The sequence below is a fragment of the Erythrolamprus reginae genome, chromosome 9 (genome assembly GCF_031021105.1).
Source record: "Erythrolamprus reginae isolate rEryReg1 chromosome 9, rEryReg1.hap1, whole genome shotgun sequence".
Taxonomy (NCBI): domain Eukaryota; kingdom Metazoa; phylum Chordata; class Lepidosauria; order Squamata; family Dipsadidae; genus Erythrolamprus; species Erythrolamprus reginae.
The window spans coordinates 52111495-52226652 of NC_091958.1; the positions used below are offsets into that span (position 1 = coordinate 52111495).

Sequence of the window (115158 nt, forward strand, 5' to 3'; positions counted from 1 at the left end):
AACACTGGAGTCTTTTAAAAGATGAAGAGGTGCGACGTCCGAATGGTTGTGTTACTTTTTTCCTTGGCTAAACGTAGAAGATGGCCAACAAAATTGTATCCCAAACCTAATGGTTATTTGCTCAAGATGCTCAGCTTGTAACTGCCAGACAAATTTATGTTTTTAAATGTTCTTTCTCAAGGAGGCGAAAAAAAACCGCATGCCAATTGCTCTCATTCCTAAGCCCAATTAGCAAAATCACTAACCCCTCTTTTAATAAGTCAGAAGATACAGTTTTTATTATTATTTTTTCCTTATGACCCTTAGGAATCTGGTTTGTTTTTTGTTTTTTGTAATATTGGGACTCTTTTCTGCACCTGGATATGATTAAGATAACATAGTTGATGAAAGTTAGCATGTTCCCAATCAGATGCAATTCCAGCACAAACCTTGAACCCGTTACCACTGCTCAGAGTTTTCCTGGACGAAAATCCTTAGTAGCTCATCCTCAAAGCTACTTCATCAGCTCCGGTGCAACATTTAATTCTTACATTGAAGATTTCTGATTTCAACCAAAGTTTGCTTTTATATTCATCTTTCAGGTTTAGAACATTTTCCCTTAAATATATTTTAGAAAACCAAAAAAAAAAAAAATCCTTTAACATCCAAATGAATATGAGCGGTGATTGTTTAACATAGTAAGGGCTTGGGTCTAATTTAATGGGTTTCTAGTAAGAAAATAGAGATGGAGCGAATTGGTAAGTTGACTCGTTGTTGAAGGCAAAATATCCCCATATTAGCACCGACAGGTAGGTGGATTAAGGACATGGTTACATTTGAGAATGGTTTGGATGGAATTGAATTAGACAGATCCATAATAGTAGTTGGCTACCATGTGACGGGACATAATGAAAAGGAAATGTAGAAATGGAGTCGGGAATAGAAGATTAAAGCAGGAACACTAAAGGTCAAAGAAAGCAGTTTGCCAGTAAAATTCAGGCCCGGAGCTTATTCGCATGTTGGGTTTTGTGCAGTTTACTCTTCTCAGAGTTCTCTCTGTCCTTTGGGATTGCTGCTAATCTCTGAAAAATTCAGGGGAAACCTCGCAAGGCCAAATATATGGAAAAGCACAAAAGCAACTGGTTTCAATCGGTTCTCCAAAAACAACAAAAAAAGGATGTATATTTACTTTTTTTTCTCTTTCAAGCATGCATATGCACATAATAAAAATGGGCTATCAAATTCAGGATGGCACCTGGAACTATTATTAGATTTTGTGGGGAATTTCCCTTAAAGTCGTTGAACAGAATCCCTGGCAATTCAGCTTCCTTTTTAAAATTTAATTTTGAAATGTTGTCAGGATCTGGCTCAGAAAAGCCTTTTTTTTCCCCGCCTATGAAAATGGTACTTTGAGTCCTGGGTTTTTGGAAGGTAAACTTTGATTTCAGAAAAAAAGACATGCTGGTGGTTTTTTTTTTTATTTGTTCATATGTTGCACAAGAGTCCTCAAATATTTATAAAAGCAAGTTTTATTCTTTAACGCCACTTGTCCGGCTGAGTTAAGTTTACAGTAGAACTAGTGGCTATTGAGAAAAGCTTAGTAAAACCTGTTGACAGTTTTAAGAAAATGATTCCAAATTATCCTGTATAAATCTAGATAGGGAAGGGCAGGGTTTGTTTGTTTGTTTTGCATAACACTAACTTATTTTTTTTAAATGAGATAGGACTTTGTGCAATGTATTTTTGTAAATGCTTTTTCAAAAGATTTGTCTTTGGCATCCTTTGCTGCCTCCTAACTGACCAGAAGCTATTGAAAAAAGTTTAAGAATTTTAATTTTTGAAAGTGCATGTAATATTTGGAAATAAGAATAAAGTTTCCTTTTGGATATTTATACTGAATGCTTCTCATAATATAAGTGGTTGGGGGAGGAATCAAACTCCTTAAAAGTATTAGCAAACATAGGGAGCAGGCAAAACCAAAAACAGAACCTTTATTCTATATCTGTCACACATAAATCTACATGAAAGTAATGCATGTAAGGGAAAATATCAAAATATTCAAGTGTAACAGTACGTCCATTATTTCTGATTTCCATGGGGTTAGTACAGTGATACCTCATCTTACAAACGCCTCATCATACAAACTTTTCGAGATACACACCCGGGGTTTAAGATTTTTTTGCCTCTTCTTACAAACTATTTTCACCTTACAAACCCACCGCCGTCGCTGGGATGCCCTGCCTCCGGACTCCCATTGCCAGCGAAGCACCCGTTTTTGTGCTGCTGGGATTACCCTGAGGCTCCCCTCCATGGGAAACCCCACCTCCGGACTTCCGTTGCCAGCGAAGCACCCGTTTTTGCACTGCTGGGATTTCCCTGCAGCATCGCAAAAACACAGAAGTCTGGAGGTGGGGTTTCCTATAGAGGGGAACCTCAGGAGAATCCCAGCAGTGCAAAAACAGGCGCTTCGGCTGGCAAAAGGGGTGAATTTTGGGCTTGCACGCATTGATCGCTTTTCCATTGATTCCTATGGGAAACATTGTTTCATCTTACAAACTTTTCACCTTAAGAATCTCATCCCGGAACCAATTAAGTTTGTAAGACGAGGTATCACTGTATCTTCAAGAAAGACAACAGTGGAGTACATTCAAAGCGGATATTTCAGTATTGCCTTTCCTGGGTTTAGAATGACAAGTCAGAATTATTTCCCAAGGAAAGGTTGTTTTTCTTTAAAAACAAGGTAGAAATGAAAGAGATCATTGACAATATGCATATGGGTGCAAAGCAATCAGAATAGAGCTGGAAGGGACCTTCGAGATCTTCTCATCCAACCCCCTGGTTGTTCTGGTTTCTGGTAGAAATTTAGCAATTACAAATAACTCTTATTAAATGCATTATTTCATGAATAAAGAAAACTCCATTTATTTCTCTGCTCTTCTGGAATTCAAACACATTTCACACAGGCACTTATCAGTTGGTCCGTTATCTCCCTTAACTACATTTCTCACATTCCTTCTCCACTTAACAAGATTTATTTTCCTAACAGCATGATTTCTAAAACAGCAGCCCTGACTTGTTAATCAACACAGAATACATTTGCTTACTTGGGAGCGGCAAGAAAAACCTCCATTTTTCTCTTCGGCAACGTTGAAACTCCACCCTTCTTCCCCACTGACCCCCTGACGTGCCAGATACATCACTACAATATTTAACCCATTCCTCTCTTTAATATCTTCTTCCAGACACCTGTTCTCTACGTTTTGGGGCCCTTCTGAATTTAGGGTTAACCCAGCGAGCGTCTGATTCTCCCTTGCTAGATCCTGAACTCATAGCCCCATCCTGTGGCTGGCCTCCCACCTGTTATACTAGCTGTAACCTTGGGTCCCCCACTAATTCATAAACACTATCTGAATCTGAGTCCTCAATATCTTCATCATCCTCCATCAGAGACTTGGCTGCCTGCCTGCTTCCGTCCTTACGCAAGAGTATAAAACATCCCTTGGGTTTGCTTTCAACAGGGAAGGGAAAGGGGGGACATGATCCAAACATTGAAATACGTTAAAGGGTTAAATAAGGTTCAGGAGGGAAGTGTTTTTAATAGGAAAGTGAACACAAGAACAAGGGGGCACAATATGAGGTTAATTGGGGGAAAGATCAGAAGCAACGTGAGAAGAAAATATTATTTGACTGAAAGAGTAGTAGATGCTTGGAAGAAACTTCCAGCAGACGTGGTTGGTCAATCCACAGGAACTGAATTGAAACATGCCTGGGATAAACATATCTCCATCCTAAAATTATGATGATAATAATAATAATAGTAATAGTAATAGTGATCCGGGGTGGCGCAGCAGGTAGAGTGCTGTACTGCAGGCCACTGAAGCTGACTGTAGATCTGAAGGTCAGCGGTTCAAATCTCATCACCGGCTCAAGGTTGACTCAGCCTTCCATCCTTCCGAGGTGGGTCAAATGAGGACCCGGATTGTGGGGGCAATAGCCTATTTAAAAGAGCTATTGCTAACATGTTGTAAGCCGCCCTGAGTCTAAGGAGAAGGGCGGCATAAAAATCGAATAAATAAATAAGTAAATAAATAAATAGTAATAGTAATAATTTACAATTAATAATAATAATTTATTAGATTTGTATGCCGCCCCTCTCCGAAGACTCAAATACAGGAAATAGTATAAGGGCAGACTAGATGGACCAGGAGGGGTTTTTTCTGCCATCAATCTTCTATGTTTCTAACAATTGCCTTAAGTAGGTCTTGTCTCTGGGATTCGGCATAGTTAATCTCGTTTGACTAGGCAACTCCCACAGGGAAAGCCTCACTTGGAACGCCCAGACCGGTTGAGGATGAAACTCCAAATGGGCGTGTTCCCTTGCAGGGCTCTCTTTCCTAAAAGCCTAGACAAGGGATGGTGAACCGATGGCATGCCTGCCACAGGTGGCACACGGAGTCACATCAGAGGGCACGCGAGGCGTTGTCCTATGTCAGTTCCAGCACATGTGCATGCAATGGCCAGCTGATTTTCGGCCTTGGGGAAGGCCATTTTGCCCTCCCTGGAGCCCCTTTCAGTCAAATCATATTTATTTTATTATTTTATTATTTTATTATTTTATTTTATTTATTTTATTTTATGTACTGTACAGTATTTATTTTATTTTATTTATTTTAATTTATTTATTTATTTATTTATTTATTTATTAATTAAATTTGTATGCCGCCCTTCTCCGCAGACTCGGGGCAGCTCACAACAGTAATAGAAAAACAATGTACAATACAAATCTAATAATTAAAACTAAAAAACCCATAATTTAAGAAAACATACACACAACATGAGAGAAGTATTTTTAATAGGAAAGTGAATACAAGAACAAGGGGACGCAATCTGAAGTTAGTTGGGGGAAAGATCAAAAGCAACGTGAGAAAATATTATTTCACTGAAAGAGTAGTAGATCCTTGGAACAAACTTCCAGCAGACGTGGTTGGTAAATCCACAGGAACTGAATTTAAACATGCCTGGGATAAACATATATCCATTGTAAGATGAAATACAGGAAATAGTATAAGGGCAGACTAGATGGACCATGAGGTCTTTTTCTGCCGTCAGTCTTCTATGTTTCTATGTTTCTAACATACCATACATAAACAGTATAGGCCTGGGGAAGTTATCTCAGTTCCCCCATGCCTAACGACAGAGGTGGGTTTTAAGGAGCTTACGAAAGACCATTTTCTCACGTTGCTTTTGATCTTTCCCCCAACTAACCTCAGATTGTGCCCCCTTGTTCTTGAGTTCACCTTCCTATTAAAAACACTCCCCCCCCCCCCGCAAACCTTATTTAATCCATTAACATATTTAAATGTCTCGATCATGTCCCTCCCTTTCCAGTAATGGGCAGCAAAAAGTTTTACTGCCACACTATGGATATGGCTAATTTTGTGGGTGTGGCTTAATGGTCATGTGTAGATAGAAGTGGCTTGCCGGCCATGTGATCAGGTGCGAGTGGCTTGAATGATCATCATAGTTCAAGTGACGTTTTACGTCCTCGACTTAAACCTTACCCATGTCGCTCGCTGGGGTGACAATTTGCTTTGCGTTTCCTGCGCTCTCCTTCCTGGGTGGCCCCCCCTGCCTCAGGCTGGGTAGCTAGGTGAACGGGTGCTGCCAGAAGCATAAATGCTGCCAGCGCTGCTTCCACCCACGCGTTCTGCTTGCACCTCAGGCGGGAGGTAGCCGCGAGAGGCTGGAGGGGAGCCGGGCAGGAGAGAGGGAAGCTCGTCCGAGGCCAGGAAGGAGGAAAGAGGAAAAAAGCAAGGAGCATAGACACAGCAGCAGCAGGGGGGGGGGAAGGAGAGCCCAGCGGAAACCAGTAATCCAGGAAGTGACAGCTGCCGATCAGCTGGAGCTGCGCACGCATCTTCATTTCCACCAGTGGAACTGTGTTCCACTCCGTCCTGCCTGCTGCCCACCCCTGCCCCCTTTCCCTTCTGTCCTCCAGACTATACAGATTGAGTTCATTAAGAATAGAATATAATAGAATAGAATTTTATTGGCCAACTGTGATTGGACACACAAGGAATTTGTCTTGGTGCAGATGCTCTCAGGGTACATCAAAGCAAAAGATACATTTGTCAAGATACCTTGTTAAGTCTCTTCATTAACTTTAAAGTTAAAAAGTGCCATTGCTAACATGTTGTAAGCCACCCTAAGTCTAAGGAGAAGGGCGGCATAAAAAAAATCAAATACATAAATAAATAATTAATAAATAAATAAACTTGGCCTTAATAAAGGCCAACTTCATTAAGAAGTTGGCCTTCCCCAAAGTATCCCTCAAAACCCAAACAGGTATGAAAGCAGCCCAGCTGCTGAAAAGAAAAACGGGGCCCCCATTCAGCTGGGCCGGCTTTGCAAGAGGTGGCAAGCCTCAGACACCCCAGCCCGAAGGATGCTCTGGTCCAGCAGAAGCTGCATCCTTGTGGCGGCGTCGCCTAGGAGACGCCGGCAGGGACCGCCTCCGCGCCGCCTCGCCGGCAGGTGGCGATCACATGACCCCGACGTCACTCCCCTTTCCCCCCCCCCTCGTCCCCGCTCCCTCCTCCCGCGAGAGGTCCCTCGCCGGCCGCCGTCGCCCCATTGTTGAGTGGGCGGCGCCGGAAGCGTGCGTGACGTCGCGTGAGGTAGCTCCGGCCAGGGTCGCCTCGGCGTTTCTCTCCCCGCCCCGCAGTCATGGCGGCGGAGCAGGAGGCCTTGAAGGGCGGCGGCGGCGGCAACAGCGGCCGCAACCGGGGAGGCGTCCAGCGCGTCGAAGGGAAACTCCGCGCCAGCGTGGAGAAGGGAGACTACTACGAGGCGCACCAGATGTATCGGACTCTCTTCTTCAGGTGCGTGAAGGGGAGGGCGGCCCTCCTCCCGCCTTCCAGACGCTTCCATTGGCGCGCCCGGACACCAGCCGCACGCCATTGGCTGCGCTGCTTGTCCTTCTCCAGGCCCTCGAAAGCCCATTGGTCGAGGAGGAGGCGGGGGGGAGCGGGCACGCCGGGTCTGGCCAAGGCAGGGGTGGGAAGGTGCTGGGAGGGGGGGGGGCAAGAGAAGGACTCCATAGCCCATTCTCCCCTGCCTTGGCCGGGCTAGGGAGGGGTCCTCGCTCATAGGAATGGGGGGGAGAGGTCCTATTGGCGCAGCGCAATGGGTGGACTTCAACTCCCTAGGGCAGGGGTAGGCAAAGTGGGCTCTTGTATGACATTTGGACTTCAACTCCCAGAATTCCTGAGTTAGCATGATTGGCTCAGGAATTCTGGGTGTTGAAGTCCACAAGTGATAAAAGAGCCAACTTTGCCTACCCCTGCCCTAAGGGGGATTCTGGGAGTTGAAGACCACCTTTAACAGAGTTGGAAGGGAGCTTAGAGATCATCTAGTCCAACCCCCTGCCCAAGCAGGACACCCTACATCTGCCTCTACCTAGGATCGAGCTCACAACCGTCCTGATTTTGAGGGGAAGCAGCTCCAGTGCCCAAGGGGGATTCTGGGAGTTGAAGACCACCTTTTACAGAGTTGGAAGGGACCGTGGAGGTCATCTGGTCCAAGCAGGAGACCCTACACCTGCCTCTACTTAGGATCGAACTCACAACCCTCCTGATTGTGAGGGGAAGCAGCTCCAGTGCCCTAAAAGGGACATGTCGCTGGGCCCAAACACGGGAAGCCAAGGCAGGGGTGGGAAGGTGCTGCAGGGAGCGGGGAGGGCAGAGGAAGGACTCCATAGCCCATTCTCCCCTCCATGGCTGGGCTAAATAGGGGTAATAGGGATCCCCACTCATAGGAATGATTTGTGGGGGAGGGAGGAAGCCTTATTAGTGCAGCGCGATGGGTGGACTTCAACTTCCAAGGGGGATTCTGGGAGTTGAAGACCACCCTTAACATTTAACAGAGTTTTAAGGGACCTTGGAGGTCATCTAGTCCAACTCCCTGCCCAAGCAGGAGACCCTACACCTGCCTCTACCTAAGATCAAACTCACAGCCCTGATTGTGAAGGGAAGCAGTTTCAGTGCTTTAAAGGGACCGCTTTGGCCCAAACATGGGAAGGTGCTGCAGGGGAGGCAGAAGAAGGACTCCATAGCCCATATCTGTTCGAGATCTCGTACAGAGAAGCCACGCCAATAATAGCATATATATCTTTTTGCAGGAACAAATGGGTGAGTTTCAGCTTGGATTCACAGATTAGATTATTAGAGTTGGAAGGGACCTTGTAGGTTATCTAGTCCAACCCCCTGCCCAAGCTGGAATCCCTACACCATTTCGGACAAATGGCAGTCCAATCACCCCTTGAAAGTCTCAAGTGTTGGAGCATTCACCATCTCCACAGGCCAGCTGTTCCACTGGCTGATCGCGCTCACCATCAGAAAGTTCCTCCTTATTAGATTAGATTAGATTTATTGGATTTATATGCCGCCCCTCTCCGCAAACTTGGGGCGGCTCACAACAAAGTAAAAACAATACATAACAGCAAATCCGATACCCACCAATCCAATTACAATTTTAAACTAAAAAATTCATTAAAAAACAACCCCAGAATATTTAAAAAAAGAGCACACAATCAATCTAACACCAAAACAACATGGGCAAGGGGGAGATGTTTCAGTTCCCCCATGCCTGACTGCAGATGTGGGTTTTAAGGAGTTTGCTAAAGGCAAGGAGGGAGGGGGCAATCCTAATCTCGGGGGAGCTGGTCCAGAGGGTCGTAGGCGCCACAGAGAAGGCTCTTCTCCTGGGTCCCGCCAGACGACATTGTTTAGTCGATGGGACCCGGAGAAGGCCAACTCTGTGGGACCGAACCGGTCGCTGGGATTTGTGCGGCAGAAGGTGGTCCCGGAGATATTCTGGTCCGGTGCCATGAAGGGCTTTATAGGTCATAACCAACACTTTGAATTGTGACCGGAAATTGATCGGCATCCAATGCAGACTGCGGAGTGTTGGAGTGATATGGGCATACTTAGAGAAGCCCATAATTGCTCTCACAGCTGCATTCTGCACGATCTGAAGTTTATTTCTAGGTTGAATCTGTCTTTGGGGATGGGGGCCAGGTTTTCAACCCAAGGAGGAATGCATCTTGTTCATTCATTATCCTGTTCACCAGATCCATTGATTGATTTCTTCCTACCTCACCCATCTCACTATCCATAGTGACTCTGGGCAAGATAGTCCATTCTCTCGTGCTCTTGCAGTTTCAAAGATTCTTCTGTTGGCCTTTATGGTTGGAGCCTTTGACGCTTGAGGCGTGAACCCAAAACCTTTGAGTAGTCATTCCGTACCCAGATCAAAGGTAATGAGGATTGAAAAAGAGGGTTAATCTAATCTGGAATGTATAGAAATAGGCTGGTCGGGAACTGTTAAGCTGGATGGTTTAAACCAGGGCTGTCAAACTTGCATCCTCACATTGTCATCCACGTGACGTATCGTGACTTTCTTCTCTTTTGCTAAACCGGGCGCGGCCAGCGTGTGATGCATGTGGCTTGCAAACCCCGAGTTTCACACAGCCTGACTTTAGGCAGTCCACAGTATTAAAGAACAATAAGTCTGTAAATAGCCTCCCACCCATCCACCCCCTTGCTTGTAATTAAATGAGCTGCAATAGAAAGATATATCTTCATTTTTGGCGGTAGGCAGGGCCAAAGGGTAACTTAAAAGGCTTCTTTGTGATACTTCTGTGCAGAACGGCACACATTCCATTCAAGACAGGTGGATGTACACACAAGCATACAAGTGGACTGGAATTTGCTTTGCTGAATTACGGCCCTCAATGTATATATACTGTTCAAAAATAAATAAATAAATAAAGGGAACACTCAAAGAACCCATCCTAGATCTGAATGAATGAAATATTCTCATTGAATACTTTGTTCTGTACAAAGTTGAATGTGCACAACAGCAGGTGAAATTGATTGTCAATCAGTGTTGCTTCCTAAGTGGATAGTTTGATTCACAGAAGTTTGATTTACTTGGAGTCATATTGTGTTGTTTAAGTGTTCCCTTTATTTTTTTGAGCAGCGTATTTTTAGAAATGGAGAGATAGCGATGGATGGATGGATGGATGAATAAAAAGTGAGCTGAAGAGGCTTTGAAAAAGAACAGAAAAATGCAATATCTGTGCAAACCTTCAATACATATATAATAAGATCAATAATGCCCCCAACTGCAACTTTTGAGGTGTTCTTTTCTTTGTAAGTGTTTGGCTTGCCTGCTGTTCTAGAAATTTCCATGAACTCACCAAATGGTGGTGGATTGTATTAGATAACGAATCTTATCAAAGTGCATTTATTTATAGGCCTTTTTCAAATGAATTTGGAACAATTTGACTATCAATATAGTGAAATTGTTTCACCCTAGAGATGATGAATATGCCAAAAAAAATAACATGGTACCTGGTGCCACTCTTAAGCGGTTTTGAAAAAGATTGATTGTTTTTCAGAAACGTGGTCGCTTAAGGAATAGATTTTTGGGAAATCGAATGAAAATCCTATTTAGCTGCTGTTCACCTCCGCCAAAAAAAAAAATGGATGTGATCAATCAAGATTTATTTTGTTCATTTTATATCTGATTGCAGCCCAGTGATAGTTAACAGCATAATGCGACCCTCTCCAAACTGATGTTTTTCTGTTGTGTTGAGATTACAAGATTCCAGATTTCCAGCCTATTATTATTATTATTATTATTATTATTATTATTATTATTATTATTATTTATTAGATTTGTATGCCGCCCCTCTCCGCAGACTCGGGGCGGCTCACAGCAGTGACAAAAACAATATACATTGTCAAATCTAATAATTCAAAATCTAAAATAACACTTGTACATTTAAAAATCTAAAAGCAGAGAACCCCAATAAAAAAACATACATACAGTCATATCATGCACTAAAACTACATATGCAGGGGGAGATGTCTCAGTTCCCCTACGCTTGACGACAGAGGTGGGTTTTAAGGAGTTTACGAAAGGCAAGGAGGGTAGGGGCAGTTCTAATCTCTGGAGGGAGCTGATTCCAGAGGGTCGGGGCCGCCACAGAGAAGGCTCTTCCCCTGGGTCCCGCCAGACGACATTGTTTAGTCGACGCGACCCGGAGAATGCCAACTCTGTGGGACCTGACCGGTCACTGGGATTCGTGCGGCAGAAGGCAGTCCCGGAGATATCTTGGTCCGGTGCCATGAAGGGTTTTATAAGTCATAACCAACACTTTGAATTGTGACCGGAAACTGATCAGCAACCAATGCAGACTGCGGAGTGTTGGTGTGACATGGGCATATTTAGGGAAGCCCATGATTGCTCTCGCAGCTGCATTCTGCACGATCTGAAGTTTACGAACATTCTTCAAAGGTAGCCCCATGTAGAGAGTGTTACAGTAGTTGAGCCTCAAGGTGATGAGGGCATGAGTGACTGTGAGCAGTGACTGGTGGTATTGGCTGAATATTTCTACAGTTTTGGAGAGTACTAAATTGAGGGCGGCTGTCTTAATGGTGCCTAAAAAGGAAAAGACACAAGTACTAAGAAAAGGCTAAGAAATCTGTTGTTCTGTAGGCTTTTGTAGGTTGGGTCTCACTTCCTCAGAGGCATCTGACAAAGTGGACTCCAGCTTTTCAAAATTCCTGCCCCAATAAATCTGTTAGTCCTTATTTGGAGGTAATTCCCTTTGAAAGCAGCCTTATTTAATTGTGATTAAGCCGAATTGGGCTCATAGTGTTCCGAACTCTCGGATTTGTGTTATGACAGATTTAGCATCTTTCCAAACTGGTCAGATGAACTGCTCAACTGTCTTCTTTTTGACAGCTGTCACACCTATTATATGCATCACTAGTAAATCACAAAACCAGGCACCTAATGGTAATGCTATTGAAAGTCTTCACAACCACCACCCATTATATAGGTTAGCCTAAGTAGTCCTATAGTAGAGCTAGGCAAAGTTGGCTCTTCTATGACATGTGGACTTCAACTCCCAGAATTCCTGAGTTAGCATGATTGGCTCAGGAATTCTGGGAGTTGAGGTCCACAAGTCCTAGAAGAGCCAACTTTGCCTACCCCTGTCCTATAGAAAGCTTATGGTTGGACTTTCGGTGAATCTGGGAAAGAGTTGAAACTTCTTTCTACATGCTCTTTATTATTTGTCATTCACGTAAGATTAAAACCATGGATAATGTGAAAGATTGTAAACGTTCTGCATTCATTATGGAGTGATAAGGAGTTGTAGAAGAAAGGACATTTTTGAGATTCAAAATTTGATGGGTTGATGGCAAGCTGAAAAATGGATTAAGGATCCAAAAGTCATTGTACCTGTCACACCAAATACAAGAAAATTTGCTAGCAATCAACAGCGGGGATCGTCTTCTGCCGCATGAATTCCAGCAACCAGTTAGGACCCACAGAGTTGGCCTTCTCCGGGTCCTGTGGACTAAACAATGTTGTTTGGCAGGACCCAGGGGAAGAGCCTTCTCTGTGGCGGCCCCGGCCCTCTGGAAACAACTCCCCCCAGATATCAGAGTTGCCCCCACCCTCCTCGCCTTTCGTAAGCTCCTTAAAACCCACCTCTGTCGTCAGGCATGGGGGAATTGAGATATTCCCTTCCCCCTAGGCTTATAAAATTTATGCATGGTATGTCTGTATGTATGATTGGTTTCTTAAATTAGGGTTTTTTATATTACTTTTAATATTAGATTTGTTCATATTGTCTTTTTACTGTTGTTAGCCGCCCCGAGTCTACGGAGAGGGGCGGCATACAAATCTAATAAATAAATAAATAAATAAAATAAAAGTTTGACACTGAATTTAGTGAAAATATATTAGGGAGAGGTCAAAATATTTGCCAGAATATTTCACCTCCGAATTATAACATTTTGGAGATGGGTCAGTAGTTCCTGGAAGTAATTTTTTCCTGAACCAGAAGCTAAAATGTTGATTTTTTTATTTTACCAAGAGTTTAGAAGGATATAGTTATCTACCTGGTTGTCTGACTGAATGGTCTAAGAAAAAAAGAGACAAAAATCACTCTTGAATATTGATGGGTGTGAAAGTTTGCTTCTCTGGGTCCCCTTGTTAAGATACCAGCTTCTCTTGTGCAAAACTTCTGTAATTATTTTGAATCCATTCTTTGCAGTAATTAGTAGGGCCTCATTATGGCCAGTCTGACAAGAAGTATTTGAGTTTGGACTACACTGTTTTTCTTGCGTGGTAGTGTCTGTGATGTGCTAAAACACATTTTCTGAATAGTTTTTTTTCCAGAGCTATAATTGCACTTAACAATGAATTAAAGGATCACCATCAGTGAGTTGTTGGACAGTATTACTTGGTTTGTTGTGTGGATGTTTGGGCGGTTCAGGGGGGAATTTGTGATGGGGGGGTTGGGATCGTTATGTGTGTTGAGCCTGGTCTTTGGGTATTAACGTGTTTCCCCGAAAATAAGACACTGTCTTATATTAATTTTTGCTCCAAAAGTTGTGCTACGTCTTATTTTCAGGGGATGCCTTATATTTCTCAAATAAGACAAATTCACAGGCAGAAAAGCTGACACCCCCAAAGAAAGTGTACCGTACGGCAGGGGTTGACAAAGTTGTTCAGAATCTAGGAGCCAGCCAAAAAATTTAGGAGCCAGAATTTTTTTTAAGCAAACTTGGTTTTTAATTTAACAAAAAAAACATTACAAACGTTATAAACAACATTTTACTTTTAAAGATAATAAATATTATATTTTGATATTTTAGATTTTAGGCAACATTCTAGTGTTTTTCACTTTGCGTTTTGTGGCCATGAACATGCCTTGTGATTTTAGAGCTGAAGTACCAGTGGTCCACAGCCTTGGCAGGATCAAACGCCTTCACAGATGGCCCATTCATGGTGATCATAAACAAGTCACTTAAACTTTCTTCTTGCATCCTTGATCTGAATTTATTTTTGACCATGTTCATCAAACTAAATCCTCTTTCACAACATGAGGTTGAGACAGGGAGCACCGCTACAATCGACAACAGGTTTCCCAGAACTGGAAATCTCTCGGTGTTGGAGAGTGCCAAATCCAGAAGCTCACACAGTTTCTTTCCTTTTCCAAGGACCTTAAACTCATACCACTCATTGAGGAGTGAGTGAATGCATTGGTCATCACTTTCAGGTGGAGATAGCTGTTTACGAAAATGATGAGCCAATGCAGTAATCTCAACCACACCGTAGTCCGGTGTGGTTGAGATTACTGGCCCGAAGGGAAGGAGCGGTTCGGGTTCCCCGCGCGGCGGAAGGAGAGGCGCCAGAAGACTGACGGGTTTCCCGGCAGGCCAGTCCGGCCGGCCACCCATGCGAGCGCTTTTCGGCGACTGTTCCGGCCCGGGAGGTCCCACAGGAAGCACGCCTTCGCCGGGGTTCAGTTGCATCAGGGGGGGAGGCTTGGGCAGCGAGAAGGGCAACGGCTGAGGGGAGGCCGCGGCAGCTGCCGAGTCTCCACCTGACATCGCTTTCACCCCCGGCGCAGGCCTGGCTCCGCCGAGCCGGCTCTGCTGTACTCCCGTCGGGATCCGAGGGGAGACCGTTAGTCAGAAACCGAAACAGAGAAGAAGGAAAGGGAGACCGGGCCGGGGACGCGGGTGAGGGGGGGAGGGGGGAGGAGGGGTTACTGGTCGGAAGTCACCGCGCACGCGGCCGGAGGAGGAATGAACAAAACCTCACGCCGGGAGGGGAGGGGCTTCCGCTTCTCTCCGAAGGCGGGTGAGCGGCCAAGATCGGAGCGTCTGTGTGCGGTGGGGGGGAGTGAAGGGGTTCGAGTAGGAGGCGGAATGGAGGCAAGGGGGGGAGGGAGAGACGCACGCAAGCGCAGGGGACGCTGGGAAAGCAGCTCGCTCCGAGGTTGATGGGCGGAGCTACGGAAGCCAAGATGTACCATTTCTGGGCGTAAACACAAGGCGGGAAAAATATACTGTATACATACAGTACAGCAGGCAACATTTTCTAGGCGCCAGACAACATTTTCTAGGCGCCACTGGCGACCAGGCGCCTGGGTTTGTCGATATTTGCCGTACGGTACACTGATTACGGTACGGTACCTGTCAGTATGGCACCCACACACAGAAACGACGGCACGGTACAACAGTATACTCCCGCTATTGCAGCTTCCAGCCACCAGAGGAGCTACAGTCTACGCACTGTAGTGGAGACTGTAATGGCGGTGAGACAGCAGCAGACTGTGTCTGCTGTACTGGACGGTACAAAGCGATGGAAGGGGCCAGCAGGGGACGCCACATTATTACGGTACCGCTATGAACAGCTTTGAATGGTACCGTATGTTTTTCCACCATACCATATGTAAACTTGACTATGCCTTATTTTTGGGGGGTGCCTTATATTAACAAATTCTGCAAAACCTCTGACCTGCCTTACTTTCGGGGTACGTCTTATTTTCGGGGAAACAGGGTATGTGAATTTCATTGTATTACTGTATATATACATGCAAGGACAATAATAAAGTATCATATTTTTCAGAGTATAAGATGCACTTTTTTCTCCCCTAGAAATGTCGATGCGTCTTATGCACCAAATACAGCCATTTGGGGCCTTCCAAAGTCCCGTCCTTACATCTCATTTTTCAAAAAAATGGGCATGTTTTTCACAAAAAATGGAGTGCGCAGAGGGTTTGGGAGGCCTGCAGAGTGCCCCTGAGGGCCAGGGAAGACAAAAACTATTTTTTTCTTACCTCTTTGAAATCTTGTTGCGTCTTATACATCAGTGCGTCTTAATAGTCTGAAAAATACAGCAATTAAATGTAGTTAGTAATTAAAGGATAACAGCAGAAGTCAATTTTCTTCTCACCAGCTCTAGCATTTATATTTGTTCTTCTAAGCAAGATAAAAAAAAACCCCCTAATGTTCTTGTCGGTTACAGTCATAAATATAAGAACTAAAGGTAGCCCTTAACTTACAACTGTTCCTTCAATGACCATTCATAGTTACGACATTGGGAAAAGTGACTTTTGAACCTTTTTCACACTTACGACGCCTGCAACATCATGTGATCAAAATTCAGATGCTTGGCCGCTGGTTCATATTTACGACGGTTACACCATCCCTTGGGTCACATGGCCTTCGGGTAAGGAAAGTCAATGGGGAAACCAGATTCATTTTACAACCAATTTACTAATGTAGAAAGTGCAGTAATTCACTTAAAATCTGGTCTCAAAACAGGGCAAAATTCACTTAACAGCTGTCTCACTGAGCACAGAAATTCTGGGCTCAGTTGTGGTTGTTAAGTCAAGGACTGCCTGTAAATCTCAGCATTGTTGTTCAGCTTCCTTGCCCTAATCTTGTATTTTCTTGATAGTGTTGGTCTCCTTTCTTCATTTTTGGGAGTTCTGGAAGATATATTCCCAGCCTAGCATGGAGACAGCTATTCTGCAGATTATTATTTTTTCGTTAATACTTTTACTTTCATAAAACTGAGCTCTGAGAAGACACTAGCTCCTGATTTGAGATCTACCTACCTACCTTCCTGTCTGTCTGTCTGTCTGTCTGTCTGTCTGTCTGTCTGTCTATCTATCTATCTATCTATCTATCTATCTATCTATCTATCTATCTATCTATCTATCTATCTATAGTAGTACCTCTACCTAAGAACGCCTCTACTTACGAACCTTTCTAGATAAGAACCGGGTGTTCAAGATTTTTTTTGCCTCTTCTCAAGAACCATTTTCCACTTACAAATCCGAGCCTCCAAAATTGTAATCGGAAAAGGCAGGGAAAAGCCTCCGTGGGGCCTCTCTAGGAATCTCCTGGGAGGAAACAGAGCCGGAAAAGGCAAGGAGAAACCTCTGTGGGGACTCTCTAGGAATCTCCAGAGAGGAAACAGGGCCGGAAAAGGCGGGCAGAAGCCTCCGTGGGGCCTTTCTAGGAATCTCCTGGGAGGAAACAGGGCTGGAAAAGGCAGGGAGAATCCTCCGCGGGGCCTCTCTAGGAATCTCCTGGGAGGAAACAGGACCTCCACCCTCTTTGTGGTTTCCCCAATCACACACATGATTTGCTTTTACATTGATTCCTATGGGAAAAATTGCTTCTTCTTACAAACTTTTCTACTTAAGAACCTGGTCACGGAACGAATTAAGTTCATACGTAGAGGTGCCACTCTATCTGTTTGGTGTCCTCAACTGTCTCAATATCCCCAAGCAGCAGTAAATTATCCACTGTTTAAATACTTAAAGTGTCAGGATTATAATTAACCTATGATCTGAGTTGTAATGGCGTGCGGTGCGCGCATCCTCTGCCAAACTAGGAGAAAAGTGTGACCTTTAAATGGAATATGACAAACGTATTTAGTGTGCTGATTTCGAGCAATTCTCTACCATGTAACTGATTGGAACAGGCAAAATGCCATTTCCTGCTTGGCTTAGATTGGCTTTACGGCGTATTGTTCGAAAAATTTTATTTGAAGCGTAGCCCTAAAATTGAGGCATCGGCGCATGAGAAATATGGGTAAGATTGGAATTAAATAAGTAGCAAAAGTGAATCCTCCCTCTGAAAAATTACATCGGCTCTGTTTTGAAAATAAAAAGCTCGGGATGACTGAAATAGTGACAATAATCTGATAATCTTTCAATAATCTCCCCTGCTTAGTTTTGTTGGCACTATTGCCTGTTAGTACATAAACACTCGCTGATTATTAGTTGGGCTGAGAATGAGCCAAAGGAATTGCTGGGAAGCTCAAATATATGTATATTTCAGAAAGATACATTGTAGGATATAAAAGGAAACAGAAGGAGAAACAAAGAAAGCATAGTTCGGATCAGGGTTATTAGCTGTAACCATTATAGCTGGCTCCAAGTTTTCTTTTTGTTAATGATACAATGAACACAATTAGATTTTTTTTCTGTCTGCCTTTTTAAAAAAGTGTTGCAGTATTCTTCCTCCTAAATTTTCACAGATGGGATTCTAAATCCTCCTTTTCCTTGGAAGTATCATTTTTCTACCTTTCTCCCTCATTTCCAGAAGCCTGGAAATAGACAGTTAAAGGCGTAAGTCCAATGAGAAATATCGGTAGTCCAAAGACGGGCTACAAGAACGGTGGAAGGTCTTAAGCATAAAACGTATCAGGAAAGACTTAATGAACTCAATCTGTATAGTCTGGAGGACAGAAGGAAAAGGGGGGACTTGATCAAAACATTTAAATATGTTAAAGGGTTAAATAAGGTCCAGGAGGGAAGTGTTTTTCATAGGAAAGTGAACACAAGAACCAGGGGACACAATCTGAAGTTAGTTGGGGGCAAGATCAAAAACAACATGAGAAAATATTATTTTACTGAAAGAGTAGTAGATCCTTGGAACAAACTTCCAGCAGACGTGGTTGGTCAATCTACAGGAACTGAATTGAAACATGCCTGGGATAAACATATATCCATCCTAAGATAAAATACAGAAAATAGTATAAGGGCAGACTAGATGGACCATGAGGTCTTTTTCTGCCGTCAGTCTTCTATGTTTCTAACTTCAGATTGTGTCCCCTTGTTCTTGTGTTCACTTTCCTATCATATTTAAATGTTTCGATCATGTCCCCCCTTTTCCTTCTGTCCTCCAGACTATACAGATTGAGTCCATGAAGTCTTGGGGGAAAGTTGGGGGAAAGATCAAAAACAACATGAGAAAATATTATTTCACTGAAAGAGTAGTAGATCCTTGGAACAAACTTCCAGCAGACGTGGTAGATAAATCCACAGTTACTAAATTTAAACATGCCTGGGATAAACATATATCCATCCTAAGATAAAATACAGAAAATAGTATAAGGGCAGACTAGATGGATCATGAGGTCTTTTTCTTCTATGTTTCTCTAGAAGCAGGGTTTCCATCACAGGTCTGTCAACGCCTTTGAGGCATTGCTATTCTAGAATCTCGGGTGCTAAAAATTGCACAGATTGCAATCCCTTGTGCAAAACTTAATTCAGGGATGTTAAGCACATGGGCAGTGCATGGAACCAATGTGACAGATTCTGTGGCGAAACAAGCTCTTTACTTAAATTGTCAGCGGGCTTGTCCAAGCAGCAGCAGCTCTACAGATATATGCAGGCTGCAAATATTTTCAACCAGCCCTCCTATTTTTGACCATTTGTTATCTCACCTCCTGCCCTTCCCTCCATAATATTAGTACAGTTGTGTGGGCATCTTTTCCAAAAAAAACCCGGCTTATTTGGACCCACATGCCAAGAGACAGAGAAATACCATATTTTTCGGATTATAATATGCACCGGTGTATGAGACGCACCCAGGAACACTCTTCAAGCCTCCCAAAACCTCTTTTTTTAAAAAAAAATATATAATTTTTATTGATTTTTTAAAAAGTTTTACAAAAAACAAAACGAAAGCATAAAACATAAAAGTGTACCATCACCAAACAAAAAAAGTAAAGATTCCCAGGGAAGATTCAATTTTTTATCCTTCATTTGCTTCATCTCTGGGTTACATTGTTCATTCATTATAAAGTGATTGAATTTTGTTTCTTACATTTGCATCGCTTGCTATTGTTAATATATAATTTTTAACCTTCTCCCACCGCCTCATTGTTGCTGCTAATTTCTCTTCATTATAATTATGTAATCTGATTTCCATAATTTCATAGTGAATGTGGTCCATTTGAATTTGCTTCCAAAATTTTTGAACTTTGTTACATTCCCAAAACATATGCATAAATACTCCTTTTTCCTTACAACCATGCCAACAATTTCCTTTCCTCGTTGTTTGAAAGCGTGCTAATTGTACTGGTGTATAATACCATTTATGTAATATTTTTCTTCTCATCTCTCTTATTCTTGTGTTTTTAATTCTTTTAATATTTTCAATTATACCTTCCATATCCCATTCATCAATTTCTAATTCATCCTGCCAGTATCTCGTCAATCCTTTTACTACTTGTTCCTCTGCTTGTAATAATTCTCTGTATATGTTACTTGTTTGTGCTTTTATATTCTTACTCTTTTCCCTTAATATCTTCTCTAAATTCGTTTCTTGTCTAATGAATATTTCTTTATTTTACTTAAATATAGAAACATAGAAGTCTGATGGCAGAAAAAGACCTCATGGTCCATCTAGTCTGCCCTTATACTATTTTCTGTATTTTATCTTAGGATGGATCTATGTTTATCCCAGGCATGTTTAAATTCAGTGACTGTGGATTTATCTACCACGTCTGCTGGAAGTTTGTTCCAAGGATCTACTACTCTTTCAGTCAAATAATATTTTCTCATGTTGCTTTTGATCTTTCCCCCAACTAACTTCAGATTGTGTCCCCTTGTTCTTGTGTTCCCTTTCCTATTAAAAACACTTCCCCCCTGGACCTTATTTAACCCTTTAACATATTTAAATGTTTCAATCATGTCCCCCCTTTTCCTTCTGTCCTCCAGACTAGACAGATTGAGTTCATGAAGTCTTTCCTGATACGTTTTATGCTTAAGACCTTCCACCATTCTTGTAGCCCGTCTTTGGACCCATTCAATTTTGTCAATATCTTTTTGTAGGTGAGGTCTCCAGAACTGGACACAGTATTCCAAATGTGGTCTCACCAGCATTCTATATAGCGGGATCATAATCTCCCTCTTCCTGCTTGTTATACCTCTAGCTATGCAGCCAAGCATCCTACTTGCTTTCCCTACCGCCTTAATTTGCATTAATTTGTAACCAATTTTGTTGTCCAAGGCACCTCTCTATTTCATTTCTATTAATTCTTCCATCCTTTTCATATAACTGTTCCATTCTCTGTACTCCCAAAACCTCTTTGAAACCTTTGAAATAACCAGAAGTTATTTTCTGTTGCAAAGTTAAAGATTCCAAGCCACATTTCAGTTCGGTGGCAGGTTTGTAAGTATTGCAGTTCACTTTGTTGTGATGACTGTGGACATTCCAGCGCTGCGTTTCTCAACCTCAGCCACTTTAAGACGTGTGGACATCAACTTGCAGAATTCTGGGTGTGGCCCACAGATCTTTTAAATGGGTCAGGTTGAGAAACTCTCCTCTGGTTACTTGAGAGTTGACTCGTCCTCTTCTGGTCGATGGACAGGAGTCGCATCTTTCCTTTGACTGTATGAATGCAGCTACGAGAGCAATCATGGGCTTCCCCAGGTGTGCCCATGTCACACCAACACTCCGCAGTCTGCATTGGTTGCCGATCAGTTTCCGGTCACAATTCAAAGTGTTGGTTATGACCTTTAAAGCCCTTCATGGCATCGGACCAGGATATCTCCGGGACCGCCTTCTGCCGCACGAATCCCAGCGACCGGTTAGGTCCCACAGAGTGGGTCTCCTCCGGGTCTCGTCAACTAAACAATGTCGTTTGGCAGGAGCCAGGGGAAGAGCCTTCTCTGTGGCGGCCCCGGCCCTCTGGAACCAACTCCCCCCCAGAGATTAGAATAGCCCCCACCCTCCTTGCCTTTCGTAAGCTCCTCAAAACCCACCTCTGCCGTCAGGCATGGGGGAACTGAGATATTCTTTCCCCATAGGCTTCTACAATTTATGCATGGTATGTTTGTATGTATGATTGATTTTATAACAAGGGTTTTTAGCTGTTTTAGTATTGGATTTCTACATGCTGTTTTTATCACTGTTGTTAGCCGCCCCGAGTCCATGGAGAGGGGCGGCATACAAATCCAATAAATAAATAAATAAATGGATGGATGGATGAATGGATGAAAAAGAGCCCCATCAATAGCACCATTGGCGTCTCTTCATCTGCCTTTGTTGTAAGAAAGATCTCTTAGGGTCTTTTTTAAAAACAACAACCGTAGGTTACCTTCCGTTAAGAGGTAAATGAGCAACTTGGTTTGCTGAGAGAGGCAAACCAAGTCAGATCCAACAGATTTACCCAGCACGAATCCCAGCAACCAGTTAGGTCCCACAGAGTGGGTCTTCTCCGCGTCCCGTCAACCAAACAATGTCGCTTGGCGGGACCCAGAGGAAGAGCTTTCTCTGTGGCGGCCCCGACCCTCTGGAACCAACCCAGAGATTAGAATTGCCCCCACCCTCCTTGCCTTTCGTAAGCTGCTTAAAACCCACCTCTGCCGCCTGGCATGGGGGAACTGAGATACTCTTTCCCCCTAGGCCTTCACAATTTTATGCATGGTATGTTTGTATGTATGATTGGGTTTTATATAATGGGTTTTTAACTGATTTTTAGTATTGGATTTTGTTGTACTGTTTTACTGCTGTTGTTAGCCGCCCCGAGTCTGCGGAGAGGGGCGGCATACAAATCCAATTAATAATAATGATAATGATGATGATGATAATAATAATAATAATAATAATAAAGCTCTGACTTCTTTGTTGGGCCTCCTGCAATTCTGAAATGGGCTCTCTACGAAATCCCCAGGCCTCTTGGGAGCCTGTCACTTTGCGGTGTATTACGGCTACTTTTCATTCTTCCTGTGGTTATTAAGTGCCTCACTCTTTTTGTGCACTTCCAACATTTGCCTTAAACTTATTGGTTTTTTTAATAATAATAAGTTTTTTTTTAATCTTTTCATTTGCAGGTACATGTCGCAGAACAAACACGCAGAAGCGAGAGAGCTCATGTATTCAGGGGCTTTGCTCTTCTTCAGTCACAATCAAGTAAGATTGATTTATTATTTATTATTCTTATTTATTAGATTTGTATGCTGGCCCCTCTCCGCAGACTCGGGGCGGCTCACAGCAACAATAAAACAATGTGGATGGGTGGATGGAGATGATGAGATAGAGAGAGAGAGAGAGAGAGAGAGTGAGAGAGAGAGAGAAAGAGGAGAGAAAGGAAGAGAGAGAAAGAGAGAGAGAGAGAAAGAGGAGAGAAAGGAAGAGAGAGAAAGAGGAGAGAAAGGAAGAGAGAGAAAGAGAGAGAAAGAAAGAGAAAGGAAGAGAGAGAGGAGAGAAAGGAAGAGAGAGAAAGAGAGAGAGAGAAAGAGAGATAATGAGGAGAAAGGAAGAGAGAGAAAGAGAGAGAGAGAAAGAGAGATAATGAGGAGAAAGGAAGAGAGAGAAAGAGAGAGAGAGAGTCTTTAAGTGGGTGCCTGCATACGAGGCTGGTTCACACATTCCCTTTCTCCATCTGGCTGCTATTCACCCCTTCCCACAGACCCCAAACACCCTTTTTGTGAACTTGGTTTGTCTGGTGCTTACCCTCCACTTCCTTTTCCCATATTACCCAGTTCGGCCATCTTTAAGTGTCTTGCGGCACCCTCACTCTTAATAGGAGCAATATTTAATTTACAAACACACACACACACAAACAAAAAAAATACACTTCTCAAAAAAATAAAGGGAACACTTAAACAACAGAATATAACTCCAAGTCAATCAAACTTCTGTGAAATCAAACTGTCCACTTAAGAAGCAACACTGATTGACAATCAATTTCACCTGTTGTTGTGGGAATGGAATAGTTGTGCAAATGAAATATTCAATGAGACTATTTCGTTCATTCACATCTAGGGTGTGTTATTCGAGTGTTCCCTTTATTTTTTTTGAGCGGTATATTTTCTCCCAGCCTCACCAGCCTTTTATTTCCCCCCCTGATACCTCGGAATTCATTCAAACGCTTCCATTTAAGTTTGTTTTCTGTTTTGTTTTTAGCAAAACAGCGCTGCTGATCTCTCCATGCTTGTTCTGGAATCCTTAGAAAAATCAGATGCGAAAGTGACGGATGAGCTATTAGGTGAGTGGCTTCCCTGGTTGAGTTTTTTCCCATCCTGGAGACTTGGCCCACAATTTTCCTGCTTTCCAATTTCATTTTATCGTGGCCGGCCTGTGCTCTAAAATTGTCTCCTGAAGACGATTTTAAGCCTAACGGTGGTTGGACAGATTCCTCTAAAACTCCATTCCCCAATCTTGGCAGATTTAAATGATTAAGTTTTATTAAATTATTAAATTAGATTAGACTTCCAGAATTCTTTTAATTTACTAAATTGCTTCTGCTCACCACTTCCGTAGCTATCCTAGCTAGGTAGAGAAAAATATCATTGGCTGCTTTTCATGACATTATTATTATTATTAGTAGTAGTAGTAGTAGTAGTAGTAGTAGTAGTAGTATTATTATTAGTAGTATTATTAGTATTATTATTAGTATTAGTATTATTAGTATTAATTAGATTTGTACGCCGCCCCTCTCCGCAGACTCGGGGCGGCTCACAGCAGTGATAAAAACAATATACAGTAACAAATCTAATATTAAAGTTTAAAATAACAATTTTACATTAAAAAGGAGGCTGGGGCAAGTCCTGATCCCTGGGGGAGCTGGTTCCAGAGGGTCAGGGCTGCCACAGAGAAGGCTCTTCCCCTGGGTCCCGCCAGACGACATTGTTTAGTCGACGGGACCCGGAGAAGGCCAACTCTGTGGGACCTAACCGGCCGCTGGGATTCGTGCGGCAGAAGGCGGTCTCGTAGATATGAGCGGCCTTGCCCAAGAGATATCTCTAGGTGTTGAAGAATTGTTTATAGGTGGACCACAATGTCCAGTTTTGTCTTCACTTCAACCCCAAAGCTTTGAGATCTGAAGAGTACCGTATTTTTCAGATTATAAGACACACCCCAATATAAGACGCACCTAGATTCCAAACAAGAAAAAAAAACAGGTTTTGGCCTCTATAGGCCTTCCAAACCCTCTGCTCCTCTCCTTTTCTCCCAAAATGGGTCCATTTTTGGCCTCCAGACACCCCCCCCACACCCCTGTTTCTCCCCAGGAGCTCTCTGCAGGCCTCTCAAATCCTCTGCCTACAAGTGCATGGGAAGGTTTGCTAAATCTCTCAATTCCTAAGTCTCAACAGTTTTATCCATGGCTTTTTGGACAGTCTGTTTCAGTAAGCCTGAAGCGATCCAGATACTCTGAGGAGCTGCCCATCTGGAACACCTCCTGTCATTTCGGGGGTTTTTTCCTTCCCCTCCATCCTTGATTGCTTATCTCAAGATATTTGTGAACAAAAATGAAGAGCCAGGAGGAAAAGTTTTCCCCATCAGGCGTCTAATCTGGAGTTCTCTGCAGCCTGGGTACCTCCTGGTAACCCCACACTTCCTTCCGTCCTCCCTCCCTCCCTCCCTCATTTATTTATTTATTTACTTACTTACTTACTTTACTTCTTTCTTTCTTTCTTTCTTTCTTTCTTTCTTTCTTTCTTTCCTTCCTTATTTATTTATTTACTTCCTTCTTTCTTTCTTTCTTTCTTTCTTTCCTTCATTCTTTCTTTCTTTTTTTCTTTCCTTCATTATTTATTTACTTCCTTCCTTCTTTCTTTCCTTCCTTCTTTCCTTCTTTCTTTCTTTTTTTCTTTCTTTCCTTCCTTCATTATTTATTTACTTAATTAATTACTTACTTACTTACTTATTTACTTATTTACTTATTTATTGGATTTGTATGCCACCCCTCTCCGTGGACTCGGGGCGGCTGACAACAGTGATAAAAACAGCATGTAACAATCCAATACTAAAACAACTAAAAAGCCCTTATTTATAAAACCAAACATACAAACTTTGCTCCTTGGCAACATCATCTTCTACATTAAGGGAGATGTATCTCTCCAAGAACTCCAGGTTAAGCCTTTGCATCAAGATTCCCCCCCCCTCAAATAACTATTGATAAATGTGAGGGGGGGGGACTATATCTGATGTTACATATCTTAACTGGCAAGGGTAGCCTACGCCCAGAAATGGAAAAACAAAGACGCTGTTTAAAATTTTAACATTCTATGATATGGACAGATTGACGTTAGAATTAAAGGATAAATTGGATACAGATTACTTTGAAACCTGGGATAAATTATATAACTGGATAGAGAGGAGAACCAAGATCAAAGGATAGAAAGTAAGGAAGAGAAATATTTAAACAAATAGAAATTTAAGTAAATACCGGAAAGTTAGAAAAATGGGAAAAGAAAAGAGGGGGAAACCAATGTGAAATGCTGAATAGACCATTTTGTACCTTAATCTCTTTATGTGTGTGTGTGTGTTACTTGTCTGTATTGTGTTACATTGTGATGAAAATCTAATGTTTTTTTTTAATAGAATAGAATTTTATTGGCCAAGTGTGATTGAACACACAAGGAATTTGTCTTGGTGCATATGCTCTCAGCGTACATAAAATAAAATATACATTTGTCAAGAATCATGTGGTACGACACTTAATGATTGTCATAGGGGTCAAATAAGCAATGAAGAAGCAATATTAATAAAAATCTTAGGATAGAAGCAACAAGTTACAGTCATACAGTCAACATGGGAGGAAATGGGTGATAGGAATGATGAGAAAAAACTAGTAGAAATAGAAGTGCAGACTTAGTAAAAAGTTTGACAGTGTTGAGGGAAGTATTTGTTTAGTAGAATGATGATGGCGTTCGGGGGGGAAATGTTATTGTGTCTAGTTGTCTTGGTGTGCAGTGCTCTGTAGCGACGTTTTGAGGGTAGGAGTTGAAACAGTTTGTGTCCAGGATGCGAGGGGTCAGTCAATATTCTCCCCGCCCTCTTTTTGACTTGTGCAGTCTACAGGTCCTCAATGGAAGGCAGGTTGGCAGCAATTGCTTTTTCTGCAGTTCTGATTGTCCTCTGAAGTCTGTGTCGGTCCTGTTGGGTTGCAGCACCAAACCAGACAGTTATAGAGGTGCAGATGACAGATGGTTTATAAATAAAAAATTGTTTAATTAAAAAAAAAAGAATCTTTTCCCTCCATCGCTTGTTAGGAGAGGAAACATCTCCTAGGTTTGCATCAGAGAGGTCCACTCAGTGTCTCTGTCTTCAAGAACCTTCAGTGGGAATTGGGATGGGTGTGATTGCTACATTATTTTTAAAAGTTTCTTTTTTTAAGAAAAAAAAAGCCTAGTCACCCCAATATTGTCCTAATTGCTCTCTTTGACTTGCCTCTAGAGAACCTGGCAAAAATGTTCAGCCTGATGGATCAAAACTCACCCGAAAGAGTAGCTTTTGTCTCCAGAGCCCTGAAGTGGTCGAGCGGTGGATCGGGGAAGCTGGGTCATCCAAAACTACACCAGTTGTTGGCTATCACGTTATGGAAAGGTGGGGACCTCGAGCTGGACTGCTTGCTCTTCCAGTCTGCCTGGTTTATATCCTTCAGAGTTGCACACAACAGTGGAATTTGGGTGAGGGGGCATCTACCATGCTCCCGTGTGGCTGCTTCTGAGAATCAGTTTCGTGGAATTGAGGGCCATACATCTTGCAGATTCCTTCTGAGGTCCTGCTGGCTGGGGAATTTGAGGAATTTATATACGTTAAGGCAGTGTTTTTCAACCAGTGTGCCGTGAGACATGGTCAGGTGTGCCGCGAAGCTCAGAGAGAGAAAGAAAACATGAGAGAGAGAGAGAAAGAAAGCAAGAGAGAGAAAAAGAAAACAAGAGAGAGAGAAAGAAAGAAAGAGAGAAAGAAATCAAGAGAGAGAGAGAAAGCAAGAGAGAGAGAGAAAGAGAACAAGAGAGAGAAAGAAAGAAAGGGAGAGAGCAAGAGAGAGAGAAAGAGAGAGAGAAAGAGAGGGAAGGTGGGAGAGAGAAAGACATAGAGGGAGGGAGGGAGAATGAGAGCTAAAAAGAGAGGAAGGTAGGAAGAGAGAAAGGGATGGAGAAAGAGAAAAAAGAAGGGAGAGAAAGAATGAGGGAGAAATAGAGCGAAAGGGAGGAAGAGAGATAAAAAATTTGTCCAAACTTTTTTTAGCCGCCCACCCCCCCAACTCAATGTGCCCCAGGGTTTTGTAAATGTAAAAAATGTGCCGTGGCTCAAAAAAGGTTGAAAATCACTGCGTTAAGGGGTGAAATAAGTTTCAGGAGGGAAGTGTTTTAATAGGAAAGTGAATGCAAGAACAAGGGGGTGCAATCTGAGGTTAGTTTGGGGAAAGATCAGAAGCAACGTGAAAATAAAATATTATTTCACTGAAAGAGTAGTAGATGCTCGGAACAAACTTCCAGCAGACGGTAAATCCACAGGAGCTGAATTTAAACATGCCTGGGATAAACATACAGTGGCACCTCTACCTAAGAACGCCTCTACTTACGGACTTCTCTAGATAAGAAGCGGGGGTTCAAGATTTTTTTGCCTCTTCTCAAGAACCGTTTTCCACTTCCGAAACTGTATCCGGAAAATGTAGGGTTGGCAAGGCGTGAACCCCCCTGGACGTTGCTTCGATCGTTCCTGCCGAAGGAGCGCCCGTCCCAAGCTGACCTTCTCCTCGTGTCACTTTTCTTCTAGAGCAGAACTATTGTGAATCTCGCTATCACTTCCTGCACTCTACGGACGGGGAGGGCTGCGCAAATATGTTGGTAGAATATTCCTCCGCCAAGGGGTATCGCAGCGAAGTGGACATGTTCGTGGCTCAAGCTGTGTTACAGTAGGTGTTCCCTTCCACATCTTTGGATCTTATAGAAATCCAATAAATAATAATAATAGTAGTAGTAGTAATAATTTTCAGCCCAAACGGAAACAAAGCAGGGTTTGGCCATTTGTCTCTCGTCCTCAACTATTTGGTGAGAGATTTGGTTGATCTTCCAAACAGGGGTAGGCAAAGTTGGCTCTTCTATGACATGTGGACTTCAACTCCCAGAATTCCTGAGCCAATCGTGCTAGCTCAGTAATGGTGGGAGTTGAAGTCCACGTTATAGAAGAGCCAACTTTGCCTACACCTGTTCCAACCCAACATGCTAGGTTCCCTGGAAGCTGTTTTGATCGCCTTTGATGGTTGTCGCAGAGATGCTTTTCCAGGAAGGCATCTGGACTGAGGTTTTTTTCCCTTCCTTGAGGAGAAAGAAGGAGTTTTGAAGGTGCATCCAAAAATTATTGGATGTGAAGTGAAACTACTACTACTCCTGCTCTCCTCCTCCTCCTGTCTTCCTCCTCCTGTCCTCTTCTCTCCTCCTGTCCTCGTCCTCATTCTCTTTCTCCTCCTCCTGACCTCTTCCTCCTTCTCCTGTCCTTCTCTTCTTCTTCCTCTCCTCCTCTTCTCTTGTTCTTCTCCTGTATCTCCTCCTTCTCCTCTTTCTCCTTCTCAACTCTCCCCTTCTTCCTCCTCGTTCTCCTCTCCTCATTGCCTCCTCTTCTTCCTCCTCCTCCGGTCCTCCTCTTCTTCCCCCTTCTTTTCTTCCTCGTTGTTCTCTTCCTCCTTTCTCCTCCTCTCCTCTTCTTTTTCCTCCTTGTTCTCCTCCTCCTCCTCCTGTCCTCTCCTCCACTGCATCTCTCCTCTTCCTGTACTCCTTCCTCTTCGTCCTCTTGTCATCCTCCTCCTTCCTCTTCCTCATTGTTCTCCTCCTCCTCCTGTCCTCTCCTCCACTGCTTCTCTCCTCTTCCTGTACTCCTTCCTCTTCATCCTCTTGTCATCCTCCTCCTTCCTCTTCCTCGTTGTTCTCTTCCTCCTCTTTCTCCTCTTCTTTTTCCTCTCCTCTTCTTTTTCCTCCTTGTTCTCCTCTCCTCCACTGCTTCTCTCCTCTTCCTGTACTCCTTCCTCTTCGTCCTCTTGTCATCCTCCTCCTTCCTCATCCCCATTGTTCTCTTCCTCCTCTTTCTCCTCTTCTTTTTCCTCTCCTCTTCTTTTTCCTCCTTGTTCTCTCCTCCACTGCTTCTCTCCTCTTCCTGTACTCCTTCCTCTTCATTCTCTTGTCATCCTCCTCCTTCCTCTTCCTCGTTGTTCTCTTCCTCCTCTTGTCCTCTTCTTTCTCCTCCTTGTTCTCCTCCTCCTCCTGTCCTCTCCTCCACTGCTTCTCTCCTCTTCCTGTACTCCTTCCTCTTCGTCCTCTTGTCATCCTCCTCCTTCCTCTTCCTCATTGGAAAAAACACCAGTGTCTTTGAGACATCTGTGGCCTGAATGACAGAAGATGCCCATAGACACATTTACTAGTTTGTCGCTCATTTCCCCTTTTTAGATTCCTCTGCTTGAAAAACAAAACTAGCGCCTTGGTGGTTTTCACGACGTACACGGAAAAGCACCCTTCCATAGAGAGCGGGCCTCCCTTCGTACAGCCCTTGCTTAACTTCATCTGGTTTCTGCTGCTGGCGGTCGACGGGTAAGCCTTTCGCGAAGCCGCCAAACACACGCTCCCTTTTTTTTCAAGCCTCTCCCAAGTTTCACACGAAACGTGTGCGTTGGCTTGTCTCTTCTCTTCCAGAGGAAAGCTGACCGTATTTACAGTATTGTGCGAACAATATCAGCCTTCGCTGAAACGGGATCCTATGTATAACGAAGTAAGTTTTGTCCCGAGCGGGGGTTTTAGACTTAGGATTTAATTGGATTTGTAGGCCGCCCCTCTCCGAGGACTCAGGGAAGCTCACATTTCATTTCATTTCATTTCATTGGATTTGTATGCCGCCCCTTTCCGTAGACTCGGGGCGGCTAACAACAGTGGTAAAAACAACATGCGACAATCCAATACTAAAGAAGCTAAAAACCCTTATTTTAAAAACCAATCATACATACGAACGTACCATACATAAATTGTGGAAGCCTAGGGGGAAAGAATATCTCAGTTCCCCCATGCCTGACGGCAGAGGTGGGTTTTAAGAAGCTTGCGAAAGGCAAGAAGGGTGGGGGCTATTCTAATCTCTGGGGGGAGTTGGTTCCAGAGGGCTGGGGCCGCCACAGAGAAGGCTCTTCCCCTGGGTCCCGCCAAACGGCATTGTTTAGTTGACGGGACCCGGAGAAGGCCCACTCTGTGGGACCTAATTGGTCGCTGGGATTCGTGCGGCAGAGCTGGGGAATTCTGGGAGTTGAAGTCCAAATATCTTCAAGTCGCCACGGTTGGGAAACACTGCTGTAGATAGAGCACTGGGGCCTGGCTTAATACGCAGCGCCCAAGATGAGCCACAAGTAACGTTCCTTTTCCCCCTGTGCTTTCTTCTTCAGTACCTAGACAGAATAGGACAGCTCTTCTTTGGCGTCCCCCCAAAACAAACGTCATCCTACGGAGGACTATTAGGTGAGTTGAAGACGCAGGATGGACCACCTTGTTTCCAGGGGGGGTGGGAGAGAGGGAAATACTTGTTTTTAGCTTCTTACTGGCATGGGGAGGTCAGCAATGGGTGGGTCCAAATGCAGACTTTTAAAATAAGTTTAAAATTTTATTTATTGATTGATTGATTGATTGATGGATTGATTTATTGATTTTGGTTTGGTTTGGTTTGGTTTGGTTTGGTTTGGTTTGGTTTGGTTTGGTTTGGTTTGGTTTGGTTTGTATGCATGCCGCCCCTCTCCGTAGACTCAGGACGGCTAACAACAGTAATAAAAACAGCATATAACAATCCAATATTAAAACAGTTAAAACCCATTAATATAAAAACCAAACATACATACAGACATACCATGCATAAAAGTTGTAAAGGCCTAGGGGGAAAGTGTATCTTAGTTCCCCCATGCCTGATGGCAGAGGTGGGTTTTAAGAAGCTTTCGAAAGGCAAGGAGGGTGGGGGCAATTCTAATCTCTGGGGGGAGTTGGTTCCAGAGGGCCGGGGCCGCCACAGAGAAGGCTCTTCTCCTGGGTCCCGCCAAGCGACATTGTTTAGTTGATGGGACCCGGAGAAGACCCACTCTGTGGGACCTAACTGGTCGCTGGGACACCTGCTCCTGGATGGTTGGTCCCCTCCTGGGCTCCTTTTGATTAAACAGTGTTATTGGTCCGGAGCCCTGAAGCCCATCGCCTCCATATCAGTGCCTGTCCTTTGGAAAGAGGGTCTCTTCCCCTTCCCCTCCTGAGATGGGGTGGCGCAGTGGTTAGAGCGCAGCACTGCAGGCTACTTCTTCAGCTAATTGCTAGCTGTAGTTCAACAGTTCAGATCTCACCCCTGGCTCAAGGTTGGCTCAGCCTTCCATCCTTCCAAGGTGGGTCAAATGAGCAGGGGGCAAGAGGCTGATTCTGTAAACCGCTTAGAAAGGGCTGGAAAAGGACTAGTGAAGCGGTGTATGCAAGGGTCGCTCAGAAAGTAATGCACCACATTTTTTTCCTTCAACAATTATTTAGTGAACACAATGAAACTTACACACAAGACCTCAGACATAGAAACATAGAAGTCTGACGGCAGAAAAAGACCTCATGGTCCATCTAGTCTGCCCTTATACTATTTTCTGTATTTTATCTTACAATGGATATATGTTTATCCCAGGCATGTTTAAATTCAGTTACTGTGGATTTATCTACCACGTCTGCTGGAAGTTTGTTCCAAGGATCTACTGCTCTTTCAGTAAAATAATATTTTCTCATGTTGCTTTTGATCTTTCCCCCAACTCACTTTAGATTGTGTCCCCTTGTTCTTGTGTTCGCTTTCCTATTAAAAACACTTCCCTGCTGGACCTTATTTAACCCTTTAATATATTTAAATGTTTCGATCATGTCCCCCCTTTTCCTTCTGTCCTCCAGACTATACAGATTGAGTTCATGAAGTCTTTCCTCATACGTTTTATGCTTAAGACCTTCCACCATTCTTGTAGCCCGTCTTTGGACCCGTTCAATTTTGTCAATATCTTTTTGTAGGTGAGGTCTCCAGAACTGAACACAGCATTCCAAATGGGGTCTCACCAGCATTCTATATAGCGGGATCATAATCTCCCTCTTCCTGCTTGTTATACCTCTGGCTATGCAGCCAAGCATCCTACTTGCTTTTCCTACTGCCCGACCGCACTGCTCACCCATTTTGAGACTGTCAGAAATCACTACCCCTAAATCCTTCTCTTCTGAAGTTTTTGCTAACACAGAACTGCCAATACAGTGCTCAGATTGAGGATTCCTTTTCCCCAAGTGCATTATTTTACATTTGGAAACATTAAACTGCAGTTTCCATTGCTTTGACCATTTATCTAGTAAAGCTAAATCATTTACCATATTACAGACCCCTCCAGGAATATCAACCCCTATTGCACACTTTAGAGTCATCGGCAAATAGGCAAACCTTCCCTACCAAACCTTCCCCTATGTCACTCACAAACATATTAAAAAGAATAGGACCCAGAACAGACCCTTGTGGCACACCGCTTGTAGCCTGACTCTGCTCAGACAAAAGATATGTGTTATTATCTTTTGCTCAGACAAAAGATAATAACACAAAGGACCTTATTTCCACTCTTTTCTTACTATCTCTTCTCTTCTCAAAAACGTAATTAACTAATTAGAAAAGGAATTGTAAAAACGGGGGGGAAACGGGTTATGATCTGCAATGTATAGCAAGATATTTCTTCTTTTTACTGTACTGTATCTGAAAAGATAAATAAATCATTAAAAAAGAAAGAAACTTACACAAAAGAAAGAATGATGTTTCTTCTACACGTCTCTAAGCCTTTTGGGTCTCCCTCCTTGTCTTGTGTTTCCCTCCTCAGGCAACCTTTTAAACAGCCTCATGGTAGCTGGGGAAGAGGAGGAAACGGAAGAAGAGCAACAGGAAAACAGCAGCCCCATCGAGCTGGATTGAGACCCTCCCGAATCCCTTTTGGCATCTGACCACGTGCTTACCCGAGACCCCACCACAACGACAAAAACGATACCCACAAAAAGACAATTGGGAACGAATCCTGCACTCGTTCCACGACAGGTTCAAGGGAGCCCCTTGTTATGTTTAAAAGAAGGAGGTTTGCTGAGATGTTCATAATGTTTTGGTCTATATTATTTATGTAAAAAAAAAAAAAAAAACCAACCCCAAGCGCTGGGGGTAGCCAGGAGGAAAAAAACCCACCATGTTGTTGCGATCATCATCAAACGGACTTTTCTCAATGCCGGCAGCAGACCGAAAAAGGCGCCTTCTGTCGTTTTTTTTTCCGAGCAGTATTTCCCTCCTCTTTCCAGGCCCACGAAATAAAACCAGAACACACATTGATTGCTTTATATAGATATGTATACGGCATATATATATATATATATATATTTCCCCCCCAAAGGCTACCATTTTATTCCAGCCATTTCACCAATTAAGGACTTTTTGATTGTCACAAGTGGGGAGGAAGAAAAATGGGGTGGAGGGAGTTGTTGAAAATTCACGAAGGCGTCCTGTAGACAGGTGCCAAAATAATAGTAGTAGTAGGAATAATAATGAATTTTCAGATGAGCCAAAGAAAAAAAATTGCTACTAATTGGGGAGGTGGGGAAAAAAACAACCCCAAGAAAGGACTTACATCGAATTCATCATATCCATCGTTTGGGTTGGGGTTGCGGGAACGATACGTCTGAGTAATTCTAGCAAGTAGCAGGAATGTAAACTTTCTTTTAAAAAATACATCATTTAACCCCCAAAGAGTGGAAGGCTTAGTTAAAAGAGAATTTTCGGCCCTCTAGGGCAGTGTTTCCCAACCTTGGCAACTTGAAGATATCTGGACTTCAACTCCCAGAATTCCCCAGCCAGCATTCGCTGGCTGGGGAATTCTGGGAGTTGAAGTCCAGATATCTTCAAGTTGCCAAGGTTGGGAAACACTGCTCTAGGGGTATGAACTACAGTAAAACTCCTGTTATTTTCCTAGGAAGATGGTTTATTAGTCCAAACATCCATCAATCTTTCAGCCCCGCTTCCCCTGTCCAAAAATTGCTCCCTTTTGGCCGGCGAAGAAAGCATGCACGTATTAGAAGCAAGAGTGATCCTTAGGTGAAGGGGATCTGCGGACCTTTTAGATTATTTATTTTCACGGGATGATCCATTGATCCATTTTTAACCCTTCGTGCGCAAAGGGAAGAAAAAGGACAAAAAACAACACTTAGCTTAAACCCCAACGGCTCTCAACGGGCTTCACGTCACTTTTAAAATGCTCATCTCCGTTTAACGCACATCGACACCGGACGTTTCAAACCGTACAATTACAAAAAATGGAGGAAGGGACGTTTTATTTTTCACATTAAAATAAAAAGGCTTAGATTAATACGGCGATCATGCATGAAAGGGGAATATTACGTTTTTATTTACTGTAAAAAGCAAAACGAAAAAAAAGATGGATTTGTGTTCATTGTTGAGTATAAAATAAATACTTTATACCGGACGTGTGCTGCTCTTGCCTGGGGAGCATAGCTGAGCATCATTAGTATTTTATAGGTCTCGGATGAGGGCCTTAAACCACGATTCTTTATTTTCTGCGGTAGCTGGCTATGATTTCTCTCAGCTTCCTGGGATCTTTCTACCAGATCTTATTTTTCTCAAGCCATTGTCCTACCAGGTTTTCAGTAGTGTGGTGGCCTAAACATAGAGCTCTTGCCTCACAGTCAGGTGGTTGTGAATTCAGTCTTACGTAGAGGCAGGGATGATTATTATTATTATTATTATTTATTGGATTTGTATGCCGCCCCTCTCCGCAGACTCGGGGCGGCTAACAACAGCAGTAAAATAGTACAACAAAATCCAATACTAAAAAAGCAGTTAAAAACCCATTATATAAAAACCAATCATACATACAAACATACCATACATAAAATTGTGAAGGCCTAGGGGGAAAGTGTATCTCAGTTCCCCCATGCCTGGCGGCAGAGGTGGGTTTTAAGTAGCTTACGAAAGGCAAGGAGGGTGGGGGCAATTCTAATCTCTGGGGGGAGTTGTATCTCTCTGGGCATGATGAGAATACAGTGGTACCTCTACCTAAGACCACCTCTACTTACGAATTTTTCTAGATAAGAACCAAGTGTTCAATATTTTTTTGCCTCTTCTCAAGAACCATTTTCCACTTACAAACCCGAGCCTCCGAAACTGTAAGCAGAAAAGGCAGAGAGAAGCCTCGGTGGGGCCTCTCTAGGAATCTTCTGGGAGAAAAACAGCTGTTAGTTGGGGGAAAGATCAAAAGCAACATGAGAAAATATTATTTTACTGAAAGAGTAGTAGATCCTTGGAACAAACTTCCAGCAGACGTGGTAGATAAATCCACAGTAACTGAATTTAAACATGCCTGGGATAAACATATATCCATCCTAAGATAAAATACAGAAAATAGTATAAGGGCAGACTAGATGGACCATGAGGTCTTTTTCTGCCGTCAGACTTCTATGTTTCTATGAAAAGGCGGGGAGAAGCCTCCGTGGGGCCTCTCTAGGAATCTCCTGGGAGGAAACAGGGCCCCAACCCTCCCTGTGGTTTCTCCAATTGCATGCATTATTTGCTTTTACATTGATTCCTATGGGAAAAATTGCTTCTTACAAACGTTTCTACTTAAGAACCTGGTCACAGAACGAATTAAGTTCGTAAGTAGAGGTATCACTGTATAACTGCTGAATATAACTCCACATTGGCGACAGAGAAGGGCAGTGGGCCAGTAAACGCCCTGCTAGCTTCATTCAATTGCCCAGGGATTATGGGATCATTTCAAGAGAACGATAATTGTCCTTAATCAGCTTTTGTACGTAAGATCCCAGCTGAGCCCAAACTTTTACATTGCTGAACGAGATATTTGTTAAGTGGGTTTTGCCCCATTGTACGGCCTTTCTAGCCCTCTGTCATTAAGCGAATCGTTGAATAGGTTAGTAACCCGGGTCGTTAAGCGGCTTTCACACTGACTCTGCCGGTCAGAAGGTCGGCCAAGGGGATCACGTATCCTTGGGACACAGCAACCGTCAAACAGCTAGCTGTAGTTCAGCAGTTCCAATCTCACCACCAGCTCAAGGTTGACTCAGCCTTCCATCCTTCCGCGGTGGGTCAAATGAGGAGCCAGATTGTTGGGGGTGAGACGCTGACTTTGTAAACTGTTTAGGGCTGTAAAAGCACTATGGAGTGATCAGGGTGTCCAGCAAACCTAAAAACCAGGGAATTATCGGGGAAATCGGCGGTTCGGGAATTATTAGGGAATTTGTGAAAAAAACCAGAATAAATCGGGAGGGGAAACAAACTATTAAAATGTTTAAAAGTCGGGGAAATCATGTAAAAAAACAACAACGGATCGTGCTGCCTGGCAGAGTCAAGCAAAAATGAGCATAAGTAGCTTCTTCAGCTCCTGATATTTCTCCACGGCGTAGCCGTTTGGTATAACATCATCTATGATCGGGTCTTAACTAGATCACAAGTTACAGGGAAATATCAGGGAATTTCAAAATGCTTTCCCCCTGGACACCCTGAGTGATATAAGTCTAAATGCTATTGCTATAAGTACAGTTGCCATGTACCTAAACTTTGATCGTGTGACTTTGGGGAAAGTTATAGGTGTGAGGGGTGGTTGTAAGTCACTTTCTTCACCACTGGTGTAATAATAATAATAATAATTTATTAGATTTGTATGCCGCCCCTCTCCGAAGACTCGGGGCGGCTCACAACAACGATAAAAACAATATAATGGCACAAATCTAATATTAAAAAACTAAAAACCCTATCATAATTAAAAACCAAACAGCACATACATACCAAACATAAATTATAATAAGCCTGGGGGAAAGATGTCTCAAATCCCCCATGCCTGGCGGTATAGGTGGGTCTTAAGTAGTTTACGGAAGACAAGGAGGGTGGGAGCAGTTCTAATCTCCGGGGGGGGAGTTGATTCCAGAGGCCCGGGGCCGCCACAGAGAAGGCTCTTCCCCTGGGGGCCGACAAATGACATTGTTTGGTCGACGGGACCCGGAGAAGGCCAACTCTGTGGGACCTTATCGGCCGCTGGGATTCGTGCGGTAGCAGGCGGTTCCGGAGGTACTCTGGTCCAATGCCATGTAGGGCTTTAAAGGTCATGACCAACACTTTGAATTGTGACCGGAAACTGATCAGCAGCCAATGCAGGCCACGGAGTGTTGTAGATACGTGGGCGAATCTGCGAAGCCCCACGATGGCTCTCGCGGCCGCGTTCTGCACGATCTGGAGTTTCCGAACACTTTTCAAAGGTAGCCCCATGTAGAGAGCGTTGCAGTAATGAACCTCGAGGTGATAAGGGCATGAGTGACTGTGAGCAATGACCCCCTGTCCAAATAGGGCCGCAACTGGTGCACCAGGCGAACCTGGGCAAACGCCCTCCTCGCCACAGCCGAAAGATGATGTTCCAATGTCAGCTGTGGATCGAGGAGGACGCCCAAGTTGCGCACCCTCTCTGAGGGGGTCAATAGTTCCCCCTCCAGGGTAATGGACGGACAGATGGAATTGTCCTTGGGAGGCAAGACCCACAGCCACTCCGTCTTGTCTGGATTGAGTTTGAGTTTGTTGACACCCATCCAGTCCCCAACAGCCTCCAGACACCGGCACATCACTTCCACTGCTTCGTTGACTGGACTGATGTAACCATGAACCCTAACAAGAAGGAATTAGTAGAGGACTCTCTAATGCAGACACAGAAACTGGCAGCTGGCTTTTTTTTTGATTAAATTTTATTTACATATATAAATAGATAAGACAATACAAAGACAAGAATTACATGGAGTTAAAAACATAATGAAAAGCGGGCGATTGCATTTATTAACTGGCTTTTGACAGCAAGTAGCACATAAGTGTGTCGTTTGCAGCCGAGGTGCAGTGCGTATAGCAATCCGCAAACCTGTTTTATAGTAAAATTGCTCATTTCTCTCCCTGTTTCTCAATTGATGTTTAGCAGCTGCAGGTAAAATATACACAGCTCAAAAAATAAAATAAGGGGAGCACTTAAACAACAGAATATAACTCCAAGTAAATCAAACTTCTGTGAAGTCAAACTGTCCACTTAGGAAGCAACACCGATTGACAATCAGTTTCACCCGCTTTTGTGCACATATTCAACTTTGTACAGAACAAAGTATTCGATGAGAATATTTCATTCATTCAGATCTAGGGTGTGTTCTTTGAGTGTTCCCTTTATTTTTTTGAGCAGTACAGGGGGTGGACAGAAAAATGGAAACACTTGACTTTTCGGCATCATAATGTTTGAACATGTTCAAATCAATCAAAACGACATATTTTAATGGTTTTTTAATTCTGTTATTTGATAAGTTTTTTTAAACTACCTTTTTTTTTTACAGAAATTTAAGGAAATGGGTTATAACCTTCTAGAAATGGCAGACCTCTCAGACTTTCAAAGAGGCCAAATTGTTGGTGCTCGAATGGCAGGCGCTCGTGTAACAGAAAGTGCCCGAATGTTTGGCGTTTCAAGAGGTCAAGTCTCAAAAGTAATGACCGTTTTTGAAAGAGAAGGAAAAATGTCCTCAGCCAAGCACAGGTCTGGTCAAAAGTCGAAGTTGTCTGAGAGAGACCGTCGGGCTCTAAAGTAAATTGTTCGAGCGGGCCGCAAGACCACAGCTCCTAAAATCACTGCAGAGCTCAAGAGACACGTACAGAACCCAGTTTCCACAAAAACTGTTCGGAGGTAGCTTCACAAATCTGGATTCCACGGAAGAGCTGCAATGTGTTTCCATTGTTTTGTCCACCCCCTGTATATGTAACATTTCAGGCAACTTCTCTCTCCAATCGGCACCCAGTTTAAATTTTTCTGCTTTAAGTCACTAGGTGGTGCTGAAGCTCAGATACACACACACACACACACACATGTCTTCAGACACAAACCCACCCAAAGTAGAGATGCTGCTGCGATCTAGTTCCTTTTATTTGTTTTTTTTAGCCCTTTCCACCACCATAACCGGAATGTCCTGGAACGTGGTTAGTTCCTTCAATCCGTTGTGTGTCAATTGTGCAAAGGCGTCATCAGTCTGGAGGGGTTTCGCCGAAAAGTGGGAGGGGGGAAACCCATTTGTTTCGTAACAGCTGGCGGGGTCGCAGTTCAGAATTCTTTTGAACAGAGAAAAGTTTCTGGTTTTTTAAGTCTAAAAAAAGGAGCCCATCACAAAGCTGGAAGATACAGCCAGCAAAAGAACACTGTGGTAGGGCAGTAGTGCTGTCTCAATTATTTTATGGTATGCCCACCCACCCCTCCCCAGGCTTGGGGAAAGCTCCTGGAACCTGTGCATGGCGAAAAGTGACCCAACAAGCCAACAGAAGTTCAGAAGCAAACTTCTAGTTGGGCTGTTTTTCAGCATCCACGGGCTCCGGAGAATTTCTGAAGCCTGGGATGGTCAAAAATGGCCTCCCCCCATCCTCCAGTACGCTGAAAATCAGCTGGTCAGCACACATGTGCACCCTGGAGCTGACATAAGGCATCTTTTTAAATTAACTTAAATATTAGATTTGTTTATATTGTTTTATTACTGTTGTTAGCCGCCCCGAGTCTGCGGGGAGGGGCAGCATACAAATTTGATTAATAAATAAAATAAATAATAAAGCATCATGTGCCCTCAAATATTTATTTATTACAGTGGTGCCTCTACTTAAGAACACCTCTACTTAAGAACTTTTTTAGATAGGAACTGGGTGCTCAAGGGTTTTTTTGCCTCTTCTTAAGAACCATTTTCTACTTAAGAACCCGAGCCTGGAAAAATTTCACAGGAAACTTGAGAGCGGCACAAAGGCCTGGTCAGTTTCCTGCCATTCCCCCTTTAATCCCGGCCATCTCCGGCTTTTCTGGGCTGCCAGAGGAGCCTTTCGGTGGCGCTTAAGGAGGCTTTGGCAGTCCAGAGCGAACGGAGCGTTTTCCTTTCTCTGTGCGCTTGGAGAGGGAATAAACCTCTGCCAGCGCCCAGAGAAAAGAAATGCTTCCTTCGCTCTTGGCAGCGACTGTCCTCCTCCCACCCAAATTCTGAGCTTTTATTTCTTCCCTAATGGGTTTGCACGCATTATTTGCTTTTACATTGATGGGAAAAATTGCTTCTACTTACAAACTTTTCTACTTAAGAACCTGGTCACGGAACGAATTAAATTCATAAATAGAGGTACCACTCTATTTATTTATTAGATTTTTATGCCACCCTTCTCCTGAGACTCAGGGTGTGAGAAATCTAATATTAAAACATATTAAAAATGTCAATACTAAAAACATGTAATTTAGGTTCTAAAACCCCAATATATCTAAAAAGCAATCATCCACATTTATCCTATCATTCAGTCAGAGGCCGAGGTAGATGTTAAAAATTTCAATGGCCCCGACCCCCGAGAGATATGTTTTTAATGCCTTACAAACATTGGGAGGATGGGGGCAGTAGGAATCTCCGAGGGAAGCTGATTCCAGAGGGCTGGGGCTGCCACAGAGAAGGCTCTTCCCCTAATCCCTGCCAAACAGCGTTGTGTGGTTGACAGGACCTGGAGAAGGCCATCACCGTTCTGGGTCCTCTCTTTCGCTGAAGTTGCTTGTTTTGTGAGACGGACAGCTGCTTACATTTAATAAACAAGTACATGGGGTTGGGGGAGGAAGAAAGCAGCAAACACCCCTACAGTTCAACCCTGAGCCACAAACACTCTCTTCTGAGGAAGGACTTGGAGAACGCTCTTGCAAACCAATGAAATGGTACTTCCTCTAGATGTTGCAACACGTTTCCTGCGGAGCGACGGACTTGCGAAAGACTTGTGGCGAAAGGCAAAGACCTTCACAACAGAAGAGCCCTTCACTCCTCCACTCGAAACAGAATACCCTACGAAAATAGACTATCTATGCTGGGTCTTGAAAGCTTAGAACTGCGGCGCCTAAAACACGATTTAAATATTGCCCACAAGATCATATGCTGCAACGTCCTTCCGGTCAACGACTACTTCAGCTTCAACCGCAACAACACAAGAGCACACAACAGATTCAAACTTAATATTAACCGCTCCAAACTTGACTGTAAAAAATATGACTTTCACAATCGAGTTGTCGAAGCGTGGAACTCATTACCAGACTCAATAGTGTCAACTCCCAACCCCCAACACTTCTCCCTTAGACTCTCCATGATTGACCTCTCCGGGTTCCTAAGAGGCCAGTAAGGGGCGTATATAAGTGCACTGATGTGCCTATCGTCCCCTGTCCAATTGTCTTTCCTTATCGTATTTATCATATATATTCTCTCCTTATCTATATCTATATATAGAAACATAGGAACATAGAAGACTGACGGCAGAAAAAGACCTCATGGTCCATCTACTCTGCCCTTATACTATTTCCTGTATTTTATCTTACAATGGATATATGTTTATCCCAGGCATGTTTAAATTCGGTTACTGTGGATTTACCAACCACGTCTGCTGGAAGTTTGTTCCAAGGATCTACTACTCTTTCAGTAAAATAATATTTTCTCATGTTGCCTTTGATCTTTCCCCCAACTAACTTCAGATTGTGTCCCCTTGTTCATATATATTCTCTCCTTATCTCTTACATCATATATATTCTCTCCCTCCCATCTACTTCTCTTCTTTTTACTTTCTATCGTTATATATATATTACTTAATATCTATTCTCTTCCATATGTATTGTATATTGGACAAAGAATAAATAAAATAATAAAATTGTCTGTTAAGAACTTGGATCAATCTGCCCAGTTGATCAAAGGAGAATATGGCCTCTATCTATCTAGCTATCATCTATCTAGATTTCTGTCACCCTTCTCCTTAGACTCAAGGCATCTAACAACAAAACAAATACAAAAACATTTTGTTTTAGAGCTGGGAAGTTGCAGGCTGTGGAATTCTGGGAGTTGAAGTTCGGTTTGAGCCAATTTGGAACGATCAACTTAGAAGTGCGCCATAGCCCACCGTGTCACAACTGTTGACGTACACAAAATGCAACCAACTCCCCATTTACTCCCCCTTGCAGTAACTACAACCATGCTTTCTCTGCATACCACGTTAGCGGGTATTTTATTTATTTCCCAAGACTGCTTTTTAAGGAAGGTATCCTTTGCATATGAACTGCCATCATTTAAGAAGCAATTTTTCACTGCCTACTTTCTTGGAAGCCAAGAATTTTCCAATCTAAAAATAAATCTTAAAGATGCTCTTCCTCATTTTAACTTTTTTTTAAGAAAAAAAACCCAACTTCAAATATTGCACAACGATAAAAACCCAGAGAATCTTTTATTTTTTGTTTTAATCAGACACGCCTTAGATCAAGCCAACAGGATAATAATTTATTGGTGTGGATGATAGTTAGTACCGCCACAGTTTTAACCATCCAACTTAACAATGGTACGCAATGGGACAGACAGACAGAGATAGACCTGGTCTTACAGAAACATTGGAATGGAGGAAGAGAAACCGGTTTTTAATCGAGATTCTGTCTTCAGACGCAGGAAAAACTAGTCCTGGATTCTTCAGAAGAATTCTTTTGTACCTGATCTGTAAAAAAGTTGTGAAGGTCAGAGCTGAGCCTGCGGAGGAGCAAGAATTAATATAATCTTACGTCCAGGAGAGAGAAGATGAGAAACAAGGAGATTTCAGCCAAAAAGGCAGATTAACCTGCTGTGTCAGTCAGTATAAATAGACAATCATACAAAGTATGGCTACAATCTGGCTTTACAGAAGAGAGAGAGGCGCAAACCAGTTGTCGGATGGCTAAACATGACGAAAACAGAAGGAAAATTAAAATTCCATATTAGTCAAGGATAGTCCTCCTGCAGTGGATTCTTAAATATCTCTCGCTCGCCAAAAAACATAAACAGAGAATCTCTAGATGGACCAGGAGGTCTTTTTCTGCCGTCAGACTTCTATGTTTCTATGTTTCTCTTGCCTGCTGAAGCTAACAGTGCTTTGAATCAAACCATGGTTTGCTTTCTAACTTGTGGGCTACTTGTGCTGGGTTTAATTTTTAAGCCGTTCTATGAATGAATGTTTTTAACGGATGCTTGGTTTGAGGTTGAGCAGACTTGGGTATCTTATGGCTATCGCTGTCCGGCCCAGGGGAGGTCAATCCAAAATTAAAAACGAAGTGTACAAATAAGTGAACGCCAGGCACGCCAAGTAGCTGCAGTGCTTTAATTCTGAAGACAACCTCTTTAAAAAAAAAAAAAAAAATTATCTACACACTTTCACAATACAATTGGTTTGGCCCTCCACAACAGGTCCTAATTTCTCCGGTGGCCTTTGGGGAAAATTCATTGCCCATCCTTGGGTTAAAGGCTTCTTGTTGATGTTGTTGTTATTATTAGCTTGTTGTCTTCTTGGAAAAGTCGACCTCGAAAGTAACTTTTCACCGGTGAAAATAACCACTCTTCACCATGAATTGGATTGGGTTGTGCTACACTTCGCGTACGATGCGAACTCAAAGGGGGCTAAATCATCAAGCCGAGATGAAGCAAACCATCATTTAGTGCTTTATGTGCATTTAATCACTGCTTTGCATGGATGGACGATTGTCAAGGGACAATTGCAAAACGTTTGTCCTGGTTCGCCATGGGCTTCAGCTTGGTCATGGTTGGGTGACAATATCCCGAATTCTTCTGAATGAAGGTAATGCTTGTGAGGTTCCATCACAGCTACCATCTTGACTTTTTGGGGGACAATACAAAGGAGGCTCCTACCGAGTTCAGAGATGGGGAAATCAAGATTTCCAGTTCCTTTATTGAGTCATGCACACCCGTCTCATTCCAAAATTTGAGGGCTGCTATTTCTCCATTCCCTTCTTAGCTTAGTCCCTCCAAATGTCACGATTAGGGTTCGTTCTTCAAGCATCACAGTGAGCCAAGAAGCCACACAACCTGAAGAAATGGCTTAAACCCAGCTTCTCCACTTCAAACACCTTCAAGAAATGTTGGGAGTTTGTTGAGCAATGAATCAGTGGCTTGCCTCCAGAAATTGAGTGTCCTCCATCGCAGGAGGTTTGGACCAGCATTGGTGTGAAATAGTGTAAGGCAGTGATGGCGAACCTTGTTTCCTTCGGGTGCCAAAACAGTGCCCACAGCTATAATTCAATGCCTGGGGAGGGCGAAAACAGCTTCCCCCACCCCAGAGGAGTCCCTCTGGAGGCTGGAAACAGCCTGTTTCCCAACTTCTGGTGGGCCCAGTAGGCTCTTGTTTCACCCTCCCCAGGCTCCAAAGGCTTCCTGGAGCCGGGGAGGGTTAAAAATGCCCTCCCCCATCCCAATGGAGGCTCTTTGGAAGCCAAAAGTGCCTTCCAAGAGCCTGGGGAGGCGGCAAAAATCAGCTGGCCAGCATACAACTGCACATTGGAGTTGAGCTAGGGCAACGACTGGCGTGCCAGCAGATATAGCTCTGCGTGCCACCTCTAGCACCTGTGCCATAGGTCCACCATCACTGGTATAAGGTCTCCTGTTTCAGCAAGGGTTGGGCCAGCAGACCTCTTCCAACTCTGTTATTCTTTTAAGGCTGGGTGAGTGGAACAGATGCATTAGAAGATTGTCACCACACATCAGTGGCAATCCATCAAGACAACGGAGGCCCTTTGTCCAAATTTCATGATGCACAACCTCTTTCTACCTCCCCTCCTGCCTACTCCCAGACCAGAGTTGGACAAGGTATCACCAACGATACCTTCCATGGACAGCTTCTAGGTTCTGCTACGGTCTCTGTACGTGAATCTTCTTGGGGAAAAAATGTTCCCACGCATGGACATCGCCACCATAGCTCAGCCGAGAACCCAACAGAAGAAAGGAAAAGAAGAACATAGCGTCAGGTTTCTCCCAAAACGTCAGACACGATTCTTTAGTGCGTCCGGGTTATTCGCCCCGTAAGTGTTCAAGAAGACATTCTCAGGAATAGCGTGAAGGCTGCTATTGTCCGTGAGTTTCCTTTGGGAAGGCAGCACCGTGTTCGGCAGCTCACGCGTTTCAATTGCACCTCCCGTCTTGTGGTTCTCAAAAGGTTTCACTTAATGATATCATTGCATTTTCTTTCTTTTTTTGGGTCATTGCAAACAAAAACGAAACGAAACCAATGTCCTTGAGGGTCGCAAGTCGAACTTGCGTCGACATCGTCGCTTAGGGTTTATGCTTGAAATGGGCTTCCACTGGAGAGAAAAAACACACAAAAAAAGAAATAAATTATATCGTCAAGGAAGCTGCTCTATCTATCTTTATCATCTATCTGTCTGTCTGTCTATCTACCTTTATCATCTGTCTGTCTGTCTGTCTGTCTGTCTATCTATCAGATAGAGATAGAGAGATAGAGAGAGAGATGATAGATAGATAATAAAGATAGATATATTATCTATCTATCTATCTATCATCTATCTATCTCTCTATCTCTATGTATCTATCTATCTACCTTTATCATCTGTCTATCTATCTGTCTGTCTATCTATCTATCTATCTATCTATCTATCTATCTATCTATCTATCAGATAGAGATAGAGAGATAGATAGATGATAGATAGATAATAAAGATAGATATATTATCTATCTATCTATCTATCTATCATCTCTCTCTCTCTCTCTCTATTTATCTATCTATCTACCTTTATCATCTATCTATCTATCTATCTATCTATCTATCTATCTATCAGATAGAGATAGAGAGATAGATAGAGAGATGATAGATAGATAATAAAGATAGATATATTATCTATCTATCTATCTATCTATCTACCTATCTACCTATCTACCTATCTACCTACCTACCTACCTTTATCATCTGTATCTATCTTTATCTATCTATCTATCTATCTATCTATCTATCTATCTATCTATCTATCTATCTATCTATCTATCTATGCAGAAGACTACAGGTTCAAATCCCGTAAGGGTATGTCTAGCTGATGAGGCCATAACAAGGCTAAAATAGATCTATCCTAGGCTCCCTTCCTTTTCACTTATCAGCAAAAGTATGTAACCATGTAAAATTATCGTTTGTCAATTATACTGCTCAAAAAAAATAAAGGGAACACTCAAACAACTCCAAGTAAATCAAACTCCTGTGAAGTCAAACTATCCACTTAGGAAGCAACACTGATTGACAATCAATTTCACATGTTGTCAGCACATTCAATTTTGTACAGAGCAGTTCAATTTTTGTTACCGGGACGCCGTATTGGACCGTACCAGCTGCAACCCGATACTGCTTGGAACCCCCAATAGCCTCTTTGCCAAAGGCAGGAGGTCCTCAACTTACAACGGTTTGTTTAATGACCGTTTAAGATTACAACGGCACCAGTTTTGGTGAAGGCTTCCATCCACACGGTGCGAGCGATGGCTCCACCCCGAAGGCCGAATGCTGGAGCCTCACCTGCATATTCCTGCGGCAGCATCGGACGATTGATCAGTGCCTGGAAAGCGGAGATCCACTCCAGCTGGTCGCTTTGGGTCTCGCAGGCAAAGAGGAACTTCCGGTCAGGGGTGATGATGCTGATTCCGTACTGCCAGTGATTCCCCTGGATGGACGGTGGGAGCCCTTCCAGGGCCTTGTAGCTGTTTTCTTTGCTCCCAATAAAAACCTCTCCCCTGGCGAAAGCATCCTGAGTAGAAGACAGAGCAGAAGGACCCCGTGTTTGCAAAGGAGGGGAAGGATTAATCTTGGGGAGGGGGTTGAGGGTTCTGCAAAAATTAACAATGGAGACAAGATCTGAAGGCCAAGCCAGCCATCCTTCCCTTCCTCAACAGGGTCTCCATGGAAAAGTCAAGAATAGGGGGGGGTCTTCCTTCCTTTTCTTTCTTTCCTTCCTTCCCTCTCTTTCTTCCTTCCTCCCTTCTTTCTTCTTTCCTCATATCATCTATTGTCTATCTATCTCTACTTATCTTTATGTGTACATCTACAGTTTTCCTGAAAATATGACCTACCCCAAAAGTAAGCCCCAGCCTATCTATCTGCCTGCCTGCCTGCCTGCCTGCCTGCCTGCCTGCCTGCCTGCCTATCTATCTATCTATCTATCTATCTATCTATCTATCTATCTATCTATCTATCTATCTATTTATCCTAATCTATCCTATCTATCTATTTTATCTATCTATCTATCTATCTATCTATCTATCTATCTATCTATCCAATCCTATATATCTTATCTATCTAATCCTATCTATTTAATTTATCCTGTCTGTCTCTCTATCTATCTATGTCTTCTATCATTTGTCATCTATCTCTATCTCTATCTATACCTATCTTATCTAATCCTTCCTGCCTATCTATCATCCATCTAAATCCGTCTTCTATCATTTATCTGTCATCTGTCTATCTAATCTCTCTATATCTATCCATCTATCTCTATTTCTATCTATCTATCTATCCATCCATCCCTCCATCCATCCATCCAAACCCACCCACCCACCTCTCTATCTCTCTATCCATCTATCCATCTATCCATCCAACCATTCATCCATCCATCTATCTATCTATCTATCTATCTATCTATCTATCTATCTATCTATCTAACATCTACCTACCTACCTACCTACCTACCTACCTACCTATCTATCTATCTATCTACCTATCTACCTATCTATCTATCTATTTAAAGAAAGATCTAAAGAAAAAAAATCTCTCTCTTCAAACCAGAAGAGAGAAAGCAGAAGAGTTATTTTAGATGAAAAAGAGGGAGGGGGGATAAGAAAATCTAGAGAGGGTTGAAGCCAACAGGGTGAAATTGACCAGAAACAAAGAGTCTCTCTTTCTCCCTCCCTCCCTCCCTCTCTCTCTCTCTCTCTTTGTAGACAGAGAAAAAAGAGCCAGTGGCAAGATGGGGCCGATCTGTTTTGGCAAGAGGGCCTGTGAAAAGGATCTGCCTGTTCTGGAACATCGGACGTTGAACAAGAGCCAAGAGTGCGAGGCAGCTGTTAAAAAAAAGGCAAATGCTACCGTGAAAGGAATTAAAGGACGAATTGTCCCCTTTCTTCCCTGCTTTGGTCAGATGCCACTTGGAATACGATATCCAGCAAGGGGTTGAGGGACTGGAGAAGACAACCAAGATGGTCGGGCGAATGGAAACCAAGCCGCATGGACAGTTGAAAGACTCAAAGGCATTGTAGACATATTTGAAGGCTGTTGGTGCATTTGAAAAGTTGAGGAGGAGGAGGAAGAGGAGGAGAATTGGAGGAGGAAGAAGGGGAGGAGGAGAAGGAAGAAGAGAAGAGGAAGAGAAGGAGGAGGAGGAGAAAGAGGAGGAGGAGGAAGAGGAGGAGGAAGAGGAGAGGAGAAAGGAGGAGGAGAGGAGGAGGAGGAAGAGAAGGAAGAGGAGAAGAGGAAGAGAAGGAGGAGGAGGAGAAAGAGGAAGAGGAAGAAGAGGAGGAGGAAGAGGAGAAAGAGGAGGAAGAGAGGAGGAGGAAGAAGGGGAGGAGGAGAAGGAAGAGGAGAAGAGGAGAAGGAGGAGAAAGAGGAGGAGGAAGAAGAGGAGGAAGAGGAGAAGGGAGAGGAGAAGAAGAAGAGAAGGAGGAGGAGGAGAAAGAGGAAGAGGAAGAAGAGGAGGAAGAGGAGGAGGAAGAGGAGAGGAGAAAGGAGGAGGAGAAAGAGGAGGAGGAAGAAGAGGAGGAAGAGGAGGAGGAAGAGGAGAGGAGAAAGGAGGAGGAGAGGAGGAGGAGGAAGAGAAGGAGGAGCAGGAGAAAGAGGAAGAGGAAGAAGAGGAGGAGGAAGAGGAGAAAGAGGAGGAAGAGAGGAGGAGGAAGAAGGGGAGGAGGAGAAGGAAGAGGAGAAGAGGAAGAGAAGGAGGAGGAGGAGAAAGAGGAGGAGGAAGAAGAGGAGGAAGAGGAGGAGGAAGAGGAGAGGAGAAAGGAGGAGGAGAGGAGGAGGAGGAAGAGAAGGAAGAGGAGAAGAGGAGGAGAAGGAGGAGGAGGAGGAAGAGGAGGAGGAAGAGGAAGAAGAGGAGGAAGAGGAGGAGGAAGAGGAGAGGGTAGGAGAAAGAGGAGGAAGAGAGGAGGAGGAGGAAGGGGAGGAGGAGAAGGAAGAGGAGAAGAGGAGGAAGAGAAGGAGGAGGAAGAGGAAGAAGAGGAGAAGGGAGAGGAGGAGGAGGGAGACTTACCAAAGGATCCTTAAAATACATTAATCTTCTATCATCCAGGGTAAACCAGCGTTTTTTGAACCCTTCTGTTTGCTAAAAGCGAAGAAACGAAAAAGAAAAAAAATCATTAATAAACCAATTTATCTAAAATACAAAGTAGATGGTTTTATTTTCCTTTGTTTGTTTTTTTTAAAATATACTTTAACATTAAAGATGGTCTTCTTAATTGCACATGTAGGGATTTAAGGAAAAGACAAATTCGACACTCCTATTGCTTTTATTTGAAACGTCTTCGGTGAAGGGGTTAAACTCACAACTTGTGGAGCCGTAGTTTTCTATGGCTTATTAAAGTTTATTAAAGAAATCACAATTGGCTGGATTCCCAGGTTATAAAAAGCCTACAACGATGGCTTATTTGTGTCTGTGTATTCAGGCAACACACAGAACTACAACCAAACAGAACAGATTACAAGGTTCAAATTCCAGCTATGATAACCAGGCTGTAGTAATTATTTTTCCAGTTTATCTACTTCCAAAAAAAAAAAGACAAGATACAATGCTTGCCACAAATCCTAAAATCAGCCACATATACATCTTTTTATTTTTTTTAAATTAGTTTCTAGTCCCTACAGCAAAGTTCTGGAAGTATGTGGTTCATACTTGTATCAATCCTGACAGCTTGGGAAATTTTTTGCATGCGTTTTCCTACGCAGAAATAAGCAGAAATATTGAATATGGAAATACACTGCTCAAAAACATAAAGGGAACACTTAAAAACAGAATATAACTTCAAGTCAATCAAACATCTGTGAAAGATACTGTCCAAAGATACTTCACCAGAAGAGCCCTTCACTCCTCCACTCGAAACAGAATACCCTACGAAAGCAGACTATCAATCCTAGGTCTAGAAAGCTTAGAACTACGGCGCCTAAAACACGATCTAAGTATTGCCCACAAGATCATATGCTGCAACGTCCTGCCTGTCAATGACTATTTCAGCTTCAATCGCAACAACACAAGAGCACGCAACAGATTCAAACTTAATATTAACCACTCCAAACTTGACTGTAAAAAATTGGACTTCAGCAACCGAGTTGTCGAAGCGTGGAACTCATTACCTGACTCAGTAGTGTCAACCCCTAACCCCCAACATTTTTCCCTTAGACTATATCCATGATTGACCTCTCCAGGTTCCTTAGAGGTCAGTAAGGGGCGTGCATAAGTGCACCAGTGTGCCTTCCGTCCCCTGTCCAATTGTCTCTCCTTATCTCATTTATCTTTTCTTCCTTTCAAATATGTTCACCTATACTTTTATATCTTTTCTTCTATTCTTTTCTTTACTTATATTATTACATATCTTTCTCTTAAATGTGTATTATGTATTGGAATAAATGAATGAATGAATGAATAAATAAATAAATAAATAAATAAATAAATAAAACTGTCCACTTAGGAAGCAAAGCTGATGAACAGTCCATTTCACCTGCTGTTGTGCAAATGGAATAGTTGTGCAAATGAAATATTCAATGAGAATATTTCATCCATTCAGATCTAGGATGTGTTCTTTGAGTGGTCCCTTTATTTTTTTAAAGCAGTATATAAGCCTAAACTTCTGTTTTCCTTTTGAATCTGTGCCATACTCTGATCTTTTAATTTCCCGTGGGACCCCGAGAAAGGGTGGAGTGGGGATGAAACATGTTGTAAACCCCCCCACCCCGCCCCCCAACAATGTATAATTTAGATTGTGCTGAAATTGTTAGCAGTGGCAGGGCCAATCTGTACAAATATCTCTCTTTTTTTCTTTTAAAAGACAGCTCCAGTTAAAATCCGATGCAAACCTTGGGCTTGTTTGAATGTGTATTTAATGAATTGGTTAAGCAGAGAGACGGAGGAGGGCTTGATTAAAACTCTCCTTGGCTCACAGCAACAAGAAAATAATTAATTTTTGATTCACCTTAATTAGGAGATAGAGAGAGAGAAAAACCCTGCAAGTCCTTTTTTTTAAAGAAACCAGATAAAATGCTAATATGAAACTGGAGAAAACTGGGTTAAAAATCTCAATTTTTCTGCTTTAATCAATCCTGCAAGTCTGTTTTAAGGATCAGAAAGAAGGGAGGAATACCATACAAATGAGCCACGGTTTTGGAGAAGAAGATATAGCTTATAATAATAAATCCAGGCACAGTAATCCTCCTCTGGGGACATTATAACTCCATTTGGAATTTGGGAAGCACAATATTTATAGCTGTAATCTTTTTTTTCAAAAATGGCAAGGGTACAATGGCTTTCCTCCCCCATCCAAAGACGTTTTAACCAGCCAAATTCCCAAATCGGTAGTAATTTTTTAAAATTAATTTTTAATGATATATAAACTTTAAAAACAGAATACAAAGTGGAAAAAAAATCACAAAAAGGGGGAAAACACAAAAAAGACACATCTTTTTACATACATAAAATTTTATGCATATATAAAAATGCCATCACTCTGCTAAACAATTCCCTCAACACTGTCAAACTATTTATTAAGTCTGCACTACTATTACTACTGTTTTTTTCTCATCGTTCCTATCACTCATTTCCTCCTACTTATGACCGTAACTTGTTGCTTGTATCCTTAAGATTTTTATTAATATTGATTGTTCATTGTTTATTTGACCCTTATGACAATCATTAGGTGTTGTACCACATGATTCTTGACAAATCTATATTTTCTTTTATACACACTGAGAGCATCTGCACCAAGACAAATTCCTTGTGTGTCCAATCATACTTGGCTAATAAAAAAAATAATTCTATTCTATTCGACACAAAAAAAACCCATTGTAAAAAAAGTATCAAAACTATCTCCACCACAAATATACATTAACATCTATTAATCCTATTAGGGTACACATATTTTTTTACTCTGCTATTATGGGATGATCTATTAGTAGACATTCAGTTGGTCCGTCAAGTTTATAAATAATGTAGTCATTTAAGGAAGCTATCCACCATCAGCTCTCGTTTGAAAACCAAAAAAAAAAGATCCACAAAGATCCTATTTTGGGGGTCCACCATAATATGTGAAATATTAGCTTTCTAGTGCAAGCTAAATTTGCCAATCAAATTCCTTTTGGATATGATAAGATACCTTCTTAAGGCTTTCAATAGACTTTCAGGGTCTCCTAGCCAAAGTACGCAACCACAACGGAAATATTTCAAGCATCTCTTTGTAGTTCACAACGTAGTAGACATCCAGTTCACGCTATGGAGCAGAACTGGAAAAAGCATTCAAAGGAAGGCAATAACCAACCTTGAAATGTGATGTCTAGGGAGATGCTCACATTAGAGAAACATCTTTCAGCTGTGGCGAGGGGGGCGTTTGCCCAGGTTCGCCTGGTGCACCAATTGCGGCCCTATCTGGACCGGGACTCATTGCTCACAGTCACTCATGCCCTCATCACCTCGAGGTTTGACTACTGTAATGCTCTCTACACGGGGCTACCTTTGAAGAGTGTTCGGAAACTTCAGATCGTGCAGAATGCAGCTGCGAGAGCAATCATGGGCTTCCCCAGGTATGCCCATGTTACACCAACACTCCGCAGTCTGCATTGGTTGCCGATCAATTTCCGGTCACAATTCAAAGTGTTGGTTATGACCTGTAAAGCCCTTCATGGCATCGGACCAGAATATCTCCAGGACCGTCTTCTGCTGCACGAATCCCAGTGACCGGTTAGGTCCCACAGAGTTGGCCTTCGAATAAACAATGTCGTTTGGCGGGACCCAGGAGAAGAGCCTTCTCTGTGGTGGCCCTGACCCTCTGGAACCAGCTCCCCCTGGAGATCAGAACTGCCCCCACCCTCCTTGCCTTTCGTAAAGTTCTTAAGACCCATCTTTGCCATCAGGCGTGGGGGAACTGAGACATCTCCCCCGGGCCTATACAGTTTATACATCGTATGTTTGTGTGTGTGTTTGCTTTTAATAATGTGGTTTTTACTGTTTTTTAAATTATTAGATTTGTTCTTACATTGTCTTTGTTATTGTTGTGAGCCGCTCCGAGTCTACAGAGAGGGGCGGCATACAAATCTAATAAATAATAATAATAAAATAATAATGGTTGTCCCAAAGGTGCTTTTTTCCAAGATGCAACTGAACTTTCTGGTTTTTCACTGGAGTTGTTTCGTTCCTCATCCAAGAAGCGTTATTTATTTTTATTTATTTTATTCATTTATTTTGTCCAATACACAATGAAGGTAAAAGAGAATAGACATGTAGTAATATATATCAAAGGAAGGATAGAAGAAAAGATATAAGAATAAAATACATCAATGAAGAATAGAGGAAAAGATATATGAATGGAAGAGAAGATATATGAGATATTTATTTATTTTATTTTTATCTATTTATTTTGTCCAATACACAATGAGGGTTTTAGTGGGTATATATCTATATACACATAGTGAAATACATGATGAAGGTTATAGAGGAGATACTCATAGTAAAATATATCTATGAAAGAATAGAAAAGAGGATATAGTAATAGAACATATCAATGAAAGAATAGAAGAAGAGATATAGGAATAGAAGAAAGGAATAGGAGATATAGGAGAACAATTTGACAGGGGACGGAAGGCACTCTAGTGCACTTGTACTCGCCCCTTAGTGATCTCTTAAGAAGCTGGAGAGGTCAATCGTGGATAGTCTAAGGGGAAAATGTTGGAGGTTGACACTACAGATTCCGGTAATGAGTTCCATGCTTCGACAACTCGATTGCTTCTTTGGCTCTCATTTCCATTCCATTCCCCATCAACCAGTCGTCTTCTTGGATGAGAAGAAAAACTTCTTCAACTAAAAACCAGAAAGCCCACTTGTGTCTTGGGGAAAGCACCTTTGGGACTTGAAATGCGATCCAAATCACCATGATTCATGGCAGCATAGCAGTCAAATTAATTAAATTACACTAAATTAAAGGAGATCAGGAATTATAAAGTCACCTTGTTTTCCCACCCAACACTGTCAAATTGCATTTGACCTTAAAAGATCAAACTCATCTTACCTTTGGCCCAGTCTTCTCCATATAGCCTTCCTTCAGATAATTCCTTGAAAGTTTTGGCACCAGCTAGAACGTTCAAATGAGGGAAAGAGATCAGAAGATGGAAATACAGTGATACCTCGTCTTACAAACGCCTCGCCATACAAACTTTTCGAGATACAAACCTGGGGTTTAAGGTTTTTTTGCCTCTTCTTACAAACTATTTTCACCTTACAAACCCACCGCCGCAGCTGCGATTTCACTGAGGCTCCCCTCGCTGGGAAACCCCACCTCCGGACTTCCATGTTTTTATGATGCTGCAGGGGAATCCCAGCAGAGGAATCCCAGCAGCACAAAAACGGGCACTTCGCTTGCAACGGAAGTCCGGATGTGGGGTTTCCCAGCGAGGGGAGCCTCAGTGAAATCGCAGCATCGCAAAAACACAGAGGTCCAGAGTTGGGATTTCGAGGACTTCGGTGTTTTTGCGATGCTGTGATTTCACTGATGCTCCCTTTGCTGGGAAACCCCACCTCCGGACTTCCATTGCCAGCGAAGTGCTCGTTTTTGCAATGCTGGGATTCCCCTGCAGCATCTCAAAAACACAGAAGTTCGGAGGTGGGGTTTCCCATGGAGGTGAGCCTCAGGGGAATCCCAGCAGTGCAAAAACGGGCGCTTCGGCTGGCAAAAGGGGTGAATTTTGGGCTTGCACGCATTAATCTCTTTTCCATTGATTCCTATGGGAAACATTGTTTCGTCTTACAAACTTTTCACCTTAAGAACCTCGTCCCGGAACCAATTAAGTTTGTAAGACAAGGTATCACTGTACAAGGCAGTGCCAATGGAAAAAGGAAGCAGCAGGAAGAATAAAAAGTCAGTTAAGCCACCCGAAAGGTCCTCAGCCATCAACTGTTGCAGTAAGAGGACATAAAACAGGGAAAGCTGGCTTGTGGAGTTATTTGACACAAAGACACATTAAATCAACGTTTCTCCATCTTGGTGACTTTAACATAGGTAGAGTTTTATTTCCAGAATTCCTCAGCCAGCTTACTGTTCATTCTAGATGTTCCAACTCCCAGAACTCTCAACCAGAGTGACCTGGACTTTCTTGGGAATTCTGGAAGTTGAGGTCCACAAAGCTGGAAGTTGGCAAGTTAGAGAAATAGTGGTATAAATAATTCCCGGAGAAAGATAAGAAGAAGAAATAAGAAATGCTGAGCTCACATCAATATCGCTGGCTCCGGGGAACGCCACTTGCAAGTAATGGAATCGGGCGGCACGGATGGCGTTGAACCAATCCACCATTTCCTGAAGGGCAAGAAAACGGTTGTGTAAATAAACACGCATCAGTACACACTTCTGAGGCATTCTCTACAGTTTTTCCTAGAGCTGGCTGGGACTGGATTTTAAATGCAACAATAGCTAAATCTCATTTCTCCAGGCCAAACTTCTACAATTATTCTATTTAATTCAATGACAGTTTTTGTGCATTCCTTTTGTTAAACAGAGTTTATTCTTTAAAACAACATAGGTAGGTAGGTAGGTAGGTAGATAGATAGATAGATTAGATAGATAGATAGGGTGGATGGGTGGGTGGGTGGGTGGGTGGATGATAGATAGATAGATAGATAGATAGATAGATAGATAGATAGATAGATAGATAGATAGATAGATAGATAGATAGACTGCTCAAAAAAATAAAGGGGACACTTAAACAACAAAATATAACTCCAAGTCAATCAAACTTCTGTGAAATCAAACTGTCCACTTAGGAAGCAACACTGATTGACAATCAATTTCACCTGCTGTTGTGCACATTCAACTTTGTACAGAACAAAAGTATTCAATGAGAATATTTCATTCATTCAGATCTAGGATACGTTATTTGAGTGTTCCCTTTATTTTATTAAGCAGTATGTATAGCCATTCAACTTATCACCAATTTTGGGCAGCTCAGTTTACAAATGGCAGTCACGTATGGCAAAATAATTGTTGCTGGTTTTAGATCTACATGATTTAATCTCTAATTTTCACCTATCTCATATACTATAGTTTAAAAAAGAAGATGTAAAGTCATTTGAGTCAGAAATAATATTGTGTTTCAAATTAATTTCAAGATGTTCAGGAAGGGAGAAGGGTTACCCTTTAGTAAGATGGGGGGTGGAGTGAGAGACAGAGACAGAGATGGGTTGGTGTATGGGTGGATGGAGAGATGACCGAAAGAGAGAGAGAGAGAGTGAAAGATAGAAACACAGAGAGAGAGAGAAATGAGGGAGAGATGAGTTGGTGGATGGGTGGATGGATGGATGGACAGATGATGTTGGCAACTACTTCAGCTTCAACCACAACAACACAAGAGCACACAACAGATTTAAACTTAATATTAACCGCTCCAAACTTGACTGTAAAAAATATGACTTCAGCAACCGAGTCGTCAAAGCATGGAACTCATTACCGGACTCCATAGTGTCATACCCAAACCCCAAACACTTTACCCTTAGATTATCTACGGTTGACCTATCCAGATTCCTAAGAGGTCAGTAAGGGGCAAGTACAAGTGCACTAGAGTGCCTTCCGTCCCCTGTCCTATTGCTCTCCTATACCTTTCTTCTATTCCTATATCTCTTCTATTCTTTCATTGATATGTTCTATTACTATACCTTCTTTTCTATTCTTTCATAGATATATTTTACTATGAGTATCTCCTCTATAACCTTCATCATGTATTTTACTATGCGTATATAGATATATGCCCATTAATACCCCCATTGTGTATTGGACAAAATAAATAAATAAATAATAAGAAATGAGAGAGAAACAGAGAGAAAGAAAAATATGAGAGGGAGATGAGTTGGTGGATGGGTGGACAGGTGATAGAGAGACATAGAAATGAGAAAGAAACAAAGAGAGAGAAAAATGAGAGATGGGTTGGTGGACGGTTGGTTGGTTGGATGGATGGACAGATGATAGAGATCAAAATAAATAGAGAGAGAGAGAAATAGAGAGAAAAATAAGAGAGAGATGATCGATGGATAAGAAGACAAAGAGAGCAATACTGGGTGGACAGTTGCCTTCTTAACAGTCACCCCTGTGGTCATCACAAGTCACAAGGGATGCACAGAAAGACACAAAGTCTCTATTTGCTGCTCCTTCGGACCACATGCAAACCAACTCTGGGAGCTGCTTCCTTCCTTACTTCGGGGTTCCCACCTTGCCATCTTCATGGTAAACAAAGATATTCCTTGTGCTGTTGTCCTTCAAGTAGGTGATCTGCATCCCGTGAGGGTTTCCAATTTTCTCAGGCTGGAAAGTGGCGTTGAGATGCTCAATTTTCATAATTGCTTTGGGTTCTTTGGCCTTGGAGGAAAAAAACAGCACAACAATACATTAACCACAACCACAATGGAAGACTTTGCTGTATCTGCGGCGCATCTGATACACAGGTACCCATCCCAAAGAAAATTGGGAGAAGGGATTTTGCAATCCATCAGGAATACGGTTGGGGTTTAAATCCAAGGGACCAACCTTGGCAGCTTTAAGACCTATGGCAACTCCCAAAATTCCCAGGCACATTCATAGAAACATAGAAGATTGATGGCAGAAAAAGACCTCATGGTCCATCTAGTCTGCCCTTATACTATTTCCTGTATTTTATCTTAGGATGGATCTATGTTTATCCCAGGCATGTTTAAATTCAGTGACTGTGGATTTACCAACCACGTCTGCTGGAAGTTTGTTCCAAGCATCTACGACTCTTTCAGTCAAATAATATTTTCTCACATTGCTTCTAATCTTTCTCCCAACTAACCTCAGATTGTGCCCCCTTGTTCTTGGGTTCACTATCCTATTAAAAACATCCTGAACCTTATTTAACCCTTTCACTTATTTAAATGTTTCGATCATGTCCCCCCTTTCCCTTCTGTCCTCCAGACTATACAGATGGAGTTCATGAAGTCTTTCCTGATAGGTTTTATGCTTATCATTCAGTAAACACAGAAGAAATATGGGAGATTGGTGGACAGATCTCCTAAACAGGTTAAGTTGCTTCTGTTTTAATTGCAATTGACCTCAGCAGTGCAAACTTTCCCCTAAAAAGGATCATTTAAAAAAAAAAAAACCCCATTCAAATAGAGCATTAATGAATGATCAATAAACACCGGTTTATTCTTTATTCTAAGTGTGGGTAATGACCTACAAAGCCCTACATGGCATCGGACCAGATTACTTACGGGACCGCCTTCTGTCGCATAAATCCCAGCGGCCGGTTAGGTCCCACAGAGTTGGCCTTCTCCAGGTCCCGTCAACTAGACAATGTTGTTTGGCGGGGCCTAGGGGAAGAGCCTTCTCTGTGGGGGCCCCGGCCCTCTGGAATCAACTCCCTCCAGAGATTCGTACTGCGCCCACTCTCCTCACCTTCCGTAAGAGTCTTAAGACTCACCTATGTCGCCAGGCTTGGGGCGATTAGACCTTGCCCCTCTGACTAATAAATGTGATGCATGGTGTGATTGTATTGTATGACGGCGTATTACATAGGGCTTTTAGTTGTACTTTTTAATATACAGTGTTCAGTTGACTTTTTGTGGGTCTGACATTTGCGAAGTCTATAGCACAGTTTTTCAAAAAATATTAATTAAAAAATACTTCATGTTTTTTTTCTACACCACGTTTTCCCCCACCCGTGATGTCATACGTCATTGCCAAATTATGGTTAATAAATAATTATGTTAATAAATATCAAGATCATTAAGTATCTTCTTCAATGGTGAGTACTTGTAATAATGGTGGGTAATAATCTAAAGGTTGTTAAAGGGAATGGGAAATTGTAATTTAGGGGTTTAAAGTGTTAAGGGTAAAGTGCCGCACGAATCCCAGCTGCTGGTTAGGTCCCACAGAGTTGGTCTTCTCCGGGTCCCATCAACTAAACAATGTCATCTGGCGGGACCCAGGGGAAGAGCCTTCTCTGTGGTGGCTCTGACCCTCTGGAATCAACTCCCCCCAGAGATTAGGACTGCCACCACCCTCCTTGCCTTTCATAAACTCCTTAAAGCCCACATCTGTTGTCAGGTTTGGGGGAACTGAGACATCTCCCCCTTGCCTAAGTAGTTTTGTGCATGATATGACTGTGTGTATGTATTTTATATATTGGGGGTTTTCTTTTTAGACTTTTAGACTAATGTAAAACTGTTATTTTAGATTTTAAATTATTAGATTTGTTACCATGTATTGTTTTTATCACTGTTGTGAGCCGCCCCGAGTCTGCGGAGAGGGGCGGCATACAAATCTAAATAAATGAATGAATGAATGAATGAATGAATGAATGAATGAATGATGTTCTGCGATACTGTTCATAGCCAAAAATAGTGTAATTACTTCCGCATCTCTACTTCGCGGAAAGTTGACTTTCACGGGAGGTTTTGGAACGCATCCCCTGCGAAAGTCAAGGGAACACTGTATTAGATTTGTTCTATATGCTTGTTTTATATTTATTCTGTGAGCTGCCTCGAGTCTTCGGAGAAGGACGGCATACAAATCGAATAAATTGAATTGAATTGAATTTACTTTTGGCACAATATCTCCAGAAGGTCCAGAAGCCACCATGAAGTCCCAATCCTTATTTCTTTCCCAATTGTGGGAAGGAGTGGAGTCACATCTATGAAGAAATGACCCAGCAATGGTCCCTTTCCAAAATGGTAGGAGCTATCAGTACCTTGGACAGCACTAGCCATGATGCCGGTTGGGGAATTCTGGGAGTTGAAGTCCACATATCTAGTTACCAAGTTTGAGGAATGTTGGGCTAGACCTTGGATTTCAACACTGCCTCCTAGGCCCAAAAGAGGATGCGGGGGAAAGTGCCTTCCTCTCCGCGGTCCATTTTTGCTCCCAGGGGGGTGCAGGAGGCCAAGAACTGCCTGTCACACCCCTGGCCACACCCACCCAGTCACATGACCACCAAGCCACGCCCACAGAAACTTTTTTTTTTTTAATTGAATCCCACCACTATCACCTCCTTACATCATTTCTGTTGTAGTACTTCAGGGCTCCTTCCCTTTCCGAAAGGACAAATTTTCTGCTGAGAAATTGCCCGTTGTCACGACCCCTCTTCCACAGATATCCTTCCCGGTAGCCTGTGTAGAAACAGGAAGAAGAAACGGTGTTTTCTACTGGAAGCCGATGGGTATTTTGTGATAAGAAGATGAAACCTAGATTGTTCCCTTGTGACTGACCGTCTCCTGGTGGAGATAAGAGGTTCGGTTTCTGCTTTATTAAAATCTTTATTAAAAAATCTTTGTTAAAATTTTGCACGTAAAAATACACTGCTCAAAAAAATAAAGGAAACACTTAAACAACACAATATAACTCCAAGTAAATCAAACTTCTGTGAAATCAAACGGTCCACTTAGGAATCAACACTGATGGACAATCAATTTCACATGTTCCAGGTTCCTAAGAGGCCAGTAAGGGGCATACATAAGTGCACTGGTGTGCCTTTCGTCCCCTGTCCAATTGTCTTTCCTTTCTCTCACTTATCATATATATTTTCTTTCTTTCATATACCCTCCCCTCTAAGTTCACTTTACCCTTATATATATTACTACATGTCTATTTTTCTTCCTATGTATTTGTGTATTGGACAAATGAATAAATAAAAAATAAATAAAATGTTGTCAGCACCTTCAACTTTGTCCAGAACAAAGTATTCAATGAGAATATTTCATTCATTCAGATCTAGGATGTGTTCTTTGAGTGTTCCCTTTATTTTTTTGAGCAGTATATTTATTTGTTATATAGAAGATATAATTTGTCCACCATATTGTAGACTATCACTATCGTGACCTGATATTTGGGTATTTGTATCTAGTGTGTTTGTTTTCTTTAGTTCTGTATATTATATTGCATAATATACTGCTCAAAAATAAATAAAGGGAACACTTAAACAACACAATATAACTTCAAGTAAATCAAACTTCTGTGAAATCAAACGGTCCATTTAGGAAGCCACACTGATGGACAATCAATTTCACATGTTGTCAGGACCTTCAACTTTGTCCAGAACAAAGTATTCAATGAGAATATTTCATTCATTCAGATCTAGGATGTGTTCTTTGAGTGTTCCCTTTATTTTTTTTTGAGCCGTCTATTTCAGTTGGGACCTCAGGACCTGTTTACATGATAACTAGTAGCTGGATACAATATTAATAAAAATATTAAGGATACAAGCAACAGTTACAGTCATAAGTGGGAGGAAATGGGTGATAGGAATGATGAGAAAAAACTAGTAGTAATAGTAGTCTAGACTTAGTAAATAGTTGGATAGTGTTGAGGGAATTATTTGTTTAGCAGAGAGATGGTTTTCCAGCAAAAACTGTCCTTGTGTGTAGTTGTCTTTGGTGTGCAATGCACTGTAGCGACGTTTTGAGGGTAGGAGGTGAAACAGCTTATGTCCAGGATGCGAGGGGTCAGTCAATATTTTCACCACCCTCGTTTTGACTCGTGCAGTATACAGGTCCTCAATGGAAGGCAGGTTGGCAGCAATTGTTTTTTCTGCTGTTCTGAAGTCTGTGTCGGGCTTGTTGGGTTGCAGAACCAAACCAGACAGTGATAGAGGTGCAGATGACAGACTCAATGCTTCCTCTGTAGAACTGGATCAGCAGCTGTTTGAATACTTTGAGCTTCCTGAATTGGCGCAGAAAGAACATTCTTCGTTGTGCTTTTTCGATGATGTTTTTGATGTTAGGTGACTATTTTAGTGTCATTTAGAAGGAAGGGCAGATATCGATCTACTCCCAGGCTCCTTGGTGCAACCGAGGAGTAAAACAAGAGATTGTACGTTCCATCTTGAGACAAAGAGGAGTAAGAAATGCCAAAGTTTTCATGAGGACGCCCTTAAACGCTGTTGTGTGTTGCTCCCACCCCCCCCCCCCAAAAAACGCCTTCTACCCTAGACCCCAGCTTTGCAACCACGATGTTCCCAGCTGCACCATTTCCACCCCACGCCCACTGTTTTAGTAACAACAGTGCTATTGTTGAGCTCTGCACAGAATAAAGGATTGAGGGCCAGGCGTGAAAGAGGGTTGTTTTATTCATTTTCCTTGGAAGACAAGAAGAAAGAGCCTTGTGTAAGAACATAAGAACCTAAGAAGAGCCATGCTGAATCAGACCAAAGCCCATCGAGTCCAGCATTCTGTGTCCCACAGTGGCCCATCAATTGTCCATGGGGATCTTGAGCAGAAAGAGAAGGCAAGACCCTCCCTTTCCCTTGACCCCCAACAAATGGTACTCAAGGCAACCCTGCCTGCCTCAACCAACATAGAGTTAGCACATGGACATCCGTTTCAATAACCACCGATACACTTGGCATCCATGAATCTGTCTAATCCTGCCTTGAAGCTATCAATGCTGACAGCTGTCACGACCTCTTCTGGAAGGGAATTCCATGAACCAAGGACCCTCTGGGTGAAGAAATATTTCCTTTGATTTGTCCTCGCTTTCTTACCTAGGAGCTTTAGGGAAGGCCCCCTTGTCCTAGTATTGTGTGATTGAGAAAATAATTTTTCTCTATCCGCCTTTTCAATCCCATGCATGATTTTATACACTTCGAACAAGTCAACCTTTAAATGCCGTCTTTCAAGGTTGAAGAGACCAAGGCGTTACAACCTGGTTTCATAAGGGAGATGCTCCATTTCCTTGATCATTCTTGTTGCCCTTTTTTGCACCTTTTCCAGTTCCATTATATCCTTCTTGAGGTGCAGTGACCAGAACTGTACACAGTACAAAAGTAGCTTTTGTGTTTTGCACAATGAGCACTAAACATCTTATTTTATGCTTCCACACCTCAGCCTGGATCTTTTAAACAATGTGTGATGTCCATGCCAGCCTCTTTTATTTATTTATTTGTTTGTTTGTTTGGTCAAGCAGCATTGGTAATATAGAAAGATACAACAATCTTCAGAGAGGGGCGGCATACAAATCTAATTAATAATAATAATAATAATAATAATAATAATAATAATAATAATAATATACATGATACTAGTAAGATAAACATTAGGACAGGGGATGGAAGGCACGCTAGTGCACTTATGCACGCCCCTTACTGACCTCTTAGGAATCGGGAAAGGTCAACAGTGGAGAGTCTAAAGGTAAAATTTTGGGGGTTAGGTGATGATACTACAGAATCAGATAGTGAGTTCCAGGCATCAACTACTTGGTTACTAAAGTCATATTTCCTGCAGTTGAGTTTAGAGCGGTTTAATTTAAGTTTGTATCTGTTGTGTGTTGTGTTCTCTAGCTAACATTTCCCCCTCCCTCCCTCCCTCCCTCTCTCTCTTTCTCTCTCCCCCTCCTGCAAGAAGCTCTTGCTTGTCCTTGTAAGGAAGGGGGGCCAATGCTTCTCATTTCCTACACAGTTGCCAACACCAAGGAATCAGCAAGCAAGCAGCCTGCCTGTTGGAGCTGCAGAGCCTAGAGACAGACTGACTACGCTAACAGGAAGTCCAACACTGGACGGTTTTAAGAAGAGATTGGACAACCATTGAAAGGGTATGGGGCAGGGATGGCGATTCTATGCCAAACGTGGCACAAGTGAGGGCATGTGAGACATTGCCTTATGTCACGGTACACACAGGCCTCCAAACATTCACAGGTGGAAGGAAAGAAAGAAACAATCAGTTTCCAAATGATTCTGAGTCTTGCTAATTTTAAGAGCGACCTGAGCTCAAACCACCACTTCTGAACAAGTGGTTCACATCCTGCTTGGCCAGATAAAAATAAATCAAATTACTCAGGTCTTTCAGTGAGGTATGCTTTCTCCTTCTTCTTCTTCTTCCTCCTCCTCTTCTTCTTCTTTCTCTTCCTCCTCTTCTTCTTTTTCTTCTTCTTCTTCTCCTTCCCCTCCTCCTCCTTCTTCCTCCTCCTCCTGCTGTTCTTCTTCTTATTCCTCTTCTTCCTCCTCCTCCTCCTCCTCTTCTTCTTTCTCTTCCTCCTCTTCCTCCTCTTCTTTCTCTTCCTCCTCTTCTTCCTCTTCTTCTTTCTCTTCCTCCTCTTCTTCCTCCTCCTCCTCTTTTCTTCTTCTTCTTCTTCTGCTTCTTCTTCTTCTTCTTCTTTTTCCTCTTCTCCTCCTCCTTCTTCCTCCTCCTCCTCCTGCTGCTTTTCTTCTTCTTCCTCTTCTTCTTCTGCCTCCTCCTCCTATTCTTCTTCCTCCTCCTCCTCTTCTTTTCCTTCTCCTTCTCCCTTTTCCTTTCCTCTTCTTCCTCTTCTTCTTCCTCCTCTTCCTCTTCTCCTTCTTCCTCTTCTTCCTCCTCTTCTCTTCCTCCTCTTCATCTCCCTTTTGTAGGAAACACAAGCTTCTTTTGCACACCTCTATGGCAAAAGCATCAAGTATTGACACAGCTGGAGCACAAGCCAGACAACAAAATGATGAAGTTGAGAAACCCTGATTTAACTAACACATACTGTAAAATCAGGATTCTATGTAATACTTGCTCGCGATAATCAGTTACTCCATTTTAGACCAAACACAGAACTAAAGTGGAAGCAAATATGCTGAAAGTTTCCCCCCCCCCCCCCCAAAAAAGGCTTAAGTCAATAAGAACTTTGAACAGTAAACATTTAGATTCATACTAACGAAAGAAAAAAAAATATATTCTCCATTACCTGCAGAATAAGGCTCCTGTTTCTCGGTGAAAATGAATTCTTCCCTTTCGTATTTAGCCCTAATCCATTATTGTTCCCGTAACAGTCTTGACAAAAAGAAGAAAGAAAGAAAACCAGAAAAAGGATGAATATAATAATAATAATAATAATAATAATAATAATAATAATAATAATTTATTAGATTTGTATGCCACCCCTCTCCGAAGACTCGGGGCGGCTCACAACAATGATAAAAACAATATTATACTGGCACAAATCTAATATTAAAAAAACCCTAAAAACCCTATCATAATTAAAAAACCAAACAGCACATACATACCAAACATAAATTATAATAAGCCTGGGGGAAAGGTGTCTCAAATCCCCCATGCCTGGCGGAATAGGTGGGTCTTAAGTAGTTTACGGAAGACAAGGAGGGTGGGAGCAGTTCTAATCTCCGGGGGGAGTTGGTTCCAGAGGGCCTGGGCCACCACAGAGAAGGCTCTTCCCCTGGGGCCCACCAGACGACATTGTTTAGTTGACGGGACCCGGCGAAGGCCAACTCTGTGGGACCTTATCGGCCGCTGGGATTCGTGCGGTAGCAGGCGGTTCCGGAGGTACTCTGGTCCAATGCCATGTAGGGCTTTAAAGGTCATGACCAACACTTTGAATTGTGACCGGAAACTGATCGGCCTCATGCCTCATCTAGCACCATTCCACTTCCCTCTCTCTTTTCCCCTGTCTCTATCTCTCTTCTTCCATCTCCTTCCTTCCCCTCTTCCCCCAACCTTTCTCCCCTCTTCTCCTCTCCTCCACTCCACCCCACTTCCTTCTCTCCTGTCATCCCTCCAGTTCTCTTTTTTTCCATCTGTTTCTTTTCGTTGTTGCATGTAGAGCCCAAAACTTCTGTTGCAGCTAAGTGAATTTTGTCCCATTTTTCCAAACATAGCATTATACTCATTAAACTCAATGTGATTAATTCTATAATTGGTGTTTGGTTCCATTCACACGTAAACATCTATAAACCTCTATTGCAGGGTGGCGCAGTGGTTAGAATGCAGCACTGCAGGCTACTTCAGCTAACTGCTAGCCATAGTTCAGCAGTTCAAATCTCACCACCGGCTCAAGGTGGACTCAGCCTTCCGTCCTTCCAAGGTGGGTAAAATTGAGGACCCAGATTGTTGGGAGCAAGAGGCTGATTCTGTAAACCGCTTAGAGAGGGCTGTAAAAGCACTACAAAGCGGTGTATAAGTCTAAATTCTATTGCTATTCTTTGCTACAAATAAATTTGCCCTGGAAGGGTTTTTTGGGACAACAAATAATACAATTTGGTTACCTAAAACAACAACAACAAAAGCAAAACAGAGCTATTGTTTTCATAGAAACATAGAAACATAGAAGACTGACGGCAGAAAAAGACCTCATGGTCCATCTAGTCTGCCCTTATATTATTTCCTGTATTTTATCTTAGGGTGGATCTATTTTTATCCCAGGCAAGTTTAAATTCAGTGACTGTGGATTTACCAACCACGTCTGCTGGAAGTTTGTTCCAAGGATCTACTACTCTTTCAGTGAAATAATATTTCCTCACGTTGCTTTTGATTTTCCCCCCAACTAACTTCAGATTGTGTCCCCTTGTTCTTGTGTTCACTTTCCTATTAAAAACACTTCCCTCCTGAACCTTATTTATCCCTTTAACATATTTAAATGTTTCAATCATGTGCCCCCTTTCCCTTCTGCCCTCCAGACTATACAGATGGAGTTCATGAAGTCTTTCCTGATACGTTTTATGCTTAAGACCTTCCACCATTCTTGTAGCCCGTCTTTGGACCCCTTCAATTTTGCCAATATCTTTTTGTAAGTGAGGTCTCCAGAACTGGACACAGTATTCCAAATGTGGTCTCACCAGCGCTCTATATAAGGGGATCACAATCTCCCTCTTCCTGCTTGTTATACCTCTAGCTATGCAGCCAAGCATCCTACTTGCTTTTCCTACTGCCCGACCACACTGCTCACCCATTTTGAGACTGTCAGAAATCACGACCCCTAAATCCTTCTCTTCTGAAGTTTTTGCTAACACAGAACTGCCAATGCAATACTCAGATTGAGGATTCCTTTTCCCCAAGTGCATTATTTTACATTTGGAAACATTAAAGTGCAGTTTCCATTGCTTTGACCATTTATCTAGTAAAGCTAAATCATTTACCATATTACAGACCCCTCCAGGAATATCAACCCTATTGCACACTCACTTCATCAGTGAGTAAATAATCCAATTGCCATCTCATGCAAGTCAAGAGTTTTCAATCCATCAAATGTCAAGGAGGTTGGTTGGCTGGTTTTTAATCCGCAGAAACCAGCCTTTGGGATGAAGATTATAGCACTCCGGAGTACCAGGGAAATATTTCTCCCCAAAATGTTTGAGCCAAAAGATGGATACTTACAGGCAGTCTGAAAAATTTGGCTTATAATAAAACGGTGGGATTTTGGATTCGTATTTAGCTTTGGAGATTGTGTTTCCCGTGAAAGCCATGAACTGCAAATAAAGAGGAGATAAATTTAATTTTCAAATTCAGCAAAAACATGTGACACATAGAGAATATAGTTTGTCATCTATGAATAAATTAATTAACTGCCTTGGAAATGGATCTGGGTTGGGCCAAGAGGCAAAAGAAAGCATTAAGCTCCTCCCATATTTGGGTATACCAGGGTGATTCAACATAAAAAACATGTATGTATGTATGTATGTATGTATGTATGTATAACATATTTTTGCTGATAATGAAAAGGATCTATTTATATACATATACAGTGGTACATCTACTTATGAACTTAATTTGTTCCGTGACCAGATTCCTGAGTAGAAAAGTTTGTAAGAAGAAGCCGTTTTTCCCATAGGAATCAATGTAAAAACAAATAACGTGTGTGATTGGGGAAAGCACAGGGTGGTTGATAGATTAGATAGACAGACAGAGAGACGGTTGGATGGATGGGATGGGATGGAGAGAGACAGACAGGCAGATACAGATAAGAGATAGATGGATGGATGGATGGATAGAAAGATAGAAAGATAGATAGATAGATAGATAGATAGATAGATAAATAGATAAATAGATAGATAGATAGATAAAAAGATAGAAAGATAGATAGATAGATAGATAGATAGATAGATAGATAGATAGATAGATAGATAAAAAGATAGAAAGATAGATGGGGTGGATGGATAGATAGATAGATAGAGAGAGAAAGAGAGAGAGAGAAAGAGAGAGATAAATAGATAGATAGAGAGAGAGAGAGAGAGAGAGAGAAAGAGAGAGAGAGAGATAAATAGATAGATAGATAGATAGATAGATAGAGATAAAGAGAGAGATAAAGAGAGAGAGAGATAAATACCGTAGATAAATATATATATATATATATATATATATATATATATATAGGGAGAGAGAGAGAGAGAGATAAATAGAGAGAGAGAGAGAGAGAGAGAAAGAGACAGAGAGAGAGAGAGAGAGATAAATAGAGAGAGATAAATAGAGATAGATAGATAGATAGATAGATAGATAGATAGATAGATAGATAGATGAGGCATGTGTGTTTGCATAGCATGTGCATATATGTGTTATGTATGCATATGGGTTGATTATATTCTTTTGAGAGCAGGCAATGATTCCCAGAGTGACTGTAAAGGTGACCTTATCTACCTAAATCTTCAAACGACCCCTCACCTCAATTTGTGCCGAGTCCCATTCATCCATCCGGACGGATTTGACCTTGCTGATCTGGGGGATGTTGCGATGGATCCCCGAGCAATTTAAGCAAATGAAGACCCCCAAGGTGTGAGAGGCCCAGTCTGGATCTGCGGAGGGAAAGATGGGAGGGAGGAAACAAGCATGGCAGCGTGTAAGTCGGAGGGTGGGGAAGAAACCAGCATTTTGGACATCAACACCCTAGAAAATGTCCAGAGATACTTTACCAGAAGAGCCCTCCACTCCTCCACTCGCAACAGAATCCCCTACGCAACTAGATTCACAATCCTAGGTTTACAAAGCTTAGAACTACGTCGCCTTAAACATGACCTAAGCATAGCCCATAAAATCATCTGCTACAACGTCCTTCCTGTCAACAGCTACTTCAGCTTCAACCACATCAACACACGAGTGCACAACAAATACAAACTTAAAGTAAACCGCTCCAAACTCGACTGCAGGAAAAAAGACTTGAATAGTTGATGCCTGGAACTCTCTACCTGACTCTGTAGTATCATCACCTAACCTGCAAAACTTTACCCTGAGACTATCCACTGTTGACCTCTCCCGATTCCTAAGAGGTCAGTAAGGGGCGTACATAAGTGCACCAGGGTGCCTTCCGTCCCCTGTCCTAATGTTTTCTCCCCTGTACTAGGATCATGTATATAAATATTATTATATCTTTGTCTACTACCAATACGTACGTGACAAAACAAACAAACCAAAATAAATGAATAAATAGGTTAGGCATTTTTACAAGCAGTGTGTAATGTATATGATATCACTGCAAAGTTATTGTCACACCCAAGACGATCCTCAGATCACAATCAGATGTTTGGATTGTGGATTCCAACCTTCCTGCTTTGTGTATCGCTGTTGTCGATCCACCCTACAAAACACAGGTAGCCTACGAAACACAGGTAGCACAACTTGTTCAATCAGGGACGGTTCGAAGTTACAATGGCGCCCCCAAAAAGTGACCTAAAACCCTTTTTTCCCAGAGTTATGACATTTCCAATATCTCAATGGTTGTGTGATCTAAATTATTTTATTATTATTATTTTAAAATTATTTATTTGATTTCTATGCCGCCCAATCCAAAGGACTCAGATGTTTGCACTTCCTAAAATGAAAGCATGATTCTGGACCTCATGATTTTGCGCAAAGAATTGATTCTCCTGTGAATTGACAAAGCTGCTATCGCTAGCAAACTGATTATCCATGTACTAATGTGTTTATTTTATATATCTATATATCCACTGTATATCTATACATCTATACATCTATATATCTACATACACATATATGTATCTATGTATTTACATATCTACATATCCATGTACAGTATCTATGTATCTATATATCTATATCCACATCTAAATATCTATGTATCTATGTTTTTATATATCTACAATGTTTCCCTGAAAATAAGACCCTGTCTTATATTTTTTTTGAACCCTGAAATAAGTGTTTAGCCTTATTGCCATGCACTCAAAAGCCCAATTGGACTTATTATCAGGGGAGGTCTTATTTTGTAGGAAACAGGGTATATATCTCTATCTCTCTATCACAGTCTCTCTCTCTCTCTATCTCTATCTCTCTATCACTCTAGATATCTCTCTATCTATCTCTCTAACTCTCTCTATATACAGTATCTATCTATATGTCTGTCTATCTATCTATCTATCTATCTATCTATCTATCTATCTATCTATCTATCTATCTCTAAATATCTCTCTTTATCTATCTATCTATCTATCTATCTATCTATCTATCTATCTATCTATCTATCTACCTACCTACCTACCCACCCACCTATAGGGGGGTGTTATACAGGCAAAGCACCTAAAATACCAAACTTGTGCAGCAGTAACGCTATCATATCTGTTTGTGCAGGTGTGTGTATTTTTTACGAGACCCAAAAAAATAGGCCAATACCAATTGGCGTTTCCAAAAGAGTCTTCATTGGCCCTATTACTACAAAGCCGATCAGAAAGGTAAGGGGGGGGGCATCGGAGCAACAATTCCTACAGGCTGCATGGGGGGGGCCGAATCCCCCTCCCCAAAAGAAAAGCAGGGCAGGGGAGGGGGGAGAAAGAGACTACAGAACCCAGACCCAAACGCTACCTCCCATTCATACTTTATCCAAGCCCCATGCCTTTCGACTCCGAGAAGGGGCTCGCTTACAAGAAGGGGCTGATGGGTGCCCCTCTCCCAATGCTCATTATGGATTCCAAAGTGGGGAGGGGGACCCGTGAGCCCCCCACACACACACAAGACCTCTCCCACCCGGCAAAAGGCGAGGCTGGCATTCCAGCCCCACCCAGACCGAGCCAAATAGAGCTGGGATGCTCCCTTGAGTGCCAGGACCTTGGCGGAGCCCCCCTGCTCATCCTCTCCTTCTCCATCACTAGGGAGGGGGGGCTAGGGACCTCTGCCACACACACCCCACCCAGAAAACCCAGCCAGCCCCCCCCTTCAGTGCCTAGCCAAAGTCAAGCATCCTTGATCTGCACTGCAGTTGGCAGCCGGCTGGCTCGGCATGGGCGATGACATCACTTGGGGCTACGTCAGCGAGGGGGGGGAGTAGAGAGAGAGAATGGGGAGGGGTCCCCCCAATGGGGAGGAGGGAGAGGGGGGGCAGCAGGTTGGTTTCTGCCTCTTCCTTGACATGGTGGGAGGAATGAAAACCTTCCCTTTGGATTGAGGGGGGTGGGGGTGTCCCCAGGACCCTCGGTGGGTTTGACAAGGGAGGGGGCGGCAAGAATGGGAGGGGGGAGGCGTCGGAAGAGTTTCCCCTGCTCATCTCTTGCCAGACAAGTTGCCAGGAAAGGCATTCCCCCCCCCCCAAGAAACGCAAGGGGAGCCCCCCCCCCCAATTTTCCTGCCTGCTACTTTGGCTGAGTTGATTGCAGGGGGGGGGGTGAGAAATCCAGGGGAGGGTCTTCCCCCCCATATACAGACACATGACCCCACCAGGATTTTAGGGAGGGTGGGGTCCCCTGCTTTTCTTGGGGGGGGGGGAGAAGGCAACCCATGCTTTGCACCTCATCATCTTTCTCTCTTTTTCTTTCCCTCTCTTTCTTTCTCCCCCTCTCTCTTTCTCTCTCTCTTTCTCTTTCTTTCTTTCTCTCTCCCTCTTTCTTTTTCTTTCTTTCTCTCTCCCCCTCTTTCCCTCTTTTTCTTTCTTTCTCTTTCTTTCTCTTTCTCCCTCCCCCTCTCTCTTTCTCTCTTTTTCTTTCTCTCTCTTTCTCTCCTTTTCTTTCTCTTTCTTTCGTTCTTTCCCTCCCTCCCTCTTTCTCCCTCTCTTTCTCCTTGAGGACCCCCTTCCTTCCCCCATCACCGCCTCCCCCCCCGCCGCCGCGCCCCCCCCCTCGCCCGCTTCCTCTACTTTCCCCCCCTAAGGGAGAACCCAGAAGCCGCGGCTGGGGGAAACGAAGCCGGGCGCTTCCTTCTCCCTTTCCAGCACTCCCAGCACTCGGGGGGAGAAGGGAGAGGGAGAGAAGACCACGCAGCAAGCAAGCCAGCCCGCCGCCCCCAGCCCCATCTAGTCCGCTTAGTAAAAGCAGAGGAGAAAGGGGGGATCTCTCTCTCTCCTCTTCCCCTCCTCCCTCTTGCGGGTCCCTGCACCTGACCGGGCAAGGAAGGGATGGAGGGGACGCCCACCCACCCATTTAAAGGGACCCCCCCTTTTGACTCACCGCTGGCTTGACAGTCGGCGCACCCGCCGTTCCCTTCGCTCTGCAGCAATTCCAGCAGCGCCGTTTTGTTCCTCTCCTTCGCCATGGTGGGGGTGGAGGGGGGGTGGAGGGGGGGTCCCTCCTAGGGAGGGAAGGAGGGGAGGGGTCGTCCCTCCTCCGCCCCGCCTGCCCTCCTTCGCCTTTGGCCCTTAGCCGGTCTGTGGGGCGCGTTTAAAGAGGGGAGGGGGCGGCATCATGCAGAGAGAGACACCCCCACCCACTGTCCTGCAAAGGGGGAGGGGGGAGGGCCAGGAAGGGTCCCTCGCCCGCCCAGGGGCTCAGCATCCCCGCTGGAGGGCAGGGCTGCCTTGGGAAGGCTGAGACAGGGCGGGTGGAGGGAGGTTCCGCAGGCTTCCAGCCCCGGCCAGCCAAAGAGAACAGTCGACCAACAACTCCGAGACTCTCGCAATCCTCCCCCCTCCCTTCCCCGTCCACTCCGCCCCGCAGCTATTCGGAGAAAGACCGTCTCGAGGGCGACCCCTGCTGGCCGAAAAGAAGATCGACGGGCGGCCGACGCTGCAGCATCGCTTGCCGGCCGGGCCAGGTGAGACGAAGAGCGCAGGTGACTTTATTTATTCATTCATTCATTCATTCATTCATTATTTTATTTATTTATATTTTATTTTATTTTATTTATTTTTATTTTATTTTAATTATTTTATTTTAATTATTTTATTTTATTTTATTATTTTATTTATTTTTATTTATTTTTATTTATTTTAATTTATTTTATTATTTTAATTTATTATTTTAATTTATTTTAATTTATTTTAATTTATTTTAATTTATTTTATTATTTTATTTTATTATTTTATTTATTTTAATTTATTTTATTTAATTAATTTATTTTATTTTTTATTTTTTATTTATTTTGTCCAATACACAATGAAGGTTATAGAGCAGTGTTTCCCAACCTTGGCCACTTGAAGATATTTGGACTTCAACTCCTCAAAGTTGAAATTTCCACTGTCCTCCTCAAAGTTCCAATTTATTGCCGGAGTTTTTTTCAAAAGAAAAAAAAAAGAAAGTCCAGTTGCCTCCTGAAAAAAACACATTTGGGACAACCCTAACCTGGAGGACTGAGAAATTCCTCTACAGACTTTTAACCTAAAAATAACCGGCAGGAAAGGAAAGCAAACCGAAGTAGGACACACAAGTCGTTAATGGGACTCAGCTCCAAGTGAGTCCATCGCATTTAACTCCACGTTTTCTTCCATTTTTTCATTCGTCTTTCCTCAATGGAGTTTGATACATGTGGCTCTTGTGTTTTGACCTACATTTCATTCCAAAGTCTGCAGGTGAGATGACTTTTTTGAACGGTCCCACTTGACAGGCACATTCTGAAGACTTTAAAAAGAAACATAGAAACATAGAAGACTGACGGCAGAAAAAGACCTCCTGGTCCATCTAGTCTGCCCTTATACTATTTTTTGTATTTTATCTTAGGATGGATCTATGTTTATCCCAGGCATGTTTAAATTCAGTGACTGTGGATTTACCAACCACGTCTGCTGGAAGTTTGTTCCAAGCATCTACTACTCTTCCAGTGAAATAATATTTTCTCATGTTGCTTTTGATCTTTCCCCCAACTAACTTCAGATTGTGTCCCCTTGTTCTTGTGTTCACTTTCCTATTAAAAACACGTCCCTCCTGAACCTTATTTAACCCGTTGACATATTTAAATGTTTTGATCGTGTCCCCCCTTTTCCTTCTGTCCTCCAGACTATACAGATTGAGTTCATGAAGTCTTTCCTGATACGTTTTATGCTTAAGACCTTCCACTGATTTCGTAGCCTGTCTTTGGACCCATTCAATTTTGTCAATATCTTTGTGTAGGTGAGGTCTCCAGAACTGAACACAGTATTATTCCAAATGGGGTCTCACCAGCGCTCTATATAGCGGGATCACCATCTCCCTCTTCCTGCTTGTTATACCTCTAGCTATGCAGCCAAGCATCCTACTTGCTTTTCCTCTTCATCATTGTGCTGCCCTAAAAGAATGTGACTTTTTTTCTTCTTACCATGTACCGATCATACACAAGTGAGTCACTAGATATCAACAATGGAATAAAACTTCAGTTTTAGAAATCCAAATTCTTCCTATATATAATCAATGACCACAAAAATACTGTACTATGCTAAATCCTAAATCCTATACTAAATATTATACTAAATACTAAAATACTAAATACTATATTAAAAATATTAAATTTTTGTGTGCCGCCTTGAGTCTTTGGAGAAGGGCGGTGTACAAATCTAAATAATAATAATAATAATAATAATAATAATAATAATAATAATAATAATAATAATAAAAAATTAATTTATGCCGCCCTTCTCCTTAGACTCAGGGTGGCTTACAACATGTTAGCAATAGCACTTTTTAACAGAGCCAGCCTATTGCCCCCACAATCTGGGTCCTCATTTAATAATAATAATAATAAATCAGAAATGTAACAAAGTCTATAAAGGCTGTGAGAAATGATGGTCAACAAAGAGATTGATTTGGCGCAGTTGTATATACGTAGTTTCTTTCTTTCTCTTTCTTCTTTTCTTTCTCTTCTTCCTCTCTTTCCTCTTCTCTAACTCTTCTTTACTTTTAAAAATGTTATTAATGTGTGATGCTGTTCTCTCCTTTCTATTTAATTAGGACATTAACTACTTATTATGATAGAGGTTCGATGCAAAAACTATGTATTTGTACTTGTTTTTATATTCCTCTTGCTCAAATTTCTCTTTCGCGATTTGTACATATTGTGGTGTTGTTCTTTCTTCAATAAAGAATTTTTTTAAAAAAAATCTTTTTTTTCTTTTTTTTGTTAGCAAAATGTTTCTGAGCCAGCTGAAATTCTTACCTAACGATTTGCTCCTGGACAGAATGGCAGTTTTAGTAGCACAAAACAACAACCATTAAACAATCCCCTTGGTGGAACTGGCCATCAAATTTATCGAACAATATTTATGATCCAACCCGTCCTGATTGACGCTGAGTGGCAAGGGCCATAACAAAATGAGCCAACCGATAAAATAAAACTGGGATACGGCTTTAGGCGGGCAAACCATTTTACATGCATAATGTAAGACTGTTTTAAACCTCTGTTTTAAAATTATTTTTTTATTTTTTATTTATTTATTTATTCTTTGTCCAATATACAATACATATGGAAGAGAATAGACATTAAGTAATATATATAACGATAGAAAGTAAAAAGAAGAGAAGTAGATGGGAGGGAGAGAATATATATGATGTAAGAGATAAGGAGAGAATATATATGATATATATATAGATAAGGAGAGAATATATATGATATATGAGATAAGGAAGACAATTGGACAGGGGACGATAGGCACATCAGTGCACTTATATACGCCCCTTACTGGCCTCTTAGGAACCTGGAGAGGTCAATCGTGGAGAGTCTAAGGGAGAAGTGTTGGGGGTTGGGAGTTGACACTATTGAGTCCGGTAATGAGTTCCACGCTTCGACAACTCGATTGTTAAAGTCATATTTTTTACAGTCAAGTTTGGAGCGGTTAATATTAAGTTTGAATCTGTTGTGTGCTCTTGTGTTGTTGCGGTTGAAGCTGAAGTAGTCATTGACCGGAAGGACGTTGCAGCATATGATCTTGTGGGCAATACTTAAATCTTGTTTTAGGCGCCGCAGTTCTAAGCTTTCAAGACCCAGGATAGATAGTCTATTTTCGTAGGGCATTCTGTTTCGAGTGGAGGAGTGAAGGGCTCTTCTGGTGAAATTCATGTTTGGTCCAGTAAAGGAGTTGCAAGGAGAGGTAAATCAATAGAAAGAATCGAGCTTCTTCCCGTGGTTGCAAACATATTGGAAATCCATCTCATCAGACCAGGGAGTGAAACGATCAGGAAGAGAGCAGCTGAAATTGATCCAAGATACACAGAGTAGTAGCGCCAACGGCTTTTTTTTAACTACCGCAAGATTCTCCCTGGTGTATCCTCCCTTGCATCATTGTGTTTCTCTCTTGAAGTGGCGTAGCAGCAAACACGACAGGATTCCAGATGAGTTCGTCCCTTTTTCCTGCTTTCTCACTGTTCTGTCTCAGCAAGCCCACGACCCAAATTAAAAGTCACACCCACCCAAAAAATGATAGAAAATACATATATGTTGATTACAACATGTTCAGGTGGAAAATGGTTAATGGTTCCAACTCAAAATTAGTCCCATTCTGGTTCAGTGTTCCCCGCTTAATTGTCTCTGAGATAATAATAACAATAATAATAATAATAATAATAATAATAATAATAATAATAATAATAATAATAATAATAATAATAATATCATCATCATCATAACAACAACAACAACAACAGAGTTGAAAGGGACCTTGGAGGTCTTCTAGTCCAACCCCCTGCTTAGGCAGGAAACCCTACACGACTTCAGACAGATGGTTATCCAACCTCTGCTGAAAAGCTTCCAGTGTTGGAGCATCAACAACTTCTGGTGGCAGCCTGTTCCACCGATCAACCGTTCTGACTCTCAGGAAATTTCTCCTTAGTTCTAAGTTGCTTCTTTCCTTATTTAGTTTCCAGCCAGATTTGTGGCAACCCCTGAGATATTGGAATTCTTTAATAAAGTCTTTAAAAAATCTTTAATAAATGCACCATAAAATACACAAAAACATTATTGTAAAAAGGATGTGGAGACTCTAGAAAGAATGCAGAGAAGAGCAACAAAGATGATGAGGGGACTGAAGGCTAAAACACATGAAGAACGGTTACAAGAACTGGACAGGGGAGATATGATAGCAATGTTCCAATATCTCAGGGGATGCCAAAAAGAAGCAATGGGTGGAAACTAAACAAGGAGAGAAGCAACTTAGAACTGAGGAGAAATTTCCTGACAGCTAGAACAATTGACCAGTGGAACAGCTTGCCTCCAGAAGTTGTGAATGCTCCAACACTGGAAGTTTTTAAGAAGAGATAAGATATCCATTTGTCTGAAGTAGTGTAGAGTTTCCTGCCTAGGCAGGGGGTTGGACTAGAAGACCTCTAAGGTCCCTTCCAACTCTGTTGTTGTTATTGTTGATATTATTATCATCATCATCATCATCATTTTTAATCAGCAACACAACACAGCAAACGAGATCACTATGCTGGATTTCGTATTTCATCACCAGTCGAGAGCTTCCCAAAAACCTAGGACTGTGTGATTGTATTATTATTAATTATTATTATTATTATTATTATTATTATTATTATTATTATTATTATTATTATGTCAATGCAACACAGCAACGAGACCACTATGCTGGATTTCGTATTTCATCACCGGTCGGGCGCTTCCCAAGCACCTAGGACTGCGTGATGTAGCGGCGAATTATGTTTGCCAATCCCAGTCAAGCGGCCTTTTGCAATTGACAGATGGAGATTTTGTCAATTCCGATGGTTTTCAGATGTCCGCTGAGATCCTTTGGCACTGCGCCCAGCGTGCCAAGTACCACTGGGACCACTTTCACTGGCTTATGCTAGAGTCGTTGCTTATTATTATTATTATTATTATTATTATTATTATTATTATTATTATTATTATTGCTAATATAATTACTATTTTTATTACTATTATTATTATTACTACTATGTATTTTGTCTACTGGGGTTTGGTTTTTTTGGGGTTTTTTAGACTTTGTAATGTAAAACTGTTATTTTAGATTTTAATTATTAGATTTGTTACCATGTATTGTTTTTATCACTGTTGTGAGCTGCCCCGAGTCTACAGAGAGGGGCGGCATACAAATCTAATTAATAATAATAATAATAATAATAATAATAATAATAATAATAATAATAATAATAATATTACTGCTACTACTACTACACTACTCCTACTACTCCTACTATTAAATAAAGACAGGTTCTCCTCACCACCACACACACCCCTAAATCACAAGGAGACCTCGATTGTCTTTCAACAAACCTTACCCCACAATTTGGATAACACAAACACATCAGGGCTGGTTGAGAGGAAGGCATCTCACTGCCATCTTGGTGACTCCACTAGAGGGGGAAAAGGAGGGGGCAGAGGTTTGATCTTTTTTGGGGGGGGGATGACCGATCAGGTGCGATGCCCTTGCCTTGACTCTTGTACTTGAACACTAGCCAAAGGAGACAGTGTGGACCTCTGGATTGTTGATCCTCCCCTCCTTTGATTGACCTGAGATGAGGTGAGTGGATGTTAAATATTTCTCATTTATTATCCAGGTTGTGGCCAAACAGACACTGTTGGTCAAAGGGAGCCGTTTGTGACGCCCAGATTCTTCCCACCGTTGTTCTACGTCCTACCATCGCCTGGAGCCAAATTCTCCACATAATCTTTTTAAGAATAAAAATTCTGTTGATTATTTTCCCAAGAGGTGGTCTGCGTAGTTTCACAATGCCTCGGTTGGTCAGTCTCAAAACATTCTGACCCCTTTCCACCCCACCTCCCCATACAGCTGTTTCTATAAGTAGCTCTGGCCCAGCTCCTGCCCCAAGGAATGTGCAGGTGGATGTGAGGGAGACATCCACATGCTGCAGGCCTGTTTTGCTCCCAGTGGAATCTGCCGACGAAGTCTCCTCTGACCAAGGAGGCCTGAGTGACAGGGAGGAGGAGAGTTTGGCAGACAGCCCAGGAGGAGATCAATCATCTGTATCATCTCTGGATTCTGAACAAGAATGAATGACACATCCACGCATGCGTAGTGATGCATAGGAAGCAACAACTGAAGGATTATTACAAGAGAAAACGAGGCCACCTGTGGTTGGGTGGGGCTGCTGTAATTAGTGCTGCTGCTATAAATAGCAGTGTGTGGGTTTGGCCGTTGTGGAGAATTATCTGATGGTTGTGTTTCATGAATGTCTTGCTGACTCCGGCCTTTATTTGTTGATTTTTCACCACTTTGAAACCAAAGTACTGTAGAGCAAAGTGTGTTTCACTTCGTGGAAGAAGAAGGGCTGTGACTTCCTTCACAGCTGCAAGCTAAGTACTTACGAACTGATAAGGGACTTGTACAAAATTACCCGGTTGTTTTGGGACGAGTGCTCTTTGCAATACAAAAAGAGTGCTTAGTTTATTTTGAATTTTGTGATAAAGAACATTGTTTTGAATTTTCAAACGTGTGTGTGTGTGTGTCTGAAATTTGTACCCTTGAATTTTCGGGAGGCTCCTACCAGAGAGTCCGGCAGAACTGTAGTCCTCGATTTACAACAATTCACTTAGGACCGTTCAAAGTTACTACGGCACTGGGGAAAAAATCGATGATTACTTAGACCCTCTAAAAAAACAAGTCAAAACAAGTGCAGAGAAGAGCAAGAATGAGGGGACTGGAGGCTAGAACACATGAAGTACGATTGCAGGAACTGGGTAGGTCCACTTTGATGACAAGAAGGACTAAGGGAGACATGATAGCAACGTTCCAATATCTCAGGGGCTTACCCCAAAGAAGAGGGAGTCAGGCTATTCTCCAAAGCACCTGAGGGTAGAACAAGAAGCAATGGGTGGAAACTAAACAAGGAGAGAAGCAGCTTTATTTTTATTTTATTTATTGTTAGAGTTGGAAGGGACCATGCGGGTCATCAAGTCCAACCCCCTGCCTAAGCAGGAACCCTATAGCATCCCAGCCAAATGGCAGTCCAATTTCCTCTTAAAAATGTCCAGAGTATTGGAGTTCACAATGTCCGCTGGTAGGTTGTTCCACTGGCTGATCGTTCTGACCGTCAGGAAGTTCTGCCTTATTTCCAGGTGGAATCTCTCCTTGGTCAGCTTCCAGCTGCTGTTCCTCGTCCGGCCCTCTGGTGCCCTGGAGAATAAAGCGATCCTCTCCTCGATCCCCTTAGAACTAAGGAGAAATTTCCTGACAGTCAGAACGGTTGATCAGTGGAACAGCTTGCCTCCAGAAGTTGTGAATGCTCCAACACTGGAAGTTTTTAAGCAGATGTTGGATAACCATCTGTCTGATGTAGTGTATGGTTTCCTGCCTAAGCAGGGGGTTGGACTAGAAGACCTCCAAGGTCCTTTCAACTCTGTTACTACTACTACTATTATTATGATTTATTAGATTTGTATGCCGCCCCTCTCCGAAGACTCGGAGCGGCTACTACTACTGCTGCTGTTGTTGTTGTTATTATTAGTCTAATCCACCATAGCTAATTTATATTAGCTAGAATTCAGCAGGAGGACAAAGAAAGCTAAATCTTGAATAAAAACTCAGTACAAAAATCTGACAGCAATGTCGTTTGGCGGGACCCAGAAGAAGAGCCTTCTCTGTGGCGGCCCCGACCCTCTGGAACCAGCTCTCCCCAGATATCAGAGTTGCCCCCACCCTCCTTGCCTTTCGCAAGCTCCTTAAAACCCACCTCTGTCGTCAGGCATGGGGGAATTGAAATTTCCCTTCCCCCTAGGCTTATAGAATTTACACATGGTATGTTTGTATGTATGATTGGTTCTTTAAATTAGGGTTTTTTCTAGATTATTTTTAACATTAGATTTGTTTACATTGTCTTTTTATATTGTTGTTAGCCACCCTGAGTCTTCGGAGAGGGGCGGCATACAAATCTAATAAATACAATACAAAATACAATCACTTCCGATGATTGGCTTAAGTGTTTAATATTCTAATATCAATTTTAATAAAAGTCCAAACATTCTATCCAAAGGCATTGCAACCCCCTTTTTTCTTAAAGGGAAAAATCATCCCAAAACTACTGAAACAGCTGGAAAACAAACCTCACCATCCTTCTGGAGCGAACGCCTTCAAATCCGTCATTTGCTTAATTTCTGTGACCTTTTTCGAGAATAACTTTTTCTTAAAACGAAATGCTTAAAACGAGGCCGCAGATTCTGGGGGTCCAAATTGAGGGTCAGGAGGGATTTTGTTGCACTGTCGCAGGCTGGTCTTCGGGTTTCTCTTCCTTTAGGTCTTTAAACCCCAGTTTTTCCAGGGGTTCTTTGGCCATTAGTTGCCTTGAAGAAATCAAAACAAGATTGGGGAAAAAAATAGTTAAGACTTCAAAGCTGCCCCATTTATCCATGTTCATTTCCATTGTTGAATAATTTAGTTTCTCTAAAAGCAATCACACACACACACAAAACACACACGTCCCAAAGGATTATATTGAGTTCTCTGTGTGTGTATATCTGACTGTGTGTGTTGTGTATGAGTGTACGATAAACTCTAGAATAGATACCGAAGACTCCTGCACATGGTACAGGACAAGAGAATTTAGCATCCTATGTACCCCAACACATACTTTGAGTTAGTACATTTCTGTTTCTTCTGTAAATAAAAATATACTTAACAGTTGGCAGGCAGCGATTCACAAGACAGCAACTATACCACAACAAAATACGCTTGCTGAGAGGGTTAAGCTTTTCTTAAAGCAATGTTGGCTTTTTATATCAGAATCATCATTATTTAAATGTACAATTCATAGTAACTCTAGGCCGCTTGGAGAAGGAGTAGCTTGATTTCTTAGAGGAAAATAATGTGTGTATGTGTGTGTGAGAGAGAGAGAAACAGAGAGAGAGAGAAAAAACAGAGAGAGAGAGAAAAAACAGAGAGAGAGAAACAGAGAGAGAGAGAGAAACAGACAGAGAGAAAGAGAGAGAGAGAGAGAAACAGACAGAGAGAGAGAAACAGACAGAGAGAAACAGAGAGAGAGAAACAGACAGAGAGAGAAACAGACAGAGAGAGAGAAACAGAGAAAGAGAGAGAGAAACAGACAGAGAGAAACAGAGAGAGAGAGAAACAGAGAGATAGAGAGAAACAGAGAGAGAAAGAGAGACAAACAGAGAGAGAGAGAAACAGAGAGAGAGAAACAGACAGAGAGAGAGAGAAACAGACAGAGAGAGAAACAGAGAGAGAGAGAGAAACAGACAGAGAGAGAAAGAAAGAAAGAAAGAGAGACAAACAGAGAGAGAGAGAGAGAGAGAGAGAGAAACAGAGAGAGAGAATAAAGAAATTGCCTTCCTGTCTTGAGATTGCACAGACCAGAGATGTCTGAAGAGCTAATTTAGCAAAATCCGGACTCGTGCAAAGCGAGCCAAACATCCATTAACCTCAGCAGTTCTCACCTCTCCATTCGGCATTCGAGGTATTCTTTCGACTCCTGTCTGCACAATCCGTTCTCAAAGTTATTTGCCCGCAGACATTTCATGAATTTTTCTTTGAAAAGCGTACATTCTCCTGTACAAAAAACAGAACAAAAAACAGCTCACTATTTTTTGTTTGTGTTCGTTTAGAAGAAAAAGCAAAAGATGCCTAGAATTAGTATATAGTATATATATAGTATATAGTATATAGCGTATATAGTACAGTATATAGTGTATGCCGAAGACAATATGAGGGGTCTAGAGCAGTGTTTCCCAACCTTGGCAACTTGAAAGTATTTGGACTTCAACTCCCAGAATCCCCCAGCCAGCAAATGCTGGCTGGGGAATTCTGGGAGTTGAAGTCCAAATACTTTCAAGTTGCCAAGGTTGGGAAACACTGCTCTAGAGAAAGGATGAAAGTTCTTGCACAGATGAAAATGTCTAGGGGGGACATGATAGACGTCTTCCAATATCTCAGGGGTTGCCACAAAGAAGAGGGAGTCAACCTTGTCTCCAAAACACCTGAGGGTAGAACAAGAAGCAATGGATGGAAACTAAACAAGGAGAGAAGCAACTTAGAACTAAGGAGAAATTTCCTGATAGTTAGAACAATGAATCCGTGGGACAGTTTGCCTCCAGAAGTTGTGAATGCCCCAACACTGGAAATTTTTAAGAAGAGATTAGATAGCCATTTGTCTGAAATGATGTAGGGTTTCCTAACCAAGCAAGGGGTTAGACTAGAAGACCTCCAAGGTCCCTTCCAACTCTGTTATTCTATATTTGTGTTCTGATATCGCAGGGACTGCCCCAAAGAAGAGGGTGTCAACCTATTCTCCAAAACACTTGAGGGCAGGACGAGAAGCAACGGATGGAAATTAAATAAGTAAAGAAGCCACCGAGAACTAGGGACAAATTTCTCGACAGTGAGAACAATTAACCCGTGGAACGGCTTGCCTGCAGAAATTGTAAGTGCTCCAACACTCAAAGTTTTTCAGAAGAAACTGGACAGCCATTTATTTATTTATTTACCTAATTCGACTTCTCGCCACCCAATCCCCAAGGACTCCCTGAGGCTTACAATAAACAATATAAATACAAAAACAATAAAAAAGAAGTCGAATATAAAACTGGAAAAAAAAACCTCATTAAAATAAAATTAAACAATAAAACCCTCATTTGCCTGAAATGGTATGGGGTTTCTCATCTGAGCCGGGGGGGTTGGACTAGAAGACCTCCAAGGTCCCTTCCAACTCTGTTATTCTATTCTATTTCACAAACTATGGGTTACTAAAAATATTCCACCCAAAACACTACAATCCTAAGCTGCATCAACAGGGGAATACACTCCAAGACCAGGGAAGTCTTAATACCACTCTACTATGCCCTGGTCAGACCACACCTGGAGTACTGTGTTCAGTTCTGGTCACCACACTTCAAAAGAGACATTGAAACTCTGGAGAAGGTGCAGAAAAGAGCAACCAAAATTATCAGGGGTCTAGAAACCAAGACTTACGAAGAGAGACTGAGAGAACTGGGCATGGATAGCCTAGAGAAAAGGAGGGCCAGAGCGGACATGATAGCAGTCTACAGGTATACGAGGGGTTGCCACAGAGAGGAGGGGATCACTTTATTCTTCAGGGCACCAGATGGCCGGACAAGGAACAACGGCTGGAAGCTGACCAAGGAGAGATTCAACCTGGAAATAAGGAAGAACTTCCTGACGGTCAGAACGATCAACCAGTGGAACAACCTACCAGCGAACTCCAATACTCTGGACATTTTTAAGAGGAAATTGGACTGCCATTTGGCTGGGATGCTATAGGGTTCCTGCTTAGGCAGGGGGTTGGACTTGATGACCCGCATGGTCCATTCCAACTCTAACAATAAATAAATTAAAAATAAATAAATAAATCACATTGAGGCTCATCCTGAGATACGAAATCTTTCTTTTGACACCATTGAGCCCCAAATTTATGTCGCTAAGTGACTTTGGTCCCATTTTACAATTTTTCTCGGCAGAGTTGTTAAGTGAATCACAGCAGTTGTTAAATTAGAAACACGATCATTAAGTGAATCCCCATTGGCTTTGCATATCAGGAGGTTGCAAAAAGGGGGTCCCAAGATCCCAGGGACACTACAACCGTCATATATGTGAGTCAGTTGTCAAAAATATGAATATACACCACGTGTCTATGCTACAACGGCCATAAGTATGAGGAATGGCCAGACGACTTTTTTTTTCAGTGCCACTGTAACTTCCAACACTCACTTAAGTGAACCTTTGTGAGTCAAGGTCTAGCTGTAGTATTTTTCAAACTTGGCCACTTCTGTAATGGACTTCAACGCCCAGAATTCCCCAGTCAAACATGGTGGACTAGGGAATTCTGGGAGTTGAAGCCCACACGCCTTAAGGCCAGAGAGGTAAAAAGAGCGAGGGCGGCGACGCTCTAGATTTGCCATCTCTATGGTGGGAGTTCTTCACGCCGGGCGTCTCCGTAGGATGGACAGCCGCGCATGCGCACTTCCCCTCCCCCCTCACCGAAATGATCCAAAGGGAAGGCGCCTTTGTCCGGCGCCTTCGGCTTGAAGCTTTTCGACCCGAAAACCATGGTGGACATGACGGCGACGGACGAAACCGACGGGACCGAGGCCCGTCGCTAAGCTACGAGCGCGGTTCTCCTCCCCCACTTCCGGAATGAGGGAGCCCAGTCCAGGCCTGGCGGCGGAGCACCGAACCAGGCCAGACCGAAGGAGAAGAAAGCCGAGCGAATCGAGCGGGAAAACGCTCGGGCCCGCCCCTTTGGAACGTCGGCGGGGAATTGCTGCAGAGCGGCCGCCACGTGCTCTGGTTGCAGCAAGAAAATAAAATAAAAATATGGACTGGCCAGAGAAGCCACAATGGGGCGGGACGGAGAAGCAAAGATGCTCCTAAATCCTTGCATTCGTTGCCCGGGACAGGAGGCTCCAATATTGGCCACTTTAAGACTTGTGGACTTCAACTCCCAGAATTCTCCAGCCTGCTATGCGAGGACCTTGATATATAAATTGAGGGGAGGGGGATTTATCTATCTATCTATCTATCTATCTATCTATCTATCTATCTATCTCTATCTAGTCTGTCTGTCTGTTCTGTCGGGCTCTCTGGTAGACTCCTCCCAAAAATGCACAGATACAATTTCAGACACACACACACACGTTTGAAAATTCAAAACAATGTTCTTTATAATGAAAATTCACTTAAACTAAGCCCTCTTTTGGTAGAGCAAAGAGCAATCGTCTCCAAACAAACTGGTAAGTTGTACAAGTCCCTTATCAGTTCTGTGATATTTAGCTTGCAGCCGTGAGGCAATTCACAGTCCTTCTTCTTTCACAAAGTGAAACACACTTTGCTCTGGTTTAGTTTCAAAGCGGGGAAAAATCAGCACACAAAAGGTCAAAGTCAGTAAAACAGTCACGAAACACAACGATCAATCCTCCACAATGACCAAACCCACAGGCTGCTATTTATAGCAGCCTCACTAATGACCACAGCCCCACCCAACCACAGGTGGCCTCATTTTCTTTGATAATAATCTCTCAGTTGTTGCTGCCTATGCATCGCTCTCCGCATGCGTGGCTGTATCATTAACTCCTGTGCTGAATCCAAGGAGGAGCTAGATAATTGATCTCCTTCTGAGCTGTCTGCCACACTCTCCTCCCTGTCACTCATGTCTTCTTGGTCAGAGGAGCCTTCATCAGCAGATTCCACCGGGGGCAAAACAGGCCTGCAGCATGTGGATGTCTCCCCCACATCCACAGTCCTTGGGGCAGGAGCTGGGCCAGAGCTAACCACAACACTATCTATCTATCTATCTATCTATCTATCTATCTATCTATCTATCTATCTATCTATCTATCTATCTATCTATCTATCTATCTATCTATCTATCATATCTATATAATCTACCATCTATCTACCTACCTACCTACCTTTCTTTCTATCTATCTATCTATCTATCTATCTATCTATCTATCTATCTATCATAGCTATATAATCTATTATCTATCATCTATCCAGCTATCATGTCTATCTATCATCTATTCTATCGTTGATCATCTCTACCATCGTCTGTCTAACCTATCTAATATAAATAAATATATTTTACTAATTTATTGATGAAATTATTAAATTGATATGCCACCCATTCATTTTCATACTTTATTAATTCATGTGTCCCCTCTGGCTGTTAGGCAACTCTTTACGTTGCCTTTATAAGTCCAAGTAGTTCTCGATGTACAGCAGTTCATTTAGTGACTGTCCAACGTCACAGTGACACTGAAAAAAATCGATTTCTGACCATCCTTCACACTTAACGACCGTTGAAGCATCCTCAAGGTCACATGATCAAAATACAGCCGCTTGGCAGCCGATCCCCTTTTGCGACCTTCTCACAAGCAAAGTCCATGGAAGGGTGCCAGATTCACTTAATGACCTAATTACTTAATAATTATTAATAAATTAATACAACTTAATAATTTGGCCACTGCGGCGATTCACTTAACAACTGAGCCAAGGAAAGGTCAAATGGTCAAACTCATTTAACTGTCTCACCTAGCAATGGAACCTTTGGGTTCCATCATGGTCATAACTTGAGGACTGCTGGTAATGATTTAAGAGTGGTAATATTTCTTTTTCCTGGACATAAACTGTTTCAACTTTGACCCTCAAAACGTCGCTGCGGAGCACTGCACCCCAAGACAACTAGACACAAGAACAGATTTTTCCTGAATGCCATCACTCGGCTAAACAAATAATTCCCTCAACACTGTCAAACTTTTTAGTAAGTTTGCACTTCTATTACTCCTAGTTTTTTTCATCATTCCTATCACCTATTTCCTCCCACTTAGGACTATATGACTGTAACTTGTTGCTTGCATCCTGAGATTTTTATTAATATTGTTTCTTCATTGCTTATTTGATCCCTATGACAATCATTGTTGTGCCTCACGATTCTTGACCAATGTATATTTTCTTTTATGAACACTGAGAGCATCTGCACCAAAGATAAATTCCTTGTGTGTCCAATCACACTTGACCAATAAAGAGTTCTATTCTATTCTATTTTATTCTAGACAAATGTATTTTTTATTTTATGTACACTGAGAGCATCTGCACCAAAGATAAATTCCTTGTGTGTCCAATCACACTTGACCAATAAAGAGTTCTATTCTATTCTGTTTTATTTTAGACAAATGTATTTTTTATTTTATGTACACTGAGAGCATCTGCACCAAAGATAAATTCCTTGTGTGTCCAATCACACCTGAACAATAAAGAGTTCTATTCTATTCTATTTTATTCTAGACAAATGTATTTTTTATTTTATGTACACTGAGAGCATCTGCACCAAAGACAAATTCCTTGTGTGTCCAATCACACTTGACCAATAAAGAGTTCTATTCTATTCTGTTTTATTCTAGACAAATGCATTTTTTATTTTATGTACACTGAGAGCATCTGCACCAAAGATAAATTCCTTGTGTGTCCAATCACACCTGAACAATAAAGAGTTCTATTCTATTCTATTTTAGACAAATGTATTTTTTCTTTTATGTACACTGAGAGTATCTGCACCAAAGACAAATTCCTTGTGTGTCCAATCACACTTTACCAATACTGTAAAGAGTTCTATTCTATTCTATTCTATTCTGATTCTTGACAAATGTATATTTTCTTTTATGTCCACTGAGAGCATCTGCACCAAGACAAATTCCTTCTGTGTCCAATCACACTTGACAATAAAGAATTCTATTCTATTCTATTTTTTTCACCTCAGTGAGGTTTAGGGAGAAACAAAGGCAGGTTATAAAAACCCATTTCATTGGTGTGACCACAAGCAATAAAATAATCTCCTTAGCTTTGTCTTCTGTTTGTGCTTCGTATTCTACCTCATAAGTGGGGGGAAAAACACCACCTGGATGGTTATATAACCACTGGCTGGAAATATGAATCTGGTATTGTGCTGTGGCAGAGAGCGTGAAAAACAGGCTTTGCTGGGGTTTTGAAGAAATTACTCCTCATGGTACCGCTAACAAAAATCTCTTGAGCCACTTGATTTGAACCGCAGGAAAGGGAGAATATGAAACAAGGGGAAATATTTTACCCTCTAGCGCAGTGTTTCCCAACCTTGGCAACTTGAAGATATCTGGACTTCAACTCCCAGAATTCCCCAGCCAGGGGAATTCTGGGAGTTGAAGTCCAAATATCTTCAGGTTTCCACCCAACTTCTCCAGGACCGCCTTCTGCTGCACGAATCCCAGCGACCGGTTAGGTCCCACAGAGTTGGCCTTCTCCGGGTCCCGTCGACGAAGCAATGTCGTTTGGCGGGACCCAGGAGAAGAGCCTTCTCTGTGGTGACCCCGACTCTCTGGAACCAGCTCCCCCCAGATATCAGAATTGCCCCCACTCTCCTTGCCTTTCGCAAGCTCCTTAAAACCCATCTCTGTCATCAGGCATGGGGGAATTGAAATTTCTCTTCCCCCTAGGCTTATAGAATTTATACATGGTATGCTTGTATGTATGAGTGGTTTTTTAAATTGGGGTTTTTTAGATTGTTTTTAATATTAGATTTGTTTACATTGTCTTTTTATATTGTTGTTAGCCGCCCCGAGTCTTCGGAGAGGGGCGGCATACAAATCTAATAAATGAATAAATGAATGAATGAATGAATGAATAAACAAACAAACAAACTTCAAACTGGACAATTTACGGATTAACAGAATTGGAAAAAGGGACCTTGGAGGAAAGATCCTTAGCGCCTTGTTAGGACTGAAAACAACACACACACACACCCAGGGAGTAGAAATGAAAACAAGCCTGCAAGGCAGGAATTGCTGGGAAGATCGTTCACAGCTCAGGGCTGGAGGAAAAAGTTACCTAAGTTGAGCATTGAGCACATTGTTATCTGTTGTGTGAATGTTTTATTATTACAGTGTTCCCTCGATTTTCGCGGGTTCGAACTTCGTGAAAAGTCTATACCACGTTTTTTCAAAAATATTAATTAAAAAACCACTTTGCTGTTTTCCCCCCTATACCACGGTTTTTCCTGCCCGATGACGTCATATGTCATCGCCAAACTTTTGTCCGCCTTTAATAAATAATTTTTTAAATAAACTTTAATAAAGAAACATGGTGAGTAATCATCTAAATGGTTGCTAAGGGAATGGGAAATTGCAATTTAGGGGTTTAAAGCGTTAAGGGAAGGCTTGTGATACTGTCCATAGCCAAAAATAGTGTATTTACTTCCGCATCTCTACTTCGCGGAAATTCGACTTTCGCGGGTGGTCTCGGAACGCATCCCCTGCGAAAGTCGAGGGAACACTGTACTATAAAAACCAATTTAAAAACTTTATATATAAAAAAGAAAAAGCCACATAAGTATACGACACACCCAACAGCCTCTTTTAGAGGGGGGAAAAGGCCCATGTTATCCTCCGAAAAATACAGTAGCTAGTGATTTGATGGCTAAGGCAGGGCCTGAATTCACTGTCTCCTGATTTCTAACCTGGTGTCTTAACCACTAAAGTGGTTCAAAAGGCAGAGTGAAACACTTCCATTCCAAAAGTATAGCGGTACCTCTACCTACAAACGCCTCTACAAACTTTTCTAGATAAGAACCGGGTGTTCAAGATTTTTTTGCCTCTTCTCAAGAACCATTTTCCACTTACAAACCTGAGCCTCCGAAACTGTAACTGGAAAAGGCAGGGAGAAGCCTCCGTGGGGCCTCTCTAGGGATCTCCTGAGATGAAACAGCTGGAAAAGACGGGGAGAAGCCTCCGTGGGGCCTCTCTAGGAATCTCCTGAGATGAAACAGCTGGAAAAGACGGGGAGAAGCCTCCGTGGGGCCTCTAGAAATCTCCTGAGATGAAACAGGGCTGGAAAAGGTGGGGAGAAGCCTCTGTGGGGCCTCTCTAGGAGTCTCCTGGAAGAAAACAGGGCCTCCACCCTCCCTGTGGTTTCCCCAATCGCACACATTATTTGCTTTTATATTGATTCCTAGGGGGAAAATTGCTTCTTCTTACAAACTTTTCTACTTAAGAACCTGGTCACAGAACGAATTAAGTTCATAAGTAGAGGTACCACTGCAATTTCTCCAGATGATGGTTCACTCCAACTTCCATCAGCCACACCACAAATGGTGAGGTTTTATAGGAACTACCCTGATGGTTGATCACAGGGATCTTTAACTTTGCTTTAGCTTGGTCATTCAGCCCCATGAATTGTGAGTTGCGTAAAGCCAGAGTTAAATAATATTGGACACACAAACATGTTACATAAATATAAATATAAATATATATATATAATGAGAAGATGGAGGAAAGTGATCAGCATTGAGCAAGCCCTGGCAGACCTAATGCCTAATCTCAGTAATTTGAAGAGACAGGAAGGAATGTAATCTGATCTTTGGTGTTTTCTGGACTTTAATCTGTGTTTTTGTTAATTTAGTAATGCACCAAAGGAGCTCAATGAAAATGTCTGACGAATGGTATTTTTCAGGGTAATGATTCCAAGGGTGATTCTTGGATAATTTGGGGCTAATTGTCCCGAGATTTACAAAACTGAGAAATTGTCACCAATCTATTGCTGATTTCCTCTCTCTCTCGGAATAGATGCTTTGTCTGACATTGTCGGTTAATATTTGGTGTTCATGTGTGGTAAGATTCTGTCTGTCATCTTGTCATCTATCTATCTATCTATCTATCTATCTATCTATCTATCTATCTATCTATCTATCTATCTATCTACCTACCTACCTACCTACCTACCTACCTATCTATCCATCCATCTATCTATCATCTATCTATCTATCATCTATCTATCTATCATCTATCTATCTATCCATCTAACTATATCTATCTATCTATCTATCTATCTATCTATCTATCTATCTATCTATCTATCTATCTTCTATAATCTATTTATCATCTATCTATCTATCTATCTATCTATCTATCTATCTATCTATCTTCTGTAATCTATTTATCATCTATCTATCTATCTATCTATCTATCTATCCATCTATCTATCATCTATCTATCATCTATCTATCTATCCATCTAACTATATCTATCTATCTATCTATCATTTATCTATCTATCTTTCTATCTATCCATCTGTCTATCCATCTATCTATATCTATCTATCTATCTATCTATCATTTATCTATCTATCTATCTATCTATCTGTCTATCCATCTGTCTATCCATCTATCTATATCTATCTATCTATCTATCCATCCATCTATCATCTATCTATCATCTATCTATCTATCCATCTAACTATATCTATCTATCTATCTATCTATCTATCTATCTATCTATCTATCATTTATCTATCTATCTATCTATCTATCTATCCATCTGTCTATCCATCTGTCTATCCATCTATCTATATCTATCTATCTATCTATCTATCTATCTATCTATCTATCTATCTATCTATCTATGTAATCCATCATCTATCATCATTCCTTCCTTCCTTCCTTCCTTCCTTCCTTCCTTCCTTCCTTCCTTCCTTCCTTCCTTCCTTCCCACTAGCTCTGCTACTTATTTATTCCTTACACAACAATATATTTTAGTCCACTTTAGAATATTTTTCTCAAAAAAGCAAGTCTGCCAAAAACAATTTGCAAACTGGAGACCCACATTCATCCAACCTCTCCCAACTTGGCGGGTCTTTCCCAGAACACTTTAATTTTTATTGCTATCAGCACAATAAAACCGCCCAAAGATGTATTTATTAATATTTTTTTTGAACAAAGTCTCATCAATCGACCGCCGAAGCCAGAAAACCTCACCGGATAAAAATCCCAACAATGGTTCCCATTAGAAGCGAGGGAAGCCAAAGGGTGGGTGTGTAAAGCCCTTTTTTGATTTTTTCCAGGGGGCCCCAGGCAAATATTAACCTTTGTGGTGACAGGGAAAAACGCCTAGAAGATAAATCCTAGCGCACAAAAACCCTTGAAGACAAAAGGCCTAGGAAGGGGGGGAAAACCCCCATCATAGATGGAAAGAAGAAGAAAAGACATTAACTTTTTCTTTCTCCCTCTTTTTTTTAGCCGTACACCTGCTCAGCTTTGCTAAGGAAATTCTCTGTTTGACAGGAAAGCAATGCTTAATAGCTTGGGCTTCAATGCGATTAATCTCTTAGCTTTTAAGAGTTGCCTTTAAAAAGGGTTCACAATACACCTGCCTAAGCCAGCCCCACATTTCGACCAAACACGTTAGGCTTAAAAGTAAAGGGCTAATCACTGGAACAAAGAGCTCGGTTGTCAAGGTGTACTTTGTGGTTAAGGCACATCCTTCATCTTCTAAGCTGACCTGCCTTCGGGCAGGACCCAGGTATGTCGCTGACAGGTATTAATCTCTTGGGAGAGAAGCACCAGCTTTCCCATCGCCAGCGGAGGAACAAGGGTCGAAAAATAAGATTGCTAAGATTTTTTTTTTAAAGAAAAAAGCAAATTGTTTTACAGTATCCAACTAAAGAGGGGGGGGGGATCTATCCCTGTAACTGTATTTGCAATGCACTGTTATATTGAGGAGGAGGAGGAGTGGGAGGAAGAAGAAGAGGAACAGGTGGAAGGGGAGGAGGGAGAGGAAGAAGAACAGAAGGAGGAGGAGGAGAGAAGAAGGAGGAGAAGGAGAAGAGGAGGAATGAGAAGGAGGAGGAGGAAGAAGAAGAAGAGGAGGGGGAGGAGGAAGAACAGGAAGAAAGAGGAAGAAGGAGGAAGGGGAGAAAGAAGAAGATGATGAAGAACAGGAAGAAGGAGGAAGGAGGAGGAGGAGGAGAAAGAAGAAGAGGAGGAGGAGAAGGAGAAAGAAGAAAAGAGGAGAGGGGAGGGGGAGGAAGAAGAAAAGAAGGAGGAGGAGGGGGAATGAGGAGGAGGAGGGGAGGGGGAGGAGGAAGAAGAGGGGGGAGGAGGAGGAAGAAGAAGAGGAGGAAGAGGAAGGAAGAGGGAGAAGAAGAAGATGAAGAAGAGGAGGAAGAGGAAGAAGGAGGGAGAAGGAGGAGAAAGAAGAAGAATAGGAGGAGGAGGAGGAGAAAGAAGAAGATGAAGAGGAGGAGGAAGAGGAAGAAGGAGGAAGAAGGAGGAGGAGGAGAAAGAAGAGAAAGAAGAAGAATAGGAGGAGGAGGAGGAAGAAGAAGAAGAAGGAGGAGGAAGAGGAAGAGGAGGATGCAAAGGCAGGGTCAGAGGAGGAGGAGGAGGAGGAAGAAGAAGAAGAAGAAGAAGAAGAAGAAGAAGAAGAAGAAGAAGAAGAAGAAGAAGAAGAAGAAATAATAATAATATATCCATCCTAAGATAAAATACAGAAAATAGTATAAGGGCAGACTAGATGGACCATGGGGTCTTTTTCTGCCGTCAGACTTCTATGTTTCTATGTTTCTAATAATAATAATAATAAGGTGGAGTTGTTGCTCTCTGAGCTTGGTTGTTTTGTTCTAAACCTTCTATGACCCAACTGGATCAGGGCATCCAACCTTGGTTATTTTAAGACCTGCGGACTTCAATTCCCAGAATTCCCCAGCCAGCTATGAAATATAAAGACAATTCAAAGGATGCTTCTTAGCAGAAGACCAATTTTGAAAGCTCTGAGCCATATATGGATGAAAGAAAGCCATCACTAGAGGGGGGGGGGGGAAGCAAAAAACATATCTTGGCTGCGTTCGACCCGAGAAGCACGTAGACCCGCGAGGCAGAAGGTCAAGCCCAACAGAAGCGTCTTCGGAAGTAGCGACCTGCGTCACTGACTCGTTCCCACCCCTGTTTCTCAGAAAGCCGCGACTTTTGTACAACATAGTTTCAGCTCACAATGGAAAACAGTCTGTCAATAGTGGGCGGAGGGCCAACCTCGGTGGGCAATGGCACACATACCTTTGGGGACCTGAGGTGTGTCTCGGTGCAGCAATAATCCTGTGGGATAATACATGTCAAATCAGCCTGGCATTTAAACACACAGCACACTCACTCACAAACACACACACACATACACACAGGGAGGGAGGGAGAGATATGGTTCATCAACCGCTAATGCTACTGCAAAGAAGTTCTGCTTTTGGTTTCTCCAGAATGGACAATGGTCTCCTGCTTAAGCAGGGAGTGGTAATAATAGTAATAGTAATAGTAATAATAGTAAGATAAAATACAGGAAATAGTATAAGGGCAGACTAGATAGACCATGAGGTCTTTTTCTGCCGTCAGTCTTCTATGTTTCTATGTTTCAATAATAATAATAATAATAATAATAATAATAATAATAACAACAACAACAACAACAACAAAGCCAGAATTGAAAAATCAACAGACGATCCAAAGTGCAGACTCTGTAAAGAAACAGATGAAACAATCGATCACATACTCAGCTGCTGCAAAAAGATCGCACAGACTGACTACAAGCATAGACACGATGCTGTGGCACAGATGATCCACTGGAACTTGTGCCGGAACTACCATTTACCAGTGGCAAAGAACTGGTGGGATCATAAGCCCGAAAAAGTGGTCGAAAATGAGCAAGCAAAACTACTGTGGGACTTCCGACTTCAGACTGACCGAATTCTGAAGCATAACACACCAGACATTGTGATTGTGGCGAAAAAGAAAGTATGGATCATCGACATCGCAATCCCAGGAGACAGCAGAATTGAGGAGAAGCAGCTAGAGAAATTAGTGAAATACGAAGATCTAAAAATCGAACTGCAACGACTCTGGCATAAGCCCGTGAAAGTGGTCCCAGTGGTACTTGGCACGCTGGGCGCAGTACCAAAGGATCTCAGCGGACATTTGAAAACCATCGGAATTGACAAAATCTCCATCTGTCAATTGCAAAAGGCCGCTTTACTGGGATCGGCAGACATAATTCGCCACTACATCACGCAGTCCTAGGTGCTTGGGAAGCGCTCGACTGGTGATGAAATACGAAATCCAGCATAGTGATCTCGTTTGCTGTGTTGTTGTACTGACATAATAATAATAATAATAATAATAATAATAATAATAATAATAATAATAATAGGAAGAAGAAGAAGAAGAAGAAGAAGAAGAACAACAACAACAACAACAACAACAACAACAACAACTAACAATAACTGTTATTGAGTTGGAAGGGACCTTGGAGGTCTTATAGTCCAACCCTCTGCTTAGGCAGGAAACCCTGCACCAGTTCAGACAGATGGTTATCCAACATCTTCTTAAAAACTTCCAGTGTTGGGCAATTCCCAACTTCTGGAGGCAAGCTGTTCCACTGATCAACCGTTCTGACTGTCAGGAAATTTCTCCCTGGTTCTAAGTTGCTTCTCTCCTTGTTTAGTTTCCACCCATTGCTTCTTGTCCTACCCTCGGGTGCTTTGGAGAATAGGTTGATCCTTCTTCTTTGTGGCAACCCCTGAGATATTGGAACATTGCTATCATGTCTCCCCTGGTCCTTTTTTTCATTAAACTAGCCATGCCCAGTTCCTGCAAGCATTCTTCATATCTTTTAGCCTCCAGGCCCCTAATCAACTTTGTTGCTCTTCTCTGCACTTTTTTTTCTAGAGTCTCAACAACCTTTTTGCATCATGGCGACCAAAACTGAAGGCAGTATTCCAAGTGTGGTTTTACCAAGGCCTTATAAAGTGGTGCAAAGGGTTGGTCTACAAGATCTCCAAGATCCCTTCCAACGCTATTATTCTACATTCTGTATTCTGGTTCTAACTTTTGCTGGGCTTCCTCTTGGTCCCTGCTCTTTGTATATTGTTATTATGTATGTTCAGCAAAGATGATTAGGGGACTGGAGGCTAAAACATACAATGCTTACTGTATAATGGGGGATAGAATGCTTATTTATTTATTTATTTATTCATTTGTCCAATACACAATACATATGGAAGAGAATAGACATGAAGTAATATATATAAAGATAATATGTAAAAATAGAGGAGAAGATATATGAAAGGAAGAAAATATATATGATATATGAGATAAAGGAAAGACAATTGGACAGGGGACGAAAGGCACACTGGTGCACTTATGTATGCCCCTTACTGACCTCTTAGGAACCTGGAGAGGTCAATCGTGGATAGTCTAAGGGAGAAATGTTGGGGGTTAGGGGTTGACACTATTGAGTCCGGTAATGAGTTCCACGCTTCGACAACTCGATTGTTAAAGTCATATTTTTTACAGTCAAGTTTGGAGCGTATCCCTGTGTGTTTTGTGTTGTTATTGTTGTATGTTGTATTTTCGTGTCTGTTTATTTTATTTTTTTTAAAGAGAGAATTTATTCTTTATTTTGTCCCTTTCAAGAGAGGAGAGCATTTAGGTGAAAACTTACCTGAGTTGGATCTGGTCTCTGTTGTGTCTTATTTTCATTTGCCTTGTAAAATACTGACCTTACAGTTCATTGTTCCTTTGGTAACCCCAAGATGGAATTTTTGGGGAACCTGCTGATGAATGATTCCAAACTTTGAAAAATAGACAAAGCCCAGGAATTTGGTTGGTCTGCATTCTTTGCAAAACTGCACGGGGGACTGACGGGGGGTCTGCCCTCTGCTTTCAACTCTTGACGAAACATTCCCAGTCAAGCATCACAAAGAAATATATTCTACTTGGGTTGGAGCACCTACTGCAGAAAAGAAGCCAGTGGCCAGGACCAACCTACCAGGTGAAGAAACTCAAGAGAAATATTACGTTGAAGGGCTGAGACTTTGCAGGGAAGCTAACCCAAGTTTGGGACAAGCCATAATGCCATTGAAACCCAATATGAGCCGTTATTTATTTTACCCAATATACTCAGAGACCTGGACAGCTTACAGATATAGAAATAGAGTTGAGGTCAATTTTATATCTGCGGGGATGATGTTCCACAGGGAGAGAGCCACCACAGAGAAGACCCTTTGTCTTGGTCACTCTAGATGGACCTGGAACTGTTGAACAATTACACTCTGCTCCAGCTCTTAGTATGCTAGTAGCAATGGATGAGTGATAGATGAATGTTTTTAATGTTTTTTTAAAAATATTTTGGAGTTTTAAATTTTGTATCTTTGTTTTATTCTGTACGCCACCCTGGGTCCATTAGGAGAAGGGTGGCCTAGAAATAATAATAATAATAATAATAATAATAATAATAATAATAATAATAGGAAGGGGAGGAGGAGGAGGAGAAGAAGAAGAAGAAGGAGGAGGAGGAGAAGAAGAAGGAGGAGGAGGAAGAGGAGGAGGAGGAAGAAAAGAAGAAGAAAAAGAAGAAGAAGGAAGATGAGGAGGAGGAGGAGAGGAAGAAGAAGGAGAAGTAGAAGAAGACAAAGCATTGCATGGCCAGTTCTTGGAGAAGATTGATGACCCCAAGCCTGGCGGCATTAATAATAATAATAATAATAATAATAATAATAATAATAATAATAATAAATTAGATTTGAATGCCGCCCCTCTCCAAAGACTCGGGACGGCTCACAACAACAATAATAACAATGTGACAATGTAACAAATCTAATATCATTTAAAACCATGCAACACAAGCATACCATACATAAAACTATATAAGCCTGGGGGAGATATCTCAATTCCCTCATGCCTGATGATACAGGTGGGTCTTAAGCAATTTACAAAAGACAAGGAGGGTGGGGTCAGTTCTGATCTCTGGGAGGAGTTGATTCCAGAGGGCCGGGGCCGCCACAGAGAAGGCTCTTCACCTGGGTCCCGCCAGACGACATTGTTTCGTCGATGGGACCCGGAGAAGGACAACTCTGTGGGACCTTATCGTCCTCTGGGGATTTGAATACATTTTCAAATTCTTACAAAAGGCAAGGAGGGCGGGGGCAGTACGAATCTCCAGGGGGGGAGCTGATTCCAGAGGGCCGGGCCCCCCACAGAAAAGGCCCTTCCCCTAGCGCTCGCCAAATGACATTGTTTAGTCAAGGCTGACTCTGTGGGACCGAACCGGCCGCTGGGATCCATGCGGCAGAAGTCCAGCCATTCTGGAAAATGTCCTTTGGCTCCTGAATTCGATCCAGAAACCCAGGTGGGTCTAAAAAAATTATGCTTTTGATGATTGCTTCACCTGCTTGATAGACACAGCTGGTAACTGAAAACTGTTCTTCCCCTCCAATCACAAACTGCTTCGACCACATTCTGCAGAAGTGTTTAAAGAGGGTGGGGTTTAACAGCCTTTATCTTCACATTTCTGCAGCCCGGCTTATAAAGCTTAGCGCTGGACAAGGGTTCGGCAAAGGAGCCAGCCGATGCCCGCGGTCCCCTGCGCCAGCCCTGGTCCAGTCTTTCGTGTCTCGTTGGCAAATGGCTCTGCTGGATTTCCTTTCTTCGCTCCCTGCCTCTGTCGTTCTGCTTTTTTGCCTGTTGCTTTTCGCATCCTCTTATTTGCCGGCTCTCTTTCAAAAATCGTCTTTAAAGTTGCCGCCCGGCCCTTGGCCGCTCCCCATCATTGGACACCTTCACTTGCTCGATTTTAAAAGGCAGGATAAGTCCTTGCTGAAGGTAGGAGAAGGGAGAGAGAGAGAGAGAAAGAGAGAAAGGGGAGAGAAAGGAAGAGAGAGAAAGAGAGAGAGAAAGGGGAGAGAAAGGAAGAGAGAGAGAGAGAAAGAGGAGAGAAAGGAAGAGAGAGAGAGAAAGAGAGAGAGAAAGAGAGAAAGAGGAGAGAAAGGAAGAGAGAGAAAGAGAGAGAGAGAAAGAGGAGAGAAAGGAAGAGAGAGAGAGGAGAGAAAGGAAGAGAAAGGAAGAGAGAGAGAGAGAAAGAGGAGAGAAAGGAAGAGAGAGAGAGAAAGAGAGAGAGAAAGAGAGAAAGAGGAGAGAAAGGAAGAGAGAGAAAGAGAGAGAGAGAAAGAGGAGAGAAAGGAAGAGAGAGAGAGGAGAGAAAGGAAGAGAGAGAAAGAGAGAGAGAGAGAAAGAGAGATAATGAGGAGAAAGGAAGAGAGAAAGAGAGAAAGAGAGATAATGAGGAGAAAGGAAGAGAGAGAAAGAGAGAGAGAGAAAGAGAGAGAAAGAGAAAGGGGAGAGATAAAGAGAGAGATAAAGAGAGAGAGAGCGCAAGAGAAAGAGGAGAGAAAGGGGAGAGAAAAGGAGAAAGATGGGTGAGAAAGAGAGAACAGAAGAAAGAGGAGAGAAAGGGAAGGAGAGAGAGAAAGGGGAGGAAGAGAGAAAGGGGAGGAAGAGAGAAAAGAGAGAGAAAAAGAGGAGAGAAAAGGAAAGAGAGAAAAAAGGGAGAGAACAGAGAGAGAGAAAAAGGAGAGAAAGGGGGAGAGAGAGAGAAAGGAAGAAGGAGAGAGAGAGAGGAGAGAGAAAAAAAGGAGAGAAATGGAGAAAAGATAGAGAAAAAGAGGGGAGAGAGAGAGAGAAAGGAGAGAGAGAGAGAGAGAGAAGGAGGGCTGATAGATTCTCAGTGCAAATTCCAGAGTTTTCCCTCCTTAGGATGCTAAAATCCTTTTTTCCCTCCACTTCCAGGATGCCTAGTTTTAGACCAGCGGATTCCACGGTGCTCTGCCGGAATGCAGAATGTTGAATTCTGCCTGGGTTTGTTCAGCGTTTGCTTCGTCAAGTTTTTCTTGGGGCGAAACAAAACGGGTGCTTCGTCCCTCCGTCCATCCATCCGTGTGTTTGTGCGTTTCAGTTAACTCTCGACTTTGAAATCCCTTAGACATGAATGCCTGGCTTGAGTCTTCTTCTCTTGCTCCCCAATATTTACGGGGGGTTTTGTCTTCAACAAGTGCTTGGTAGACAGTGTATTTGTCTGGGTTAATATACTTTGCACACAGTTCTACTGACTTCGATAGCAGGCTAGGATGGGACTTGTAGTCTATGTCCTTTATAGAGTGCCAAGACAAGAATGGAGTTATTGTTTATGTATTTTTTTAAGGCTGCAACTCCTAAAAGAGCAAGAGAGAAATCTTTTTCAAGCTCCGCTTGGTCTATCAATGCTAGGTGGGGCAGTTATTGGCTGGCAATGCCACCGTGAGATTCATTCATACATACTTATTAACCCGAGAAAACCTGTTTGCTCTTAAGAGGAAGGGGTAGATATCATGCCTGGGAGTTGGAATTTTTTAAAAAAATCAGCAGCTCAAAGCAGGTAGGTCACTGTAAAAGGAGTAAACTATAAACCTTCCAGTATTGACTTCTGAAAGTTATTGCAAAGGGTGTGGCTTTTGCAAGTATGTGGGCCTGTTAAAGTAAACTCTAATTGTTGATAGACCCCAAGATAGATCTGGCTATCGCGGTGAAACTGCTATTTCCTAATTTCGGAGAGTTGTATTTGTGGCTCCATCTTTAACAATGGCCCTTCGGGACATGGGCAGGGTAATCAATAAACCTCTTATTAGGGTTGGTCTCACAGTCAGACAGATGTTTAGGTGGGATTCTTGGTATTTTTCTTCCCAAGGAACTGGGATAGACAGATGTGCATGTTTGATGGTGTTACAGATATTGTCGGAGGATGTAAGCTGTTCCAAGCAAAACTGCCTTTTGCAATTGACCGACGGGGATTTTGTCAATGCAGATGGTGTTCAAGGAATGTTCCGTTATTAGCATCGGCTAGTGATTTAGGGGTAGTGATTTCTGACAGTCTCAAAATGGGTGAACAGGGCGGTCAGGCAGTAGGGAAAGCAAGTAGGATGCTTGGCTGCATAGCTAGAGGTATAACAAGCAGGAAGAGGGAGATTGTGATCCCGCTGTATAGAGCGCTGGTGAGACCCCATTTGGAATACTGTGTCCAGTTCTGGAGACCTCATCTACAAAAAGATATTGATAAAATTGAACGGGTCCAAAGACGGGCTACAAAAAGGGTGGAAGGTCTTAAGCATAAAACTTATCAAGACTTAATGAATTAAATCTGTATAGTCTGGAGGACAGAAGGGAAAGGGGGGACATGATCGAAACATTTAAATATGGTTAAATAGGGTTCAGGAGGGAAGTGTTTTTAATAGGAAAGTGAACACAAGAACAAGGGGACACAATCTGAAGTTAGTTGGGGGAAAGATCAGAAGCAACGTGAGAAAATATTATTTTATTGAAAGAGTAGTAGATGTTTGGAACAAACTTCCAGCAGACGTGGTTGGTAAATCCACAGTGACTGAATTTAAACATGCATGGGATAAACATAGATCCATCCTAAGATAAAATAGTATAAGGGCAGACTAGATGGACCAGGAGGTCTTTTTCTGCTATCAATCTTCTATGTTTCTACGTTTCTATGTTTCTATCATGACTTGTCAGGGATCAACCAGATGTTTAGACTGGATTTGACATTTTTGTCCATCTGTTGAGTCCTTGCCATGGACCTGGGAGAGGCAGATGTGGATGTTTGATGGTGTTTTAGGTCCCATCGCAGGTTATTAAGCTGTTCCAAGCAAAGCTGCCTTTTGCAGTTGACCGATGGGGATTTGGTCAATGCCGATGGTCTTCAAGGGATTTTCCAGTTGGTTTGAGATTGCACCCAAGGTTCCTATGGCTGTTGGCAACTTCCTTTGATTTCTTTTGACACAGTCATTCCATTTCTATTGGTTCTCTTTCAGCTTGCGGAAAAATACGGACCCATCTTCACTCTCTATTTCGGGTTCAAGAAAGTGGTGGTGTTGACAGGCTACGAAGCAGTGAAGGATGCTCTTGTGAACTACACCGAGGAATTTGTGGACAGGCCCTCCATACCTATATTTGAGCAAATTCAGCATGGAAACGGTAAATACTCACTGCCTCTCCTTTAAAGCCCTACATGGCATTGGACCAGATTACCTCTGGAACCGCCTGCTACAACACGAATCCCAGCGACCGATAAGGTCCCACAGAGTTGACCTTCTCCGGGTCCTGTCGATAAAACAATGTTGTTTGGCGGGCCCCGGGGAAGAGCCTTCTCTGTGGCAGCCCCGGCCCTCTGGAACCAACTCCCCCCAGAGATTAGAACGGCCCCCACCCTCCCTGTCTTTCGTAAACTACTCAAGACTCACTTATGCCGCCAGGCATGGGGGAGTTGAGATATTCCTTCCCCCTAGGCCATTACAATTTATGCATGGTATGTTTGTGTGTATGTTTGGTTTTATAATAAGGGTTTTTAGTTGTTTTAGTATTGGATTGTTACATGCTGTTTTTATCATTGTTGTTAGCTGCCCCGAGTCTACGGAGAGGGGCGGCACACAAATCCAATAAAATAATAATAATAATAATAATAATAATAATAATAATAATAATAATAATGGAAAAATAAAATACGTTGTAACTGGTTACACCAACCTTATTCCCTGGTGGAAGTCAGCATGGCATTGCTAATCATTTAGGCTAAAAGCCCCTTTGAAGAACCTCAATAGATACAAAATCTAAACACTTCTGGGCAGGGTGATTTGAGGGAAAACAGATAATAGCTAGACCAGGGTCCACAAACTTGGCAACTTTAAGACTTGTGAACTTCAACTTCCAGAATTCTGGGAGTTGAAGTCCACGAGTCTTAAAGTTGCCAAGCTTGAAGACCTTTGAAGTAGACAGAATCTGTCCAGAAAGGTTGACAGTTTCAATAATAGAACTTGAAGTTCTCAAGTTTGGAGACTTGAGAATTTGAGAATCTGCTCTAGATTTTACTAAATGCAATTCCCGACATTGTTCAACTGAGCTAAGCTGGATTTGAGCTCCTGGGAGTTACAGTTTTGATCAACAAGTGGAGAATCCCCAATTTCCTAGCTACTCTTTCCCACTTGAATGGCTTGTATCCAAGCTGTATCTTGGTTGACTTCTCATCTGAAATTTCTCCCTCCTCTTTGTGGGATCCTTGGTGCTCTCAGAGCTGGGTTTTTTTCTTGCAAATGTTTTGGGAGTTTATATGCCTACGTTTCTCAAACTCCACAGGAATAGAAGGTAGAATATAGAAGAAGAGCAGGCAGCACTGAAGGTGGAGTTAAGAATGTCATCAGCTTAGAGTCCTTAAGTTGCCACAAGTGATCAAAATCAAACTACTCTTGAATTCCATTGACCTTATCTGGTGCCAACCTGAACTTTAGATGACCGGATTTTTGTGTATAGGATTTATTTATCTGGAATAAGTCTTCCATGCTATGACTTAAGGCAGTGTTTTTCAACCAGTGTTGCCATGGCACACTAGTGTGCCGCGAGACATGGTCATGTGTGCTGCGAAGAAGGAAGCTTAGGTTCCAGTCTCACAACTTTTTGCTGAGAGCGAGAGAGAGAGAGAGAGAGAAAGAAAGCAAGAGAAAGAGCAAGAGCTAGAAAGAAAGCAAGAGAGAGAGAAAGAGAGAAAGAAACCAAGAGTGAGAGAGAAAGAAAGCAAGAGAGAGAGAAAGAGAGAGAAAGAAACCAAGAGTGAGAGAGAAAGAAACCAAGAGAGAGAGGGAGAAAGAAAGAATGAAAGCAAGAGAGAGAGAGAGAAAAGGAGATGAAGGGAGAGAGAGAAAAAAATGAGCAAAAAGGGGAGGAAAAAAGAGAAATGAGAAAATGATTGAGGCAGAGAATGACAAGAAAGAAAGAAAAACAAAAGAGAGAGAGAAGTGACTCTTGATTTAAAGCATATGATAAAAAGCACCCAAAGAATAAGAGAGAAACCCCCCCCCCAGCCCATACTAGTTTTTGGAAATGGTTGAAGACTGTGTACATACACACACACACACACACAAGGGTGGGAGGAGACAGGGATGGAATAAGAGAGGAGAGTGTTTTAGAGTGTCATTTTGGTTGGTGGTCTGCCCCAGGGTTTTGTAAATGTAAAAAATGTGCTGCAGCTCAAAAAAGGTTGACAATCACTGACTTAAGGGATGGCCCTTTGCCCTTAATAGTAATTTGGGAATATTAACAACATTTCTTCAATTGTATCTTCTATCTTCCCCAACAGGGGTTTTCTTCTCCACTGGAGAGTTATGGAGGTCCACCCGAAGATTTACGGTATCCACCATGCGCAACCTTGGAGTGGGGAAAAAACACATTGAGGAATGCATCCAGGAAGAACTCACTTTTCTGATAGAGCATATTAACTCTTTCCAAGGTGAGTTTCAGACCTCACAAAAGTAAAGTACCCTTAGATTATCTACGGTTGACCTATCCAGATTCCTAAGAGGTCAGTAAGGGGCGAGTACAAGTGCACTAGAGTGCCTTCCGTCCCCTGTCCTATTGCTCTCCTATATCTCCTATACCTTTCTTCTATTCCTATATCTCTTCTCCTATTCTTTCATTGATATGTTCTATTACTATGTCTTCTTTTCTATTCTTTCTTAGATACAGTGATACCTCGTCTTACAAACGCCTCGCCATACAAACTTTTCGAGATACAAACCCGGGGTTTAAGATTTTTTTTGCCTCTTCTTACAAACTATTTTCACCTTACAAACCCACCGCCGCCTCTGGGATGCCCTGCCTCCAGACTTCAGTTGCCAGCGAAGCACCTGTTTTTGTGCTGCTGGGATTCCCCTGAGGCTCCCCTCCATGGGAAACCCCACCTCCGGACTTCCGTGTTTTTGTGCTGCTGCAGGGGAATCCCAGCAGTGCAAAAACAGGTGCTTCGCTGGCAACGGAAGTCCGGAGGTGGGGTTTCCCATGGAGGGGAGCCTCAGGGGAATCCCAGCAGCTCAAAACTAGGCGCTTTGGCTGGCAAAAGGGGTGAATTTTGGGCTTGCACACATTAATCACTTTTCCATTGATTCCTATGGAAAACATTGTTTCGTCTTACAAACTTTTCACCTTAAGAATCTCGTCCCGGAACCAATCAAGTTTGTAAGACAAGGTATCACTGTATATTTTACTATGAGTATCTCCTCTATAACCTTCATCATGTATTTTACTATGTGTATATAGATATATACCCACTAAAATCCTCATTGTGTATTGGACTAACTAACTAACTAACTAACTAACTAACTAACTAACTAACTAAATAAATAAATAAATAAATAAATAAATAGATCGATAGATCGATCGATCAATCAATCAATCAATCAATCCTTGTTCCAGGAACAAAGCCCCACAGTCTTCTTTAACAAGAGTTATTGATGAGAAAAGGGATAGTTACTAGTATGTCTGCAACTGAGTTATTTCTTAGTAACAACTCATTTTATCTTCTTGGATAGCATTTCTCAAACGTGACAACTTTAAGAGCTGTGGACTTCAACTCCCAGAATTCTCCAGCCATCGAGCCTGAGGAATTCTGGGAGTTTAAGTCCATACGCCTTAAGACTGCCAAGGTTGGGAAATACCATTCTTTCATTGATATGTTCTATTACTATACCTTCTTTTCTATTATTTCTTAGATATATTTTACTATGAGTATCTCCTCTATAACCTTCATCATGTATTATACTATGTGTATATAGATATATACCCACTAAAACCCTCATTGTGTATTGGACTAACTAACTAACTAACTAACTAACTAAATCAATCAATCAATCAATCAATCAATCAATCAATCAATTAATCCTTGTTCCAGGAACAAAGCGCCACAGTCTTCTTTAACAAGAGTTATTGAGGAGAAAAGGGATAATTACCAGTATGTCTGCAACCAGTGTTCCCTCTAATTTTTTGGGGGGTTGGGCGGAAAAGTATAGTGTCTGAGCGGCAGTCCCTTCGGGACTGGGCGGCACAGAAATAATAAATAAATAAATAAATAAATAAATAAACAAACAAACAAACAAACAAACAAACAAACAAACAAACAAACAAACAAATAAAAAACCCACCCTGTTTTGCCTCAGAGAATTTCAAAATAAAATACTATACTGTGTGTCTATAACAGTGAGCTCATAATAGGGCAACTCTATCAATATCTAAATGCCACTTAAATAGTTGAGCTAGTTTCAAACTAGATTTTGATTTTCTTTCTCTCTTCCTTACTCCCATTCTTTTTCTTTCTCTTTTCCTTCCTCTCTTTTTTCTATCTGTTTCTCTCTCTTCCTCTCTTCCTCTCTCTCTCCTTCCCTCTCACTCTTTCCCTCTCGGCTTCTGGGCAGGTTTGGAAAACTCTGAGTTGATGATGATTTTTAAGTGAGCGATTGCTCACTGCTCAGCTTAGAGGGAACTATGTCTGCAACTGAGTTATTTCTTAGTAACAACTCATTTTGTCTTCTTGGATAGCGTTTCTCAAATGTGGCAACTTTAAGAGCTGTGGACTTCAACTCCCAGAATTCTCCAGCCATCGAGCCTGAGGAATTCTGGGAGTTTAAGTCCATACGTCTTAAGACTGCCAAGGTTGGGAAATACCATTCTAAGTTGTCAGAGCAAAGCCTTCGTCATTCTATCTCATGGTGCTTTTATGTCAAATAGGTGGGGCACCTTCAGTGGTGATGGATGGGCTTACAGGTGTTTATTTACAAAACAGGCTCTAAGCCCTGAACAATCTTGTCTTTAAAAAGCCTCCATTTGTTGGAGCACCCACAACTTTACGCTGATACCGGTTCTCCTTATATTCCCTCTGAAGGTGAACCTTTCACCCTGCGAACCTTCAACGCGGCTGCCACCAACATCACTTTTGTTCTGCTGTTCGGGGAACGGTTTGAGTACAACAACCCAACTTTCGTCACTCTTCTAAGACTCATTGATGAAGTGATGTGTCTTCTTGGGTCTCCTGCTTTACACGTAAGCTGGCGTTGCCCCTGCGGTCAGTGGTGGGTTTCACCTTTTTTAAACTACAGGTTCTGTGGGCGTGGCGTGCCTTGGTGGGCGTGCCGGGGAAGGGTACTGCAAAAGTCTTCTGTCTTCAGCGGCCAGTTAGGTCCCACGGAGTCGGCCTTCTCCAGGTCCCATCAGCCAGACAGCCAAACTTCAGAAGAGAAGGATTTAGGGGTAGTGATTTCTCACCGTCTCAAAATGGGTGAACAGTGCGGTCAGGCGTTAGGGAAGGCGAGTAGAATGCTTGGCTGCATAGCTAGAGGTATAACAAGCAGGAAGAGGGAGATTGTGATCCTGCTGTATAGAGCGCTGGTGAGACCCCATATTGTGTCCAGTTTTGGAGAACTCACCTACAAAAAGATGTGGATAAAATTAAAGGGGTCCAAAGACGGGCTGCAAAAATGGTGGAAGGTCTTAAGCATCAAACTTATCAGGAAAGACTTCATGAACTCCATCTGTCTAGTCTGGAGGACAGAAGGGAAAGGGGGGACACGATCGAAACAATTAAATATGTGAAAGGGTTAAATAAGGTTCAGGAGGGAAGTGTTTTTAATAGGAAAGTGAACACAAGAACAAGGGGGCACAATCTGAGGTTAGTTGGGGGAAAGATCAGAAGCAACATGAGAAAATATTATTTGACTGAAAGAGTACTAGATGCTTGGAACAAACGTCCAGCAGACGTGGTTGGTAAATCTACAGTAACTGAATTGAAACATGTCTGCGATAAACATAGACCCATCCTAAAATAAAATACAGGAAATAATATAAGGGCAGACTAGATGGACTATGAAATCTTTTTCTGCTGTCAATCTTCTATGTTTCTATGTCGACTGCTGGGGCCTAGGGGAAGAGCCTTCTCTGTGGTAGCCCCGGCCCTCTGGAGCAAACTCCCTCCAGAGATATGTACCACCCCCTCCCTCCTGGTCTTTCGTAAAGCCTTAAAAACCTACCTCTGTTGGTGGGCATGGGTGCCATGAGTGATGAGACTGTCTTTGGACGATACTAGATATGATTGGACTGGATGAATGTGTGTGAGTAAATTTCCATTATTTTTTTACAGTTATTTAGATTTCTTACCTATTGTTGCATTCTATGTCGTATGCTGCCCTGATTCGCCTCGAAAATGGTGGCATAGAAATCTAATCAAATAAATAAAAACAATAAATTAAATAAAAATTTATCATCTGCAAACTCTGGATCTTAATGGTCTCTTTTGCAAACAGAGGTGTATTGTCCTTCGTCTTTCTTATATTTCTCTCCTCTGCTTTTCCTGCCTTTCGTTCTGACCAGCTGTTCAACTTCTATCCATTCCTGGGATTTCTCTTCAAAGTGCACAAGACTTTGCTGCGGAAGATCGAAGAGGTCCGCGTGGTTATCAGAGATTACATCAAGAGTAGCCGACAAGATCTCAACAGCAACAGCTTCAGGAGCTACACAGAGGCGTTAGTCTTAAAGCAGGAACAGGTGGGACCGACTCGAGCGACAGGGCTCACAAACAGGGTGGTGGGTCTACATAGTGGTCACATTATGTGCATCGCCCAGAATTGATCTCATATGTCCAGGGAAGGGCGGCAAACATTCTTACTATCACACTGTGGGTGTGGCTTATTTTGTGGGTGTGGCTTTCTGACCAGGTGGGAGTGGCTTGACGATCATGTGACCGGGGTGGCTTAAAGGTCATGTGATTGGCTTAAAGGTGGCCAACTTGACGTCACTCACGTCAAACGTTAGGGTTAGGGTGCCTGGCCTCTCCTCGCCTTAAGGAGATACAATTTCCCTCTCTATTTACTATGACTGAACATCCAAAATATACTCTTTAATTCTATGTATAAAGGCCCTATGTGTACATACGTATCACACACAGGCATACAAAAATATACATTATCTACTGTATAAATTGTATATATATTTTTATTTTTTATTTATTTATTTATTTATTCATTTGTCCAATACACAAATACATAGGAAGAAAAATAGACATGTGGTAATATATATGAGGGTAAAAGAGAACTTAGAGGAGAGGATATATGAAAGGAAGAGAATATATAAGATAGGTGAAGGAAAGGAAAGACAATTGGACAGGGGACGAAAGGCACACCAGTGCACTTATGTACGCCCCTTACTGGCCTCTTAGGAACCTGGAGAGGTCAATCGTGGAGAGTCTAAGGGAGAAGTGTTGGGGGTTAGGGGTTGACACTATTGAGTCCGGCAATGAGTTCCACGCTTCGATAACTCGATTGTTGAAATCATATTTTTTGCAGTCAAATTTGGAGCTGTTCGTATTAAGTTTGAATCTGTTGCGTGCTCTTGTGTTGTTGCAGTTGAAGCTGAAGTAGTCCTTGACTGGTAGGCCGTTGCAGCATATGATCTTGTGGGCAATACTCAAATCATGTTTTAGGTGCCGTAGTTCTAGGCTTTCTAGGCCCAGGATTGTTAGTCTATTTTCGTAGGATATTCTGTTTCGAGTGGGGGAGTGAAGGGCTCTTCTGGTGAAATATCTTTGGACGTTTTCAAGGGTGTTGATGTCCGAGATGTGATATGGGTTCCTGACAGATGAGCAGTAGTCTAGGATGGGTCTGGCAAAAGTTTTGTAGGCTCTTGTGAGTAGTGTGAGATATGCTGGAGCAAAAGCTGCGTAGGATCAGGTTAACAACTCTAGAAGCTTTTTTGACGATATTGTTGCAGTGGGCTTTAGCACTTATGTACACACACACATACACACGCACAGCTCTTCTAAAATTATACACATTCAACCTCATTTACTGCGATAGGAAAAACATACCCAGAGCCCAGAAGGGAAAAAAATAAAAAAATTGCGTAACTGACCCAAAGTTTTCTACCGGTTCTGAATACCTGACCAAAACCCATCTCTCCTCTTCCCCCTTTCATAGGAGATGAACAAAAACCAGAATCTTTTCCATGAAGATAATTTAATTGCGTCCATTCTGGATCTCGTCATGGCTGGGACAGAAACCACAGCCACAACTCTGCAATGGGCTGTCCTACTGGCCATGAGGTATCCGGAGATCCAAAGTGAGTTGTGGCTTTCTGTTGTGGGGTTGTCTAGCTGCAAATTTAGTGGAAGAGAATGGATTGTGAAATGGAAACGGACCGATTGGCTTTCTTTCTTTCCTTCTTTCTTTCTTTCTTTCTTTCTTCTTTCTTTCTTTCTTTCTTCCTTCCTTCCTTCCTTCTTTCTTTCTTTCTTTCTTCCTTCCTTCTTTCCTTCATTCCTTCCTCCCTCCCTCCCTTCTTTCTTTCTTTCTTTCTTTCTTTCTTTGACTTGTATGCCGCCCCTCTCCGTGGACTCGGGTCGGCTCACAACATACAGCAAAAAACACAACAGTACAGTTTATCCAATTAATATACTAAAAGGTTCTTAAAATTCTAACTTTAAAATCATTCATTTTCATTCATTCAATAATCACACAACATTCATTGGACAGGGGAAGGTCTAATGTCCCCAGGCCTGGCGGCAAAGATGTGTTTTTAAACTCTTTCAGAAGGTGAGGAGGGTGAGGGCAGTGCGAATCTCTGAGGGGAGCTGATTCCAGAGAGCCGGGGCCGCCACAGAGAAGGCTCTTCCCCTAGGTCCCGCCAGCCGACATTGGGATTCACGTGGCAGAAGGCGGCCTCGGAGACAGTCAGGCTTTGACCTGAGCGGTGTTTGTCTTTCTCTCTTTTTGCCGGGTCGGCTTCAGAGAAGGTCCAGGAGGAGCTCGGGCGAGTGGTGAAGCCGGGTTGCTGGGCCACCTACGAAGACCGACTCCAGATGCCGTTCACCAACGCCGTCATCCACGAAGTGCAGCGTTTCATCACCCTCCTGCCCCACGTCCCGCGAAGCACCTCCGTGGACACCCACTTCTGGGGCTACTTCCTGCCCAAGGTAACTCCCGCACGGGGAGACCTCGAAACGCCTGGGTTAGCGAGAGGTGGGTGAGGTTAGTTTTGGCCCTGTTTTACGGCCTTTTCTTGCCCCGGTCATTAAGCAGAATAATTAATAATCATAATAATAATTTATTGGATTTGTATGCCGCCCCTCTCCACAGACTCGGGGCAGCTAACAACAATAATAAACACAACATGTACAATCCAATAATAAAAAACAACTAAAAACCCCTATTATAAACCAAACATACACACAAACATACCATGCATAACTTGTAATGGCCTAGGGGGAAGAGCTATCTCAACTCTCCCATGCCTGGCGGTATAAATGAGTCTTGAGTAGTTTATGAAAGATAGGGAGGGTGGGGGCAGTTCTAATCTCCGGGGGGAGTTGGTTCCAGAGGGCCAGAGCCGCCACAGAGAAGGCTCTTCCCCTGGGGCCCGCCAAACGACATTGTTTAGTCGACTGGACCCGGAGAAGGCCAACTCTATGGGACCTTATCGGTCGCTGGGATTCGTGCGGTAGCAGGCGGTTCCGGAGGTAATCTGGTCCAATGCCATGTAGGGCTTTAAAGGTCATGACCAACACTTTGAATTGTGACCGGAAACTGATCGGCAGCCAATGCAAGCCACGGAGTGTTGAAGAAACGTGGGCGAATCTTGGAAGCCCCACGATGGCTCTCGCGGCTGCATTCTGCACAATCTGAAGTTTCCGAACACTTTTCAAAGGTAGCCCCATGTAGAGAGCGTTGCAGTAATCAAACCTCGAGGTGATGAGGGCATGAATGACTGTGAGCAATGACTCCCTGTCCAAATAGGGCCGCAACTGGTGCACCAGGCGACCCTGGGCAAACGCCCTCCTCGCCACAGTCGAATGATGATGTTCCAATAGCCTTCTCTGTGGAGGCCCCAGCCCTCTGGAATCAACTCCCCCCAGATAGCACTGGAATCAACTCCCCCCAGATAGCAGATAGCACTTAGACTTATATACTGCTTCATAGTGCTTTACAGCCCTCTCTAAGTGGTTTACAGAGAGTCAGCCTCTTGCCCCCAACCTCAGAAGGACAGAAGGGTGATTCAATTTTGAGCCGTTCAGGATCGAACTCCTTGCAGTGGGCACAGTCAGCCTGCAGTACTGCCTTCTAACCACTACAGCTGCGCCACCATGCCTCCTAATAAATCCATAAAATCCCATTTTGATTGGAGTAGGTTTGCCTTCACTTTCCCCATCTTGGGTTCTTCGAAATAGATGGAGCCCCCCACCACCACCGATCCCTACTCAGGGATCCCTATTTGTGGTGCCTGTGATTCCATCTTGAATCCAGGTGACCCTCCATGCCCACCAGCTGAAGAAAGGTTGGAGACATAGAAACATAGAAGATTGACGGCAGAAAAAGACCTCATGGTCCATCTAGTCTGCCCTTATACTATTTCCTGTATTTTATCTTAGGATGGATCTATGTTTACCCCAGGCATGTTTAAATTCAGTTACTGTGGATTTACCAACCACATCGGCTGGAAGTTTGTTCCAAGGATCTACTACTCTTTCAGTAAAATAATATTTTCTCATGTTGCTTTTGATCTTTCCCCCAACTAACTTCAGATTGTGTCCCCTTGTTCTTGTGTTCACTTTCCTATTAAAAACACTTCCCTCCTGGACCTTATTTAACCCTTTAATATATTTAAATGTTTCGATCGTGTCCCCCCCTTTTCCTTCTGTCCTCCAGACTATACAGATTGAGTTCATGAAGTCTTTCCTGATAGGTTTTATGCTTAAGACTTCCACCATTTTTGTAGCCCCTCTTTGGACCTGTTCAATTTTATCAATTGACCCATTTGAGGCTCTGGTTCCAATCTCCCCTTGTCCTCCAGGGAACGATGGTCATCCCATCATTGACCTCCGTCCTGCTTGACCAGAATCAATGGGAAACCCCCCACAAATTCAACCCCAACCACTTCCTCGACGCCAGTGGGAATTTCGTCAAGAAAGATGCCTTTGTGCCTTATTCATTAGGTAAGTGAGGTCTTCTTGGGGGCGTTGAGCCTTGGGAGAGCCTTGGGGTCCAACGTGGCAATAACGGCGCTGAAGAGACCCTCCTTCAATCCGGAGCTTTTCTTGCAAGGGTTGTGTGGCCTTTGCACAAAAGTTGTGTCTTTGGGAAACCCTTTTCAGAACACTTTTTTCCAGGCTGGAAGAAGTTCCAACCCCTCCCTCTTCCTCCTCCTTCTTCCTCTTCCTTCTTCCTCTTCCCATCCTCTTCCACCTTCTTCTTTTCTTTCTCTTCCTTCTTCTTCTTCTCCTCTTCTTCTTCTCCTCCTCCTTCTTCCTCTTCCTTTCCTCCTCTTCCTCCTTCTTCCTCTTTCTCTTCCCCTCCTCCTCCACCTTCTTCCTCTTTCTCTCCTCCTCCTTCCTCTTCCTTTCTTCCTCTTCCTTCTTCTTCCTCTCCTCTTCTTTCTCTTTCCTGCCTCCCCCACCTCCTTCTTCTTCCTTTCCTCCTCTTCCTTCTTCTCCTTCCTCTTCCCCTCCTCCATCTCCTTCTTCCTCTTCTTTCTTCCCCTTCCTTCTTCTTTTCTTCCTCTTCCCCTCTTCTCCAACCTTCTTCCTCTTCCTCTCCTCTTCCTTTTTCCTCTTTATTTCTTCCTTTCCCTTCTTCTTCCTATCCTCTTCTTTCCCTTCATCCTCTCCTCCTCCTCTTCCTCCTGTTTCTTTCTCTTCTTTTCTTCCTCCTCCTCCTCCTTCCTCTTCATCCTCTCCTCCTCCTCCTCCTCCTTCTGTTTCTTCCTCTTCTTTTCTTCCTCCTCCTCCTCCCTCTTCATCCTCTTCCCCTCCTCTTCCTTTTCTCTCTTTCGTTCTTCCTCTTCTTCTTCTTCAACCTCTCCGCCTCCTGTTTCTTCCTCTTCTTTTCTTCCTCCTCCTCCTCCTTCCTCTTCATCCTCTTCCCTTCCTTCTCCTCCCTCTTCCTCTCCCTCTTCCCCTCCTCCGCCTCTATCTCCTCCTCTCTCTCTTTTTTTTAACAGGTCGCAGGAACTGCATCGGCGAAAGTCTGGCCAAAATGGAGCTTTTCCTCTTCTTCACGGGCCTTCTGCAGAAATTCACCTTCCGGCCTCCACCTGGACTTACAGAAACAGACTTGGACCTCAATGTCCCTGAGACGACGTTCACACTAAGACCACAACCGCAGCTGACGTGGGCCGTTCTTCGGGAGTGAAGAAAACGTTGCACGAGAGACGAAAGAAGGACGAAAGAAGGACATTCCTATACAGACTATACACTCTCTGTGTGTATAGGTTTGTGTGTATATTTGTGTGTCTGCATAATCTGTATCTATACACAGGGCTGGGCTACTGCCCGGATGGTTTTGGGGAATGCAGTGGGGTAGCAAAAATGGATGAAGGATGAAGGAAAGAAGTGGAAGGAAGGATGAAGGAAATAAGGAAAACAGGGAGGGGACAGAGGAAAGAAGGAAGGAGAGGGAAGGAAGGAAGGAAGGAATGAAGGAAGGAAGGAAGGAGAAGGAAAGAAGGAAGGGTAAATAAGAAGGAAGGAGGGGAAAGAAGGGGGGGAAGGAAGGAAATTACAGCAACTAAGAAACTGGCTTTAATACAAACTTAACCAGGCAACACTTTCTACACCAGCATATGAACCACAACATCTTTGTAGGTGAGAAGTGAAGTCATCCCAGAGCACCCAATTTGCACCGAAAGATGTTGAAAGAAAATGCAAGACATCTTATTCGGGCAGCCTCTGCGTTCTTCCCGGAAGCGTTTAAAAACCCCAAGCCGGCGATTCTGCTACAAACAAAAGTATGTAGGAAAAATATAAGGAGATAAGATCTGGAATTTAATCCTATGTGATCTGGGTTTCTGCCTCCGCATCCTTTCCGAATGGCTATAATATTCTCTAGAA

At 42.5% G+C, this 115158-nt stretch overlaps 5 protein-coding genes across 5 annotated transcripts in view; 3 read left to right on the top strand and 2 right to left on the bottom strand.

Moving 5' to 3' along the window:
* The window catches only part of LOC139172296 (SUN domain-containing protein 1-like), a 50352-nt gene extending 48481 nt beyond the window's left edge, over positions 1-1871 (top strand). The window contains 1 exon segment of the mRNA XM_070761261.1: positions 1-1871. This exon segment is cut by the window's left edge and continues 184 nt beyond it. The gene's annotated coding sequence lies outside the window, so the exon portion shown is untranslated.
* Positions 1872-6608: 4737 nt separating this feature from the next.
* LOC139172297 (Golgi to ER traffic protein 4 homolog) lies at positions 6609-33766 on the top strand. The gene is made up of 9 exons (XM_070761262.1): positions 6609-6860; positions 22496-22574; positions 23571-23652; positions 26847-26996; positions 28176-28314; positions 29840-29980; positions 30083-30158; positions 30817-30889; positions 33277-33766. The coding sequence occupies exons 1-9, from the start codon at positions 6706-6708 to the stop codon at positions 33366-33368; spliced, it is 987 nt and encodes a 328-aa protein (XP_070617363.1). The 5' UTR covers positions 6609-6705; the 3' UTR covers positions 33369-33766.
* An 8949-nt stretch (positions 33767-42715) lies between these two features.
* On the bottom strand, positions 42716-73032 carry LOC139172298 (arf-GAP with dual PH domain-containing protein 1-like). The gene is made up of 11 exons (XM_070761263.1): positions 72621-73032; positions 68899-69029; positions 67618-67709; positions 65195-65280; positions 60554-60666; positions 57752-57898; positions 55766-55849; positions 54569-54631; positions 49555-49626; positions 46836-47064; positions 42716-45621 (listed from the first exon to the last, which is right to left on the bottom strand). Exons 6-11 carry the CDS (start codon positions 57875-57877, stop codon positions 45593-45595), a joined length of 603 nt encoding a protein of 200 aa, XP_070617364.1. The 5' UTR covers positions 57878-57898; positions 60554-60666; positions 65195-65280; positions 67618-67709; positions 68899-69029; positions 72621-73032; the 3' UTR covers positions 42716-45592.
* Positions 73033-81480: 8448 nt separating this feature from the next.
* Positions 81481-85470, bottom strand: LOC139172688 (cytochrome c oxidase assembly protein COX19-like). The gene is made up of 3 exons (XM_070761926.1): positions 85292-85470; positions 82735-82846; positions 81481-81624 (listed from the first exon to the last, which is right to left on the bottom strand). Exons 1-3 carry the CDS (start codon positions 85368-85370, stop codon positions 81522-81524), a joined length of 294 nt encoding a protein of 97 aa, XP_070618027.1. The 5' UTR covers positions 85371-85470; the 3' UTR covers positions 81481-81521.
* A 13586-nt stretch (positions 85471-99056) lies between these two features.
* On the top strand, positions 99057-114642 carry LOC139172689 (cytochrome P450 2W1-like). Its single transcript, XM_070761927.1, has 9 exons — positions 99057-99254; positions 102284-102446; positions 104599-104748; positions 107173-107330; positions 108654-108827; positions 110255-110396; positions 111065-111249; positions 113124-113265; positions 114270-114642. The coding sequence occupies exons 1-9, from the start codon at positions 99057-99059 to the stop codon at positions 114458-114460; spliced, it is 1503 nt and encodes a 500-aa protein (XP_070618028.1). The 3' UTR covers positions 114461-114642.
* The last annotated feature ends 516 nt before the right edge of the window (positions 114643-115158 follow it).

Excerpts from the sequence above, each read along its gene's own strand:
- LOC139172297 (XM_070761262.1), top strand. The coding sequence starts at position 6,706 with ATGGCGGCGGAGCAGGAGGCCTTGAAGGGCGGCGGCGGCGGCAACAGC. Across the intron at positions 6,861-22,495 it reads TATCGGACTCTCTTCTTCAG|GTACATGTCGCAGAACAAAC; the intron begins GTGCGTGAAGGG and ends TTTCATTTGCAG. Across the intron at positions 22,575-23,570 it reads TCTTCTTCAGTCACAATCAA|CAAAACAGCGCTGCTGATCT; the intron begins GTAAGATTGATT and ends TTTTGTTTTTAG.
- LOC139172298 (XM_070761263.1), bottom strand. The coding sequence starts at position 57,877 with ATGAAAATTGAGCATCTCAACGCCACTTTCCAGCCTGAGAAAATTGGA. Across the intron at positions 49,627-54,568 it reads TGGAGAAGACTGGGCCAAAG|CAAACAGAAGGGTTCAAAAA; the intron begins GTAAGATGAGTT and ends CTTCGCTTTTAG. Across the intron at positions 47,065-49,554 it reads TGTATTTTAAGGATCCTTTG|GATGCTTTCGCCAGGGGAGA; the intron begins GTAAGTCTCCCT and ends TCTTCTACTCAG.
- LOC139172688 (XM_070761926.1), bottom strand. The coding sequence starts at position 85,370 with ATGTCCACCATGGTTTTCGGGTCGAAAAGCTTCAAGCCGAAGGCGCCG. Across the intron at positions 82,847-85,291 it reads CTTCCCTTTGGATCATTTCG|GAGAATGTACGCTTTTCAAA; the intron begins GTGAGGGGGGAG and ends TTTTTTGTACAG. Across the intron at positions 81,625-82,734 it reads CTCGAATGCCGAATGGAGAG|GCAACTAATGGCCAAAGAAC; the intron begins GTGAGAACTGCT and ends GATTTCTTCAAG.
- LOC139172689 (XM_070761927.1), top strand. The coding sequence starts at position 99,057 with ATGGCTCTGCTGGATTTCCTTTCTTCGCTCCCTGCCTCTGTCGTTCTG. Across the intron at positions 104,749-107,172 it reads GCATATTAACTCTTTCCAAG|GTGAACCTTTCACCCTGCGA; the intron begins GTGAGTTTCAGA and ends TTCCCTCTGAAG. Across the intron at positions 113,266-114,269 it reads CTTTGTGCCTTATTCATTAG|GTCGCAGGAACTGCATCGGC; the intron begins GTAAGTGAGGTC and ends TTTTTTTAACAG.